At 41.0% G+C, this 144,179-nt stretch overlaps 1 protein-coding gene across 5 annotated transcripts; it reads right to left on the bottom strand.

The window, feature by feature from the left end:
• Nucleotides 1-37,747: 37,747 nt before the first annotated feature.
• LOC139443350 (steroid hormone receptor ERR2-like) lies at nucleotides 37,748-94,945 on the bottom strand. Of its 5 annotated transcripts, none has more exons than XM_071224337.1 (7): nucleotides 94,915-94,945; nucleotides 77,574-77,973; nucleotides 64,362-64,478; nucleotides 53,924-54,037; nucleotides 53,254-53,436; nucleotides 46,496-46,768; nucleotides 37,748-46,056 (listed from the first exon to the last, which is right to left on the bottom strand). In XM_071224337.1, the coding sequence occupies exons 1-7, from the start codon at nucleotides 94,918-94,920 to the stop codon at nucleotides 45,812-45,814; spliced, it is 1,338 nt and encodes a 445-aa protein (XP_071080438.1). In that variant the 5' UTR covers nucleotides 94,921-94,945; the 3' UTR covers nucleotides 37,748-45,811. The 5 variants fall into 5 exon arrangements, with proteins under 5 accessions (XP_071080438.1, XP_071080435.1, XP_071080434.1 ...); XM_071224334.1 differs by lacking the exon at nucleotides 94,915-94,945 and adding an exon at nucleotides 94,189-94,895 and having other exon boundaries at nucleotides 37,748-46,053; XM_071224333.1 differs by lacking the exon at nucleotides 94,915-94,945 and adding an exon at nucleotides 94,189-94,895.
• Nucleotides 94,946-144,179: the final 49,234 nt, after the last annotated feature.

Raw genomic sequence — 144,179 nt, forward strand, 5'->3', positions numbered from 1 at the left:
TGTGTACACATACATGGGGGTTCAGATTTAGGTCTGGGAACTTGGCACGTTGACATTATGTGTACACACAGACGGGGGTTCAGATTTAGGTCTGGGAACCTGGCACGCTGACATTATGTGTACACATACATGGGGGTTCAGATTTAGGTCTGGGAACATGGCACGCTGCCATTATATGTACACACAGATGGGGGTTCAGATTTAGGTCTGGGAACCTGGCACGCTGACATTATGTGTACACATACATGGGGGTTCAGATTTAGGTCTGGGAACCTGGCACGCTGACATTATGTGTATACATACATGGGGGTTCAGATTTAGGTCTAGGAACCTGGCACGCTGACATTATGTGTACACATACATGGGGGTTCAGATTTAGGTCTGGGAACCTGGCACGCTGACATTATGTGTACACATACATGGGGGTTCAGATTTAGGTCTAGGAACCTGGCACGCTGACATTATGTGTGTGAGTTGGTGAATCTGATTTTCTTTGCAGCTTCTAGCCAAATTTCCAGAATATCACGGAGGACACCAGAAATGAGCTTCACACTTTGTACCAATGTGGGGAATCTAACACGGACCTTTGGCGTGATGAGTGAACAATTAAACCACTGGGCTATCCCACCGCAACCTTGTATGGACAACGGACAACGGTATTTTAACATACATTATGACACAACTACAGAGCCGTGGACATTAGTATGCAAATAAATTCAACTTTTTGACAATAATATTCGTAACTATAACGGTACATTTGATGGACTGATTATACATTTGATGGACTGATTATACCTTGGCGAGACCATTGAAAACCCAGCCTATCAGCGTGGAATTTCCGGACACAAGAACCATAACGACATAACCCGTGTTCATGCATATCTTGTAATATGCTAACAAACTCAGATACTCTTGTTTACGGAGGGATAGGCATAGGGATTTACGGCGGCACAGACGACAGGCCCCTCTGCTTAACGACCTTTCCCCATTAGTTTGTCCCCCGGGGAGGAATATATCCTCAGATCCCGTCTAGAATGGTGCGACAAGGCGTGACCATACATTTAGCATGCCATCTGTCTTTCACGACTTGTATCTTTGCTCATGCTATCAACCATTGGTTCGTCAGCATCAGACTCAATTCAACTACGTGGGGTAAAACAATATTTACTCACACTCCTAACATGTGCTTCGTCAGCAACTTTACTGCTTATACAATGCCATTGCAAATGAGAGGCGTATCCTACACGATGTCCTAAGAAAACACGAAAAAGATTGACAAAGATCGTTATTCCTTGCCTTTATTAAATGTTTTATCTTCTTGGAGCTAACGATGAGGAAAATATACATTACTGATAGCATAAAACACCAGCATACCATTACGCGCAATTCCTCTCCCACATACAGGAAGCCAGTGGCTTCTTATTGGCGGTCAAATAGACTGTTATCGTTTTACATGGAAGCATTATTCCAATAAAGGTTACTTCAGAGCCAGAAAACACAGAACGCTTATTACTGTTACACAACCTCAATCGATGTTCGATCACTGATTCTATGTTTAAACAAATCCCGTCAGACTCAACTCAATTTTGTCATGTCTTCGAGGTGAACCCCTTTTAAACTCAAATTTCAATCAATTGAGGATCAAATGAAATGTTGACTCAAACTGGCCCGGCGTTGGACAGAAATTGATCAAAACTAAACTGGTTATTGGTTGACACTGAGGTTGATCAAACATCAGCCTTAGTCGTCTAAAACTGACAATATCTTATTGCTTAAAAAACAAGTATTTTGCTCCAATTAAAGATGGTGAGACGGAAATCGACACTTAGTAGCCATCCTTTGTTTCCGACCATTGTCCTTGGAAAAGATTCATAGCCCGATGTTCTTATGCGACATCAATATTCTGAAATATTTTTTCATGATTTTTTTATATGCTAAACTATCTGAGCGAACACATTTTAAATCATAGTGAGCATTTGATTTGATTTAATATTTCCAACCGAATACCTTTGTAAAACTTAATCTGTCGTGGGCGTACTACCGTTTTCCTAAGCTCCGTATATTGTGAAAGATGAAGATAAAACTAAATGTTCTCCGGGGTGAAATACAATATTACAAAAGCAGGAGAAAAACTGAGGAAGTCGAACTAGAGAAGAAGATGGCGCCCTGCTACAGAAGGAAGGTGGTAGGAGAAGATGGTTTGAGGTGAGGTGAGGTGAGATTGGGTTTAACGTCGCGTCCAGAATTATTGCATATATATAGGGACGTACATGCACGTGTGTGTGTGTGTGTGTTTGTGTGTGTGTGTGTGTGTGTGTGTGTGTGGCTGCTTGTACTAGTCCGGACTGATGCCGATTTATATTGCTAGCTCACTGAGATACCATGCCGCAGTTTAACATGAATACCCCACTCAGACACAGTACACTGACTCCGAGCTGACCAGTCCTTGTTTTAGATCCTTAATACCGAGCGCCAGACAGGGTAACAACAAGTACCATCTTTTAACGTCTTTTGGTATGACGCGGCCGTGGATCGAACCCCGGATCTTATGCTCTCCGGGCGGACGCTCTCCCACTAGACCACGGAGGCGGTCCGGGAGAAGATGGGGGTGAGGAAGGACAATAAAAGGATAAGGAGAAAGAAATGTAGAAGAAAGGAGATAAATTAGATGGGAGAGGAGTCAAGAAGCAGGGAAAAGAAGAAAAGGTGTAAGAGAATAAAGAACGGGAAAATGACACGAAGAAAATGAGAAAAGGATAAAAAAAAGAGAGAGAGAGACAGAGAGGAAGGAAAGACAAGCGAAGTTTAGAGAAGGAAAGCGACAAAAAAAAATGAGAATGGTAGGCGAAATAGAGCGGAGATAGAGAGATGAGGGAAGGAAGTGAACGAGAGCAGAAGATGGTCGGAAAAAGACAAAGAAGAGTTAAGATATCATGAAAAAGGAGAGCTAAAGAGATGCGACTGCACCTGAAGGGGGGGGGGGGGGGGGGGGGAGATAAATACGAGAGAGAGAGAGAGAGAGAGAGAGAGAGAGAGAGAGAGAGAGAGAGAGAGAGAGAGGCGAGATTGAGATGGGTTATAGGTATATGTTAACGCCGACAGTAATTCATCATCGTTTTATTTGTCATAATTTTGTCAACACCAAGTTCACGCTGCCAGACTCCTGACATTTCAACGCATACAAACACTCATGCCTATAAACACAGGATGCGCGTTAGCGAGATCGCACGTTCTAGACATGTAGTCATGTGATTTCTGCAGCTCACACTCTACGTGATTCCGCGAGACCTAACGAGAGCTGACGGTAATGTGTTCGCCACATGTACACCCTTTCAATTCAACGTTGGCGAAGACGTGTCAGCTACGACGTCAGATGGGCGAGCAATCAGCCTAAGAGCTTCGTCCGGATTTAGTACAAAGAAATATTGCTATTTCCCTTCGCAGAGTTTAGAAGTTTATTTAGAACCAATTTGCGGCCAAGCTTTAGCTTTGACTGTTTTCTCTTAGTCTTGTGGGATCTTGTTAGCTTTCTCTAAGTAGAGTGGGGGATTGAGTCGATAAGTTAGCTTCAAGGTCACCGTTTCATCCTCTTTTACGAAATATGCACGCTACACAAATCCCTGTAGGCAAAATACGATGTTTAAATAATACAAAATTGTAATATCCTATGAACTCATACGGGAATTAAACATTGAAAACATATTCAAAGACAAAAACGAAACCTGGGTAAGTTTGGTTTAACGCCGCTTTGAACTTTCAGTTCAGTTATTTCACTGTTTGTCACCTTAACGTCGGAGGAAAGCCCGAAGTGATGCAGGGGCTTTGACGTCTCTCATTTTGGTCAAACCCACGAGCACGGTACCCTGTAAAAATGTGTGTAGAATACACATACAGTGAGTGAGTTGGGTTTAACGCCGCTTTTAACACTATTACAGTTATATCACGGCGCATCAGCTTAATGTGGGAGGAAAGCCCGAAGTGATGCAGGTCTCAGACGTTTACCACTTCGGTGAAACCCACGAGCACGGGTATGATGCTGACAAACCTAGAAACATAATCGGGGCGAACCCGGATTCGAAACCTAAACGCATACAGGACATGTTTAGATCTAAACATGTTTAGGAATGTGATTAAATCCTATACAGAATACGCATTTGGAGTGATTTATCTAAACACTTTTAGGGTCTAAGAACATGAAACGAGCTATCGTCTCACAACCTAAATACAACATCCCCATAATCTGTGTAGAATTTAAACGTGTTTAAAGTTTAAACATATTAAGAGTTCAAACACCTTCAAACATGTTAAGAATCCCCAACCCCAACCAAAAAAGAAAAAAAAAGAAGTTATTTAATCCATTGATTCTGCTACAAATAGCCTTTATCCTCCATTTTTTACAGTGTTTGGTGCTGACAAACCTGGACACAGAATCAGGGAGAACCAGGATTCGAACCCAGGACCATACGCATAGCACGGCTCTAGGACGCAACTCTAGATCTGCACAGCGGATTCCGACGCCTGCTGCATTTAAAAGCACCAATGATATCCGCATTTTGTTCAACAAGGTAACAAAGCCATACATGTGGAGAGAACGAGTACAGAATTAATTACGGAGCACGTTGAGGTAAAACATAGTTTAGAATGACAAAAAAACAAAGTCCTGTTTTCACGGTACATTCTGGGTGTGACGAGATGTCACGTTTGTCGTCATTTCATGCCCCGTGACACCACATCTTAACCCAAGGTCTGAAATTTACATGAAACAGATTCGCTTTTTATATCTCCTAGTATCCACTAGAGGCCAAATTCGATTCTACCTTCAGTATATAACTCTGTTAATTTGTACTCCATGGAGATGCAATATAGATACACGCTTCTTTGATGCTTAAAAAATGTTTTGTGATATCCTTATCCCTTCGTCAGTTGAATGTATTCAAGATCGTATTTGTTTTTCATTTATGTAAATTCTCCTCCAGCCTGCAGCTATCATCTTTTTTCACGAAGCATGACAACATATTGTTTTAACACTTTATTGCGACCAGCTGCAGGAAGGTTCTAATGAACATTTCCATATAAAAAGCCGGAGAAAAAGAGGGTTTGCGCTTGAAAAATGCTTTTGACCAAAGATTACAAAAGTTTTCAAATGCTACTAGGCTGCACCTAACAACATTGAAACTTCCAACATAAGGTATAAGACACAACTATCAGATACATCACCATCGAGTCACCATTTCTTGCTTGTTACAGTTTTAGCTACTTTCAAATATGGGTGTACACTTTCTTTTGTCCGACCGTGTATCTTTTAAATATGACTTGCACAGTAGGATCCAACATAATTCATTGTGGTATGGATTATATAAATTTATTATAGTTGGCTGTCCCAACCTGCAGTCTAATAACCACAGTACACAACGCTGTAAGACACGTGCTTAGATCCTAAAGAGTGAGTGAGGTAGTTAGGTTTAACGCCGCATTGAACAGTATTCCAGTTATACGGAAGCGTGTCAGCTTAATGAGGGAGGATAAGTCTGAAGTCTCATAGATTAACCACTTTGGTGAAACCCACGAGCACGGGCATGGTGCTGACAAATCTAGAAACATGATCCGTGCGAACCGGGATTCGAACCCACAATCACAGGTTTTAAGTGTGCACAGGGGACGCAACTTAGACGACTGGGCCACCCGTGTCCCCAGAGCCTAAGAAAAACCTAAACACGTTCCCTGTCCTCATTACACGTTGAGGACTGTGTTTACCAGCTTAACGCGTTTAGGGTCTAAATGTGGGAAATACCCGTATCTAACGGGATCGGGGGTCAGGCACACTGACTTGTTGGTGCATGTCACCGTATGGCAATTGCAAAGATGGTGTTCTTGATGTCAATCACTGGATCGTCTGACCCAGGCGCGATTATTTACAGACCGCCGTCATATAAATGGAATATTGTTGTGTGAGGCACACAACAACAAAGAAATTTAACGATGACAATATATTCCCAGCCAAACGCTAGTAGTAGTTGCCATCTATATGATAAACACGTTCTGTTGACACGAAGCGTCTACATGGTACACACTAACAACGGGGCCATCCATACCATCATGATCTCATATACGTCAACCCGAATAATCTAATCGTATCTACGTTGTACGTAAAAGAAATATATTGTGAGTAACTACGAAACCATTGGTCCGGTCCGACCAGACACTCTTACAATGCGGAAGAAAGATTAGAATCCTTTCAGCGGAGAGGGACGACTACATCAGACTGGTCGTTTACAACGCAGGTTCCACCTTAAGCACCCATTGTGTCGAAATGCCCATTATTGATATATTCCCACAGACACTAGACTTAGATCAACTCTTCTTACATAGAAGGATATACAAAAATACGTCCGTGTTTCTAGGCGATCACTGGGCTCATGTACTCTAATATTGACACGTTGGGTAGCCCAGTGGTTAAAGTGTTGGCTCGTCCGACCGATAATCCGGGTCGATTCCCTATATGAGTAAATTGTGTGAAGCCTATTATTGGTATCCTCCCTCTTTGATATGACGGTGATATCATTCAAAGAAGCACTCACTCACAAAGACGTTCTAGTTCTAGAACTGCCTTGTTGAATGGTATGTGTGTATTACCCAAAGGTTCACCCATGTGTCTTGTCTGCATGCCGTTGGTATATTAGATAGTAATCTAGACTTCCCAAATCCGGTATACAGCGTTATTTCAACACAATCAAGCACAGAAGCGGATCTGAACTAAGTATCGTTGTCACGTATACCATTCAACGGTTTTTGTATATCTCTACGCCATCGCAATTTGGGCTTCGTCGTTCCGCAAGAGTAAGATTGCCGTGTGTGTTTTGGAAGCTGAAAACAAATCGTTCTGTTTGTCTGTCATGTTAATCGGTATATGAAACACCCATTGCCTACAGAATGTTTACAAAATAATCTCTTAAAGCAGACATTTCCCATTAATTCTGTTCTCATCATGCGTGCGTTGCTTAATGGGCGCTTCTCAAATAATAGTCTTGTGGAGTCAAAAGATTTAATTATTCAGCATCTATTTAAAAAGGCATTTTGTTAAGAAATGCCAACAGGTGTCAGACAAATTCGTCAAACGGTTTTTACCCTTGAAATTGTTTCCTTTCCAAACTACCCCCCACATGGATATATTAAGTATGCTCAACAACAAAAGTTCCTGTAACACCAATATTTTAGTGTATTTTTCAAACAAGTAAAGTTTGGTTTTCAATGTTATAGTACATGTATGGAATCAAGTCACAAAAACGCATCTGCTACAGAAAAGCATGCATTCCATGCAAAAGGTGACTTTTATGCAAGCCCCATGCATTTCACTACCCAGGAATGGGTATAAAAACATGTGCGTTAACGGGATTCCATATGCATTGTTTAGCATCGTGCTGGCAACAACCACTCAGAAAAACAACAAAATTACGCAATTACTCAACATTACGAAATGCCACGCCTGTCCGAAAATGAGCGTCTGCGAGCCATTGGTATGCTTGAAGCAGGATCGAGTCAACGTGATGTTGCAAGGCAATTTAACGTCCACAGAAACACCCTTTGGTGTTTATGGCAACGTTGGCAACAGACGAATGCAGTCAGAGACCATCCTCGGAGTGGCAGGCCAATAATCGACAAGACAACTCGATTCGAACAACACACCTACGAAATCGATTCCAGCCAGCTACAGTGACTGCAAGAACCATCCCTGGCCTTCGACGAATATCTTCACAAACCATACGTCGTCGCCTCAGATGTGCAGGGATTGTCGCCAGAAGACCCGCCAGACGTCCCATTTTGACAGGAAACCACCGTCAAGCACGTCTACAGTGATGCAGACAGCGCCTACGCTGGACGGCGATGCAGTGGGGACAAGTTCTATTCACTGACGAATCTCGTTTTCACCTCAGCCACAGCGATGGACTGATTCGGGTGTACCGACGTCGAGGTGAACGTTACGTCAATCATTGTGTCATGGAAGAAGATCGGTCCGGGGGCGGCAGCGTTATGGTATGGGGTGGAATCACAGCAAGACAGAGGACCCGTTTTATAGTGGTAGAGGGAACTCTCAATGGACAGCGCTACCGCGACGAGATCATCGGCCCTGTAATTCTACCGTTTTTGTGTCGTCATGGTCCAGGCATTACCTTTCAACATGACAACGCCCGGCCTCATATTGGTCGACTTGTTCAGGATTCTCTTCAACAAAACAATCATCCCATGGCCGGCTCGCTCCTCTGATCTCTTACCAATCGAGCACATGTGGGATGACAATAAAGAAGCTTTAATTCCGAAAGTGTGACACCTGTTCCTTTAGGCGTGACGTGTATGTCACCTGTTGTAATATCGTCATTAAAATAATGCATGTAATATCGCATATCATACTCGCATCAAATACACCATCAAATAATCATTTCTTGTTTGTTTACTGTTTAACCACCATCAAATAGGGGTGTCTACTTTCTTTTTCTCTGCAGTTTATATTAGAAACTAACGTAGTTCGTCCACCAGGTGCGATGTCAAGGTGTGCATGGTGACACTCCAAGGTCCTCCTCGGACGATGACCCAACTAATGCGCTCTTTTATGCCTGACAAACAATTCGTAAACCAAACCGTTCCATGTGATAGGATTTCCAACTTTAAAGAATCAGAAACCGTGCGAAAGACTGCCGACGGGCAGGACACGTAGGTTGGGTATAAGTTCCGTTTCAATACACCGCTGACGTAAACAGTGTATACTTTGACCTTGATGAACCCACTTACTTTAATACAAAAAAAGTACATTGACATGGTGACCTGGTGAACCTAACACATCCAAAATATCTTGATACCTATTCCACTATTACTTGAATGTCATCTGATCGTGCCTAATTTCCATCGTTGTTTTGTGAAGATGTTGACATGATATATGTGGCGTGGCATTCATTTTAAGCTGCGGTATGGTATCTCAGTGGGCTAGCGCATTATAAAATCGACATGAGTCCGGACTATTACAAGCACACACACACACACACACACACACCTATTCTACCCCGTGAAGATCCGGGGTGGAATAGGTCTTCAGCAACACATGCTTGCCGTAAAAGGCGACTATGCTTGTCGTAGAAGGCGACTATCGGGATCGGGTGGTCAGCCCCGCTGACTTGGTTGATGCATGTCATCGATCCAAATTGCGTGGATCGATGCTCATGATATTAATCACTGGATTGTCAGGTCCAGGCTCGATCATTTACAGACCGTCGTCATATAGCTGAAATATTGCTGAGTGCGGCGTAAAACAACAAGCCAACCAACCAACTTAAAAATATTGCCAGACTTCTTGAAAATATAAGTATTGGTAAAAACATGAACTGGGTTCATTGAACCGACGCGTTGCATTACAACCGTGCGCTTGCATCCATCTCCAATATCCCTGGCTTGCTGTTTATGTTGTCATAGTCTGTTGCAGTCACCAAACCTCTCAATTCAACCACTCAGATCCACACGAACCCGGAGCACTGCAGGCAAGCACCCATATCGATCACATTACAATGTGTGTGCCTAAACTGACTACACATAGTTGCGGTGAGACTTATCACTTGGTAATACAGCTTGATATCAGAGCCAAACATCCGCAAGCCCTCAACACAACACACAGCCAACTCTACCCTGTGTGCGATCGTCCAAAAATATCCGTCAAGGATATGATAACGCACGTAGTATCATAAGACGCTGGTTTCAAAATATGTATTTGAGTGGGTGATCAAATACAGGAATTACCTTATTTAATACCTTCATGTGCAGTCTCATATGTACATGCCCACTGGTTCACACGTGAATCAGTGTTAAATAAAATTTGTATTTTTATCTTTTACAAAAAGAAAAGTCCTTATATATATGATTGTCTAAGTTATTGAACAATAGTTCCACACTTTGTATGTAATTTAATTCTGTGGTGCTGAAAAGTATGTAGTGTATTATTCTTATGGGCAGCCATTTTGATTTCAGTGTATATGATTTATTTTCACGAAAAGCATAACAGTACATTGTGACGATAGAGCTGTGGTACTTTGTTTTGTGTCATTTTGATTGATTTAAATAGCCCGAGGTTAGCACGCACGAAAGGAAGGAAAGTGTGTCACATACCATGACCTCTATTTTTTTATATTTTTTTTTTGCACTAAGCAACATTCCACAGGCGACGGTGGTCTGTAAATAATCGAGTCTGGACCAGAAAATCAAGTGATTGACATCATGAGCATCGATCCACGCAACTGGGATAGACTGACATGCATCAACCAAGTCAGCGAGCCTGACCACCCGATCCCGTTAGTCGCAACTTAAGACAAACATGGGTTGCTGAAGCCCTATTTACTACCCGAATCTTTACGGGTCCTGCGTACTCTGTAACCAAATTATGTTTGTTACCGTTCCTTATAACCATAGTATACTGCAGCATCGTATGTATCAGTGTTACCAATAGTCCAGCAGTTCCTCTTCGTCAAAACCAGTGTTTACTGCAACATGGGCTGTAAAATAGTTACCAACAGTCCAGTAGTACCTGTTCGTCATAACCAGAGTTTACAGCAACATGGTCTGTATTAGAGTTGCCAACAGTCCAGTTGTTTCTGTTCGTCATAACAGGAGTTTACAGCAACATGGTCTGTATTAGAGTTGCCAACAGTCCAGTTGTTTCTGTTCGTCATAACAGGAGTTTACAGCAACATGGTCTGTATTAGAGTTGCCAACAGTCCAGTTGTTTCTGTTCGTCATAACAGGAGTTTACAGCAACATGGTCTGTGAAATAGTTGCCAACAGTCCAGTAGTTCCTGTTCGTCATAACCAGTGTTTACTGCAACATGGTCTGTAAAATAGTTGCCAACAGTCCAGTAGTTTCTGTTCGTCATAACCAGTGTTTACTGCAACATGGTCTGTAAAATAGTTGCCAACAGTCCAGTAGTTCCTGTTCGTCATAACCAGAGTTTACTGCACCATGGTCTGTAAAATAGTTGCCAACAGTCCAGTAGTTTCTGTTCGTCATAACCGGAGTTTACAGCAACATGGTCTGTATTATTGTTTCCAACAGCTCAGCAGTTTCTGTTCCTCATAACCGGAGTTTACAACAACATGGTCTGTGAAATAGTTGCCAACAGGCCAATAGTTCCTGTTCGTCATAACCGGTGTTAACTGCAACATGATCTATATTATTGTTACCAACAGTCCAAGAGTGTCTGTTCGTCACAACCACTGTTAACTGCAACATAGTCTGTATTACAGTTACCAACACCTGTGACCATTCCCTTGTAACAGTTCAGAGTAATGACAGTGTATTAATGTAAGTAATAACGCACAGCGACATCAAGCACAACGTCACCATCTCGTCCCCTACAAACCTGGCTCACACCCACGGACAGGACGTAGCACAGCCGACGTCTTATGGAGAAGACACTGATTGCTATGGAAGTGTCTCCACCACAATCACTTTTGGTAATTGCAACGCCTGCAATTCTAAACTCTCCATCACCATGACTATCATCGATACCAGTGTGGGAGGGACTAATCTGTTAAGAACACTGCAACCTCTACATACGTGACAATTGGATACTGTTACTTGATACAGTAGCAATTTTTAAACATTTTTGTCATGAGACACGTTCTGATTATACGCCTTCGGATTATTATGTATAATATTTAAACGTATAAAATAAACGGATATTTTACAACAATGAATGACTATAATACAGGAGGTTCAAGAAAGTTTTAAAATGCAACAGGATTTAATACATTAGTTGGTATTTTAGCTCTTCGGATTGTAACCTTTTCATTCGGAAAAATAGAGGTGTTCGAGTGGAATGTATTAATAACGTTTCGAGCGGAATGTTTTCAAAATTTAAATATTTTTTTATCGGATATGATTGGTTTTTTTATTTCACCGAATTTCTTTATTTCACTGAGAGACTTGGCAAAACAGCTGATGGTCGATATCAGTATAGACATGACCAGGGCAATAAAAATCTCAACAATGAAGCGATGTGAACATGTAAACACATACTCTGGTATCAATCGTAAGAGTTATCAGCGTCACATATTCAGCTTTCTTAGCGTGTTGAATCCATGACACATTTATTATCATAGTTATCATCACTAATCATTTTCTTATCGCATCTTGACCGTATTCCGTTGACCTATTTCGGACAATAAGTACATAAACACGGCCTGACCACAACGCGCTGTACCCTGGGTAAATGCGGGTACTGTGGATCAGGTTATCAAGGTCGTCAAACACAGAGGACAAATCCCTGTTTTCTCTGGTGACACAAAAAAAGCTTTAGTTAATGTTACGGTATTGTTGTGTCAAAGGCCGAACTCCGTAACGGTCGCGTCTCCTTGCACACACAGTTGGCAGGCATACAACCTGTGGGACGGGCTCAGTCACTCGCTCGGTTTTATTTGAAATAGTCAAAACAATATTTTAGGAGGGTAAGGGTAGCTCAGTCGTCACGGGCGACGCAATCGTTGACCATTTGAAGGAAGAGGGAGAGATAGTGCCCTCTGTGGCCCACTGTAAATGTCTAATTGTAATGACACAGAAAGTTTTGAAATATTGGTATGAAAATTATCAAATATCTCAATGGTTGACAACTTGTGTGTGTTTTGGGTTTGTTTGTTTTTTGCATGTTCTTTGGTACTTTTGTTCACATACACACGTATGGCTAAATGAGCGAAAAGGGACGATTTTTTCCGAAGGACCCAATATGAAATAATACCATATATACTACTCAAATGAAGTTACAGAACACCCGATTATTTCAGATTAGTGCAGTTAATACGCCACGGCATGGTGTGGGCCAAATATGACCCTTATGAAAAGATGTCCGTTTGACAAAATGACAGCTGTATGCAATAGATTATTATGTCTTAGGCTCGACATGTCGCTGTACAGAGTAACATCCCCGACAGGATCCGCTGGTCTGGAGTTTGAATCCGACATTCTCCCCATGGTTTGTCTGCACCAACATGCATGTGATAAACGCCACATACCTGCATCACCGCCAGCTTTCCATCCTCATCAACTTACACGCGATGTCACGGAAATATTATTCTAATCAACGTGAAAACAAACTCGCTGCAATACAGCCTCTGGTCATAAAGAAATCATTCGACCGTAAAAATGTTATATTTTGTGGTAAATGAATTAACTATAACATATACTGGGAATTTGTCTTCGTCATTAAATCCATTCAAATATTTGTAAGTTAGGTGTAAGGTGAGTGAGTTTGGTTTTACGCCGCTTTTAGCAATATTCCAGCAATGTGAAGGAAGACACGAAATGGGCTTCACACGTTGTATCAGTTAAGGAAATCGAACTCGGACCTTCGGAGAGACGAGCAAACGCTTTGACTACAAGACTACCCAAACCATCCCCAAACAGGGTAAAGGGGGATACCTGATTAAGAAGGTCCACAGCCCCTTACACATGTCCCAAGAAGCTTAAATTGGATTTAGCTGAAGTAGCCGCGTGTCATTGCACCCTGATTGAGTCAACGGTTGTCCTGGTCCTGGCTCAACTATTTAAAGGCCCCAATAAGACTTTGTACCCTGTAGTTATTATATTGCAGAGGTTGGGATCGCTGACTATGTCGATAGTTGAATATCCTTCATACTTCATAACAGTTGTTTGGTACCTCTGAATGTCCACTTTATGTAATTACGTCTAAATCCCCTAATACCATGTCACGTTCCCCGTGAGCCGATTGTTGACAGAGCGGGTGATATTCGGCCGACTTGGTATGATGTTGCTTTGTATGTCAGGTTCGATATGGGCCACCTACCTGTGACCTTCCCGGTCAAGATCACATGACATGCCATGCGTGGACAAGTGCGTATCCTCTGCAGGCCTGGTGCTATTCTGTAGCGAGTCCATTTAATCATTGCCTGCTGGGTTTCGTGAATTGATGAGGGCAACAATGTGGAACCCCCTGCGGATCCGTACCCATCTGAAACACTTAAATTGAAATCAACGTTGGTACTCTCACGAACTTAAGGCCGGTTTGCCTTGGAGATATCAACAGAAACCAAAGTCAGTACTTGCATATAGGTACAAGCGGAAGACGTGACTGTGCTTCCATACAGTCCTCGCTGGTTATAATGCCACCCTGGTTATTATGTTACCCTGGTTATAATGTTACCCTGGTTATAGTGCCATGACTACATTTACCCATATCTGACAATAAGTAGTCATTATGATCATATGCAGTATAAGACTGTACTTCTGTTTTTTATGAAACTTGCGTGACTGGCGGGTGCTACCGGTAGAGCAGGACATGCTTACCCTTTTCTCAAATACCTGGTGTCATGACTGATTTTCTGCGATCCATTCATATTATTTTCACCACTATTTTGCCTTTTACGCCCTAGGGAATCTGTCTCGGTGGATACTCTAGATGGTTATACTGTGGTGTTGACGTTTTATATTTAGAGGCTGGTCCGTCCTGCAAATCTGTCGAAGATGTGCTGCTGGGACACAACCACGGGCACTGAGGACATTATGCTCTGCAATATCCTCATGGATACCAGCATGGCATCGTGCAGAGCATTGTGTCCAGGATTCCCCACGGGAGACAGGCATTAAAAAAGTTTAGGCGATATTCTGCCTCGGAAACCCCCCAAAGACACAAACATGGGATAAAGCGAACGTATTCTCAGAAATCCTAAAGGGAAACAGCCAGGACGAAGAAATATAAAATCCTCAAATTTCAATAATCAGGAATCTTTTTAATCGTAAAAAGAATTTAGTTACATGCCACCAGTCCAACGAGTTAGCAACTTTCATAGATTGCCGGTTTAACAACAATTCCCTGTTGGATGGGATCAGACAAATGCCATGCTGCACCCATTGAACATGTCCTGTACAGACCAATTGTATCCTTGGCAGTACGGTGCGGACAACCTGACTTGTAGGAACAAGATTACAGCCATGAGAAAATTGGATCTTGAGATTAATGAATCTTTTGAGAAATAAACCACTCAGTCGCTGGGGATATATGGGGTCTTGATGCACCAGTAGGAAGCATGTTTGCGGACTATTCAAAGACACCTCCGTCACTGTTTCGACCTGTTCTTGGGGAACTACGATATATTGTCCCGTTGAAAAAAAACAATGCTTTAAACAGATGCGACGAACCTGCTGCAACATGGAAATGGCAAACGGAATGGTGTACTGGTTGTTTTTTTCTGAATTAGTGACGCTAAAAAAATATGTAGTCATATAAACAATCACTAAACATGCATGCGAGAGATGGTTTGTTGTTCATTGCCGGGTTTTTTAAATAATGATTAATTCTTTAATGACTGGTTGTTTTTGTGGGCGGATGACGTTTCGAGGCACTGTTTAATTACGAGTTTCTGTTGCTTGTTTCGCTGCTGTTTGATCAAGTGTTGGGATTGTTAGGTTGAAGATTGATTGGGCGCTAACGTGATTAAATAACTCAATTTGTGAATAAATGGTTGAAATTGTGACTCTGTGATTGAAGCGTTATGGTTGAGAGCGAAGTTGAATGATTGAATCAGTGAAAGTGATTCACTATGGTGATTGTCCTTGATTTCGTGATTTAGTAATTCAGTCTGTGAACCTGGGTGAATCAGTGGTTGAGGCAAGATTAATATAGCGATTGAGACACATTGAGTGGTTAAAAGGGGTAGTCACGGATATCAATAGATGGCGACATGATGTGGTACTTTCGAGAATCGGACAAATAAGTGGTCAATAGTGTGAGCAACTATCAAGTGCGGCAAACATTCGACTGGGTCTTGTTTAAGGGAATGTCCTGTAGGGACCACTCGGTCCTCCAGATTTGCCGTCGCCACATGAAGGAGTACGTGGAACCTATTCACTAGAGCGACCAGATGAGAGGACAAGTGCTTTTTGTGATTTGGTTAAAGGCTAACTGGTCCGTTATGAAGTAGTTGCGGCATGATGTGGAAGAGGGGACGCAGAAACGACCGCCCTGTTTGTGAATGATTTTTGTCATTTCCTGGTCATTTCTGTGAATGAGATCTCATTCCTGTCATTGAGAGGTCCTTCTTGCCATTGGAGTGAGTGAGTGAGTGAGTATGGTTTTACGCCGCTTTTAGCACTATTCAAGCTATATCACGGCGGGGGACACCAGAAATGGGCTTCACACATTGTACCCATGTCGGGAATCGAACCCGGGTCTTCGGCGTGACGAGCGAACGCTTTAACCAGTAGGCTACCCGGAAGGTAGCCCTTGGAAGGTCCGCCCTGTCACTGGGAGGTCATTTATGTAATTTAGAGGTCATTTCTGTGATTGAGAGGTCATTCTTGTGTTTCAGGGGTCCTTCTTTGTGATTGAGAGGTCATTTCTGTGGTAGACAGGTCATTTCTGTGGTTTAGATGTCATTCATGTCATTGAGAGGTATTCCTGTGATTGTGAATGATTAAGGGGTGGAGGTCATTTCTGCGATTCCGTGGTCCTTCCTGTGATTGGGAGTCCCTTCCCGTGATTCAGAGACGGTTCCTTTGACCGAGTGTTGACATCCCTGTGAGTGAATACTGTTAAACGCTAAGTCAGCAACATTTCAGCTACACGATGGCGACATGTTTTTCGAATCCAGGAAAACAAGAGGATGAAAGCATAAGCAACGTTTGCGCCGCCGAAGTACGATGACACACATTTAGCAAGGTCGCACATTGTGACCATCCGATCGTTATATGCATTGTCGTCGATACTTGTGACCAGTATGACCCGCTGGGGATTTGTCTGAACCGGAATCTTCACTGCGTTCAAATGGCTCAGTCGTAATTACGGTGATTATGTTTGTTTGTTTGTTTGTTTACTTCGCACTCAGCAATATCCGAGCTATATGACGCATGTCTGTAAATAATCGAGTATGGACCAGACAATCCAGTGACATAACGAGCAATTGGGATACGATGACATGCATCAACCAAGTCAGAGAGCCTGACCATTCGATCCCTTCAGTCGCCTCTTTCGACAAGCATGGGTTGCAGTTCTAACCCGGATCTCCTCGGGGCACAAGTGATTATGAGGTCACCACTTGATTGTGTGGTGACATCTGTGATTATGTGTTGAACATTTGATGTGACAAGTAAGGGTCTATAAGTGTAGGTCTGTATATGGTCACCAATGTGCAGTGAGGGGGTATGTGATTAAGTGCTTAGCAAAACATGAGCGGCGAGGCGTGATAAGCGCTACACGCTGTACATTGGTTTTGTTCAAAAATGGAAACAGTGACATGATCTATGGGAGACAAATTGACTTGCCTTGGGGCATTTTTGTGACGGGTGTCACCGGTGGGACAGGATACGCTCAACGTTTCGCTAACTTGTATCATCTCTATTTCATGGATTCATAAACATATGATTTGACATAGTCAGAATTGTAAAATGGCCTCTTCTTTTAGCCCAGAGTTCCTATGATTCAGGAAAGAGTTTTGTCGCTTTAATATATGACTGAACTAATTGACAAAGACAGGATCATAATTCATCTTTTCCAGAACAGAAAAATAATTACACCTATGTTCCAACATACCATCAGCTTCTACACAACAACACTACCACATATGCCCCATGTTATGCTGCCTGTCTATCTATAACGTGAGGTCCTCGAAGTCTATATAGTCCAATCATTGCCAGATCTAGTGGTCATTTGTTTAAGGTGGATAGTTGTTCATAACGTATTCGGGGATTTGTTCCTTCATCGAGCAGCCCCGAGCGATCTTCAATATTTCGAAAGCTATCGAGCGGAATTGAATTAATTACTTACTCTGGCTTTCATTAGAAGGCCAGGGTTGGTCAGGAAATAGGATTACCCGACTGGTCTTTTTGATTAGAGTCGTTTGATGGTCAGTTGAGATGAAAGGGTCGTCGAAGTCTGGTCAGTCGATGGTGGAGACGTTAATGTGGTCATGGTCGTGAAGGGGGAGCTGGGGGAGGTCAGGGGAATTGTGGGGAGCACTCGCCGTGAGATATCAGATGAAGGTATGAGAGAGTCGATGATGGGTTGGGGACGAAACAGGGACATATAGAGCAGAGACCGGAAGTGTCTTCATGGCAATTGATGCAGGTGCGGACAAGAGATCCTGTTTCGGAATTTAAAAACTTGTTTAATTTGACAATGTCGAAAGGAGATGTTTACGCATTATTTCAGCAATTTGAGTGTAAAAAAGTTCTACGCTTGTGTTATTATATATAAACAAGGACAGAAAACAATAATTACATCACAGACGTGTATCTAAAACTAACAGAATAACATTAAACAAACTATACACTGCAAAAAAAGAAACGCAAAAGTAGTAAAATCGTAAATATCAGACAGCGATGCCAGCATCCATACAATTGGTAATTTCTGCATGGATTAGGATTGATTTGTGTGGAAAGAATGAGGTACTGCAGAAATTTGGTGAAAAGATGGAAAAAAACCGCAAAAACACAACCACGTGAGAGCCTGGCGCCGAAACACACCAACATGTCATCACGTGTAACATTACTTGTTGGGCTACAAAAACTTTGGGTTTTCATTTGCATGCCATCATAATCTTACAGCAGGTGAACAGCGACAATATGCCACGACTGACGGAAGCCCAACGTCATCGGCCGACCGCAACCAGGAGAATCATCTTCAGCTGAAGCTGGGTGTTTCCACGATGTACCACGCACCATTGCACTGTGGAACCGTTATCAGATACACGTGACTTTCCGAGATCCGGTCGACTACGTATCACTACTTGAACCCAGGAAAGATGCATACGGCTACGTCACTTACGTGAAAGTACCACCACGGTCACCTCTACAACTACGGCAATGCCAGGAGAACGTAGGATATCAGCCCAGACAGTGAGAAATCGTTTTCGCGATTGATGTATAGGATACTGAGTGAGTATGTTTTTACGACGCTTTTTAGCAATATTCCAGCAATGTCACGACGGGGGACACAAGGAATGGGCTTCACATATTGTACCCATAAAGGATACTGAATAGTGTGAGATCATGCTTAAAGGACGAAGTTGGACAACAGACAACGTCTTGGGAGGTAGGGGCACGGGTGGCCCAGTCGTCTTAGGCACCGCGATTCGCTGTGCACAGTTGCGTCCCTTGGACACGCCAGAAACCTATGATTGTGGGTTCGAATCCGGGTTCGCCCCGATTATGTTTCTGGGTTTGTCAGCACCATACCCGTGCCCGTGGGTTTCACCGATGTGGTAAACGTGTGAGACCTGCTTCACTTCGGGCTTTCCTCCCTGATTAAGCTGACACGCCGCGATATAACTGGAATACTGTTAAAAGTGTCTTCCTCGCTCACTCACTCATTGGAGGTGTGTAAGAGATGGGGCGTGGTCTACTGAAGTCTAAACACGCCAGGAGGATGAACTCGATATTTTATATTTTCTCAGATATAGAGAAAGACGTTGTGATGCGCCCAAAAACATGTGCGCGTGCTTACGATAATCAAAGACTCAACCATATCTTTATTTTTGTCCTAAAAATCTAAATAGTGCTGTCATGACGTTCATAAGCATAAAAAATGTTCCTTGGACCAAAATCACCTCACATAAAACATACTTTACGTCATAAAACATAAACATAATATAACATAAAAAACATGTCTATATAAGCTTACATAAAACTAGGTTAATTACGCACGCTTACGATATATACTCTCCATTTGAAAGCCTACAGAGGTTAATTACTTCGCGGATAAGGCGCTATGCCCATCAGACAGCGAGATGCATGTGTTGAGGCCGATATAACGGCATCCAATCATGCAGGCGAATGACGTCACGGCCTAGACGATATCCGATATCCTAGCCGATACGCGGAAACTCCGATTTACATGCAGTCAGTACAATATCGATACATATGGGCACAATGCTTACTGCTAATGCTGGTATCTTTGGGGTTGGGTTCATTTTATCAGGGACGTGAATCTTTGGTCGTTTAATGTGTAAGCTGTTGAAGTCAAGACGGTGTACCACGTGGGGTTCTTGGGGCCAGTTAAGTTATAATCTCTCTCTCTCTCTCTCTCTCTCTCTCTCTCTCTCTCTCTCTCTCTCTCTCTCTCTCTCTCTCTCTCTCTCTCTCTCACATGCCTATATATACTCTAGCGACCAATCTGTTTAACTTAAAGTTCAAGTTACCAGTAAAAGTGGGAATACACGGTAATTCGACATTAACATCTAATGGCGATCCATAGAAGCCATACTTTAAATACTACTACTGTCATCATAGCATTGATATCTATAATGAGATACAACACTACTGTATACATAGACCCACGATAGTAAACGACTCAAGTTTGGTAGGAGTTGTCTTGATCCTAATACTGGAAAGCAACTGCTCCGAGTTCAGAATTACATTCTACATTCCAAAAGCAATTCGCGGCTCAATCATGGGGAAATCGGTTTTGTAAAATCTACAAGTAGACAACAATGGCGCTGTTGCCAGTGAGGATCAATCCAAATGTCAAGGCCAAAGTATACAAAAACTCTGTTGTAGTTCATTATAGATATGTGTTTTTCCTTGTCTTCGAGGTCTGAGGTCCAACATAATGTCAGTAACGTTGAAATAAATGATTCGGTCAGTACAAGGACAATAACAGCTGTTTTCTTACAACAATATAATTTAGATGGCAATAAACCACGTCATTGTTGATCACGCCAAGTAAATGAAACCAAAATAACAAACATTGTAACAAAATAAATATCCCAGTTTCAAAAGACAGCAAGGAAATAAACCCGTGTTCCGATGTCCGTCTGGCTTGAATGTGTTGATTTGTTGACGGTGAGTACAACGAGAGGTCACCGATCATTTGATTACTTCCATGTTGACGATTTCAAATTGTCTGATCCTTAACTCGGCGATTTGATTGGTTGGTCTTAATCGATCCTGGACTTGTGTCGTTGACCTAAGTGTCATTATCAAGAATGCCCCTCAAACACCCGAGTATATACACAGTGGTACCCTGCTTACCCCCAATATACCTGTACCCGAGTAGAGACATGATAACTACAACCTCAAGGAAGCGTTTTGATTAATTCGAATGCAATTAAATCATTAATTTTATACACAACAGTATCCCAGAAGCAGGTACTCAAAAGTGTAATGCGTTCAACAGCTATTTTTAAAATGTGTGAGTGGCACGGAGGCCCAGTCGTATAAGACGCCATGATTCGCTGTGCAGAGTTGCGTCTCTTGGGCACTCCAGAATTCCGGTTCGCCCCGATTATGTTTCTAGGTTTGTCAGCACCATACCCGTGCTCGTTGGTTTCACCGAGGTGCTAAACGTCTGAGACCTGCATCACTTCGGGCTTTCCTCCCACATTAAGCTGACACGCCGCGATATAACTGGAATGCTGTTAAAAGCGGCGTTAAACCCAACTCACTCACGATTAAAATGTGTAATTTATTCAATGCCCTCAGCGTAATTCTTCAGCAGGATCAACTCGGTTGCTGACTGCCAGTGTCCCTCCTTTCAACGTTAAGGATAATCGAGTCATACCAATGCAGTGAACATCATAGAAACTATCTAAATGAAGAATACCTGTTAAATATTACTTGACTGTGATATTATTAAGACAGCATTGTTGAATTTACAGCATTAAACACGGTGAAATATCAGCATAACCGGTCGTAGGTGTACAACTTATGCCGTGGTGGCACATAACGCATTTATACATCTAGTGTGTACGTAGTTGGTATTTTCTGCTATGACATTTTCTCCTACCGTGCTTCTGTTCTGGTGTTATTGGTTCAAAACGGAGGATGTAGTTCAGATCTGATGTTCAGCTATTCCTGACCGTGAAAGTCACAACATGCATTCTGGCTGTGGGGCGGTGGGGTAGCCTAGTGGTTAAAGCATTCGTTCGTCACACTGAAGGCCCGGTTTCGATTCTCCACATGTGTACAATGTGTGAAGCCCATTTCTGCTGTCCCCCGCCTTGATATTGCTGAAATATTGCTAAAACGGCGTAAAATTATACTAACTCGCCCCCTCATTTGTGCATGACTCGGCGGGTTTGACCTACAAGAATGCCCTCCGTCACGAAAAGCTTTCATCCAACATAAAATTGATACGACATGATGTAACTTAAAATTATGTTCAAAGTTCAAAGCGGCGTTAATGCTCGCTCACTTACTCACTCACTCACTCATAGCTGATGCCGTGTGATATAGAGTTGTGATAAAAATAACTCTCACAACAAGCTGCCTCGGGCTGAGAGTACACTATCCGTGCAAGTGCGTCTTTAGTTAGCTTCGTAAAGACTTTGGACCCTACTTGATGGCAAATGCTGACCCGCTTCAAGTGTTCACCAAGTTTTATCAGAAATATCTCAATCAAACAATGACTCTCTGTAATGCAGACAATTCGTGTATCGACGGGAAACAGCTGACGTTTCTTTTAATCATGAACCATATTAGTAGTCATTGTTGAATAAATTCCTTCATTTAAAGTTCAGTGAAGTGAATTAAATCAATTATTGAATTGAAAATGGGACGTGTTTTCTCTGTCTTGTTGAAGTGGACAAAATGCAAATCTCTCCTCCATGGAAATTTCCATTCCAGATGATCACCACAGCAACGACATTTTAAATATACCAATATAATGGTAATACAAAAAACACACAAACAGGATGATAAAAAATGAAATATGTCTGATCAAATACATGTTTCGTACGTATTCATATATATCATTGTGACCTATATCCCACGTTTTGCCGACCAGCTGTTCACGCAAATACACGAATAAGCTCTCCTAAAAAAAGTTAAATAAAATCAACACATTAATGATGCTTGAATTTTATAGAATGACATACAACACATCACATTTTCGTCCCAAGTAGAACCACTATGTTGTTAAAGTGTCCTCACCAGTAAGATGACTGATTTCGCGTGATGGCTCGTGGTCCTGCGCACAGCGCTCAGGTCAGATATGAGGTTAAGATGAGGAAGAGGAAAATAGATGGATGGAGGACCGCGTTCGGCAGCTTGACTCCTGAGTTCTGCCCAACACAAAAGCACATGTTTTTTTCGCTTTGTTTGCTTGTTTGTTTAACTCAGCTATATTCCAGCTATATGACGGCGGTATGTAAATAATCGGGTCTGGACCAGACAATCAAGTGATTGATATCATGAGCATCGATCGACACAATTGGGATCGATGACATGCATCAACCAAGTCAGCGGGCCTGACCAACCGATCCCGTTTGTCGCCACTTACGACAAGCATAGTCGCCTCTTATGGCAAGCAGGGGTTGCTGAAGACCTATTCCAGCCCGGATCTTCACGGGTCAGAACCACATGTAGGACATGTGATGTCTCCCTAGGCAAGTTACTGTGTTCGACATGTTCCTCTGTTCGGTGAATGGGTACCCGGTAGGATGACATGGTAATGTGGCTGCTTACCTTCTAGCGCCTCGCAGGCAGCTTGGGTTGTATATTCCCCAGGGAGCTGATACTTAAAAAAAAAGTCCAGCGCACACTGAACCTTTGGCCGGGGTATTAATGTTAGCGCTTTAAGCATATACCTTGTGTATAAAATATATATAAGTATAATTATAATTTTTATTATTGTATTATGATTTAACCCGATCGTTTAAAGGTGAGCACAGACAACGTTTGAACAAACACATAAATCAGATAAATGTATCTGTATTTGGTCGTTTCGTTTGGAAACAGACTTCATTCCCGGAGTTTGCCAGGCTGCAACGCCTCGTTGGTGTGGATGGTTATTTGACTGTGTACGCTAATCCACTTAGTTCTCCTCCCGAGGAACAGAATATATCCCTGGTTGTTTGGCTAGTGAAAAAATCCATTGTACATTCATCAAGGAGGTGATTTATGATGGTAACTGACGGTAATACTTCATTCTTGGCTTGAAGTAGTATTTGAGAGTCGGCTGGAAAGTCCAAAACGCCAACACGTTAGAAAAAGTCAATTGCCCTCCGGATTTGCACTTTTAAAATTACCAGTGTCTCCCTGGAATAATTATCACCAATTCGACCAGCGTTTAGCATGTTTAGTAGAAATGTCAGCTGTGACAACCTAATGTGAATGTATTACAGTCACATAAGCAGTGGACATTGGTATCTCTTCCGAGTGTTATCGGTCATACAAGCGACGCGAGCCATCAAGATACATGGGGCGTGACGTCAATTAACCTGATTGAGATTTTCACCTGGATGTTCCATATCGCCCATCAAGATAATTCAACCTCCAGATTAACTGTGAACATTCCTAGAAACAAAGCCACAATTTCCACTGTTATAGTATTCCACGCATCCGCTCAGGTAATGGTCATCCGGCACTTTGACCTGATCAAAAACCACTTATCTCCCTTTACCAAAGTTCAATAGCCGTTATTTCATCTCACAGCGTTTGTATTATACGGGTTTGGGACTTCCCGCTAAGGATCTACTTAATGGCAGCCATGTTTCTTTTACAGTTGGGTTGCCAATGGTGATATATAATGTTTAATGCAAGCGTTGCATATATAGAGGGATGAAAACAGCGGGGACGTCTGGGTAAATGTCATGTATTTCACGTTGTGGATGCAGAGTGGCGGGATATTCCGATCGGATCCGAGTGCCTCCGACAGAGGCTAATTGTTATGTGACGGCACAGAAAGGGTGATGCAATACCAGTCCCGCTATACTAAAGATCATCGACAGTCTTATCTGTCTTCACAGAGCATCACTTTCAGTTTACGAGATCAGCGTGGCCCGGGTGACCAAGATGGCAACAAAACTCAATGAGCAGAGTTGCGTCCCTTAGTCGTAATAACATCGGCTTATGGGTTCGACTCCCAGACCCGTCCTGATCACGATAAGTGCGCGGACAGGACCACACAAGTGCTCGGGGATATCACCAACTGGTATACGTCTATGACATGTATAACTTCGGGCTTTCCTCCCATATTAAGCAGGCACGCTGTGCACAAACGGCATCATTTACTATATTTCATCAGGACACCAGGGTCTTCTTGCGCAAAGCGATTTCAGCACTACTCCTAGACTCTAACATAGTTGTAGCGCTAAGGTCGCTTTGTGCAAATGGGCCCAGGTCGAATGTGAATATATAGAATGGTTTCATTACATGAGATACAGTGAATATGTATTCTTTACATAACGTTAACCTTCAGAGAAGATAATGTTCCCTGAATGTGGTCACATTCTTAAGTCAGAGTGATATCTGTGCTATATTATTGCAACCACTTGATCCTTGAACACACCATATCTTTTCTGCAACTATAGTTAATCTGTCATTTAACATTTGTTAGAAATTTTTTTTTCAAATGATGATAGTGAATCCAATTCAATATTTTACATTATTCAATAAATATAAGCCCACCCCACGATCATAATTTCGGAAATAGTTCTATCATGGGCATATACTTTACAATATGTTTTTTTTTCATGCACAGCAAATTTGTTCATTGCCTTACTGGACATGGCATTGTGTGTGTTGGTACAGTGCCAGATACCATGGCATAATGCCATAAACATTAATGTCCATTAGATGGACAATCAGTAGGAAGAAATGAATAATTATCTCCTGGTCATCCAGATGCTGTCCCGCCGTAATCTACAGGGTCAATGGTACGCGAAGACATAAACAAACGCGATGCTAACGTCAATTTATATCCTAATTCGATTGTCAGCACGGATTAAGAACACTATATTTTCCCGATATTAGGGGAGGTATATTCTACAACATGTACACTCGTAGGCATCGATTCTTACACAGTGTATAGTTACTTTAAAGACATTGAAATTTCGTCAGCAAGAGCCTGACCTCTATACGTAATCCCGATATCACCCAGGCTACCTTCTTCTGCCTGGTGATCTGACCCCGCCAAGTGTGATGGCATCATATCATATTGGGTGTCATTAGTTACGTAGTAATTTGACGTTGGCGTGTCGATTGCCTCTGCAAGCAGTAATTCCTTTGATTGATGTGGCTATCATCACTTGTGCTGCTTAGGCCCTCTCCTGGCAGTGCTGGGGATGTTGTGCCGCGGAGTTGGGGCTTCAGACATTACGCTGATTAAAGTGAAAGAATTACGTCGTAGAGGTAATCTTTCCTTTGTTTATGCGGAACATAAATGTGCAAAAAGATAGAGATTATGTTGGCAATGCGGACAAACGATAAAAACCTATAGCAATAGGAATAAGTATGCGTTATATGGACTGGTGAACAAAAGATGGAATGGAAGATGAACCTATGATGGAGTGATACACAGGGTGGGCGATTAAATGTACTAATGTAAAAAAAAGGATGGATGATTGGATGTATTGAGCAACAGAAGGATGGATGGGAGAGTAGACGGAGGAGCAGAAGGACGGGTAGAAGGGTGGAATTGGGAACATAAGGATCGATAGAAGGGTGAACTCAGGAACATAAGGATCGATAGAAGGGTGGACTGAGGAACAGAAGGATCGATAGAAGAGTGAACTCTGGAACAGAAGGATCGATAGAAGGGTGGACTGAGAAACAGTGGTATGGATAGAAGGATGGACTGAGGAACAGAAGGATTGGTCACTGGGGGATGGACTGAAGAACAGAAGGGTGGATAGTAGGGTGGACTGAGGGACAGAAGGATGGATAGAAGGGTGAACTGAGGAACAGAAGGATTGGTCACAGGGGGATCATAATTAACAGAATGATTATTGGTAGGGTTGACTGAGGAACAGAAAGACACATTTAAAATGTTTGATGTGATAAGCTGGTATGCATAGGGACGGGTTATTCGGGGACCAGATGCATCTATGGGATCTGACTGCCATCCTTCTTCAGAGGGCGTCCACATTGAACATTCACGGTGATACGGAAGTCACATATACATTAATTACAGAATCGCATTAATCACACGCACCTTGCATGTTAATCACTCTCTAACATTCACGGACACACGCCGACGCCACCTATATGAAGATTCTCCGCAATGGCGGACCTTCACCCTGTCGACTCAGGACAAACTACTTCAACTATTCCCGTGGCAGTCTAATACTGATATTTATCTTTAATTAATAACTTTCATTGAATACAACGTATCCTAAAGCATTATGTTTGAGACGGAACAAGACATATTTAGTGTCTTGCAATCACTTCCAAGTAAGACTTGCCTGTTAAATCAATACACATTTTTTTAGCAGTAAGCATGACGTATTTCTGGAGGGAAAATTGATAATTTCGACGCAGATGTAGAAACTCTCTGCTGGTCCTTGCTAATAAGCTTTTAGCTTAGAGACCGGTAATTATAGCTATCGGCTCAGGTTGGTGATGTTCGTTACGCCGTCCCAGCTTGACAACGTGATCTTTAACGACCTTGCAACACTTCTCCTTGGCGTTAAAAGATCTCAAATAAAGATATTTAACGTCGACCAAAACTTTCAGTGCATTAAAAACTGCATTCGTCAGCTGTTTGTTCAGTTTCGGAGGTCGCAGTACTTTGACTGATACGATTTGTGACATCCCATAAAGTCCTTCTGTCTTGTAGCTTCCTGAAGATGACTAAAAATGCTAATTATAGTATTCTATATATTAAAAATGTATTAACAAAACGTATATAGTAACATATACCACATAATGCCCCACTCACAAGCAGGCGCGGGCGCCTCGTAATCAAAAGAACTGTTGGCTGTTACGAGTTACGGCCTTTGCTCTTGCCAGGATCCGGAGGTCGCGTGTTTGACTCCAATATTCCCACGTATTACGATCCTTGGTTTGTCAGTACCAATCGTATCTTCATGGGTTTCACCAAAGTGTTAAACGTCTCTCATCTAGGTCACTTCGGGCTTTCCTCCCACACCAAGCTGACACGTCGTGATATAACTGAAATACTGTTCAAATCGACGTTACACCCATGATTATCAAGAGAATTAGGTGATACATTATTCTAACTACAAATAGCACGGCATTATACACAGACCGATTGTTTACCCTATTCACAGTGAAATTGATAACACCACACCTTAGGGTATACATTGCCTGGTAATGTATCTATTTATAGTATTACTGATGCACTGGGATCTCGTCTTCCCTTCTTTCCTCTTTACTAGATGTAATCTCTTCTTTCCATCACCCTTTTCGATACATGTTGCGGATACGTTGATGTGCTTTCATCAAATGGTATGGATGCATTGATCACACAAGGAACGGGCAACCTATAGCAAATATCCAAGCTCCCTAGGTTTAATTAGTCCCTTTATAACGAACACGGGCGATCAGATCCACAGTATGTCATACCATTCCCTACGGGCATCATTTATATGTAGATATCGACGTGCCCCCTGGCCCATCTTGAAGACGAACGGCGGACGACCAAGGAATCGATCCTTTCTTCAACCCCCGACTCCGCCGAACCCCCAAGTTGGATGTGTAGATTGTAATTCTGTTCCTTTACACGACCTGAGAAATGGTTCAGGAAATAGAAGATTATACTTAGCGTACAAATGCTGCATTCGAGCCCTGTGTGGCACTCAGATTGTCACTGTGTTGTAGCTAGCTGATGTATACGTCCAATGGAAAAACGGAAAATTGATTCTTCGTTGCGAACAAACCTTGGCAAAATTGAGATGAAACTTTCTCAATCACTACAGTTGTTTCTGGGGTTGCAGATACGATCAGATCTGTCACGAGCAATGGAAATGTCCAAGATGTAATGAGTTCAACACCCATGTTTCCAATTTGGTCAAGGAAACACAAGCAAATGGACAAACAGGTGAATTTCAAAACTATCAATTTGACGTCGAATCGTAAATACGTCGGATCTATCACGCAAATGTATTTGAGGCAATGTTTTGATGAAAACTAGAAAATCTACAGGTTCAAAAGATTAAAATCAAACTTTGGGTTCTTCAAAAGGAATATTGGTGTTTCAAGCCCTACAAGGATTTAAAGAGCGTATTTACTCGTGTGTAGTTTCTTATAGCATATAGCGTCATACATCCATGTATCATCTAATGTCGTCTGCACGCGACTTCCCTCGAAGGAAAGATGTAAGATTTTGGATCTTCAAGTCAAATTCCAGAAGTCGAAGCATTTAAGTGAAATGAAACGAAAAGGCGATGGAAAAGAAGTCCGTGTCTGTCAACTGGATAGATTCCAGTGGGAATTACAGATATAAAATTTTCACTCCGTGCTAAGTTTTTAGATTCGTAGTTTGAAGTAATGTTGGCAATATACACATCGCTTCCAGGACACGCTTATTTACACAAATCGAGAAAAACTGGTCACACCTATACGTTACTGAGGTAATATGTGTATGCTTCAAACACGAGAATGTCGAGTTCCGGGTAGTGTTGCCTAATGAAGGCGACAGTGACGTCGCCATACCTCGTGTTGAGTCGCACTGGGGTCTGCTTCACGGACGCGTTGGTTGATTTAAACCCAGAGATGTTTTTCTGTTGTCCCTACATCCGTGTCAATATGCGCACGGGGACACAGTTTAACAAGATTAAACATGACGGGGATTGCATTATGAGAACACTTCGTCAGTGTATCAATGGATTCACTATAGGTATCCTGTTGTACCTATGTCCGTGTTTGGAAAACATTGTGAAATATATGCAGCGTAATGCTGTGTCAGAATAACGAATGGCATTGAAAGTAAATACAGGTCATTCAATGACATGTTCTATTGAAATAGTAAATGTCGGCAAGTGCTGATAAATATCTTATGTTACAGGGAGTTAGGTAAACCGTTTTTTAACCATGTCCTATCTTATATGGCGGTTTGATAGACCGTTACTTACCATGTCCCATGTTACAGGGTGATGGAGTAGACCGTTACTCACCATGTCCTATGTTACAGGGTGGTGGAGTAGACCGTTACTTACCATGTCCTATGTTACAGGGTGGTGGAGTAGACCGTGACTAACCATGTTCTATGTTACAGGGTGGTGGAGTAGACCGTTATTTACCATGTTCCTTGTTACAGGGTGATGGAGTAGACCGTTACTCACCATGTCCTATGTTACAGGGTCGTGGAGTAGACCGTTACTAACCATGTCCTATGTTACAGGGTGATGGAGTAGATAGTTACTTACCATGTTCTATGTTACAGGGTGGTGGAGTACACCGTTACTTACCATGTCCCATGTTACAGGGTGGTGGAGTAGACCGTGACTAACCATGTCCCCTGTTACAGGGTGGTGGAGTAGACCGTTATTTATCATGTCCCCTGTTACAGGGTGGTGGAGTAGACCGTTATTTACCATGTCCCCTGTTACAGGATGATGGATGTTACAGGATGATGGAGTAGACCGTTAATTACCATGTTCCTTGTTACAGGGTGATGGAGTAGACCGTTATTTACCATGTCCTATGTTACAGGGTAGTGGAGTAGACCGTTATTTACCATGTCCCATGTTACAGGGTGATGGAGTAGACCGTTATTTACCATGTTCTGTGTTACAAGGGGGTGGAGTAGACCATTACTCGCCATATCCTATGTTACAGTGTGGTGGAGTAGACCGTTATTTACCATGTTCCTTGTTACAGGGTGGTGGAGTAGACCGTTACTTACCATGTCCTATGTTACAGGGTGGTGGAGTAGACCGTTATTTACCATGTCCCCTGTTACAGGGTGATGGAGTAGACCGTAATTTACCATGTTCTATGTTACAGGGTGGTGGAGTAGACCGTTATTTACCATGTTCCTTGTTACAGGGTGATGGAGTAGACCGTTACTCACCATGTCCTATGTTACAGGGTCGTGGAGTAGACCGTTACTAACCATGTCCCATGTTACAGGGTGATGGAGTAGATAGTTACTTACCATGTTCTATGTTACAGGGTGATGGAGTACACCGTTACTTACCATGTCCCATGTTACAGGGTGGTGGAGTAGACCGTGACTAACCATGTCCCCTGTTACAGGGTGGTGGAGTAGACCGTTACTTACCATGTCCCTTGTTACAGGGTGATGGAGTAGACCGTTATTTACCATGTCCTATGTTACAGGGTGGTGGAGTAGACCGTTACTTACCATGTCCCTTGTTACAGGGTGGTGGAGTAGACCGTTACTTACCATGTCCCTTGTTACAGGGTGATGGAGTAGACCGTTATTTACCATGTCCCCTGTTACAGAGTGATGGAGTAGATCGTTATTTACCATGTTCTATGGTACAGGGTGGTGGAGTAAACCGTTACTCACCATGTCCTATGTTACAGGGTGGTGGAGTAGACCGTTACTTACCATGTCATATGTTACAGGGTGGTGGAGTAGACCGTGACTAACCATGTCCTATGTTACAGGGTGGTGGAGTAGACCGTTATTTACCATGTCCTATGTTACAGGGTGGTGGAGTAGACCGTTACTTACCATGTTCTATGTTATAGGGTGGTGGAGTAGACCGTTATTTACCATGTTCCTTGTTACAGGGTGATGGAGTAGACCGTTATTTACCATGTCCTATGTTACAGGGTGGTGGAGTAGACCGTTACTTACCATGTCCTATGTTACAGGGTGGTGGAGTAGACCGTTATTTACCATGTCCTATGTTACAGGGTGGTAGAGTACACCGTTATTTACCATGTTCCTTGTTACAGGGTGGTGGAGTAGACCGTGACTAACCATGTCCTATGTTACAGGGTGGTGGAGTAGACCGTTATTTACCATGTCCTATGTTACAGGGTGGTGGAGTAGACCGTTATTTACCAAGTCCTGTGTTACAGGGTGGTAGAGTAGACCCTTACTTACCATGTCCTATGTTACAGGGTGATGGAGTAGATAGTTACTTACCATGTTCTATGTTACAGGGTGATGGAGTACACCGTTACTTACCATGTCCCATGTTACAGGGTGGTGGAGTAGACCGTGACTAACCATGTCCCCTGTTACAGGGTGGTGGTGTAGACCGTTACTTACCATGTCCCTTGTTACAGGGTGATGGAGTAGACCGTTATTTACCATGTCCTATGTTACAGGGTGGTGGAGTAGACCGTTACTTACCATGTCCCTTGTTACAGGGTGGTGGAGTAGACCGTTACTTACCATGTCCCTTGTTACAGGGTGATGGAGTAGACCGTTATTTACCATGTCCCCTGTTACAGAGTGATGGAGTAGATCGTTATTTACCATGTTCTATGGTACAGGGTGGTGGAGTAAACCGTTACTCACCATGTCCTATGTTACAGGGTGGTGGAGTAGACCGTTACTTACCATGTCATATGTTACAGGGTGGTGGAGTAGACCGTGACTAACCATGTCCTATGTTACAGGGTGGTGGAGTAGACCGTTATTTACCATGTCCTATGTTACAGGGTGGTGGAGTAGACCGTTACTTACCATGTTCTATGTTATAGGGTGGTGGAGTAGACCGTTATTTACCATGTTCCTTGTTACAGGGTGATGGAGTAGACCGTTATTTACCATGTCCTATGTTACAGGGTGGTGGAGTAGACCGTTACTTACCATGTCCTATGTTACAGGGTGGTAGAGTAGACCCTTACTTACCATGTCCTATGTTACAGGGTGGTGGAGTAGACCGTAATTTACCATGTCCTGTGTTACAGGGTGGTAGAGTAGACCCTTACTTACCATGTCCTATGTTACAGGGTGGTGGAGTAGACAGTTACTCACCATGTCGCATGTTACAGGTTGGTGGAGTAGACCGTTACTTACCATGTCCCCTGTTACAGGGTGATGGAGTAGACCGTTATTTACCATGTCCCCTGTTACAGGGTGATGGAGTAGACCGTTATTTACCATGTCCTATGTTACAGGGTGGTGGAGTAGACCGTTATTTACCATGTCCTATGTTACAGGGTGGTGGAGTAGACCGTTACTCACCATGTCCCATGTTACAGGGTGGTGGAGTAGACCGTTATTTACCATGTCCTATGTTACAGGGTGGTGGAGTAGACTGTCACTTACCATGTCGTATGTTACAGGGTGATGGAGTAGACAGTTACTTACCATGTCCTATGTTACAGGGTGATGGAGTAGACAGTTACTAACCATGTCCTATGTTACAGGGTGGTTGGCACACATTACGTTTTATGCTACAGTCTAATGGGGTAGACACATACAGTGTCCTATGTGAGTGACATGGAGGTCGGGTAGACACATACAGTGTCCTATGTGACATGAAGGTCGGGTAGACACATACAGTGTCCTATGTGACATGGAGGTTGGGTAGACACATACAGTGTCCTATGTGACATGGAGCTTGGGTAGACACATACAGTGTCCTATGTGACATGGAGGTAGGGTAGACACATACAGTGCCCTATGTGACATGGAGGTTGGGTAGACACATACAGTGTCTTATGTTACATGGAGGTTGGGTAGACACATACAGTGTCCTATGTGACATGGATGTTGGGAAGACACATACAGTGTCCTATGTGACATGGAGGTTGGGTAGACACATACAGTGCCCTATGTGACATGGAGGTTGGGTAGACACATACAGTGTCCTATGTTACATGGAGGTTGTGTAGACACATACAGTGCCCTATGTGACATGGAGGTTGGGTAGACACATACAGTGTCCTATGTTACATGGAGGTTGGGTAGAGACACACAGTGCCCTATGTGACATGGCGGTTGGGTAGACACATACAGTGTCCTATGTGACATGGAGGTTGGGTAGACACATACAGTGTCCTATGTGACATGGAGGTTGGGTAGACACATACAGTGTCCTATGTTACATGGAGGTTGGGTAGACACATACAGTGTCCTATGTGACATGGAGGTTGGGAAGACACATACAGTGTCCTATGTGACATGGAGGTTGGGTAGACACATACAGTGCCCTATGTGACATGGAGGTTGGGTAGACACATACAGTGTCCTATGTTACATGGAGGTTGGGTAGACACATACAGTGCCCTATGTGACATGGAGGTTGGGTAGACACATACAGTGTCCTATGTGACATGGAGGTTGGGTAGACACATACAGTGTCCTATGTGACATGGAGGTTGGGTAGACACATACAGTGTCCTGTGTTACATGGAGGTTGGGTAGACACATACAGTGTCCTATGTGACATGGAGGTTGGGTAGACACATACAGTGTCCTATGTGACATGGAGGTTGTGTAGACAGATACAGTGTCTGACATGGATGTTGGGTAGACACATACAGTGTCCTATGTTACATGGAGGTTGGGTAGACACACACAGTGCCCTATGTGACATGGCGGTTGGGTAGACACATACAGTGTCCTATGTGACATGGAGGTTGGGAAGACACACACAGTGCCCTATGTGACATGGAGGTTGGGTAGACACATACAGTGTCCTATGTTACATGGAGGTTGGGTAGACACATACAGTGTCCTATGTGACATGGAGGTTGGGTAGACACATACAGTGTCCTATGTGACATGGAGGTTGGGTAGACACATACAGTGTCCTATGTTACATGGAGGTTGGGTAGACACATACAGTGTCCTATGTGACATGGAGGTTGGGTAGACACATACAGTGTCCTATGTGACATGGAGGTTGGGTAGACACATACAGTGTCCTATGTGACATGGAGGTAGGGTAGACACATACAGTGTCCTATGTGACATGGAGGTTGGGTAGACACATACTGTGTCCTATGTGACATGGAGGTTGTGTAGACACATACAGTGTCTGACATGGAGGTTGGGTAGACACATACAGTGTCCTATGTGACATGGAGGTTGGGTAGACACATACAGTGTCCTATGTGACATCGAGGTTGGGTAGACACATACAGTGTCCTATGTGACATGGAGGTTGGGTAGACACATACTGTGTCCTATGTGACATGGAGGTTGTGTAGACACATACAGTGTCCTATGTGACATGGAGGTTGGGTAGACACATACTGTGTCCTATGTGACATGGAGGTTGTGTAGACACATACAGTGTCTGACATGGAGGTTGGGTAGACACATACAGTGTCCTATGTAACATAGATACAACATAGTTCTGTGGTAATCAGTTCTGACAGGAGAATAACTGTTCACAGAAAGCATCTATCTGTCCATATATCCTTTGACGGACTGCTCACGGCATAGAACACTTAGGAAGTCTCCAATTCTCCACACCAGCAATGATTACCCAACAGAGACCAGTCCTACCTTCCAAACACGTCAAGAGCATTTCACGTGCTGCAATCACTTATGATCCCGCACTTTTTCAATTTGTCCCGACATGGCTGTACTGTCATGGGAATGAGAATAATACGCTGGCTGTATTAGCAGATATAATTTGACTTTGTTTTGTACGATGGTTAGACTGTGCACTCGCTGTCTCTTCTAATGAACATAGACGTTACGTTAATAAGTCTGTAAACATTAATCCCGTTGTTTTATTGCTGGATAACAACATCTAAATGGTAAAGCATATGTGTTTAGCATTTGACATTTCCTTTCTATTCTATATATGTGCGTAACTGCAGTGCAACGTTAACCGATTGTATTCTGTATCGTGTGTCTTGTTTGTTGTTTAACAACGCACTCAGCACAATTCCAGCTATATTGTGGCCGGCGGCCTGGAAATATTCGAGCCTGAGCCAGACAATCCAGAGATTGACATCACAAGCATCGATGTTCGCAATTGCGATTGCATCAACCAAGTCAGCGAGCTTGACCTCCCGATCCCGTTAGTCGCATCATACGATGACAGGCATCAGCCAAGTCAGGGAGCCTGACCACCCGATCCCGTTAGTTGCATCTTACAAGCTTGGGTTTCTGAAGACCAATTAGATGTATGAACACATACGACAATATGTATCGTACATGGATTTCACCGCAGTGAGAGGAATCGGGTATTTACTTAATGGATTATTCCTATTGTTGAATGCAGAAATATGTAATACATTTAAACGTTATCATTGTTCAGAGTTTTCACATTTGCGTATTTTATACACGACGGCATTAGGAATATAATTGATCAATCAGATTAGTAATGGCAGCTAGACAATAACAAACACTTCTGGAAGGTCCAGCCAGTATGCCAATGAAATAAAAATCGAAGGATCGTTGACACGAAATGGATTTGAGACAGCGAATGCATTATGTATATTATTGAGAAACTCAATGGTACAGCCTAGCGCTACAAGACCAAAGCTTCATGATTCAGATGACGTTCTGCTGAACAAGTAATCAGCGTCATCAGCCGATCGGAAGCAATCATCGTCCTTACTTACAAGAATTTCTAAGAGATAATACAGTGTTGTAGATCATCGGTGTTCTCCATTCCTGTTCATTTGTATCGTGAACGGGTCCTTTTGATCTGGAACTCGATTGTAATCCTCTTTAGACGCTTAACACTCAACAGACTACCTACAATAATATACATCAGCTTGGATTCTGATACAATCCGTCTCCATCAGTAGCCGTTTCTAACAATCTTGCCAGACGTCCACCCCGTCCTTTGATGTCTTCTTAGGCTTTGAGACATGTTTATGTAGTTAAACCTTTTGGTACCGAAGAGATCTCGAAATTCTGGGAAATAAAAACTATTTAAAACTGCCAGCTCAAAGGAGAAATAATTCGTTCGGAAGAAAGCACCACTAAACTTGATGCCCCGAACAAGAACCTGGTTATTTTATCAATCGAATCGACTTGTATTGTTTTACCATAGCAGTCAGCATTTGCTCAGTGGGTGACGATTTACACAATACAAACATTGTTGGAAGATAATCTTAACGGTCCCTACTTCAAACCGACCCGCATTCATGGAAACCAGTTACCAATAATGCAATCAAGTTGCTTTCAAATCTAATGCTAGAATCTTGAGAGCAATATAATCAGGAGAGCATTGCCTCGTGGCTGGTCGTGGGCCTAATTCGAAAGCCAGCCGCGTCTACGTCAAGATCTTAAAAATCCTATAGTATTTTTGACAAGATCAATATTCTTGTAAAAGTTTCTATGCTAATTATATTAAACGAAGCTTAAAGAGCGTGTCGATTGTCAATTTAATACAATTGTTTCATGCCTCCCACTCACAAGTAGACAAATACACCTACATGGTTGAAGCGACCCAGCACACAGCGTCATCGATCCCAGGGGTTCATCAGCAAAGGGCCAGAGCAGCCGAGGGCGTAATCACGGCGAAAGCTGACGATCGATACAAGGTCGATGTCTTCGTGCCTGGCAAGAAAACTGCAGTCAGTTTATATTGATGGGCTGCTCAGGCTACCACAACAGATAATTGACCATAAAACCTGCATGGTACATGTTCGTCAGGTTATTTCCCAACCTTAATGTTGCCTTCAGAGGCAGAGAACTGGTTGCTGTGGGGCATGGCGTGCCTGTACCTCGAACCAGGACTTGATGTCTGCTTGACGATGATAAATAATGTATCAGGACGTCCTGTACCGATTTAATAGAATATTCGGTTAAGGCCTGCTTTTATGGCTTCCTGGAATTATGTCCTGATGGACATGACATAATTACAGTAACGACTCACTGCTGATGAGAGTGTCCCAGCGAAAGGATATTTAGCTCTCCGAAATGAGCACTGGAGGAAAACAAACGTCTTCAGTACATGTAACAAATACTTAATTATTCAAATTGATGTAGAACTGCCTCTTACGTCTCTGAGCAATTGGACATTATCGTGTTGTCAATGTCAATGTTGTTCCTCAATGTCCATGCTCGCGGGAACTCTGTGATGATAATGTAACACTCAGGCATTACCATTATCAAAACTTACACAAGAGCAAATAAATCAATGGATACAAATGAAAAACAAGCTTAATAAATTTCATCCTTTTATTGCTATATACACTCAACAAACCTGGCATCTCCTTAAAAAAAACATCCGATAAATATATCAACAAGAGAAATCAACATCTAAAATAAGACTGCAAATGTGATAAACCTTCAGGACGTGGCTGAGTCGTTTATCCCTGAGGGCTGTGAGGCACCTCAGTGATTCTGTCAGGACTCGCTGGTGGTGGAGTCTGACGGGAGCCTTGTTAGTCCAGCCTTGGACCTGATTAGGCTATAAAGGTCTTGCTTAGCGCAGGCAGGGTGTGATTCTTTGCCTGGGTTAAACAAGACTGTGAGAGCCTAACAGGCTCTGGAAACGCTAGCCTTCTGGGCTGAGTTACCTACGTGACAGACGGGATGGCACAAGAAATGGCGGGCTGGGCCAGAGACAGACAGAAGGCACAAGACACGGTTGCAGCTTTATACTGAACACATCAGAGGAGTCGGACATTGACGGACAAAGTAGAGTGGAGATATGAGGTCATGAGTATTGCTTCAGACACCAAACAATACCTTTCCAGATTGCCGTAGGACCGCCGTGACAAATTCAACCGGTCACAAATTACTTGGCTACGAGATTCGTTCCTATCAAAGGATTGCAAGCGTATCTTGTGATCGTGAAAATATCGTTTAAACTGAGTTAAACTATCATGGTACCCCGCGGCAATCTGGGAAGGTCATTTGTCTTGGTGCACAAGGTATAAAACATCTGGCCTTAACTGGCCTACAAAAATAAATAAACATAACATATCGAGATCAATTTGAGTTCCCTTCCCTCCCAATGATATCAGATGATGTGAAGTTCAGTTCCATACAGTTTCAACAAGGTAGTTCCCAAGAGCCAATGAAATCATTCATAGCTCCATCCTACTTTGTCCACTTTTCATCACTACCAAGGGTGGAATACTAGCTAATGATACTTTTATGATAGGAATTAATGTAAATACCCAGTGTTCTCACCAATTATACTATTAAAAAACAACTAAAAATTATTTTCAGTTCAAAGAGGAAATAAAATTAGGTCGGAGAGCAAATGACTCATTTGCAAAAAATTAAATTAATGTATGATAAACACTTATGTAGTTTTCAGACAATGTTTCATTAAACCCAACACTGATAAAACTTAAGGGTCTCTTGACATCGTGTTGAAAACTGATACCGCTGAATGAAGGCATGTCTATACTACTAATCAATAAACAGCACTTTATAACAATGTCCTTGTCTTTCAGATCAGGAAATTAGAATGTGGATCAAAGAAACTGGATAATGCTGCATCATCATAAATCTAATCATGGAAATATGTTTCTAACATTGATAGTGAGAACACTGCATAAGTCCCTATGAGGTTTGCAAAATAGCTCAATGTGGTATGACTTTCCAGAGTTGAGAGTACAATAGATTTTCAGAAAAGCATTCTCAAGGATTGGAAACTAACAAAGAATACAATGTGCAATTTTGAGTCATGTTTGCTTGTTCAAAAAAGGGAGAGAAAAAAGGCAATATTAACATCACAGCCTTTAGATTTGAGGTTTCCGAGTTATTTTCATTCAGATCCTGACTTCTAGAGTTGGGCCCAGCAGAAAGGGTCAAATTCCCGACTCCTCTGATGGGGACCTGATTCTACTCATATTAGGCATCACAAGGTTGATCACCATGACAACTCAAGTAAGAATGGGGACTTAACTGGATGATATGTAAATAGTCCTCACAGATGTATCAAACCACTAGTAACTGCTGGACTAAGTCTGTCATATATTTGTGGTCTTGGCGACATCATGTAAACTTGACTGCAAACAATTACCAAACCGGGCCTTGTTCCCCAAGGTTATCGTAGCACCACCACAAGACATGATGATTATAATGCTAAGACTATTTTGGAGAAGAAGGCCTAGGTGAAATAATTGTAAGTTCATGCTGATTGTCAAAACATCGTACATCAACATGACAAACATATTGGCCTTCTAAGGCCACATTCTTACAAGAATTCAGTGACAATTGGCTTGGAAAATAACATCAAAAATAAAACCAACAGTTAACATTTCTATCTAAAAGCTTTCAAAAAGTAACTCTTTCAAATCTATAAAATCAATCACTTCATTACATAGCGAAAATCTTACATAACAATATAACATTGTGTACAAGTAATAAAACCCTACTATCTGAAAGGATTAACACTGAGTAATGTAAACACACTTTGCTAGAAAAAAACTCCAGACACAAACAAATTGGAGCAAAAATAAAAATAATTTTTATAAAACAAACTTATCCACTCAAATTCTGACAATTCCATAGCACATTACCTAATTAGTTGTAAATGTGGTAAATATTTGACTACAGGACAGAAACTGAATATTTCCAAAGGTATGTGATATATGTAAGTAGAAGGAAATAAGTCATGTTGTACATGTTAGCAAATCAAAACAAGCAAATACTACCATTGAGGGGTCAAAGGGAGAAGAAGCATGCATATATATATAATATGTGTTTATAATTGGGGTCTTAATATACAATACGTAATAATCAATAATCACTATGCAACTGCTTAGATCTTCTTACTTTCAACGATTGGACAATGTTGTCAAGCATTCCAATAACAAAGACATCATCAATATCAAAACACATGATCGATTTTATATTCTTTCCAACATTCAGTTTGGTAGGTGAGAAGACATACTAATCAACTCAAAGCAGACAACATATTCCACTCAGAAAACTTAGGATCTCCAAAGATCTTGAAAGCAGACCTAGCAGTTGCTCGTTGTCTGGCACATGCCAAAGCTGGGAGTGATCTAGGAAAGCAGAAAGCAAAGAGATTTGGGCCTGGAAAAGGCCTGAATTCTAGTAACATAAAAGCAACAAAAACAGTAATCTGGTTTACAAGTTCATATGGACAACTGAAAAGACTCTTGTTTGGATATGAACAATAAACTCTGTGACATAGTGTATTCCAACTCTGGTGTGTATACAAAAATAAAGGAACCCTATGAAACTTGGGAACTGGGTAATGTGTATGAGCATCAGTGCACAGCACCAACAGCTATCAGTCATGGTTCAACGACTCCATCAATTCCGCAGTCGCTGTATGTTTAGTTCATATTTTAGCACAATAGATATTTGGGACATAATTTACGACAAGAAATCACCTGACCCTTCTTTACCATCTTAAACACCTGGTAAAATGAAATTCATCCTTCCAGCAGAACCAAAGTGAAATCTTTGACAAAGGTGCTGGGCACTGATGGGATTATGACATGATACATAAACTCTTGTTTGCATACCTGATAAATATGACACTCTAATACAATATAACACTCCAACAGTCAGCCATCTTATATCTAACGATGGCAACCTGAAAATATCACAAAGTGGGTAACTCCAAACACCAACACGTTTATGCAATAAATACTTGGTTTGGTTCCCAGTCGCCTACGCCCAACACTATCAGGGCAAAGGAGACTGAGAGGCTGAAAATATCAATAAAGTCAGGAATGTTTCATGTACTCATCTGAGAATCTACCCCGAGCAGGACAAGCAGAGCTTGTTGCTACAGGTCTACAGTATGTGTGTATGCATCTTGGGTGGCTAAGCTGCTTCTCTGTGAGTCTATGGGTACTTAATTACCTTACACATCTTCCAGGATAGGGATACACTCCCCATCACAGCTACACTTTCTACAATAATGGGAGGGTACATGTATGCGTAAATGAAACTTGATGGTAGCTTGTGTCAGCAATGAAACAGGGTGTAGTGATATGCTCTCGATCTTTTGGACTATCTAACAAGAATACTGACATGATAACATGACCAAGACGATCATGTGACCATGGTTTGACATGATTAACATAGGGAAAGTGTCAAGTGGTCAAGCCCACACAGAAATGTATAGAAACGCACCAGACACAACGTAACAGAGGTCACAGGACAAGAGGATTCTTTTTGCATTGTTTAGTTCGCTTTCATTTTTCTGTCTACTATGAAGATGACAATGAACCTTTTGACATGTTCAACACAAACTCTTACAGCATGACAGTTGCCAAACAAAATGTGGACAAAAGTTGGAACAGTAAACTGAAACGGTGACAATGTGACAAACAGAATAGGATAAGAATGGTTGCTGCCTTTAAACTGATCAAGAATGAATGCAGGATGTTTTGAACCAAGGCGGCTTGAAATTCTCTAACTTGAAATAAATGGTGATGGATATGTTAGGAACCTTTTAACCATGGGCATAATGACAAGACTGAATCTCTTAATCATTTTCTTTCCCTTCCATTTGCCTGAAACGATTTTCCAGATATGTTCCACTCTTGAACAATACAAATTTGTCTTGCAGGTGTCTACAGGAAATTGAGTGACATACTGCGAGCAAACGTGGATTCACTACAAGATCGGTAGGGCAATTGCTGTCTCCTTGCTTCTGTTTCTACTGCTTGTGATCAATCACAGGATAAGAGACAACGAAAGAAGACTGACTATGAATGAGCAGATTCTAGAAAATACACACAAAAATAAATTTAGGACATTGTTTCAGGACATTCAGTGTGTTGGACGGTTGGGAGTGGGTGGTGGTTGTGGGTGTGGGAGGGGGAGGAATGCGACAATACTGAGATTGCAAGAGATAACTGTAGGATACATGCTTAAACTTCAACATTTCAATAGGACTTTGTTAGTGGACCAGGCAACACTGATGCTACCTGTCTAAGGTGCACTCTGAAGACACTCACATTCAATCAGGGCATAACAAAGACAGAATCACAATCACACATACACCGATTCCTCAGATACAAGGAGTATCTTGGACTCTGTCTATGGTGCACCTGTAACAAGTCCATCAATCCTTATCAAAGGCCTCTGTAATTCACACACTAGTCAGAATGCTATAACATTGATGTCTATAGTTGCCTAAAGGTACACTACTGACAGGTGAAACAAACAGTTCCCATTTGATGGGAATAAGTGACAAAATTTGCATCGATTTCCTTATCACGTCGTTGCTCTATCACACAGTTCAACATAACAATGTCATAAAAGCATACAAAATCAATGTCTAGTAAACTTCATGTTAACTTGTGTTCTTGGATAAGGATTCCTAGATGTTGCATACTTGTCAAGATCTGTGAGTCTTTGGTAACAAAGTACAGTTTGAAGAAACCAATGATCACAAGCAGCTGGAATCCAAGTTGTGGAAGTCGGCAAGCATTGTCCCTGGCGACAAGCAGAGCCGCTTGATCCAAACGAACAGAGTAGGAGCAACTCAAGGTAAAGGACACTTAAAGTAACATCTTCAGACACAGATAACACATCATCTCTGGAATCAGGCAACACAGTAGTTTCCAGAATCCTGAAATCAGTTGACGGTGCATCTCATCCTCTCTTAACCATCCTGTCCTCTGGTGGATAAACCTGTCCTCTGTAAGACAAGGCCTGTCCTCATATTAGGACAAACACTCCGAAGTCAACTGTTCAGATTTGCAAAGTCAGAACAAAACAGACATGCTTCAATGTAAACCTGGCTATAACTATTGATGGCTTGCGACTATGTTAAAGTTGTACAAACAAAAATGAGCAGTATAGATTTCATGTTCTAATTTCATGATTTTTTCCATCGTAAATTTGTATCAGTATAATTGCAGATAATTATATTTGGAAAAACGTCCATCATTCTTTGACATTATTTTGTTTTCAGTGATGAAAATCCAAGTTGAAATCCATCATTGTCTTAACTTTTTCAGAAACATCAATACTTAACTCCCACATGTAAGTAATAGTCACTTTAGGCACCTCTATCAGCCTCACGACATGCACTATACATATTAATCTTGTTCCTAGTACACACACACACACACTAGCACACTAGCACACAACACAAAACATAATAAAATACATTAAAAAAACCACTTAATGAGAAGGTGGTAACCCACTGGAAAGATTAACAAGTGTCATAACATTTGTCATCAACTATAAACAACATTAACTACAACAAGGTACCAAAACTAGAAATAAAATGCAGTAACATGTCATCTAACACTGGAATCAACAGCTGGTCCTAGATGACTATCAGTTATGGGGAAGTTTGATTAAAAACAGCACACTTTGGCATGCTAGCCACTAACAGTTCAAATGCATGTATAACTGCTGTTCCGCAACTAACGTCTAAAGGGTGAAAGATGTAAATTCCCTCAAATGCAGTCTGACTTGGCAAGGTTAGGCAGTGACACAATTTTCAAAGTAAAATCTTCAAAGAGAAATAACCTTTTTTCCTTTTGCATATCTTACACACCTGATTGAACAAATCCATAAAACTCAAAAGCTAACACAATTAAAACATGGCTTCTAAAAATATAGCCACTCGTCCTCTAAATGCCACAGTTTGAATTTGTAACAGTCTTTTAGCAGGTTCTTAATTACTTCTCTTTCTTTGATAATTACCATATTCAATGCAATCAGTGCCTGAATTTGCAATTTGAACATTGCCTGGGAAGGTCTAGTCCCACTGGACATAATCAAAGAGTTGTTAGAACATAATTTCACGATTTACACAAACAGTAGAGAAAGTACAGTTTAGAGGTGACATGCATTTTTGATGAAACTTGTCCCCTTGTGCAATCCGAATTTGGTATTTTGAAAAAAATCAGTGTTACGTGTGACAAAGGCACTTTTAAACATTGGATATGGTACTTATACAACACCACAGATATTATCAAAATAGAGATGATCCTCAGTTGACTGGCCCAGAAATAGTGACTATAAAAACACTTCATGACCATGTAATAAAGCCAAGGCAGAAGAAAACCAACATAGCAAGGACTGTGTCACTGGCATCTCTACGGTGGCGTAAACTGCACATCTGACACCAAAATTTATGATGAACAGAGATACCATGAGTGCTGCCTTTGTGGGAACACATTCAACCTGAGTCAGTGTCTCCAAGCTTTAACACCAAACAATGACCATTCCCTTGCTGTCTGCCCAATCCATAGATAATTCATGATGATAAATTCACAACAATATATTTGATATGGTTAACTTTGGCTTGATTGTTCAGGGTAGCTTTAATGCCATACAAGAACTTTGGTGTTGGAGCTGGTTGGTGATGACGATGAGGTCAGTTCTAGGACACCCAAGGACAGGAGCCAAGGTCGGCCCTACCAACACGATGATGGAAGATAATCTCAGAAATGTCCTGCTCCAAACTGCTAACATGCATGAGTACATTGTCCTGTGATTTCTGCATAGATGTTGTACATGTTCAAGGTACAAGAACCATCTCATGCCATTTAGCTGCATCACCCATTGGATGAGATGCCATTTGGTTGAGGTTGAATGAGTTTGCCCATCTGACCAGTTTGTGATTGGGATGATATGTAATCCACCTGACCACACTTTTGCCTACCTGGTCTCTGTCAGCTTAGTCTGAGTCTAGAACGTGCAGATACAGACATCCAGCATGTGCAGAGACAGACATCAAGCCCAGGCAGAACCAGACGTCTAGTCCATGCAGGAGCAGACGTCTGTCCCTGCAGAACCAGATGTTTTGCCTGTGAAGAACCAGATGTCCAGTCTGTGCAGGAGCAGACTGCTTTATTTGATTGTGGTTTGCTCTACCTCTCTGCCTACAGCCACTGCTGCGGGAAGCACTACTGTTGCATGACAGGAATGGAATTGGAAGGGGTCACATGGACACACACACAGATATATACATTATCACTGATGCTTGGACATAGCTGGTAGTCCAATACTTCTATATCCATAGTAATCCTTCTGAGTACAGTGATCTTGTTTTAACACAGTCAACACAAACAAGATCCTTTTCTAGTTTACAACCTGATACCTTTCATATGGTTACACACAATCCCTTAACTTTACCAGTGGTTACTTGTAGATTCCATGAGTGAATATCACACAGTATACAAAGAGAATGTGCTCATCCTGTTCCTTGTTCATGAGCCTACAAGCAGGTAATCCTCCTCAGTGTCCTATCTAGCAGGCTACCTCAAGATGACATGTTCCCTAGATGCTGTAGAAATTATGAATGGCCCCACAAGTTGGCCAGAACACTTTCCTCAGGAATCTGCCTCCAGCATTTCTAAGAAAAGTTTGTGCATGATGACACGTCCATCTTTCTTCATGTCAAACCAGAACTGCTTGGCCAGAAGTTTGATGTGTGTTATAGGGGGTAGGAGCAGAAACAGCTGTCCCAGACGGCGCATGTTGCCAGCATGTCTGATCTTTATGATCTCCATGAGTGAGTCCTGAAGCTTTTCCTGCAGAGTCTGAACTGAATCTGTTACCTCTGCCACCACATCTGCTGGGGAAACACTCTAGTTAATAACAGCTTAACACATCTTTTTCAAAAACAATACTGTCTCAGCATGTTCAAAATTTATGATGACAGTCAAGGAAATCTTGACATAGTGCTAATGCTAAACATGACACATGTCTGAGGGTCTTTAGTATAAAGTACTATAGTCTTTAACCTTGAGGACCCAGGACCTGATAAAGTTTTTAACAGGCACAAACACCATACTGAATGAGTACTCTTATAATGGCTGCTTAGTGAAAGTATTCAAATCCACCATCTGGGCAGTTAACATGAACTCAACCTGGTCTCGATGGTTCCTAGTCAGTGACCATATCATTTTATTGCTTACTAAGCAGCCAACTGATTACATCAAAGGCAAAAGGAACTCATCCTGGCCTGAATTTAAAGAAATGGGGAGACAACTATATTATTTAACTTCACTTACCTATGTTGCATAGAGTGATCGCCTTCAGAAGCACATATTCCTCTTTGCTCACACCAAGATATGTAAACTTCTTGCACAGTTTCCTTGTAAGAGAATCAAACTCTGTGGGTACATTGTAAGTTTTGGCTAGTTCATGGGACACCTTGAGGTCCTCTGCGAAGCTGAGTGAACCATTGTAAGGACAAGACCTGAACACTAGGTTGAGACACAGGATCTCCAGCCAGGAGTGCTGCAGGAGGTTCATCTGGTCCTGTAAGGAGAGGTTGGTGAAACCTGCAATAAAACATAGAAAGGGTCAGGACAAGTAAGAAATGGGACATAAATTGGCACTTTTACGCCAGTTGCTCTAACATAAAACATTTCTGGTTAATTTCTACCAATGAAGGAGGGGTCCATAAGCCAGGTATATTTCTCAAAATGTAGTTATGTTACTTAAAACTTATATTTTGTATCTACCCATGAAAAGACTTTGATGCAAACATTGAACACTAATAGAACTAATGTCACTCGCACGTAGAAACCTGTATCTAATACTCCTAGCATACATTCTTAGGTAAAGTAATGTCAGATAATGCACTTTTAACACTGCATGCTGAAACAAAATGAACAGGAATGTAAACATGCAGCCTTTCCTCCAGATTCTCACTTTCTTACAGAACTGCTGATAGAATTGCCACTGCAGACATTGGTGTGTGTCCAAGGACAAAACAGGACAGAAATACTTTTTATACATTTTATATGTATTAATAGTAATTTACACAAAAACAGTATTCGTCAGTTCTAAACCAGGATCATAGCTGTAGGGTACGGTAGGGCCATGTTCTATTACCTTCCGTATATCATGGGACCTCATTCATTTAGCCCCATCACTGAGCAATCCCAATAACCATCTTTGCAACTGATTCATATTGACAACAAATTGGATTGTACAAGTCCCATGAAACCCTGGCTTCTATATGCCAATTTGTTCATTAGAGGAAATGTGTTACGTAATAGCCCTGATAGAACTGTCATACCCTCCCCTAAGCAAATAATTTCCATTTTTTATTGACAATCAATCCCTATCAATACATTTCTATCAGCTGCGAGAAAGAACCATCGATCAAAACAGCAATTAAGGACAATATGGCTTCCTACAGACAACACCCTCAGTATAGCAGTACAAAGCTATTTGACACATTTTTCACATATGGCAGGCATATTCTCATCATTTAACAGTTCGAACACTTCATTCGGGACTTATCACTTAACTGTCCTGTGCATAGGTCAAGAAGGATCCCATCAGGGACCTATAAGAGATAGTTTACTACAGCGGGGCATCCGGCTCTGAACTTGCACATGAAACAATCCTCATCCTTCCTTGGTAGGGATCTCAACATGATAAGAATGATATGAATTGAGTACTTGAGATACACACATTATTGTCTTAACCTGTCTGCCCAGTTGTTAAAGTTCAAGGGTTGCTGGAAGATAAGATGGCCTGGGGCATGTTCAGTTAGAGCTGTGTTCTGATGTACGCATGTCTTCACGTTTCACACACTCAGGTATGTGTCTTCCATATAAGGTATTTTCAAGACAACTGTCTACTCGAGTGAGTGAGGTTTTAATGACAGTCATCATTAGTTAAATCATAATGATTTGATTGACAAATTGACTGAGATTAAGTTCTACCATTTTCCTATTTCATGACTTTAAACATTCACTCACTCACTCATGACCTAGTTTGCCATTACTAGCATTAAGCAGCTAAACCATGACTGAATGCAGTCATGCTACATTCACTCTCTGCAGCCTGTGTGTCCATCTGATACCCACTTAAATCCTTTTACGGATAATAAAAAGACAGAAAATTGCAGGAATAACAAATGCACCTTTCAAAACTGAATCCCTGAAGCCTATGCCACACAACTGATATTACACAAGTCTGGAGTGTAGAAAAACACCATAAATGTTAACATATTAAAAACATCAGTACGACTTAATGAATATTCATTTCCCTTATTCATTTCAGACAAGCGCCAGTGGAAGGAAAGAGTTTCATCTGTGAAGAACGACAGGTGACACATAAAGCAGAAATTGAAAAAATAATATCACATCCACAATTATCCAAGTTTGTATGATCTTTCAAGAAAAGTTCAAATCACCATAAAAGCACATGACTGACACTCAAACATTGCATGAGGAAGGGACTATGCATGTTTCAAACTCTTTCCTGCAGCTCATAACATATGCACATAACAAACAGAACCTTGAAGGCTTTTTCCCCGTCACATATCAACACTGCATATCAATAGCCAAGTCGTCTGTCTGTATTAACAAGCTGCTGGAAGACATGAATACGAAGCGTAATATCAATCAATCATTTTACATGGCTGACATCCTGTTTTGCCGCAGAGAATCATCAGAAAAAACAAAATGATAAATTCATGACTCTCCTCCAGCACCAGGAAACAGAACCATTATTGCATTATCTAGATTACAGGAACAGGGACAAATGCATGTAGGACAACACATGGTGGAGCGGTACTGCTCAACTTCAACCATTGTGTTAACGTGTATTTAAAACTTCCAACATGTCTTCAACATTTCAAAAATTATGATTTTTTTAGCAGCACATATTTCTGACATATTTCTGAATTAAGTTATTATTTGATAAAGATTGAATGAAAATGCCTGAAAAAAATAATTTCTTTAAGGCATATGAGACTGGAGTGAGCTCTTGTGACCCAGGTGGTGGGCAAGGTTCCAACTGAAAGTTCCCTGAAACGTCAGAGCTGAGATCCATGGCACATGTACACCCAGGAAGCGAGGGCTGTGCTCCTAGGCAAGATGGACTCGCTCACCGCAGTAAGAATTTCGATATCTAATTCATCTGGAGAATATGTCTCATCAAACTCATCATCTGCTAAGCATCCACGCCACTTTACTATGTTCCTTATCATTAAAGACAACAAAAACATTGTCTCTTAAAAAACAAAAAGCATGTACTGTGAACAAATACAATAACAACTTTGAAAATAACATAACTCAACTGCGATTTCCCAAGCTATTCTCTAACCCTTGTTTATGTTTCCTAATTATTCATTACTCAGAGCCAGGAACATTACAACCTAAGACCTCTAGTACATACCCTACTGCCAGAACATAAACACGCCATCTATCCAAGTGCTTCACCAAAGATTCTCAATTAATGCTCTGCTAAATAAGGGTCATATTTTGCATCATTAGTCAATTCATCTGTCGTGAATGCACTTTTTGAACTCACTGTGAAAATACCACATGGTTTTGAAACAAACTTTGCCTTGCTATCTTTCTCTCACAACAACAATCTAATTAATGCAAATCAATTTTTTTTTCATGGAGGCTGTCAGCACCACCTGTTTCCGTTCGACAGAGCGCTAACCAGTCCTCCCAGCCCATCCATTCTAATTCACCTGGCACTAATTGACTATCAAATTCTTGTACAGTTTCACGTCTTGGGAACTCACAGCTCCAACAGGCGATCAAATTACGAAAGGACACCTACAAATTAGTCCAACATAATTAACAATGACATAAATGCTCCATCACAATATCAGTGGTTAATAAAAGCATGTTGTTAGACAACCCCGAACCCATGCACACCAACATGATACACTATGTAAATACCATCAAGCATTGATTGTAAACCTCATCAGGCCCGCCATCATAATGTAATCAGGACAACTGACTTCGTCCAACTCATTAGAAGCCATCAGATAATCATTGCACCATTAGGAATGGTTTTCAGGCATGTTGCCTGCCAAGAAGCATTTCTCCCAGCTATCTGCTGGAAATGGAATATTTCCATAAAAATCTATATGAAAATTACTGACATACCAGCACAACATATATAAACATGACAAGACATTAAAGATCATATATAAATATAAACTAATTAAATAACATTATGCTAAATCTGTTTGAATATAATTTGACAATTGTGGCATCATTATTCTAATAATACATACAAAAATGACCATATTTTTCTGGGAACTATTTCTATGACTGAGGTTGTGTTATCCTGACAGCTGCAACCACAAGGCCGAGGCTGCTATTGTGTTCACTGAAGCATACTAAAAACCATTTTCGACTACACTAGAGCTTGTAATGAACCTAAAACATCCATATTTACTTAATCATAGGGGAACTGATTACCTACATTACTTATCATGACCATAGGCTGAATAGATAGAATGGGAAAATAATTAAGAAATGAATAAATTACTCTTGTTGTGGTAGTAATTTCTGCTGGAAACATGTTTGTCGGGACAGAAAGTAAGCATCATGACAGCTGTATCGCATAGCCAGATAACATGACACAGTTTAACAAGGATATCTATACAGACAGAGAAGACTGACTGCAACTGACCAGTCCTTGTTTGATACCCTTAACTCTGAACACCATAGGGTAACAGGTACCCTATTAATGTGCCCCTTGGTATGACGCAGCCAGGGGAATTGAGTGAGTGAGTGAGTGAGTGAGTGAGTGAGTGAGTGTGGTATAACGCTGCTTTTAGCAATATTCCAGCGATATCACGGCAGGGGACACCTTAAATGGGCTTCACACATTGTACCCATGTCGGGAATCGAACCCTGGGTCTTCGGCGTGACGAGTGAACGCTTTAACCACTAGGCTACCCAACCACCCCCCAGGGGAATTGAACCACTAACCTTCTGCTCCCCGCGCAGACACTCTTTCCAATAGACAACAAAGGCAATCCACAAAACAAGGACAATAACAAGAGTTAATCAGGGATTTGAACACATATACATAGGCCCCATGCATAAGAGTGAGTGAGTGATTTGGGTTTAATGCCACTTTTGTTGTTGTTGTTTAACGCTGCACTCAGCAATATTCAAGCTACATGACAGCGGTCTATAAATAATTGTGTAAGGACCACACAATCCAGTGATTGAGATCATGAGCATCGATCTGAGCAATTAGGACACGAAGACATGCATCAACCAAGTCAGCGAGGCCTGACCACCGGATCCAGTTAGCCGCCTCTTATGACAAGCATAGTCACCTTTTATGACAAGTATTGGTTGCTCCAGACCTCTGCTAACCTGATCTTCCCAGGTATAATGCAGCTATGAAATGTGGGAGGAAGGCCCAAAGTGATGCAGGTCAGAGACCTTACCACTTCATTGAAACCCACGAGCACGGTCATGGTGCTGACAAACCTAGAAACATAATCAGGCAAACCGGGATTCAAATCCACAACGTTACGTTTCTGGCATGCCAATGGGATGCATCTCAGCACAGCGAATTTTGGCGCCTTAGCCGACTGGGCCACCCTGTCATCCAATGCCCCCCACATGATGGTGGTAACGATGCATGAAAAGTAATTTAACTCACAATGAGATATAGATCAAGGTAATGAATCTGCACCCTTAAACATCAGCCCAAAATGTAATTACAGTACTGTAGGTATTTAACAGCCTAGAGCAGTCTACACATAACTGTAATTAAATGAAGGCATTGAGCAATACTAAACAGGAAACTGAAAAGCTTCTGTCACAGATGGTACAGGACCATGTTTATATAACTGATCATAATTTCTAATTTGGAATATGATAACACAGTTAAACACTGACAGCAAATTGTCTTCTACATGTGGCCAGAGAACTGTGACAGCAGTGGTGACATCTGCTACTTCCCGAAGACCACCCACACAACACGTCATCAGCACTTGTATCTCAGGACACTCGGTATATCAGCTGAACTGAATCTCATGGTGACAGAACCAAATATTCCAGCAATATCACGGCAGGGGACACAAAATATTGGCCTCACAGGTCATACCTATGTGGGTAATCGAACCTAACCTGGGCCTTTGGCGTGACAAGCAAACACTTTCATCACTACACTATCCCCACCACCCTGATTGTTGTATGTACAAAGCCTCACAGGGATAATGAAACTGATGTTTAAAAACACATGCAAAGGCAAGTCAATCGTTCACCTGAAAAACAACAACACAGGAACATACAGTACAAGTCAAAATAAGGATTTTTTGCATAAAACGCCATTTTTGTCACTGATGTGTCAAATCTAGAAAATTCTTCATTTGTCTTTGACAAAGATTTGATAACAGATTACATCTGCAATAAATCAAACACAAAGAATAGGTCATTCTAACTTTTAAAATGAATACTTCCTATTATTTTTAATCAAATACTGATCTGATATGCTACAATATCATATTGTCATTACTAGGTAAATTAAAAATGCTACGGTAATTGTTTCAGCTCTACTGTCATCGTCGGAAATAATTGTCAACTAATAATTGTCTCCATAAAACTTATTACCAAATAAAGTAGTGAACAATAATTTCACAATGTTTCAGATAGTATTTTGAAGCTTTCATGGAAGAGCAGCAGGGATCACCTTGGCCAGGCAACAGCATGGAGTATAAGCTGCCCACAAAGACGATAATAAAGTAGACGTGAATCCACCTCATACGGGAAGTGAGCAGTTGTGTAACTATCTATTACTGTTCAAGTTGTGCATCATGATCTTCCTTATCCACCAAATAAATATTCCACACAAAGACTGAATCTCACCTGATAAAATATTTGTTATCAATAACAGTTTGCAAATTCATTCATTCATTCATTCATTCATTCATTCATTCATTCATTCATTCATTCATTCAGACAACAACAAAAAGAGAAATGTAAGTGGGTCAAGTGGACAGTCATAGTTCATAAAGGGTAGGTTGGCTGAAGCTCACCTGGCACCTGTTTTGCCCAGCTGATGGTGATAACCAGCTCTCTGTCAGCAAGGTCGGATACAGCAGCCATGAACTTGACTTCATCGTCAGGTTGGTTGGGATCTGGCGTAGCATACAATTTGTCTAACTGGGTTTCCAATGCTAGAAGTGTGTTGAGAATCTTAAAATCGGGAGTTGTGATGGCTGTAAAGGAAAAAAATGTGCATGACTTTATAGAACACTATCGGGGTGACAAATGTTTTCATTTAAAAATTCTGCTAAGTGGGGTATTACGATTAATGATGAATGAACAAGATAGGACCTCGGGGCTTTCAAGCTGGTGGAATTCTAGAGGCCAACAAACAACTGACATCCTACAAAAATTATACCTTGATAACATTAAATTTGTTCTGTTATAACAAAAGTTACGCAAAAATCATTTAACATAGACCAAGAATCTGTGTCTAAATGTTTTGAGTCTACTTACCCAAACTTATTTCAGCCTTATTTTCAGTAGACTTTAATGTTATTGTATAGACTATTAACAGCTTAGTTTACTAGATCGAGTTGGATTTTACAAGATTCAAGCTTTGGACAAGTGGGTAATGTCTCAAACTGTGCCAAAAATTTTACACCTTAATATTTTTATGAAACAAACTGAATTCCAAGTTCTGATATAAGCCGAACTTACGATCTTGACAAGGCTTCTTAATCACTGGTATAATCTGTTGTATCAATGGATGACTGTCTGAGGAGCTTCTCTTGTATTTCTGTCTTCCACCCCTGACTCTGTCCAGACGAACACCTGCAAACAACGGAAACAGAAATCATTCTCTGCCTGTTCTTAGAAGGAATGCTTGAGTCTTAACGCATAGTGATTATGATGACTCTTATCTTCAACAACAGCCATAATAGTGGGTATTCTAATCATCAGTCAGGCCACAGCAGTGTGCGTGAGATTGTTTTTCACAAGCATCAGTGACAGTCAGTCCATGCAGGAAAAACATAACTCACGATAGCATTCCACGGATGTGCGAGATATGGTCCTCCTAATAGCAAAGAGTTACGGCGTTAAATTCCCTCTGCATTGTTCAGGAAAATTTGTTTTCCTTCCCAGAGAAAAGAAAGTCAGCTTTTACAATCTGTCTCAAATTTAGTCATTGACACCAGAGAAAAAGAACAGAAGACCCATCACTTTTTTAGCAATAAAAGTCATATCCCCCACCCCTCTGTGCCCTTTACTTCTGATACCTGGACCATTATTTTGGCTGGTAAATTGTCTCCTAACACATTAAAATTAAAATCAATCTGAAGCTCTGTTATAGACCTGTTCCTCTGTCCCTTGAGGTTCCATGTTTTTTCTCATAAAAGTCACATACATGGCTTCTATGGGGAGCAACTCACTAGACACTTCCCTCTAAAAAATAACGTCGTCCAAATTACCACGTTATCAAGATGCGAACTCATGGTCTAATCTCCAGAAATGACGTCATGATAGAACAATGTTTTATCGTGAATTAAAACAAGCTTCGTTCTTCATTGTCCTTTGCAGTTTATCACCTGGTAATCTCATGTATCTGAATAAAGGTGATGCTTTTGCCTCTGTATGAGTTTGATAATGTTCCTCATCTATGCCTCCTCAGTGACAGAAACAAACCAAGGTCTACATATTCAGTCTTGCTTGACAACGGTATAGGAATCTATAACCAAGTGTCACAATTACAGCATAATAAAGAAGATGTTATCTATGAAAAAAAATTGTCTACTCTGTCATCCATTCAACTTCAAAGAATTGCCTATCAAACAATTTACCCATTTTGTGACAACATCCAGAAAAGGCTGAAAATATTTGACTCCAACTAATCCTGAGGAAGTTTAAAATACGGTGTACTGTCTGAGGTCTGAGGGCAGCGATGCTACTGCAGTAATGTCATTGCCTGCAGTGCAGCTTGTGCTAGTTAGTGTTTATGGTGTTTGACATTTTGAAATCCTCAGAGGTTGAGGAAAAACAACATGTTCATTTGGGATAAAATATAAATGAAGACATTATGTCCAGTATGTGGCAGTTGGGGGACTTCGGGGGGATTTTTATTCCTGATCTTTATTAAGGGATTAATTTTCTATCAGCAGCTTTTCTATTTGATAACCTATGAGGACATAAGAGGAAATTAGAGTATTTCATTGATCATGGAGGAGCGATAACCCTGGCAGATCATTTGTTTTATTCATCTTCTACTCGTCTCTGTGGAACATACACAAACCTACTGAGAGGAATATGTTACCTGATAATAAAAGGGGATCAAATCATAATCCACTATCACTTTTCTACCAAGAACGTGGGAAATTGTCAGGGGCAGGTGCAGCTGATTGCATTATCTTCATTTACTCCCCCCACCCCCTGATTCTTTCATATTACTATAGTCAACCTGTCGTGGCATAACAGTACCTGGTAACTATTGTAATATGAACAAATCAGGTTGTCGTAAACCTTTTTTTTAATAGTATATTTTTGGGAATGACAAGAGGGGAGTATGGATTGTTTAAGGACCAGTCAGGGTCAGAGGGAATCGGTGGAGGGTCCAAAAAAATATGTCAGTCTCTAGGGGAGGGACATAAAAAATATTACACGTACTTGGGGTAAATAAATGGATTCTGTCTTTTCAGGGAGAATCATGGAAAAAATCCAAAAATGAGACAAGTATTAGGGGAGGGTAATTATTTTCTGCACATTTAGATTAGTGCATCAAATACCTCGGATCCACCTTATGTCTGCTACATTTCTGAAGCTTTCTGTTTATTGTTGTGAGATGGGTTAATCCTCATCCTTAACCACATACAAAATACTTATCATGTTATGTTAGGCTAGACATCAAAGCTTTACTGTAAAAGAAACCTTATCAGGCTTTTGTAATTGAACTATTCTTAGCTTTCAAGCTACCAGTCTAGCCAGAAATTGAAGGCTTCCTTTTCCCAAACCATGACTACTATCTCTATAACAAAATGAACAAGTCAAATAACACTTCATTTAACACAAAGCTATATCAGGCTCTACCAGTAACTAAACACCCTTAGTTAGTGCTTAGTTTGTAAACACAACATTAACAAACACCATTGCCGATGAGACTTGAATACACCTGAGCTGTGATGAATTTACAGCATATTCAGGGTTTTCATAAGCTTTGATGAATTGAATTTCAACAAACGTTCAAAGCCTTTTTCCACAAAACACATGCTTAAATCCTTTTAAACCAAACAGTGTTACTCGAACCACTTCACAAAATGTTGATTAATTTTATAATTCAAGACAATAATGTATGTTTAATAATCAATTAGTACTTACATTTTTTCCACATATATTTCTCAGGAAACAAACATTTAAAAAAAATAAATTCTCCTGTTTACCAAGGGAAAGATAAATCAAAGAAAACAAAACTTTTAATAGATAAACAATTTAAATAAAAATGGATGGGGTCCACATTATCTTTCCAAAATACTGACTATGTGGCTTTCAAACATACAATAAAGCCATTACAAAGTCATGTGACTGCACCAGGTCAGCTTGATCGGGTCACGATGCTCTAGCAAGTGGGATGATCGTGCAACTGCCCTTTGGGGGAGTCTTGTAACTTGTCCTGCCAGTCTAAGGGTGCCCACCCAAACGAGGTTGACACAACACTTGTCGAACTACCACCTTACACCTATCTACAACAGACAGATCCATTGGCTGTCTTCATGTCATCACATGTTCGGTCTCCAACAAAACCTGGGTTTAGATCTTACTTCAGTGTGGCTTACATCTCTTACACTGAATGACAACGTTAGCTGTGTAACAACCCAATGTTTTGATGGTGTGTGCACTATGGATGAATAACAGCCAGAGTATTCATTCTGTTTGACAGATAAGTTTGTGATTACAGGAAAAGGATATTTTCAACATCACTATGAATCACAACTGTCAATGTCGGTACAAACAATGACGTCAGTTTAAATGTATAACACTACAAATTATTAAGGAAGAGAATATATGGATGTTTACTTTTTTATTATGAGGAGTCACAACGTTTCGGAGTATATGCTTACTCCTTCATCAGATGAAATTATTATTCATTCCTTATTTTATACCAAAGGAAAATGAATACATGACACTTTTTAAAGGATAGCAACTTCTTTTATTTTTTGTACGACGTTTCAGAGCTACTTCTTTCTCCTCTATCAGGTGAATACCTATCAAAGACATCAAAGGAAAAGTTGCCTGAAGGATTCAATACTTCTTTTGATCGGGTAGACTGCAGAATTTGACATTTCAAATATTTCAATATTTCAATTCTTCATTTCAGTAGTTACTTACTAGCCCCTTTATCAACAAGCATTAGAAGGACCAGACACTGTATGCAAATGTCACAATGACAGACTGATGAAAGTCCATTGTGTCTTAATTGATACGATGCCTATATCAATTTCACATCATATTTTGATATCAGCTCCTCCAGCTTCCTGGTTTTTCTCCATAGTAGTTGTGTAAATATTTAACAGTTACCAGGACAACTTTGTACTAGATGGTTGGGGATTGGTCAAGTTTACCTTTATGTCCTCTTTGTAATCTAGGCATAGAAGATGAATATCATTTTACTTTAGCATGTCATTTCTAAGACACCTCTATCTGCCCAAAATGTAGTGTTCTAACCTAAATATGTATAAATATAGAAGGCTTCTGTCTTCGAACAATGTAAGATTACTTAGAAACTTATGTAAACATCTGTCAAAGTTCTGAAATGAGACAAAGTTTTGCAAATATTGGAACAATATGTGAGTTTAAATGAATGAACTCTTGTACCATTGTTACAAATATGAATTAACTTCTCTGTATATGGGCCGGTGGTCTTCATAGAAATACAAATTTGACTACCATCTGTCATTTTTTGTAGTCTGTAGTTTTTTTTATGGAAACAGATCAACACTTTGCAAAACATAGCATCAGTTATCAGAAACACTGTACTACATATGTGTCAGATAGCATAACAGATTGAAGTTGGCATCTTTACCATTGCAATACCAACCTTAGCCACCATGCATGTTAATTCAAAAAAGAAATAAAACCATTTTCCAAGGCCCTATTCCCCAATAGAAACAGTTGGCAGTTCTATCTCCTGTGCTAAATCAACCGATGTGGCTCTTATCTGAAAAGATATTTTCATCTGATCTGCTGGCCAATTAAAGGTTTATAGGGGGATGTAATGTGCTGATTTGAGTGAAGGAGATCCCCTTTCCTTCCTGTACAAGGAATGGCATCTCTACAGACAGAGCCGACCATGGCTCCTGATGTTTAAACAGCCAGGTGTGGCAACAGATACCTTCAGGCCAAGCTCCCTTCATCACTTCCACAGAATACCTACAAAGCACCCCATACAACACTTCACTGACATTTGGGATGTATGTTACCATAGTAACGGTGCCTGGCTACCTGGAAATAAGACAAAGCAGTGAGAGACAGGTGGAAACAGGCCTCAGTTACCAAACATTGCTGGGATTTTTGCCCTGGCTGGCCTTCAAGGGTGGACGGATGTGACCTGCATATCTGTGGTATGGCAGAGGTCTGTGGCTGGGGCAAGGCTGTATTCAGACCCATCATGTGGGGGTGATCACATTCTCGCAGTCAGAACATTATGTATTGCCTGGGTTGTGCTTCTTAAAATACTGATTAGGTCGATTAAGACATGGAGACTCTCTGATGGGGTCAACAATCCTCATCTGAATCTGCCCAATAGCCTCCTCATCTCTTGAAATCAAAGCATGATGGATGGCATCATCTTAGCTGTGTGATTCTCAGTGTAGTTGTGTCATACTTGGCATATCAATCAATGTACTCAGCAATGAGCCAGTGCAACTCCCACATCTGTTATCACCATTTCTGAGAGAGGGCATGGCAATTTAGTACTGTATGGATTCAGAAACACCAGCATATCAAATTAAGGTCTCAACAAATTAACTTAATTATTGCTTTTTGTAAAGGTTTTGACAGACATTTGATGAAGTAATCAAAATTGAAATGACAACAGCAATTGTTGTACCATTAGTAATTATGTTAAAGTTACAAAGACAGATCACAAATTCCCTGGATTGTCATGAATACAAACAAACATGCTCATTAATTATGTTCCCCAACAGAGACTAACAGAGCAAATTGTCTGATTTTGTACCAGAATTGAATCAAAATCGCTCAACATGTTTCTTCTATTGATCTTGGACTATTTGGTCAAAGAAAACAACCATTTAAAGTGCATTTTGTATTGATATTCTATCTAAATCCCATTATGAAACAATAAAAACTTTGGCAACAAAAATTACATCTATTGAAGAACTATCCAATTTTTAAGCAGATGTTCTCGAAGACATCGATGTCATTTCAACTGACATGGGATTTTATTGAAACTCCATATGGAGCTAAGCAAGAGAGGCAATGGACGGAAAACTTTGATTGATTTTAACTTGCGATAAATTTTCCGAGGAGATTCTCTCTGGCAAGGGGATAAAAGCCAACTTTCCAAGCTAATCTTGATTTCTGGTTTTCTGATTGTGCCCAGACTGTTGGTGGTTGGCTGTCAGTTAAAGGAAGAGTGGAAATGACAGGCTGTGCTGTTGTTACGCCATCAATTACCCCAACCCCACTTTTCACTGAGGAGGCCAAAGGCGGGGGCACACAAACCCTGCAAATCAATACTTTACATGCAAGTCCAATGACGACCCAAATCCTACTCCAGCAAGCAGAAGAACCCAAACCGACCTCCCCCGACATGTAGGAAGCAACCAGTATTGATAGTTGACTGGTAAATGCCGTCTGCCTTGGTTACAATTCACGTCAGGCAGTGTTAGAACCATCACAAATCAGATTACTTTGGAGAAGAACTTCTCTCTTTGCTGGTAGTCTGATAACCCTTGTAAGGCTGAACTATTTCAGCAAAGCAATCATTCTGGCAATAACTATCTTACATGATTGTTCATTCCAGTTTCCACTCTATGGTCAACGAAAGAGGCTGTCCACATGAGCCCCTAAATATGGTGACAGGCCTTGTTTCTGTGGCCAACATTACCAACTCAAGACACATTCCGGTCCGGTAATGGAATGACATAGCATGAAGTTTGTGAGGAGAAATGCTCATATTGTTATCATATACACCAAAAACAATTTGCTCAACTAGTCTGAACACACAACAGCCCTTTACTGGATAAACATTGTTCGAAGTAAGTGTGGACCAGGGCTTCTTGAGAATTGCTCTGATAGTATTTGAATCTAGGTGCTCCCTAAATCTTTGATTTTTTAATTTAAGGCTTTGACAAGGACCACTTCCACGTTTAATTTTGTAAATTGGATAAAAATGACGTTTCAAATCTCAACCTAGAGAATATCAATGAGGTTTTACACCCATTTTAGCATTATTCTGTCAAATCAACTTAGGGTACACCAACAATGGGCTACCAACATTGTGCCCTGATTTGAAATGAGACTGGTATTTGAGTTGTCAAACAAACTCTTTAACCACGAGGAAACCCCAACATCCACTACATCAAAAAGAATCAAACAATCACTTCCTTCCCCACCAATAGATTCAAGAATTTCCGGAATTAATATTTAATCAATATCAGAGAATTTGAAGTTACCTCACACCATCCACTAAATCTGTCCCAAAACCAACACACCAGAAGCCTCTTGTTATGGTTCCCCATAATGAAGAGACATCCAAAGCATTACCACATCACTGGAGACAACCACAGTCATCTCTGACACAACAAACCATGAAACAAGGGACATGAGAGAATGGAGAGAATCAACTATGTCTGCGGTCATGACAGCATCCATATACTTAGCCACACTTCATCAATATCCATTTTCAAGTCTGCAACCGGTGCAGGGATGTCAACTGCCACATAAACGTCTTGTCTGGCGTCTTCATTACCAACCAATTGACGTCTCACATGCCTCAACAGCATACCTTCTAATTTACCCCAAAGTATACTTCAGGCTGCAGTGATAGATAAGGGCCAAGCAGATTTCCACCGCCAGATGATGACATATATGGCTGTGTAAAGAACCATTCCCACCACATTCAGCTGGTGTAGCTGACTAGGTTCTTATGCATTTGAACATTACTGCACTCCAAATAGCAGTGTAAAGACTGTGATGCCGAAACTGGTCGTCCGCCACTCATTGTCACTTTACACCTATCATAAGATGGCTTAATGACCATCTTCATAATCTGTTTCAACTGCGTAAAGATACTGATCTGCAGGGTTTTATGCGACGCACAAATGTTCGTCCTGTACACACAAATGTTGAGATTGGAAGCAGAAGAATAACATACTGCGTCCCGAGGGATGCACAATAATATTCATTGAACCTACAGCGCATCAAGAGCAGTTAATGGTGTTTGTCATTTCATCCATCAATCATTACCACTATCAAGAGGATCATCGATTCATTCCAGGCTCCAAAGTAATTATCAAAACATACAGTACATGATACCACATCATTTCATTACTTTACAGGACCCTCATATGGCCTGTAAAAATTAATTAAGGTCCTCTTGACCCCCACTTTTGAAAGTCAAGGTAAAACTCTGGATCAGTTGTATGGAAAGGGTTCGAAATTCATCTAGGTCGAACACCAAATTCAGAAACGACTAATGATATGTCCTTGTGGACTACTACTTTAACCATGACCGATGGCATCTCTGTAGAGAAACAATTGTGAAAATATTTAATTTCTAACACAGAAAGTGTTTTAGCTAGACTGAGTGATCGAATGTAGTTTTACACCACAGTCAACAATATTCGATTTGGGCTAGGAGAGAGAGTGTTTGAGAGTATGACCAACCATCCCTACTACAGGGGCAGACAACTGATGGATTGTGTCCAAAATGGAGACCATTATAAATGAAATTGCAAAATCCAATGCCAAAGTGACATTTACTTTTAACTCACTCACTGTAAAATCAAACATGCAAATTGTTAAAAAAAACATATATATATACATATTAACATGAGTCTTGTTGAAACACTGTTCCTACAGGCAGGGGTATTGGGGACTTGTTCAGACTGGGAATCCAGGCTAAATCTCAGTTCAATTGTTATGATCCAGAGTTACATAAGGAGGTATAGTTTAGGCCAGTATTCTACTGCAGCATGTTCAAAGAGGACACAAAATACATCGAATACGGTACAGAATTTCAGAGCTTTTCTAATTATTAGATTTCACTGATGGATGGTTTCAGTTTCCAACTAAGAAATCGATCACAAATGCCCACAAACTATTTTCTAAAAATAGGAAGTATTTTCTAATAATAGGAGTTCAATGAAATGAATTAATATGAGGTAATGGAGTTTTCAAGGTCTGCTGAAATAACTTTTCTTATGTTTTAGTTTTAAGAAGGTTTTAGTTTTTATTTATTGATAATTACATGAAGACTACTGAGAAAGATTTTCTATTTTAATCATGAATTGTCATTAATTGATAAAATATTTTCCAAACCAATGATCAATTTTTTCACTTTCTAACAAGTCAGTTCCGATAACTTTCAAGTCTCAGCTTGTCTTTGGTTGTGTTTAAAATTAAAGGCAGGTCCTGGTGTCCTTAAATTATACTCATATATATGTGAATCAAGGGAACCATTAAATGATCACTTTTACCATTGGTATTATCACTAGGAACTGTCATGCATAAGGACTTTCATGCATAATTGTTAGCCTGTTTGAACACAATTTGCAACAGATTTTAGTGTAAATGTATTTGGACCATAATTAGCCAAGGCAGATTCTACAAGCCTTGGGCTTGGGACTAGTGTTCATGTAGCAGACTGAAACAAGATGAAGGAGTCAGGCTTTATGCTGATTTGGCAGTATTGCTGCAGTATTACAAAATGACACACCACGAACAACTCCACTCCATCCATTTGACGAAACATTTTGACAAGTAAACACTCTGACAAATGGCTACCCAAATGCCCTCCTCATTCACGTGTCGAACAATAAACAACTTATGGATACATCTTTATTCATGTCAATGAATCTGTCTATCAAACTAGGGGAAATAATGGGCGAGGTATTTGGCAGGTAATTTTGGTTTTGTCAGGGCTCAGTAACCAGGGTCCCCGGGCATTCTAACTCACCAAATAATATGTTTGTTTGTTTGCTTGTATTCCAGCAATATGACGATGGTCATATAGACAAGTCTGGACCAGACAATCTAGCGATTGATATAATAACATGAATCTATGCAATTGGTATACGATGATACACATCATCCAAGTCTAAGCAAGCCCAACGACTCTATCCTGTCAGTCGCCTCTTACAACAAGCATGGGTTGATGAAGACCTATTCCAACCCAGATCTTCACGGGTCCATGTGATATGTATGACAATACCTTAATCACTCCCATGCTGTAGGAAATGTTTACATAGATGCTTTACAGGCAATAAAAATGTGTCTATCATGAATGTGTAAATGTTCAACATAAGCAGGCTGTTTTGTATAAGCTTCTGCCTTAGCTTAATAGTGATCTAAATACACCACAATGAATATGCACTGACACATCAGGACAACACATGTCAACAAAAATTCATTGCCAGAACCCAGTCCTGTTAACCTTTAATTTTTTTATCACGGTTGGAGCTGCATGTCACCAAGGAATAACATGTTCCAATAATTATAATTTGCTGGCCTTTTCTATTTTTGCCACATATGCCATATTTCATTCTCTAAACCAAACCCCGGAGTACTCTTAATCAGCAATATCAATTACTACCTCACTGAAACATCCATTTCATAGCCAATAGCGTCCATCATCATAATTACATCGTGAACATTGACAATATTCATTAGCTTTATTTTACCATTTAGTTAAAATTCCATTCATGTAATGAAAGCAGGTTCACTAAATGAGCTTGTATTTGAAGGTTTATTGAGAAGCTAAGTAGCTTTACCTTTTAACGACCTGTTATAATTTCTCAGAAGAGTATGCTACAATAGTATGAATAATCCAATACATTGCCATAGGATCTTTGTTAGGTTGAGAAGTATTATTGCATACTTTCTACAAAAGGTCTACAAGTAAGAGGGTCCTAAGATCTGTTCTTACCTTCTCTAAGCATGCCAACTCGTAAACATTTTTGAAACCGGCAGGCTTGACATGCCTTTCTTCTTCTTTTGGTGATTTCACAGTCTTGACTTGCTGGGCAGGAGTATTCAATATTTCCTACAACAGAAAATAATAACTAAGTCCCATTCATCACAGTTGTTGACAGCCCCACGATTTCATTTACACTTTATGAGGTAGGGCTTAATACTACTTCAATAGCTTGGACAATAATCATCACATTTTGGTGAATATTTCTCTTTTGAATATTCACGCTCTGTAGTAATCATTTCACAGTATAGCTTCTAATTCTTCCACTGCATACATAGAGGAGAAAAAGACAAGCAATTAATTCACACATATAATCCAATCATTTTTTTAGTCTCTAATTAACAATCAACATCTCAGTTAATTTGTTGTTTACCTTTAATCACGTTCATACAGTGCCATAGGTCTTGTCAATTTGTTATCAAAGAGGCAATTCATGAAATAACCATCTACAAACATGTAGTCTTTACAAAATTCTACTAAAGCTTGGTTTTTTCAAAACTATTAAGTGGTAAAAAGACCTAATAATTTTTCTTTGCAATAAAGCAGCTGACATTCCCCAAACAAAAATCAATCTAGTCCAACTTGAACCTGGTATTATCATGAAATCACAGCAATTGTACGCTTATCGCTTCCTTACAGTCAATCTAAAGCCTTGGGCCTATTCAGAAACCCAACACGTTTATTACTATGATTAGTGGAACGTATTGGATTTCTACCATAAAGCAGGTTGAGCCATGTCAACACTAGTGTGCTTTGCAAGGAAGTAGGTACAGTCCTACAAATGCTGGGGTTATATACACGCTATGTCACACAGCTGCACAGAAGAAATGGCACAACACACAATTTGTCACTGAACTTGACTTCAGATGTACTCCCAGAGGTGTGATAATACATTTTTCATGGCTCAAGGCCCTAATGACCATGAGATTGGAATCTGATAAATATAAAAAATTGAAATCGAGATCTTTCACAAAAACATGCTAAATTCAATTCATTCATTGATCCTTTATAAAGCATGGAACTGTGAACATGTGAAAGTTGCTCTCACCAATATTCCACAGGGAATTATTACACTGAAATTTGAATTTAAAGAACAGAGGTTTTGATACATTCACTATTTTTGTATTTTAAAACAATTCTTGCTATATCTCAAAGCTCAGTTCATGTAAACAAAGACCACAGCGAGATAACTCTCCTGAGAAATAGTTATTTGAATTCAATAAAGTTTCACTTTCCTTGATCAAAAAGAGAGCTTGTTCTCATACCTCAGTAACCTGTCCATAACTTATAATGCTTTCTCTCAAATACCTACCTCCTTGTTTTAAGCACACTAGACATTTCCATAACTTTCCATTTTCAAATGTCAACGACAGAATTCATTTAACTCAAAAGGAACAGATGTGCAAAAGGCGACACCATCAGTGTCAACTCTAACTTAATTCTTATCATGACAGATGAAAAACAGAGGTCATAGCAGGACAGTGCATATTCAGCGCTCAAGAGTAGAATTAACTCGGCAACATGGTTGGTAGGTGTAATTCAGGTCATGATGACCCAAGCCTGTGCAACTCAGTCTGTGCCCAAAACTCTTAGGCTTCTAGCCCAAATTTGACTCTTAGCAGCATTTTCAGTGGATTGTGTTATTATATGGACTGAGCCTAATAGACCAAACAGATGTTTACTTGGGCTTCAGATTAGTGGCCATAAACGCTGACTGACAAATGGAATACATTTATATGATCAAACAGCTCTTCCGAAGATCTGGATCACTATGTATTTTATAGTCTTCTTTAAGAAATAATTACCATTAATTCAACAGTTCAAATATTCATTTTACTATACTGACATACTGGGAATCAGCCGACTCACAAAACATTAACCACCTAATCCTCATTTTAGTTGACAAGAACACAAATCTGCAAGAGTTAAAGAATTCATTAAACTAAAAAATATAGAAGGTTTTCATATAATTATATACAAGAAAATACGACAGAAACTGATGATAGTGGGCCAGCTTTGTTAGCACCATAGCCATGTTGGTAGGTTTCACCAGAGTGGTAAACGTCTGAGACCTGAATTACTTCGGGCTTTCCTCCCACGTTAAGCTAACACACTGTGTGACATAACTGGAATAATGTTCAAAATGCTGTTAAACCCAACTCACCCATTGACTCACTCATAATAGTGATGTAAATGAGTTGCTACACAGTAGAACTATGCTTCCCCAGAATTGCCACAGGAGATGAGTACTTGGTAAAAGTTTGTGTGGTCTGCAATCACCTTCACATTCTTCTCTAGATACACGACACGCACTACTTGGTATCACACAAAATATACAAAGCAGCTGTGATTTGAAAAAAACTTCACTTCCATTTCTCAATCCCTTTAGCAGGTAGCTATATTAGTAGAAGGCCTGACAAGACAAATAGTTCTGTACTGGCTGGGACCCAAGCCTAAAGAGGGCCCCTACACCACAAGTACATATTTCAAGTGGTAAATACTAACATTGTATATCACAACAGATTATAAGAACCCATCTGAACTCTACAACTGTCAGTGTAATGTGCACAATCTTCTTATAGCTGTCTTGTGGGGTCTTTTCTGTCTTTTTTCATTATTCAGATTTAAGGTTGATGTACAGATCAATGTGTAAGACTTACAGGGCCTAAGATCACCTTAAATCTGATTCAGTGTAGTTAGTTCCATAACATGGTAAATGTTTACTAAAGTTACTAAGTGTTAAGACTTATTCAACTACCTTTTTCCTTCATTGACAATCCATCACTGTAAACCAGTGACTGATAACATGAGCACTGATCAATGGGTAGACCCAATCTGAGACAGGTAACAAAAGCTGACTACTTGATGGTTTGGGGTTTTTTTTGTTCCGCTTGAGATTTTATCGCCAGTGTAGTCAGCTTTCATGGATAGTGAGTGAGAGAGTTATGTTTAACGTCCCATCGTCAATATTTTAGCCATATCGTGACAATTCATTGCAAGAATGAGGTCGGTACCTGATCTGACCCAACCTCCACACATGGTGTGTGACAATAGAATGTACAGTTGGAGCAGTATCGCCTTTTCTACCATAGGATGACCCTGTGGAGATTCGAGTTTTGGAAAGGTCACCAATTAGATTGGGTGGTCAGTCTCAACGACTTGGTTGACTGTGTGTCTTCATACCCAGACAGCTTGAATCGACACCCACAGCTAGCCCATCATATCCATAGCATGATCGGAGCAATCAAAGTCAATCCCCAGACCCCAACATCCTCCTATTACACTAAAGTAGGTCCAGGATACTGCAACTTTCAAAGCTCAAGTGTCATAAAATTCTGTTTGGTCCAGCAAGTAGAGCCTATCATAGTCCCTACACCAATGCTACAATCTATCTACAGTTCAGGCAAGTAGATTGCATACATATTATTATCCCACATTTTTACATCACACTACTGAAAACTTAGATCACACATGCCAAACATCTTGTTCCACACACCAATGTAAGCACTATGAATATAGTAAGTCTGTGTTTAATCACCCGAGTTAAGATAATCGTAGTACTAGGTTCTCTTTGTTATCCTAACTGCTGCTTACAAGGTTACAATTTCAGCACCACAATTGCTTAATGGGCTGCTATTGTAGCACTAAGACTTGTAAATCTGTAAGTTTGGGAGTTGCGACAGGTGTGGTGCTAAGACGACTTCATAAAGGGGGTCCTAATAACTTATGATCTCATAATGCCATATTGGGAAACAGCTGTAGCCTATCACACTTAAACAAGTGGTTGTCCTATGGATAGCAAGTGCATGCAAAACCTATGCATGTGGAGACATTGCAAAAAAACTTGTATTGCCACCTGTCACTCATCAGTATTCCTCGATCGTTATCTCAACAGTTGCTACACATAATGACATTGACACATAACAACAAGTGGTGTTTCAGTTGTAACCACAGTAAATACCAAATGTTTTTCTATGGATGGAATGTTTTTATAGGAATATCAAAAATATTCTTTTAGATTTTTTTTTCTCAATTTTGTTAAATGATTCAACTAATACATACAATTTTTAATCAGTGTTTGTATCTGATACAGCATGAACTTTAGGTTCTAGATATATCTTAATGATAGCCTAAGATTCCAATACAACAGCAGCAAATCAGAAAGACTAAGTTAAAAACTGTATTTATGAAATTATAAGAGTCTTTGGCTATAGTATTGATTGTAAAGACCCCCTCTCTGAAAGCTTTCATTCTTAACTTTGATTTTCATCCACAATTTTGAACGCTTTTAAAGCAGTTAGCCTGGCTGGCTCTAAGCATCGTTTTCAGAAAACAAATTATTATTTTTTTATGGACAATTATTGTCTGAGCTTACTTGCCCAAACATAATCTTCCAAGACTTAGGCATCAGTCTAGTGGCTAAAGTAGTAGACTGCTGAATATGTGTTCACTGAAATTTTATTGCTGTTGGAAGTTTCTGACAGTGTAATCTTAAAACCCAATTGACCTACATTATACAAATGTAACAAACAATTGGCTTGAAAAATAATACAGAAGAATGTTTGCCATCAGTCAACAATATTTTCAGGAAACATCATTACACATAAAAATCTTATCATCAATACACAAACATTAAATCCCTGGTTGAGTGTTAGCGGGAACAAAACTTCATGAGTTAGCATGTTCTATTAACTTTATACATTGTTCCTGTCAAACTGCCACTAGAACGGATTACAAACGATAACCCTCATTCATGCACATACAATACTACTGGGCACTAGACCATTTGATACTATTATACCTAACAATGTTACTGCTATGAACACCTGTTCCTCCAAGGGTGCAAACCCATGCATGTCTGCGTATGGTGCTATCAGTGATAAACAGAAATTGTCAATGGTCTTGTTTTCCATTGCATACATCTTTACATAACTGACATCAAATTCTAGTTCTTTAGGCATGTGTTAAGGGCCATTAGTAGGCTTATCAATCAAACATTGCCCATGGTTATTCTCTGAAAGCACATTCATACCTCAATATTTTACAGGACGTGCATAAATATCATATTATATTGACTAAATTTTCAAGCACATATCATCTCTGACATGCAGCAAGAACAGCTGTCACATAATTTGTAAAATGTCAAACGTAATTCTAAATGGTTCAGCTGTACACTAAAAGTCTAGATGGTTATGGGTAGTAAAACACACTACAATTTGGTTAGGTGGGTTTAACGCTGATATGTGTGTCAACATAACATTGGAAGAAAGCCTGAAGTGATGAAACCTTAGACATTCACCAGTTTAAAGTAAAGTGCCATGACAAACCTAAAATAATAATAATCAGGTGGAACCTGGAAATCCAGCACACCAAATGGACACAACTCTGCACGGCAAAGTAAAGCCTAAGACACCTGGGCCCCCATACCTCCCTAAATTTGGAAGGTTTTTTAAAAAGCATAGATCCATGACCTTCAAAATGACTAGTGATTGAAATGCCTTAGAAACATTAAGATTGAAAGACGCTTGATGTGAATAGCTTTAAAATTACAGAAGTGACATAAAGCAATTGATTCACACCAGTGGAACATGTGTCGTATCATATACATCTGGTACATAAAAATGCATAATAATGATAATCATAATCCTGATATGTCATCCTATTTATTCATGCATATTACAGCAGTGTATTATTTCTGATCAACTTGCATGTATTTTTCTTTATATGGTAAGCACAGAGTGCATGATAGGTTTATGTGAAAGTCAATAGAAGAAATAAGAGCTGTGACGCATTGTTTTCCATCATTCTTTAAGATAGCCCAGCTGACAACACTGCTTAATCCATCGAAGGAATCAATGTAAAAGTATATTTGCTCCATGCCGCCATCTGCTACAGGGAATCTGAGTCCTGAATCTTTGGGTCAGGATCCCACATCAATTTCTGACACTGACATGAATATTATTGAATCAGAAAACATTACCACTATGTCTGCTAGATATTCATTCAAGTCTCAATACAAATTCAATTTACGAGCTTTCCAATCTGGTTCGATACATATATTCCCAGAGTGCAACAGTCAGGTGTAAATTTAACAATAGTGGCTGGACTTTTGGCACCCAAGCCATGAACTTGTCACTTGTCAATTGGCACCCTTCCAGACCCCCACACAAGGCCTAACAAATCAGACTGATATTATTCTAGTTTATTATTACACTGAATACCTCCACCCACCCCAGTGGTAAGTCTCCAGGCCGGGTTACAACCTGGCTGGCTAGCCCTGATTTTTCATGGGTAAACACTACAAAGGAGCTGGAGCTTGCAGTGTATGTGCAGAGGCCTGTCTGGGGCACAGATACTAACTCTTTCTAACTCACAGGTCCTTATCAGGATACATGAAAACCTTCCAAATTTTGAGTTGTATTAATGCTAAATTGAAAATATTTTTGTATGATATTTATATAAACATCTACAATTCCTTGTAATGTCACATTCAAAATGAAATAAAAAACACACTTCAGATTCACATGATTAAAGTAACAATATTATATAAAACGTTAATGCCAGAGAATAATCTGTCTTGATAATGTATCGAAACAGATTCCATTCGTCATTAGAGGCAATACAGTGGTGAAAATCCTATGACAGGAGCACTGAAAATCAGTGATGACACCAGGTGTTCACGAAAAGGGTAAGCATGTCCTTCTCTACCAATTCAAACTTCGACCAAAATACCGAATGTAGAATTTTGGGCCAGTGTTATATATATATTTGTGATCATCATCGGTGATCAAGGTTTGGACATAAGGTAGCTACTTTGAAATTCATGATCAATCCTGAAGTGTCAAACACTGATTTTTTAACAGAGGGCTTAACATAATGTTTGTTTGTTGTTTAATGCAGCACTCAGCAATATTCCAGCTATATGACAGTGGTCTGTAAATAATCAAGTCTTGACCAGACAATCCGGTGATTGACATCATGAGCATCGATCCTCGCAATTGGGATACGATGACATGCATCAACCAAGTCAGCGAGCGTGACCACCAGATCCTGTTAGTCGCCTCTTATGGCAAGCATGGGTTGGTGAAGACCTATTCTAACCCGGATCTTCACAATAAGTCTGCACGATCTTGCAGCATTACCACACACTGATCCTCTGAGGCTGTAGTGGAGAACCTTTACACTGATAACACCTGGTATTCATTAGTGAACTTTCTCTCTTGAGTTGTGCCATGCATCGATAAAAAACAAGTGAACAAAATAAAACATGAATCAATGTTATATTGGAAGCAAAACCTAGTTTTCTGCTTGATTTAAATAGACAGCAGTGCCAATTAGTAGCTTTCGAAATGCCACAATTCCTAAAACTTTTACTAGCCATGGGCTATCAGGCTAGCAGTGGTTTCCATTTCTAATCCTTCCACACGTCAGTGTTGTTCTGACAAGGCTGTGTGCATCCTTGGACCTCTGTCTGACTGAACAAATAGTGGCGGTGGACTGATATCCCTGGAAATCAATACTACCTACATTAATGGTATCATGTATAGTGTAACAATGGCCCTGCTGCATGGTGTAAATGTGATCACAATCAATCGAGCATAGTAGAGTTGTACAACAGATGACACTAAGCTGGTTTGTGGTTTATCAATGGAATGCATAATCATTGCATTACTACAGCTTTGTTTGACCCGACAATTGAAACAAATTGTACTTAATTGTCTGGAGTTGGATGGCCAGAAATAACGAAAGGTAACAAAAACTTCCATATCTATTCAAAATGCAACATTTAAGTCTTTCCCACTCTTTTCAAACCTGTAAAACCAGGTCTGTTTAAATGAAACATCATATTTTATATATTTTTTTACTTATAAAATACAGATTAATTAGCATAATAAGATAGTTGTGGGTTTTTTAAATCTAAGACCTGTAAAGTTGAAAAATCAAAAATTCTTAGCTACTGCTAAACACACAATGTTATGAACCAAAAAGATTATGAATCGAAATTCGATGTTGCATTTCAGCTTTATTGAAGTAAAATGGTCCCTCCTACACTATCACATGAGTGTGATTACAGCTCCAGAGTAAATAAGGAATAACAGTATCTGACAACTCACTTCACATGAAGGAGTCAACTCGTGCAGTCATTAGTCGGGGCAACAAGAGGAGTTGTGAATGTCATCTTGATACAAAATACCCAAAGAAGCTGATTCTCTAGAGATGCGTTAAAAGGCTTATCTGCTCTCTGTCAATCAAGCCCATCATTCTGGTGGGTGGCGTTTTATGATATTACAACAGCATGTGATCAATAGCGTTAGACTAGCTCTACAGTCCTGTGACACTATGCTGATTAGGCAGATCTTACAGAATAAAGTACTCTTTCACCAATCAATATCGTTATAGGCAAGTCAGCCCTTTCTACAATCAATGGTTTCAATCTAGGCCGGCAAGCCTCAACATGGCTTCATACTGGACTGGGCCACTTGCAACTGCCAGCTGATAGCAGATGAAGGCTATCTATTGACAGGCTGATCTGCACCTCTTAATCTCTGCAATTTTCCATGGTTAGTGACACAAACCGTGTAATAAGAGAGACGTTGATCTCATATATCACATCATCACATGAAGTAACAGAGACACCAGAACATGGTTACAAGTTGAAGTATTTTGCACTGTTGTTAGTAATGAGGGCCCTTGGGTCCTTGAGGATTTGGGCTGATTACTTTAATCAAAAGGTCCCAAATCTGTTGATAATATATTTTCATCATAAATAACTATAAACAAATCTTATATTCACTCATATACACGCAAGTGATATTCAGTCATTCACAACCTTTCACACATTAAAATCATACAAAAAATGTCTAAAGGCCCTAACGTGTGCTTTGGCACCAGATTTTAGTGATAATATTCGGACTATTGTTAGCATAAAAGCAGAGCTCACAAGATGGAAAGACATTTTACATTGCTAGGCTTATCAGAAGTGGTTCAAGTCACACATGGACATTGAACAGGATTTGACAATTCCACAGTTGTATGTAAAACTGCAACTCAAAATGGTTAAAAGTTAGAGGACACTGACTGTTATCCAAAATGATTATAAGTTTTTCCTTCAAAATTGGTAATGATGTAGAAAAACGTCCGATGGAAAAATGATAAAATCTTGAAAATGTTCCAGATGGTCAAATGACAACATTTTGAAACTGCTACATATGGCACAGAAGTAAAATGTAAAACCACCTGAAAACCCCACTGGTGTGTTGCAAAGTGTGTCCATCTAGACTGTATGCAGACAGCCTACCTAACAAGCCTAAGAAACCAGTGTGGGATGAAGCTTCAGCAGGATCTATACTGGCTCCTAATGCCCTGATCCTATCAATACATTCAGTTTCACTGAACTTCCTATTTTGACACTAACGAACGTGCAGACTTATTTCTGTGGGTACTAGTCTTATACCGAGTATACTGTTTATACGCATGCGGTAAATAATTCCCAGATTAATCAATATCTCCCCAGGGCTTAAGCTTTTATATTGGGATTAGAAAAGGAGCGAGCTGTTTATAAATCAATGTTAAATAGTGCACTCATTCACCTGGAACTTTGGTCCTTTCTAACAAACACAATCTGATTGAATATTCCAATTTTATGACATACAGATGTAAAAAACATTGTGATCAAATAGGTTATGCTACACTGCAAGATTAAGGAATGGCTAGACCGCGTTTCTTTCACTGATCAACCGACTGGATCCAACCAATAAATAAATGGATAATATTAAAATCTATTTTTATTCACCCACCCAACCGTTCGGCATTTTAATAGATTACAAAAACAGCATTATACATCTATAAAAGACAATAAAACCAACAGCTGATACTTCCAATATTAAGACGTTTAATACCAACTAATCAAAATTCAAAGAATAATCTCAGTAACTGAACATAACTAGCATGGAACATGTGGAAAGCCCAAGTTTAAGAAATTGTCAATGTACACACAAATGTACAATTCTTTCTTCCAAAACAGACCAACCAGAACGATGCCTGTTCAAGGAAAAATCTATTTTTTCGCTAATGACAGCAATATTCAAGCTTTATCACACAGACTGTATATAATTGTGCTTGGCCAGTTTTCCTCAAAGTGATCGGTGATCGTAACTCCCATATTTAAGCATAGCTTTACGATAATCTAAGCACTGAGATAGTTTTGTGGGCCGGGGCTTTGGACCAGGCAAATCATTGACGAAAGTATAAGTACTGATCCACATCATCTGGGCACTGAGTCTGAGCACCCAATCCTCTTTAGTCAGCTGTGATGGGATACTGGAACATTCTACACAGGAATACCAATCCACATATATATTTCCATTTCAACCTATCCATGTTCATCTATCAGAAAAACTCTTTTGTTATTGTTGTTTAACGCCACTCAGCAATATATAAGTTATATGAAGGTGGTCTGTAAATAATCAAGACAAGACTAGAAAATCCTGTGATTGACATCCTGAGCAAGGATCCACACTTTCAGGGTAGGTTGACACACTCAAATTGTGGACTTCTATCCTTACCCTGAATTCACAAGGGTTTGACACATTATCAGTGTTATTATAAGTTGATGTACAATAAGGGTCATGTTGCTCATTCTGTGCACAAACATGACATGAATTACTATTAGAATATCAACTAGTATATGATCCATGCAAGGACACTGTCAATGTAAATGAAAGATTGGATTGAGGGATAATATTAGTAAGGATGATCTCTAAAGGACCAACTCTGTATGTAGTGAGTTTCAGACTTCAGGAAGTAACACAATCAAATGTGAGCAATATGGATTTGCTGATCTTATATTCATGAACCAGGCCCACTGTTTAAGTCATAAAGTGGTTAACACAATTTCAATCAATGTGAGGCTGTGCAAGTTGTGGCATGACTTGTTTAGTGTGACCGATCTCTGCAGAAACTGGCACCTGTATTTTAGTGTTATAGGTCAAACATACTCTCAATGATTAACTAAATATGACCAGCAGAAAAGAGCAAATTTGAAAGTATTCAGACATATGCAGACTACTGAAACTAAAATGAGATAGTTCTACTGCTGGTGAAGCAGGCCCTAGTGTTGCTGCTCTAGTGTAGTGAGTGAGTGAGTGAGTGAGTGAGTGAGTGAGTGAGTGAGTGAGTGAGTGAGTGAGTGAGTGAGTGAGTGAGTGAGTGAGTGAGTGAGTGAGTGAGTGAGTGAGTGAGTGAGTGAGTGAGTGAGTGAGTGAGTGAGTGAGTGAGTGAGTGAGTGAGTGAGTGAGTGAGTGAGTGAGTGAGTGAGTGAGTGAGTGAGTGAGTGAGTGAGTGAGTGAGTGAGTGAGTGAGTGAGTGAGTGAGTGAGTGAGTGAGTGAGTGAGTGAGTGAGTGAGTGAGTGAGTGAGTGAGTGAGTGAGTGAGTGAGTGAGTGAGTGAGTGAGTGAGTGAGTGAGTGAGTGAGTGAGTGAGTGAGTGAGTGAGCAGAATTTAACACCACTTTTAACAGTATTTCAGTTAATGACTGGGAGGAGAGCCCGAAGTGATGCAGGTCTCAGATGTTTACCTCTTCGGTGAAACCCATGAGCACGGGTACGGTGCTGACAAAGCTAGAAACATAATCGGGGCGATTCGGGATTCGATCCCACTATCATAGGTTTTTGGCATGCCCAAAGGACAGAACTCTGCACAGCGAATCGCAGCGCTTAGAAAACTGGGCCACCCATGCCCCCTGTTGCTGCTCTACACCTGCCAACACCTATGGATGGTTGTTTTTGTGTTGTTGGAACACCACACACATCAAAACACTCAGTAAACATATGTTTGGGAACAGAGAGATGTTATCAACAAAAAACATGAGTTTGTTGTCTTTCAGGTCTTGTCAGAACTACAAAATAAGTGGAAGCAAAACAAAACAATTTGTGAAAAATTCACTCAATGTTACTATTGTTAGATTGATTGACACTGACAGCAACTTTCTGCACCAGTTAAGGAACACCAAGAAAAAGAGATGAGAAATGCAAAAAGAATCTATAGAATAGATCCATTTGGAAAGAAACCAAAAATCTATTTTGGGAAACTACACCATTCAGTTCAATACCTTGCAACTCTACATCAACATTTATAGTAAACATAGATTTAGCAACATATAATGGCAATACAAACATTTCCCCCTTTAAACCCTACAAAGATTCCCATGCAAACATTCTTCCCAATACAAACAACACCCCAGAGAAACTTGGATAGCTAGCACATACATATCCTGTAATCAAAGCACAGGCCGGTTTTGTTCGAAACCATGCTGTCAGCAAAATCCCGACCATAGCAACATTCAAGCAATATCAGTGGGCAATATATAGAATGAGCTTCACATTTTGTACCCAATTTGGGAAACATGAACCGTGGCTATCCTCATAATGAGCAGCCACCTCAATCATGGGTCTATGCCACTGTCTGAAAGCCGATCCATACCTGCCTGGAAATGAGGATCAGAGATTTTTTGTCATAGCCATAAGAAACAAAGCAGTGAGCTCTTGCCAATACAGCATGGAAAGTCTTACATAATAGAAACCAAAAATATATACCGGATGTAGGTCATGGGCTACAAAGAAAAGCTGTGTGTGATGACAGCACATGATGTTTGACGTAATACACTGTACTACACTCAGCAAGGCAATGGTATGTACCCTGTGCAGTTCAGCTGATGTCAGCAATGCATGCAACGCTGTGTACTGACGTACAGTGCTGGTACCGCCCTTATCTCAGATAGATGAACAAGATTTCCGGTATGTCACAGCCTTTGTAATGAAGGTTTTCGAAACTGAGTTAGTTCCCGCGATTTTGGGCAACATATATTAATCTGACAACCCCCTTAATGTTTAATCTCGAAAACTAGGATTCACAAATCCTTTTGACTTTCATCAAAAAAATTTACTCACCTATTTTGATATATGTTAAGGACATTTTCTTGAATATCATTTGACTCTCCACTTGCTTTTGTACACAAATATATACTGACACCCTGCAACCTACCTTCATCAGTAGTTACATGTACACAGAGAAGCTGCATTCCGTAACACATAAGTATATACAACAAATATGCTATCACTTTATACATTCACTAAATCCACAGAAAATCTGTGAGGAGACATTTACCTTGAATTGTCCGTTTGAAGAAGGCTTTGCACGCCTCACATGACGACACACCATAGTGGTATCCTGATGCTACATCACCACAAACCAGGCAGATTCTCTTCGTTCCATCTGCATTGTCCGACTCAACCGACAAAGTGCTGGTACAGAAATCCATTTTGCCATTCTCCACACTACAAGGCGAGATATTTCCACTGTCGCCACTGTCACCGTAGGAGCGGTCAGACCCATAGTCATCATGGGTGCCGTAATCTCCGAACACATCCCGTCCGAAACTTTCATCAAGAGATGGTTGTGAACATCGACTTAATCCAAGAGGGCTGCTAGGTTCACATTTTATACTGGAGTCCAGATCCATACTTGACCATAGGGAAGTGGGTGGAAAATCTAATGTCCCGGAACCCTGTAACAAACAAAAACAATAAGATGTGCAATCCTGGCACAAACACAACTGATAGTCTCTGACTGCATTTAGATGCATCACAGCCGATCTACAATACAATACATTCACAGCCTTGAATATCAATGCCCTGAAGACCAATAAGAATAAATTTTCAGTTTTATTACGTATTGTATGAATAAGCAGGCTTTGAAACAAACAGATCCAAGGATGGTTCTCATAGAGGCTTATCATAAAACTTCTAGAAAACATTTATGATTAAATAAAGAAATTAACATGAGCATTGACTTCTAAATGTTAATGAACATCATGTCTTAAAAACAGTTATTCATGAAGCATAAATGCAGATTCAGTGAAAATCCGGCTCCAAGTTCCTTGCCTCCATGAAGCTGATGTCTGTGCTAGAGCAGCCACTGTAAACACTGGCAGTTCTTCTTACATATGTACAGGTAGCAGAACTCCCCATTCTCACACTCCACAGCTAATAATAAAACTGGCACTCAACCAATCTGTGTCATCACTGCCTGTGTTCCAGGAGTGAACGTAGGAGATACACATCTATGCTCTCAGTTTCGTGACGTATGCTAGCCAACATTTACGTATTACTTGTGTGCATCATCGAAAGACGTCTCATGTAGGCATGACGCTCTCAGGTGAAATGGGAAACCACAGTAGCGTGCGGCTGCATACCATTTCAAGGATATATCAGGATCTAACAGTAAGTGCAGGAGGGATGAAAAAAGTGTTCAACATAGTGTTTATCAATATTTGTCCTGACAGACTTGGCTGAAGCTCTAGCACATCTGTTCTATCGTTCCCCTCAGGGAGCATGGGGGATTGCTAGCTCCATATTTCACAAACATGACCAGAGATGATAGGCACCATGCCGGTATGGTACTGAAAGAAGCTGATGTAGGCCAATTTTAATTAGCCAGTGGTGGTAGGTGATACGAGGTATTTATTACCCCTTACCTGGCATATCAAGACTGGCAGAGATATAAAACCTGGTGTTGTTTGCACAACCCCCTGCTGGGTGCCCATAGGTTGTGTTTTATCATCATGATCTTTGCTTATCACCACAACATAACAATACACATGGTCCATTGAACAGATACCATTACAAAAGTGCACTCGGCTTGTGCTTACCACATTTTTCTATCAAATTATACCATTATCCACTCCTAGACAAGATAGACTGGAACTCGGCCAGGGGAGCCACTATTAAGATTCCTTCCAACTAATATACCAGGTACTCTAAAAGCAGGGGTAGTATTACTAATTCCAGCAATTCATGCTATTATCGTCTATGGTATCATTTATCAACTGGAACAAACTTCACTGCTCCCATAAGAAAACAATTCCCTCAACAAGACAATGATTCCTTTGCAGATATATGCCCACTACACCTTACATCATAAAGCTAATCTATTGCATGCCTAGCAGTAGATATTCTTGTAAATGCATTGTTTGATCAAGTTTACAAAATATCATCCAAACCAAAGTCCTATGGATACCATCACTATCACAAATTTGTGTTTTATTCTTGGCAATAGGATAGCCAAAAGTTCCTGACACTGCATCATCGCTGCATCAAAGAGATCCTCAGGACCTTTTAAGCACTTCTACATGTAACGCAAATACTTTGTGTTCTTTTACTCTTGTACTGAGTAAATATTATTCTACATACCAGTCTTGAATGAACTAATTTCTCGCAAGACAACAACTTGAACCACCTACACTGAGACAAACCTGGTGATGGGGAACGTTCCCTGCCTGCAATGGGATGCTGGTTGTCAAGTCTGAGACTAGTTAATCCACAGACACAAATACATAACAACAACACATCCCCCACATGCCACAAAACTAGCACAGCTAATGCATGGCTACAAATAGATCACACTAACACTGCTGGAAGGATTCATATATTTCAATGAACTCATGTGAAACATAGTCAAGTTACATGTTTTATGACATATGGATGGACTGCGAAATATCACAAAAATGATCATGTACAGATAGATCATACAAAAGCACACACACATATATATGATACATGTCATGACATCTATGCTACCAATGCTGTGGTATGTCATGTCGCCTGAACATCCCTAGCATGACCATGACAACCATGACTACAGCATGTTATACCACAGCTGGTGGTCTACAATCACTAAGCGGATGACATTACCTTACACTGTGAATCCATTACTGTCGGTGCCACACACAACAAAACCACTTATTATGCACAATGTCAAGAGGACCACAAACTGAATATATGCCTATGCTAATACTCCTGGATTATTTCTGTTTTCTGTTTCAAACACTGACAGCTGCACCACAGCCCCTGCATCTCAATTAACTGTTCAAATTGCACAGCCATTTCCTTCTCCACTTCTTGTAATGCTAAATCACTGTCACCAAAACAAATCCAACAGTAAGGAGAAATTTATCAGAATGTTTCAGCCGAGGACAACAGAAAAATATCAGCTGGAATTAAATCGGTGCATCAAATCCGTTGTAGCACAACCTGCTTGTGATGGAATTAGATGTTAGAAGATATCCTGACCTGAGAAGGTGGATGCAAGGGTGCCCTGAGATTCTTGAGACACCGAGTTGGCAACAGCACGGGAGTCAATGGTTCTGTCTGCTGGACACTTTGGCTTCACCAGGCTTGCACAATCAATATATAGGATATGAGGAATGAAAAGCTGTCCCAGTCCACAGCTCTGCTGCCACCTCTCGCATGGAAGATTGAAACTATCACTGACAGTAATTCACTCTGATTCCCTGTGTAGCATACTCTCATTACATCCTCCCAACTGTCATGGTAATTGTGTTTTTTCAATGCATACAGTGTATAACCAATTCATGTTTGGAGTTGTGCAATGATTCAATCAAACACATCAAAGAAATCAGATGGCTGTTTTACAGGTGACAAAGCACTGCAGGAAAGACAACTTGAACTATCTGTGTGTTGACGTCAATGCTCTGGGGAGGGTATACTTGAGTTTCATATTAAACAGAGCAGAGCAATAACAGCGGCATAAACAACTTTGTTGTAAACAACAATAAAATTGAAGCAAAAGCACCTATTCATATTCTATTCCCCCACTCAGCGTTAATGGTGTATGTTAATATTACCTAGCCTTGCCACTGCTTTAAGTACATAGAGCAGGGAGCTTTATCAATATAAGAAGAATGCCTTTTCATGAAGTATACCATGCTCAGGACATTCAACTAAGATTCCAACAATGCATGCAACTTTTTAACTTTCACCTCAAACATCTTTCAAATATTAGCTTTTGAAAAATACAGCATGCTCTTTTCTTTATTTTTGCTGATAACATGGCATGCAGGGTGAAAGCAAATGGTGTGATGATTGTAACATAATGAGACTTGTACGTGTACTTGTGTGTACACACAAGCGAGCCACGCTCCAGCTGTCAGCCATTGGAGATATGGGTCATAACTGGTAGCAGCTGTAGGCTGGATGTACAGTCATGTGAAACATCCGTGTGTGCCATCTTCAGTGGAGTGTGCAGCTCTGACATAGGACGACTTCTCACTGGAGCGTACTATGCTCACTTGGGTGTGCTGTCCTCACTGAAGTCACAGCAAGGTGTGCTGTCCTCACTGAAGTCACAGCAGTGTGTGCTGTCCTCACTGAAGTCACAGCACGGTGTGCTGTCCTCACTGAGGTCACAGCAGGGTGTGCTGTCCTCGCTGATGTCACAGCAGGGTGTGCTGTCCTCACTGAAGTCACAGCAGGGTGTGCTGTCCTCACTTGGGTCACATCAGGATGTGTTGTCCTCACTTAAGTCACAGCAGGGTGTGCTGTCCTCACTGGGGTCACAGCAGGGTGTGCTGTCCTCACTGAAGTCACAGCAGGGTGTGCTGTCCTCACTGGGGTCACATCAGGGTGTGCTGTCCTCACTAAGTCACAGCAGGGTGTGCTGTCCTCACTGGGGTCACAGCAGGGTGTGTTGTCCTCACTGGGGTCACAGCAGGGTGTGCTGTCCTCACTGAGGTCACATCAGGGTGTGCTGTCCTCACTGAAGTCACAGCAGGGTGTGCTGTCCTCACTGAAGTCACAGCAGGGTGTGCCGTCCTCACTTGAGTCACAGCAGGGTGTGCTGTCCTCACTGAAGTCACAGCAGGGTGTGCTGTCCTTACTTGGGTCACAGCAGGGTGTGCTGTCCTCACTGAAGTCACAGCAGGGTGTGCTGTTCTCACTTGGGTGTGCTGTCCTCACTGGGGTCACAGCAGGGTGTGCTGTCCTCACTTGTGTCACAGCAGAGCATACTGTCCTCATTTGAGTGTGCTGTCCTCACTGGGGTCACAATAAGTTTTCACCTGTGTCATATTGCTGTCCTCACTGAGGTCACAGCAGGGTGTGCTGTCCTCACTTGGGTCACAGCAGGGTGTGCTGTCCTCACTGGGGTCACAGCAGGGTGTGCTGTCCTCATTGGGGTCACAGCAGGGTGTGCTGTCCTTACTGAGGTCTCAGTAAGGTGTTACCTTCGCCATATTTATGTCCTCACTAGGGTTTGCTGTTGTTCTGTTCCCACAAGGGAGTGCCGTGTGCTGTTGTCATTGGTGTGTGTTATTCTACGAGGTAGCTTTCCCCACTCTAGGATCTGGTGACAACTGTGAAGTGTCCTGTTGACACTGGGGTTGGTTGTCCTCAACAAGGATGTACTGTCTGGATCAGGATGAGCACACCTAACTCATCAACCAGGGTGCACTTGCCACATCGTGGCTGATTAAATAACAAGTTTGCCTTGACATTGAGCATATGCCCAAGTGTATCACTGTTAACTTGGAATCATGTAAATAATAAATAGGAATATCCCACCAACTCCAAACAATCCCAATTCCTTGTCAAACATATGAATGCATTAACACCACAGCAATAGACCTAATCAAGTCTTTATTATCAATTCAAGACTCATAAGATGTTCTACATTCTCTAGCCAGAAAACCCAAAATGGCAGTTACATCCTACATCAGGGACTAAAACATAATTCAGCTGATAAAACATTTGGTTCATTGTTTCATCACAACCATCTCAAGTGATTCAGATAAATCCGACTCGCTACCATACAGGGCTTGGTATTTAGGCTGCCACAGCAGATGTTGGCAGCTGTTGGAAGCTGTGGGAGACAGCCAGGTGCGCTTTATTCACAGACAGAGGCATGCATAAATAGCCCTTACCTGACCACAGAGATAGCTCCCCAATTCAGACCAGGTCAAAACCGATCCCTACACTCTGAGGCTACATTATGTATGATCAGGGACCAGACCAGACAAACACTGACCAAGGGCCTCAAGATATGGCTTTTAATTTATGTACATATGTACATGTACAAATGTACAAAGGCCTTGACTTTCAGACACAAAAATATGTTACCCTTGTATTAAATAATAACATAGTCAATTGCTATAAACTTCTCAAATATGTGCTCAAAGACAAGTGATAAAGTATTTCACAATATGATGAAATGTCTTTTCAGTTTCACATCCAAATCATCAGATTATCAAACTAGTTTAATTAATGAGTCAGCAACATCACCTTACATGGCATCCTAATCTATGACGAGGCTTGTATGGACAGATTTTATCTTAGGTTATGCCCAAACTGGTATTTTGTTTACACAAACTGGAGGTTCAGGATACGCTGACTGAACATTCCGTGCAATGGACTTTCAGAATTTCTGTGTCGCTGTTACAGAAGTTCCGCCTCTGTTGTTTCCCAAAGGACCATTCACTTCCCAACCCTTGCCCCCACCCATCCACATACCTCCCTACCCCACTCCCTTGCATGGCGCACCGAGGGACCCGGGGGGGGGGGGGGGGGGAAGTATGTGATTCAGGACCCAGGACAAGGCAATAGAGAAATAGCAGGATGTAGATGAGTAGATGAAGCAGCATGGACTGCCTGATATGAAAGTGTATTCACAGTGCGGCTTACAGCACCCTGCTAGAGTTATTAACAGAAATGTGTCTAGATGCATCATGGAAATTGAAACCATGTTTTCATACTTCAACAGCAGTTTCCTATTCCGGTGTTCTGGGACAGGGGGTTTCCATCTTTGTTCAAAATAGCTGGAAATATAAGCTGCGGAAGTCATGGGTCTACAGCAGGATGAGGGGGAGGATTGCTTTATAGTGGCTGATTATAGAAAACTTAATTCATTCTGCTAACCAGGAGCAGTCTGGATCGCGACACAAAGGCTCCATTAGCAAGGACGTAACTTAACCTGAAACAATTACCTGAGCAGTGATAACATGTAATAACACCCAAAAAGCCGGAAATTCTACTGGTTTTCAGATTACAGACTCGGACTATCCAGCTAGCTCCAATTTGCATCCCTAGTCAGCAAAGCAGGTCCTTGTGAATATCACTTTGCCAATTTTATTTTTGTTTAGTTCAAACTGTTAATTTCTGGCTTTCTTCTTTACTGACAAATACTCACAGTAAAACAATGATCCCAATAACAAATGTTTCTCTGGGGGAAGGTGTGGGGGGATTTATCTTTATGTAAGACAGCTAGCAAATCTAATGGTTGTCATCATTCCACCAGTACTTTGAAAATGTTAGCACCAATACAGTAGTACCAGGCACAGGCTAGCCTTACTCTCTGTGCAACGAGACCAACAATAAGTCATCATAAGCTGACACAAATAGACTAACCCAACTCAGCCATTAATCATCTGTAGTACACATATATTGTCATATATTCTCATGACACTAACACGTGTCAGGAATATGCTGCACATATCAAATCCTTAACTCATGACCTCACCAAAATGCTTAAATAAAGAACAGTTTCAGACCAAAAAAATAATGTCGGTGATAATTATCTAAGAACTGTCGCTTATCAAATTAAATATATTAAAATTATCAATGATAAGATTACTATTACCAGTTTTGAAGCTCAACATAAAGTTAATGAGACCATGATCTCTGGTGATTGTATAACTCCGAAACGAAAGGTTTTGCCACATGACTATATAATCATGAATAAGAAGAATGAAACAATGATGTGTTGTCTTAAGGAATTAGAAGTTTGGGGAGCGTACTACTCGTTGGTACAACTATCAGATGAACCAATCCCTAGCACCAAATAATACACTGGCACCCAATCCCTAACACTACATCATACACAGCCACCCAATTCCCAACACAGCCACCCAATCCCCAACACTACATCATACACAGCCACCCAATCCCAAACACTACATCATACACAGCCACCCAATCCCCAACACCACATCATACACATCCACCTAAACCCCAACACCAAATCATACACAGCCACCCAATCCCCAACACTAAATCATACACAGCCACCCAATCTCCTACACTAAATCATACACAGCCACCTAAAACCCAACACCAAATCATACAAAGCCACCCAATCACCAACACCAAATCATAAACAGCGAACCAATTCCCAACACTACATCATACACAGCCACCCAATCCCCATCACTACATCATAGAAAGCCCTCCAATCCCCAACATCACATCATACAAAGCCCTCCAGTCCCCAACACTACATCATACACAGCCACCAAATCCCAAACACTACATCATACACAGCCACCCAATCCCAAACACTACATCATAAACAGCCACCTAAACCCCAACACCAAATCATACACAGCCACCCAATCCCCAACACCAAATCATACAAAGCCACCCAATCACCAACACCAAATCATAAACAGCGAACCAATTCCCAACACTACATCATACACAGCCACCCAATCCCCATCACTACATCATAGAAAGCCCTCCAATCCCCAACACTACATCATACACAGCCACCCAATCCCAAACACTACATCATACACAGCCACCCAATCCCCAACATCAAATCATCCAACGCCACCTAAACCCCAACACCAAATCATACACAGCCACCTTAACCCCAACACTACATCATACACAGCCACCCAATCCCAAACACTACATCATACACAGCCACCTAAACCCCAACACCAAATCATACACAGCCACCCAATCCCCAACACCAAATCATACAAAGCCACCCAATCACCAACACCAAATCATAAACAGCGAACCAATTCCCAACACTACATCATACACAGCCACCCAATCCCCATCACTACATCATAGAAAGCCCTCCAATCCCCAACACTACATCATACACAGCCACCCAATCCCAAACACTACATCATACACAGCCACCCAATCCCCAACATCAAATCATCCAAAGCCACCTAAACCCCAACACCAAATCATACACAGCCCACCAATTCCCAACACTACATTATACAAAGCCACCCAATCCCCAACACTACATCATACAAAGCAACCCAATTCCCAACACTACATCATACACAGCCACCCAATTCCCAACACTACATCATACACAGACACCCAATCCCCAACATCAAATCATACACAGCCACCTAAACCCCAACACCAAATCATACACAGCCACCTTAACCCCAACACCAAATCATATACATCCACCCAATCCCCAACACTAAATCATACACAGCCATCAAATCCCCAACACTACATCATACACAGCCACCCAATCCCCAACACTACATCATACACAGCAACCCAATCCCCAAAACTACATCATAGACAGCCCCCGAATCCCCAACACTACATCATACACAGCCACCCAATCCCCAATATTACATCATACACAGCACCCGATTCCCTGACACGACATCATACACAGCCATCCAATCCCCAACATTACATCATACACAGCAACCCAATCCCCAAAACTACATCATACACAGCCACCCAATCCCCAATATTACATCATACACAGCACCCGATTCCCTAACACGACATCATACACAGCCATCCAATCCCCAACATTACATCATACACAGCACCGGAATCCCCAACACTACATCATACACAGCCACCCAATCCCCAATATTACATCATACACAGCACCCGATTCCCTAACACGACATCATACACAGCCACCCAATCCCCAACATTACATCATACACAGCACCGGAATCCCCAACACTACATCATACACAGCCACCCAATCCCCAATATTACATCATACACAGCACCCGATTCCCTAACACGACATCATACACAGCCATCCAATCCCCAACATTACATCATACACAGCACCGGAATCCCCAACACTACATCATACACAGCCACCCAATCCCCAATATTACATCATACACAGCACCCGATTCCCTAACACGACATCATACACAGCCACCCAATCCCCAACATTACATCATACACAGCACCGGAATCCCCAACACTACATCATACACAGCCACCCAATCCCCAACATTACATCATACACAGCACCGGAATCCCCAACACTACATCATACACAGCACCCGAATCCCCAACACTATATCATACACAGCCACCCAATCCCCAACATAACATCATACACAGCCCCCGAATCCCCAACACTACATCATACACAGCCACCTAATCCCCAACATAACATCATACACAGCATCCGAATCACTAACACTACATCATACACAGCCACCCAATCCCCATAACTGAATCATACACAGTCATGTAATCCTCAACAATACGTCTTCCAGCCACCAAATCCCCAAAACAAAATCATATACAATCTGAAAAGTGAAACAATATCAATAATACAAAAAGTGTCTTCACACAGCCATTATCCGCATCATATAATTCATGATCACTGAGCTAAAAGTCATAATGATCAGCTTCACAGGGTAATCAATGAAGGAGTGGGCAAGAGACTTGACCTGAGTGTGGGACGTGGGTGGGGTAGCCAACCAGCTGCTGATAACAGGAGTGGGTGGGAAGGGTGCTGGGCTGCCATGTGGCAAAGCTTCACTCACATGGCGATGGAAGCCGAGCTGCCCTACATGGCCATACATGCACAGCCGCTAATCAATCAATGCACCTTGGGATGGGGGATTATCAGACCGACCACATATCATCGATACAAATTGACTAAAAAGTGGGAAGACTTGACGCAAATCAGCTGTCAAGCAATTTATTAAGGTAGCAATCGATAGAACAGTTTTGTTGTTAGGCATCAATATTTTCACAAAATTGGTCTGATAGTATTAGAAATCAAATGCCCTTCTGGAATACGGCACATATCTCAACAAGTGTGCAATGTAATCTCTGACAGCGTGCTTGTATAGGGACTCCCATCTGTTTCATCATTTCAGATGTAACTTAACAATGAGTTATGAAACGAAACACGGATACCAACTTAGAACTGCCTTGGGTAATCACATGGCTTCCTGAAATAACACAATTCACATTGACCACTGAACCTATATTTTACTCCCTGACTCTACAAAAATCGTTTATTACAAGACAATAAGTGGGTGATTGAGGACTTGATGTTGCTTTTAGCAATTCCAGCACATCTCTGCAGTCCGGGCAGCAAGAATGTGCTTCAGGTCTGACGCCCATCAGTGGAACTGAGAGAGTAACGAGATAACATGGAAACAATCAGAAGCATGGAGGAAGTTTGCTGGACCAAACTTACCCTTTGATGTTTCCACATTCATGTCAATTTTAACAGGATATTCTTCTTAATCATTATTAAAAAATCAATAATTTCAGACATTACAAATCTCTCTGTTTTGGCTTAAAATATGATCAGCATCCTGAACCATGGAAGCTGAGCGGGGGTTAATGCTGAGACGATTCCTCGATGCATTGCAATAAGTAAATAATGTATATGATACACTTGTTAATTCTCAATTACCGTATTTGACGTAATAAGCGCCCCGCTCTAATAAGCGCCCACGGCGATATTTGCTAATATATGGCAAGTGAACAAACCCAATTAGCATCCCTTCCGTTTGATCAATGTACACAAGACTTATTTATTCGCGTATAATACACACTCGTGTGTTATATGCACCCTTAATCATGGGCAATTAAATTCTGGAAAAATATATCTGTCGTATATAAACAGTTCAGACCGTCAGCATAAACCACGAAATTTATCTTTCACCAAAAAATGATATTCTAATAAGAGACGCCTATTTCTAATTTTGAGAGCGCCCTGGGCGCTTATTACGTCTAATACTGTAACTCAATTATGTGCAAAAAAGATTTGTCAACAAACTAGTACTAATCAACAGTTGCAATACATAATTATTCCTTCTGGTCATGTATTTATAATCATACTTATACTTATCCTAAAACAACAATAACATTTGACAGCAAGATGTGATTTTGTATTCTGTATATTGTATTCTTCTGTTAAGTCATTTCAAAACAAGAAATTTTATTACTAATACTTTATGCCCAAAATAGTTTATCATGATAAACAAAGTTTATATGTGTTACGTGTCAAATAAAGTACAGAGAAAATGCTGTTTACAGCACCATAATACCAATAGGCAACTGATTAAAAAACACACAAACATTTCCACTTTCCCAAAGAATACTCTTAGCAAAGGTAGATAGCGTCTGGAGAAGTGCTAATATCACCCCTGGGATAGGCTCCACATTTTGTCACACATCCTGATCTGAGTGCAGGGTCAATCCATACACTGTTTCTCTCCTTCACAGCAAAACAAATATTGCCTAAGCTTGTGGGACTCACTGTGCATGTCTGTTGCATCACCACAGATTGACTAATATCAAGCAGGAGTCTTAGTATGGATGCCTGGTGCTCTAATACCGTAGTCCTACACACTCAGAATGAAGAAGTCTGACAGTTGAATACATGAAAATGATCATAACATACGAATATGTACCCAACAAACTGCTTGAAGTACATGAAGTAGGTAATAACAGTTTGAGAAGTATTTTGATGATTTGGAATTTGCACACTTGACTTAAAGCAGCATGACTAATTACTAACGGTTCAGAACCATGTATTTTAACCATTTAACCAAGCATCAGTGCCACCTAGGCCAGTGTGCTTGATGTTAAGCTTTACGGCTAAACGGAATCTCAAGCATTTCAAGGTGTTATATAAATGTGTTATCAAAAGACAGACTAAGGGTTTCAGATCGGTTACATTTGTCTCAAGCAATTCTACTGAGCCTGTTTAACTTCCTTAATTCCTACCCTTGCCACAGGCTTACCACTTGCTTGTTATTCCCTTAATTACTAAAGTTGTTTACACAACACAGGAAATATTTACTGTCCACAGATATTATTACATCATGTGGGTTAATATTCACCTTCCTGCTGAAATTACATACTTCATAATAAGATACTTACTTGTAACCATTTTAGAGACATATGAATGGACAACAACAAAAATCTTCAACAAATGAACGAAATTATCACACTGGAAATTTCCACTACAGCCAAGCCCTGCCAAACAAAGTGCAGTGAAAGTGGCAAGTTAACACAGGACCTTTACACTGGCTTTAAGCCAATCATTCTTGACAGAAAAACTGTCTTGATTTATGAACATGATTGAAGAAGGAAATGTTGAGCTAATTTTACCGGTGCACTGGATTGTTTTGCCACAGGCTAAAGGATAGAGACAGAGAGTAACATGTGTGTAAGCTCTGCTTCTGTTGCTTGTCTGTACAGGTAGGGGCAGAGCATCATTAACCTCTGTTGAAGCGTTTGGAAATAATCATCTGTACCAGGTACAGGCCATTTTCTTTTCAGTGGGGAGGAGCCCCCAGATTTTTGCAAATAAAGAGAAAGAAGGCATTTTTTTCAACCTAAACATACCAAGCAGGAGATACAGGATTATACATGTTGATTCATACATAATCTAGTTTTCACATTTCAGTATATTACCAAATTTACCATGTTAAAGAATCATCACAAATATAGGCAAAAAATATTCTTTAAAAAAACAACAGAAGGTATTATAGAATGACAAATATGAAAGTCCACATCCCGACTAGTACTAGCAGACAGCTCACAGAGCAAATATGGAGTTGTATTTAGTTATAAAGGAAAAGAAATAACACATTAGTCTATAAAATTCAAAAGTCCTTTTCAAAATTTGTGAAAGCTATTATGAATCATAAATATGATTTCTTGTTTTAGCCGTCAAAGACACTGGTGTCTGACCATGGTGACACAGGTAGCCCATGTGTTAAATAGGTAATCTCATCTCAGGAATACCGGACACTACCAGCCACAGTAGTGTGGATTTCACATGACTCACTTAACATACTCAGCTGGGCTGATAAATGACTGCTATCTGTGGGACACTTCACAAATAAATCCTCACAATGAGTGAATTGTGCAAATCGCTTCCTCAGCAACTTGTTGCAAGCAGAACAAATCCAAGTCATCTAATAAACATAAACTTACACTCACATGTTCACAAACCAACTTTTAGAAAGAGAATTATATTATACATGAAGTGTTTCAGGTCACTGACCCCTGAAAAAATCAATTGGGCAGTAGGCCCCCTGACTCGCTATTTCTGATACGTGGACCACAGTTTTCAGAGGTGATTTTCACCTGACTAGTAAAAGTATTAACACCGATCTGAAGCTTGTGGCTGAATGGTCTAATGAACTTCTGATGCCATATAGTTCTTTTACTATTGCTTATCAACCATATAAACATTAATTGTGCCACTTACGATTTTTGCCATTTGTCCCAAATCTGGATCCACTAAAATTTCTTACAGTCAACCAAGCCTACAGTCTTTGGAACTAAGGGGGTTTCCTGGGGTCCTTCAGGTTTGTTCCCATAATATCTGAATCTATCTTGATATTTCTTAATGTCTATTTGCATTAGTGTTTTAGAATAAGGACCCCTCGACTCACATGCTTAATTTCGAACAGTGGCAAAGAAAATAACAGTCCATAAATTAACACTTAAATCTTTTGTAAATGACGTCCAGTGATAAGAACATTCTTACAGACTCAAACGGTTTGGGCACAGACTGTTTGTGTATCATACATTCTATATGCTTACTCATGTAAGTCATCCTAAGCGAGAAAGTGAGTGTGGTTTTACGCCACTTCATACATTGTACCCATGTGGGGAATTGAACACGGACCTTCTGCAATATGAGTAAACACTTTAACCACTAGGCTACCCCACCACCCCTAAACCCCTTATAAAAAATGGATGAATATAATTAGATCTGAACCTCTTTAACCAAACTGACACTACTGTGGGTAGGTTTGTGAAAACAAATCAAACCATACTCCCTTGAACATGCAATGTCTGATGGACATAACAAATATTATATTGAATCTGAATAATTTAAATGGATTCTTAAACCTAACAAACAATTATATGGGATCATTATACTTTCATTGACTTTGGATGACAAACATAACCTTGAATAAACCAATCCAAGAACAACAAAACATGACAATAAACATGTAATCAACAAGATCAGGAATAGATATCAGGTGAAATAGAAAGATTAATTCTCTTTGCACCAACTTAACAATTACATAATTGGTGAGCACACAAACAGAACCACCAGTCATAAATTCTTCATTGGAGATTGTGATCATTAAAAGGCATTAATTGCACTTCAAAGCTCCACAAAACTGGTTACCTAACATCCTAATACACACATCACTGGAGGTGGTGTGGCTGAGGAGCTATTAAGTCTCAGATATGGCTCAAGATCTGCAAGTCAGCTGATACAACGATACAGGATTGTGACAGACTGTATGTACCATTGCCCAGCCTGGAGCTGTGTGCAAAAGTATAGCAGTCAGCTGATAACCCAGGCCATACCAGGCCAACTGCTGGATGACCCTTGGGCTAACCCCAACAATACCCCTCTTCCCTGGCAACCCAACAATGGTACATAGTGGAGAAATAGAGTACCATACACATAGAATACATCTTGATCAATACCCACAAATAGAATGACAGACCCTGTGTATGGTTTGTCAAGAACAGCATGCAACCATGAGGCTTTTCACTACATGACTATTATTACTGTGATAACAAATAGCGGTTGAACACTACTTTGCAACTAGCTGGAAACTACCTTTATGTATTGATGATTAAAGTATTAGCTCTGGGTGTTGCCTTATGTCTGATGCCATGTTACATAGTGGAAGTCAATAATATCCTTATAGGTTTAGGTATCCAATAACTAGATGCCAACCTAGGAAAGGGGAATTTCCTTAAATGTTCAATTTTCAAGCAGTGTTGAGACAAGTTTGTATATGACATGGACCAACTTTCTGTCTTGATATGCCACAAGTTTCATCTTCCATTTCATTTGAAAGAAACAAAGAAGTGTTCTTCACAATCCAGTTTCAAGTCTAAAATGAGAGCAGGGAGCCAATGTGAGGCAACATCAAATCATTGATCTTGTGATGTTGAGACATGTTATATAAGATATCAACAAGCAGTCAGTCAAAGGTGTTGGTTAATTCATGCGATCTCAAGTCGGTGAGTGGCTGCAGACTGCAGTATTGTTCAAATATTTTCAAACACACCAGCATGGAAATGACCTTAGCTTAGATTAACCGAAACACATCTCAATAAATGCTTTGTACTTTGCTGCAATTATAAACAAAGCTAATTCAAACACTTATTCTAACATTCATAATATATGTCACACAATATCACTGTCAACAAATAATAGACTATGCAATACAGAAAGCATAGGTACACAGTACCTGAAGAAGGCACACAAGGAAAGAGGTTTACAATGCACACATGCTAGAAACATAAGCCAGTTAAGGTAGAGTTAGATAACATAAATCTTCAAACCCTGTATTGCACAGCTTGCTGTTACAGTCTCACTACCTTACCATGCTTACTTAGCATCTTAAGTGATCACATCAAAACATCATTTTATGTTGGCAAGAAGTCATACAAATGTGCTCTATGTATAGTTCTTAATTTTGTATGTGCAAGTTGCAGTTTCCTAATGTGGTGCAAATGTATTTGGTAATCAAGAACTTAAAACATTGATTTTATGTTTGATCAGTTATGCATGGCTAGCTCATAGTACTTTTGATAAGGTTTTTAAAAGAAATCATCCAGGGTGATCTTTTCACTGAAGTAAACATATGAGGCACAGAATAAAGGATGATTCTCAAATCTCTTCTCAGAGAGTAAAATGACTATTTTCTTAAAATGTAAGTATTCCTTAAAGATATGTTCATGGAATTAGTAAAACTAATCTGATGTATGAAAAATATTGTTAAAAGAACGTTTTTACAGGTTACAAACGAGTCCAGGGTACCTTATTGATTTATCATAGGCATAAATTATGAGCAGTTATGAAACAGTAAAAAATGGCTATCTACCTGACAGACTGTCAAAACTGTGTCCATCCTCTTTGAGTGACTTCAAGTTGACAGCTAACGCTACCAAAGACTGATCTGCTACCAAATCTACCACCTGTCAACTGACTTTCCACCTGACAGTAGTACAGCATGGGTTATCTCCCTTAGTATCACAAGCGACAGACTTTGTTACATTTGTCTTCAAGACCGGAATAGTCTGTTAAATGTCGAACAATCTGTATGAAACTACGAAGAGATCAAACTAAAAGCAAGTACAAATTCCGAAGGCCTTTAGTTGAATGATAAGATCTGAATATCGCAGATTATGCTCATCTGTCAGCTGACATGTGTTAGATCCGTGACGTTTATCCACTTTCCATCACCGTGGCAGACTTGTAATATGCACAAATATATCGTGACACTGTCAGGATATCTTCAAGTGAAAGTTAAGAGCCAAGTACGAAAATCGAGTACAGTTTGTACTCCTGGAGCACATCACACACTTCTTATTCTAAGAAGATAACTTATTCGATCCATCCACGGAATATATATTCCAGCTCCAAGTGATAACACGCTATGCTCCTATGACAGGCCGCAATCTATCATCCCGATTTTCGTAATGTGCAACGAAACATTAGGTACACATGAGTGACGTCCACCTCACAATGTACCCCGGCGCAAGTATGTGTGTTATATGGAACAGTCGAAGTGTACGTCTGATGTAAATCAACGGGCTCTTACACTTACCTGCATTGCAACACCGGCGAAAGGCTAAAACTGAACCGGGTCATTTAGAACTGATAGTTAAGTTACACGCGATGCTATTGGTTATCATTCGCCGAGCCTCCAAGAAGGCAACCAATCAGATTAGGTGTGAGACACATGGCCTTCACATTCATTTCTGATATAGCACGTTGAACTCTATACTACACATTTCGGCACAGTTGTAAAATGCTAGTAAGTAATTATAGTTATCTCCCGAGATGTGGTCAAGAACAAAATCGACTTAATACATTCGTTAGAACAGATCGTCGAAAGATGAGAGCCGTGAGACATGCGGAAAGTTACCTTGTGTGAAAATCATGTGTGAAAATTTCCTTGAGTCCAAGTGGGAGTGTATTGCGTCAGCATAGCGCTGGGTCGCGATCGAGTCGATATATCCTTGTGTCCCGGTACGATGTGGGTCAGGCGTTGTAGGGGCACTAGGCACACCGCTGTCCCCCAAAGTGGTCAGTTTTTCAACACCAAGTCAGCGCAGGAGTGATTCCCACTTCAAAGAAGCCATTAAACTTAAAACTTCACTGAAAAGTATAGATATTGGTTCAATGCCGAGCCTGGAAGCTCCAAGATCTCTGACGTCATGTGCTCTTTTATGGACATGGGGTTTTCTTCATTGGATTTCTGGAGGGAAGCGCTGCTATTTGTGAACTGACGTGCGTACAATACCTACGCAAATCCAGAGCACCGACGCAACGGAGCTAGTTTTTCTCGCTGGAGAAATCAATTGCCTCTATATAGAAATAGTAAATCGAAACTTTTATGTTAGGCTTTCGCATTCAACTATTATCTGTAACCGAGACATATATGCAATATAAATGAACGCGTGGGTATACTTACATATTCATGGCACGGTAGGTACTATTAACTGCGCATAGAGTATTGATTGATAATCTGATAACTAGGCAAACGGGTTACTGGAAATAGCTTTTGGTGAAGCAACATCGAACGGCCCCAGGCTGCAGCGTCTGCTATTAGAACGTTATATTAGGCTTTGGTATTTTTTAGAACCTTCGCGGCTTTCTATGTCTGAACACTGAATATCGCTTGGATGTTTGAAAGGTGTTTGCTTTGTAATTTCGTCCAACATTTTCTGCCTGCTAAAGTTTTACTAAAGGGAGAAACCACATGGAATATAACATTTTGATGGATAATCAGAAATGGATTAGCGGACAGACGCCATTTAAGATCAATGGCGTTTTGAAGCTTTAGCAAATACAATGATGTGGATATTTTTCACAAAAAATCTGTAAACCATTCAATTCACATTAATATATCCACAGGGACTAAAGTATGCTTTGTAATTGTGTTCAATGACCCCTTCAAATTTTACAATCACAGTACTACTAGCAATATCAATGACCCCTAATATATATAAACGCACATCCAATTTATATGTCTATAGAAATCTTAATCCGATGTACTTTCTCTTCAAATAAGCATGCCAGACACAATTGGGTCATCTGACATGTGCTCCTTAGTTGTCAATCACCCCATGTCGTCATTTATATGCTATATAGAACCCCGAGACCTGATAGTGATCCATGTCTTGTTAAAGAGGACAGTTCTATAACTTTCGACAATATTGCTTTATCCATATATGATTGAATCATTTACATATACATTTAAGAGGTTAGGGAATTGTACAATGTGTATAGAATAATAAATACATTGACGTATTGGTTATTCCTATCATTCACCTTGTATCCTTTCAAACACAGTCAGTTGTAAGGTTAGGAACTTTTGTAACAAAGAATGGCTGGTATGTTGGAGTGAGTGAGTGAGTGGTATATACGTTGCTGTGAACAATATTTTAGTTATATCTTGGCGTGTCAGATGAATGTGGGGAAATGAAACATATGACGGAGGTATTAGCAGTGTTTAAAATTCCCACCTGCCAATCCGTCCGAGGCGGACAGGTTTCGTCCCGGAGACAGGCTGTAGTATTTCTTAGAGTCGGTCAACTATTGAAACATGCACGTCCGATGGTCTGGCTGATATATGTTTTAGATTTAGAAATAAAATAAAGGATATGGACTACATCATGAATGGCATTTAAATAATGATTCGATCCTAATATATCACAGAAAATATATTGCAATTATTATCCGGCAATCAGAGAGGCTATTTATTATTGACTTGCCAGTCCGGCTGTCTGGCTGGTTTTTACCTGAATTATAAACACTCGCGAGCATGGGTATGGTTCTGACAGCCCTAGAAACATAAATGTGGAATTCAAACCCTAACTATACTAGGTGATTCTAGCAAATCTATCCTATGGATTGTATGGTGTACAGCAGTATCTAATACCCCGTTCACATGCACAACATTTACCAACGTAATTTATTTTGCACATGTGTGTATATGTAAATTTACTTTAAGTTCACTTAGGTGTGTAAATAAAGTATGTAAATTGTGTAAGGCACACATATTCGTCAGTCTGTTCACGACTTTCAACACAAAACAGGTTGTTTTCCAATCAAAGTTGAATGAGAAGAGAGTAACTTCACCGTACATTTTCGCGTGAAGCAACATGTGTTTGATTTAATTTGTTTTGACTCATTGAAGCTAAAAAAAACATCGACGCTCAACTCTGTATATACGCGTAAATGTTGGCAACTGTTTACGATTTGTTTAGTGTTGGCAAAAGAACAGATATTACTTAGATCATCATCTTACGTTAACATAAACGTTCACATTGCAACATATATACACAGAGCAAATTTACATTTATATTTGCACCTGCTCCAGTTATAATGCAAATTTGCTCCTGGTGTAAATATAAACACATGAGTAAACGCGTTCACATGAAGTATACTCACGTTTGTATTTCTATACACGTATGCACATATACACACATATGTATAGAGGTGCATGTGAACGGGGTATAAGAGTATAAAAGTAACGGTGGTCGTAGTACAGAGCCCTGTGTCTTGAAGCAGATGATTGTATACACATGTTGATGACAAGGATAAAGTAATTGCATTTAACTGACACGGGAAGATTTATGGATTTTTTTTAAATTGAACATAAGTCAAACTGTGTCCACGCATAGGACAGACATCTACTGTTGTTTTGAATGGGGGTATTGCAATGTCTTTGTAACGGAACTAGGATGAATGGGATTTGCACTTACCACTGCTTCGTGCATTAAATTAACGTGATAATACATGTGGCTGATCCCGAAATGATCAAGGACATGATATCCATTGAATAGATGCAGCGAAACTAAGATAAAACCCCCGTCGCCAGCCGAACCAGGGACGTGGTACGTTAACGTCTCATGTTAAATAGTGTATACACCGACAGAAAAGGGCCTATTTCCTGTTAGTCTAACTCGCCGTTTCCGCGTGGTTCTCTGTATTCCATCACGTACAAGTAAAGGGGAAGGAAACTACAGTGCTTCTGTCCATATGATGGGGAAGTGTCGTAACCCACACTGGAAATGCTAGACACCACAGAAAACCATTCTACAAGGAAGTAATGACTTTTCCCCAATTTGCCCCTTAAATTACCATGCTTCGTGATGGCAGTGCGTGATAGAAGCTTGGCTGTAGAAGACATCGTGATTTAAAAAGTCACTTTTTTCAAAATCTGCATACGCGTAAGACAAAGTTGGGAAGTCGTAGACCGTTAGGTCGACGTTGACAGAAAAAGACAGAATCATTATTCGTGTGTTGTAATTCAGTTGATATTCGCCACGACAAATGCACTTTCTGACATATATGAAAAAGTTAAACAAAACGTGCATATTTAACGAAAGAAAAGCCATATGAAACTTCTTTTCTAGCTCGTGCCTGCGCTGTATCTACAATTACGCCACTAATTGCAACGTCTACGCTAGCGGACACTAACGTATACCACATGAAGCTGGAGTGCACATAGGCCAAGCATTTACTGGTTCTATTCAAAGTACATGTTCCAAAGGAACAACAGATTAGGATCGTGAGACAGTGGGAGCTATGCCTGCTATAAGATATGATTTCTTGGACCTGGAAAAGCGTGTGTACCGCGTCCCTGTCTGGACATGTCTGTCTAATCACTGTCTAATTGATCACGTCTCATAGCTAAGCCGAACATGTATGCATGTCTACATACATTTATTCCGTACCACACATTTGGATAATTGTCCACTGACATTTATAGGACGTGGGGTATCAGTCTGTCGGCAGTTATGGCTATGTTCTTCTATTGGTTTTATCAAATGCACCCACTGCACGTTATAGTGACAATATATCATCAAATTTAATTACGTTTTTTTTTAACTGCTGTACTTTGATGTTTCGTGAAGGCACTTTAAATGACATCATTGTGAAACGTCACGTAAACATTATAGTTCTCGCATTTAGATGAGATATGCTACTTATTCAGTGTACGACCTATCAGTGCAGAATATAAAGTCAACAAAGAGCAATGGAACAAAATATCGTCGTTAGGTGAGAGGGCGATGATGCATGCAGAGGACATTTTCTGGAATGAGTGAGTGAGTATGGTTTTATTTGGGCAACAGCCCTGTAATATCAAGTCGGGGACACCAGAATAGGCCTCACACGTTAAATCCATGTGAGTGAGTGAGTGAGTTTAGATTTAAAGTCACATCGGCAATATTTCAGCCATATAGTGACTATTAAATCCATATGGGGAATCTAACTCTGACCTTCGGCGTGACGAGCATACTCTTTTAACCACTGGGCTACCCCACCACTCCTACAGTGAAGTGGTTATAAAATTATAATTTCAGCTAATACAAAGATATGTTTGGCTATAAGGGCTAAATTGATTCTGTTATATGAATTAAAATACATGTGAATGTAAATACACAGGTTGTTGAAAGAGAATCCTTTCAGCGTCCAATATGTCGTCAGTCAATAGTCATTACTTAGCGTTTTCTGATTTAACGCATAAGCACACGATGCATTGTAAAGAATAGTATCTCTTTATTAAAACATCAAAGGGACATGTGTTTAGGAAGTGATAACCTCAGCATCCGCTCTGAATTTCAATAGCAACCTGTGAATGGAATCAATCCATATTAATATGTTTACTTGCATCAATGAATTTGAGCTGCATATTATGAAAATATAGGTGTGCACTTTACTTTTTATGTCTAACAAAGCGATTATATAAATGGATATATACAGCAGTGGCTTGGTCATATAACTGAAACATAAATGGGAATTCTTACATTTAACGTTCAATTTTAAGTTTTCATTCATACACGAAACATAAATCCTAGTCTCATTTGAACAAACTAGGGGTATGATACGAAATTCGCAAAGAAAAATGAATTAGGTTTCACGTGCTGCGGTTGTCATGATAATGTTTATACAACTATGATATGACTTTATGAAATGCATTATGATAATGTTATTGTGCCCAGGTGATGACTCAATGAAAAACGTCATGGTAATGATATGAGACAAGGTTGCATATTCTCTCCCTACCTCTTCATCCATTTTGCAGAGAAGTTGGACTCGAAGTAGTTTTTCAACATGTACATGCACATATACTTGCAATCGTCACCCACTCCGAGCAGACCACAGAGCCAGGCTTACAATAGTGGAGCTAGCTGGGATTTACTACAGAAGATTACGTCGCTCAGCATGTCCGAAGCTATCATTATAGCGTATTATCTCCCCCTTAGCAGCTAAACCCCCTAGCTAATCGTACCCATTCCAGGGCGACAAAGCCAGTATAGCGCGCCTTCTGGACATGTACAAACAACTACTATATGTAATACGTTGGTTCAATATAACCGCATCTACAGAGACCTACTGTACTGTGGGGTGGTTATGAAAATCGTACCCCGTGCGCAAGCGTTGTTACGGATTATCAGACCGTGGCCATTTAGCATGGTATATGTCGTCATGTAATGTGAGTGGTTTAATTGCTTGCTCAAATACATGTCATTGCTCTCTTTGTAGCAGACACATACGTCAACCTATGTTACGTCTCCTGGATTGTTTTCCCTTGACCCGCGTTGATATTGTACGTCAATATGGAAATTACATACACATATGACGCGCTGAGCTACTCGAATGTCAGTATGTTTACCACATTCGTTGACAGTGTCATCACATTAAGGGTAGAGTTATGCGGGGTACCCTCTAGCTTGTCTGGTAGGGCATTATGACGTATATGATTTGTATTTGTTTTGACAAAGTACTCTTGCACGGTGACGTAACAAGAGCAGAACAACTAGAAGTTTTTTTAAACAATTTTTTAGGTACAGAGGTAATCTGTATAACTCGCTTGACTTTGTCATTTTCAATTGCTTCCTAATTGCAATTGTTTGCGTGGAACAAGGAAAACGACAATATGAAATAGCTGGCATGGGATAGTCATACGGGATTCATCATTGTGAAATATGTCGTTTCATGATAATAACTTCAAAGCAGTGTTGTGTTTATGGTGTGCATTTAAATGTCCCCTATGGAGATTCCGGCTTAGAATTATGCGATCAGGTTCGGTGACTTGGTTGATAGGTGTCCTCGTACCTCGACGGTGTGGATCAGTATCGATCACTGGAGTATCTGGTCCAGACTGGGTTATTTACAGACCCTCTTTTTGCGTGCGTGGTTAAACAACAAACAAGGTGAGGTGAATTGTGGTTTAACGTCGCGTCCAAGATTATTGCACTTATAAAGCGACGTGCATGCACGTGTGTGTGGCTGCTTGTACTAGTCCAGAATGATGCCGATTTATAGTGTTAGCAAACTGAGAAACCATGCCGCAGTTTAACATAAATACCCCACTCAAACACAGTATACTGACTCCGAGCCGACCAGTCCTTGTTTTAGCCCCTTAATGCAGAGCGCCAGACAGGGTAACAACAAGTACCATCTTTTAACGTCTTTTGGTATGACGCGGCCGTGGATCGAACCCCGGACCTTGCGCTCTCTGGGCGGACACTCTAGCACTAGACCACGGAGGCGGTCCAATACAACAAACAAAAATATACATGTACTATCAAGAAATTACTTATGTCAGCATATATGTTTAATCATTTGTTTGAATTGAAATAATACTTTTAATCATGTACATGGATCTTGAGGACGGTACATACATCTGTCTACATATCAGTAACGTATCCCGCTGTGCTGCGTCCCTTAGTCACGCCAGAAGCCTTTGATCGTGTGTTCAAATCCCGGTTCACCACGATTATGTTTCTAGGTTTGTCAGCACCATACCCTGCATCTGAGACCTGCATCACTTCAGGCTTTTCTCTCACATTAAGTTGAAACTCACTCGCTCACGTCCGTAATCGGTTCAGAATTACTTCAGAATTATTTATTCAAACTACGAAACTGCTACGAAATATTTGCTCTTCATGCGTATTAGGTTGCAGCATCTGTCTGTATATCATATTATACTGTATGTGCGCTGCTGTGCTATGCTGAATATATTAAGCCTGATCATATTAATCATCGCGAGAAATATAGACTTTGTTATCAGTTAATCATATAATAATAATTTCAAGTTTGGAATATATTATTAAATATATTTTTCATTGTTAGTTTAAGAAAGAACAGTTATGAAAATGCATATATATTTATGTGAAGGCAACATAAAGCTTTGATGACGTATAGTTACATCACTTGCGACAGATAGCATAATTTCGTATTGTACTCATGCAGAAGTATGAGATCATTTGGTTTCTTCTATCCACTTTGTGGATCACTTAAATGCACAGGTGCAAATACCGACAATCACAATGTTTTGGGTTCAGTGAGTGAATGTTATTTTAAGACGCATTCTTGGACCCGGTAAGTCATTGGTGTCTTGGCGTCATCTGATAACATCTGATAAACACCTGGGGGCGTAGAAATATCCCAGCATAAAAATAATATAGAAATAAGAAATCTAAAAATGTATTGAAGGACAAGTGCTGAATGAACAAGTTATTTCCTTGGATGTTTCAACTTTAACAACCTGGATTGGTTATAGGCGGGTTGTACTCAGGTTCTGCCCTGCTTGTCATAGACTCCTCTCAAGTACTCAGGACTGACACCGTCGTGTAACAGTTTGTTGTTCACGACGTAGGCTGTCACCCATCACGACCCGAGGACGCCGGACCGACGGCGTTTGATCACGCGTAGCTGAGGGTCAGTCCGTCTGACCACGTCAACGTCACGTCCAAACCGTGTGTCGCAGCCGATAGGGGACTTTGGAGAACTTAACGCTGGGTATTGACCCAGTTGATTTCGTGATGGTGGTGTGAGGGGGACATATCGGCTGTACGTCAGGTGCAGACAGGTATTGAGGTTGTGTGTTGATATATAGGGCATTTGGGGGAAGGTTGCAGTGTGGTACTCAGGCATGTACACGCCACACAGCATGGGATGCCACATGCGTGTGCTAAGTACATACAGTCAGTACATACTTGCACAACTCAGCGTAATGGTTGTTCTCACCGATCTTATACGAAGGGGCGGACCAGTATTGTAGGGATCATAAATGATGTGATAATAATATTTTGGGAGATCGTAAAGTAGTTATAGTTACTTTGGTAATGTGGCGTTCGACTACCTTGTCACGCAGTCACAAAACCCAAACACACACCCATCCACACACAAAACACCTACTCACTAATACACACACAGACAAAACGCCTACTCACTAATACACACACACACGCACACACACACACACATACAAAACACCTACTCACTAATACACACACAGACAAAACACCTACTCACTACTACACACACACACACACACACACACACACACACAAAACACCTACTCACTAATACACACACACAAAACACCTACTCACTAATACACACACACAAAACACCTACTCACTAATACACACACACAAAACACCTACTCACTAATACACACACACAAAACACCTACTCACTAATACACACACACACATACACACACACACACAAAACACCTACTCACTAATACACACACACAAAACACCTACTCACTAATACACACACACACAAAACACCTACTCACTAATACACACACAAAACACCTACTCACTAATACACACACACACAAAACACCTACTCACTAATACACACACACAGTAACAAACCACTCACTCATTCACATACACCCTGCCCAACCCCAGCCTACCGACACACTCACTCACCCATTCACTCACTCAAGCTCCCATTCATCCAACCACCCACCACCCCTGTTCACTGTCACCCTTCTTTTCTCCCGATCTCTCCTCACAATATGACAAATTCAAAACTCGAGGCAGTTAGGAGGCCTTGTGGTTACCGAGTTCGCTCACTGCGCCGAGGACCTAGCTACAATTAACAATATAGCTGCAATATGTAAATCCTATTGATATCAGATCTTTGTTAAAATGCGTTATAACAACAAAAAATTCTCTGAAATTTATTTCAAATACAACCTGTCACGATCCTAACTCTCAATACATTTACTTTGCAAGGAACTTTATACATCCACCAGCAGTCACAACGTGGTGATAAAGCATGCATGAAGCACACGTGTTGGCAGTCAATGTTTTAGTTCCGGAATTACTGTGCAACTCCAGCAAAGGTTATTGTTGATTTGAATATTTTCAACTCGCCAACTGCCTTAATCGATATAAACCGATTTTATTATAACGCCACAATTTACGCTGGCGTTGCTCTCTGACCTGTTGACGTATTTAGCTCATAAAATATTCATCCCCGCAAACTCAAACTAATGGACCAACAATGCCAAGTATTTAAAAAATAGGATTTGTGTGCAAATTGGGCACCCATCAAACACTATTTTTTCCATAAATCAATTGCCTTTATTGTCAAGAATAGTTGTTTGCCTCCAAGATGTGTCAATTTGAATTTCAGATTGTCGATCTCGTTAAAGGTCGGCTTTGAATGTATTCCACTTGACAGGTTTCCTCTAAGTATTCACTTTCACTGTAATAACGCTATATTCATCTGTCAGTGTTAAAACATTAGGGTTGGAAATTGGGTTGTCTGCCCTTTAACATATTCCGAAGAACCCTCTTTTAAACTGGTGCACATTTGACTATCTCACAAAAACAGTCACGTAGTCACGCCACTGAACAGCAGGATGGAACCAGTTAACCCTTGATGATGCCTCTTTGATAACCATTAACCCCGCACGTAGAATACTGTGGCTATTACAGTTTGTTGACCAGGGACATGGATTCCGATGGCATTTCCGGAACTGTCTCCTGAAGCTGAAATGAGGTACTAAATCGACTGACGGACATTGAGAACGCCCATTGTGGTAAGGTTGCCGATCAATCTATCCCACAAAAGTTATTACATCTTTTAACGTGCAGCATTTTTTTTCTCCTCGTACGGGATACTGTGGTCAACTACTGTAGACGTCAAACAACGTGTTTTGGGGAAATAAATATTTATTTGTTCCCGTCACAAATATCTTTTGACGACTCTGACGAGGACGTGTATACTTTCCACGAGGGGAGACTGTCCAAATACATGTAAGTCTCACATCAGCGTAAATGGGGGTGGTGGTATTTACACGCATCGATCTACTCCTCGGCGTCATATCATAGAACACAAATAGAAGATTGTTTATATTCATGTTACGACCAAAAAGAGATCGTAGCTACGATTGATCTTTACAATTTTCCATAAAAATCTAACGACTGTTCCACAAAGTTTATTTTTTAACTGAAATCAGCTCACATATATTAAGACTGATTTCTTTTAGCTTTTGGTCAAACCGTCTACTTATAAGTTTTTATAACCACAACTAATCAAGGAAAATGAAAGCACAACTAAAACAGCCAAATCATGTTTTCCTGTTGCATGACCTCATCTAGAGTATGCCAGTAAATGCGGTACGAGGAAGAATTTAGAAAAAAAGGAGAAAATATTACAAGCTGATTCCACAATGATTACGGGGCTATCAATGCCGTATTTTAGAGCGGGTTAAAATAGTAAAAAAAAGCTAAAAAACCCGGTTGATATACGCAAATTACCAAACAAATGTATCTTATTATCTTAAAGATATTGTCCCGTGGACAATAAATCAGAGAAAAAACAGAAATCTACTGAAATATTTCTCACGATTTATTCATACCTTCTACAAGGAACTCCTAACATCAGTTGGAAGATTCTCATGTTTTATCGTAAGACAATTACTACCCATATTCTCTGCGTACTGAGTTTTTTGGGTTTTTTTATGGGTTTGGAGTCAGACGTTCTGATATGTTACGCACCAAACTAAGTCACGCCATGCAGCAGTTGACCATTTGGGCATTAATCACGTGGTCCACCAATTGAAAACTGCTTGCATTACCTTATGGGATGCCGGCGATATATCACTTTAAGACAGAATCTCTATATTTCCACATGATGCGTAGAGAAACTCTATGTTGATAAAATCCCAACTAATTACTGTATTTTACTGAGCTTTTCTTGTCTGACTATTCCCAACCTCATTGACACACATCCAGTCATCCATATACACGAAAAATATAATATCTACGCTTTACAAATCTAATGGTAGCGATGGGGTAGCCTAGTGGTTAAAGTGTTCGCTCGTAACAACGAAGACCCGGGTTCGATTCCCAACATGGGTACAATGTGTGAAGACCATTTCTGGTATTCCCCGTCGTGATATTGCTGGAATATTGCTAAAAGCGGCGTAAAACCATACTCACTCAATCTGATGTTACATTGGATATGTTATATGTCTTAAACTATAGACATGCTGTATTCATTCGGATGCACATTTATGTGGCTAAAATGTGTCAATGTGTCAAAAAGGTTAATTTTAGAGGTTTTCGGGGAGCTTTTCGTTACAATGAAAAAAAACAAGCTGTTGATCCTAGCTGATTTCCTTATGAGCTGTAGATAAAAACAGTACAGACATATGGTGACCAAATCGTCCTGGGTCACTGACTTACTCATAGTTAAAACTCTTGCTTTAAGTCGGAAAAATCGGCCCATTTCGATATTCTTTCTTGTGTTCTTGAGCATGCCAGAAGTAAACAATTTGGCTAGTTGTCTACCACTTGACATAATTTTCATGCCATATCACAAGGTTTTCCGTAACTTAAAAATTTAACATTTGCAGTGGGCAAAAATAAATGTTATCCAACCCTGTCCTTTGAGTTATCCAATTATTTTTGTTAAATGTTCAATCAACAGTCTAAACATACTGAGGATTCTTTCATTTTCATGTGAATTTTATCTTTTACGTTTCAGAACCTGAAGATGCTGTGGAAGTTGATCGTTTTTTTGTGTGCTTAACTTCAAGCTCGGAATGAATTATCATTATCAGCAACGACCCAGAGAGTATTGACCAAACAGTACAGCACCACAAACCTCTGATGCCCTGGTCAAATGCTCGCTATCAATCAATGTTACCGTAAAGGCCTTGATATACGTTGCTATGGTTACATAACTGATGTTCCTTTGTAAAGCACCACCATGGTTGTAAACCTCAACATTTACAGTCTAACTTGATGTATTCTGAAGATCCCTATGATTGGGATTTATGAGCGGGGTGTTCAGCTTCTTCCCCCAGTGTGAACACTGATGTCGCATATTTATCGTCTTCACATCAGATATACCGCCATTAACAATCTCCCTTTGAGAATACGGAGCTGATTTGATTTCACCATCGACAAATTTTATACGGCAATAGTGTTTGACTGAAAAGTAATTGTTTGTTCGGCAGCTAATAGACGAATTGTCGTTGCCAAATCTGAGGGTTTGGCATGTGAATGTGTTAAAAAAAGCAGGAGTGCCTGCGTGTTTGCGCGCATACAATACAGAGGATATATACTGGTAATTTTTTGTTTAAAACTAATAATAATAATAATAATAATGTCTCAAACTACTTAAAATTCTATATAATTTACATATTATATATGTCAGTTGAATGTCTGCATGTTGCATCCGTTTGTTACATCAGAATTAAATAAATTAAAACCTAAATCAACACAAATTTGCTTATCTCAACAACAACAACAACAACAGCCACACATCGCATAAATTATTTGCAATGCTCTCCATCGAAACCGGAAATTTTAAATCTGCACGCACTTCCTGTCCAATATCAGCATTTGGTCAGTTGCTTTGTTTTCGTAGATAGGCCTTCAATTAGTTGATATGTTCATGTGATTGCATGACGGAACTCAACCTGATCGTGAACAGATCGTTACACGCCATGTACAAAGTGTCGAGCACTAGCTGGGACCACTTGACTTGATTACAACCTGATGGGATTAGTTGTCGGTAAACTGTACCAAGATCGTTAAACTCGCTGCATGTAATGCACTTAATGCTTTGAGCTGTGCGTGCGTGCCCGTGTGTTTGTAAGTATATGTGTATGTGTATATGTTCGAACGTGTGCGTGCATCAATAGCTGCTTCCTTTATCGTGTCAGAATCGTGGATTCGAATACTAGGCCCCCGTTCCAAGCGACTGTACTGCTAAGATTATCTTAACTCCCATACTGTAACATAGACTTACCACAGTCGTAAATCTGAGATTGCATTAGGGAACGAGGCCCTGACTCTTACTGATTATTATCCTATAAACCTACGAAAGACTTATGGTGTCACTTTGGTAGCATACTTATGTTTTTCAATCAATTTTTCCTTTTTATTTCAATTGTTTGTTTATTTTGTCGAAATAAACTTTGACACCTCCTAAAAATAATCGAAATTACCATGAAATAATCGAAGGAAAGAACATTTCAAGAGAAAAACATAACTGATTACCAGCAATTTCGATTTAAAGAAAAATGATTATGCTACCAAAGTGGCACCATTAGGCTTTTGTATAAACTTGTTCGTGGGTTAATTAAAGTGTTAAAAGTCAACGACCTTCTTCATTTTGGAATTTCCACACTCATTCCACAGAATAAATATTATGTAAGTTCAGAAACTTGATTTCAATATCTAAACTCTTCAGTTAAAACTAGACTGGTAATATCACTGAAAACTATAACAGTACGCGTCACAATACATGCAAGACGACTGATTACTGGTGTAACCTGAAATATCCCAGCAACACATTTGTCTGTATTTGTTGATAATTCCTATTTCCAAGAATTGGTTCAAGGTTCACCGGAAGTGGTGTGATTCAAGCCTATACCCGGAAGTTGGCTGTTGGCGAGGTTATATATCATACATCCACCAATTTACTTGCACCGAATGGGTCATGTCATGTCTCGCATTCGGAACAAGAACAACTTTCAATGCAACGAGCTTAATCTTTGTAGAGGGAGCACGGGTGGCCCAGTCGTCTAAAGCGCCGCGATTCGCTGTGAAGATTTGCGTCTCTTGTGCACGCCAGAAACTTGATCGTCGGTTCGAATCCCAGTTCGCCCCGATTATGTTTCTATGTTTGTCAGCACCATGCCCGTGCTCGTGGGTTTCGCCGAAGTGGTAAACGTCTGAGACCTGCATGACTTTGGGCTTTCCTCCCACATTGAGCTGACACGCCTTGATCAAACAGAAATACTGTTCAAAGCGGCGATAAAATCAACTCACTCATTCACGCGCTCATTTCATGACCGATCTGGTTTCATTTTCGTGCCCGAAAATATAAAATATCAAGACGACACAAGTTTCATAAAATAGCTGTGACTTAATAAATTAAACCTCAACAGTGAAACAAGTAAAAGTATTCTATGAATATATCTGAGCTTCCGCGTGTTTGGTTTAGTGAATGGCCTGGCTTGGGATACAAAACATTTTTTAATGGCCGTACATTTGCGTATTGGTTAATTTCATGCCATTATTCGTTTGATTTTACTCTGTTAAATTAGTGTTTTTTTATAAAGACATTATCTGCAACAGGTGCATTTTAGCTTTTGCAGAAACAATTGACCTGTTTTTTTTATATTTTTGTCAATTATTTCATGTAACAATTACTCCCGTCCTTTACACACATAAAAACGTGTATATCTTTTGTTTTCATTTTGTCTTAATATTGTATGAGGTAAGAACTACCCGTGGCATCATAATAATATGATATGTTTCATCATATTGGGTATAAAAGCGACAAAACTATTTCCATAATTATAAGAAATTTCTTAGTGAGTGAGTGAGTTTGGTTTAACGCCGCTTTTAACAGTATTCCAGTTATATAGCCCGAAGTGATGCAGGTCTCAGACGTTAACCACTTCGGTGAAACCCACGAGCACGGGTATGGTGCTGACAAACCTAGAAACATAATCGGGGCGAACCGGGATTCGAACCCACAATCATAGGTTTCTGGCGTGCCCAAGGGACAGAAATTTCTTAATTGCATGACCCTCACTATTTCATAAGCACTGTTAAACAGTGATGATCTGATGTTCGCGAAAAGGAAAAGTTGACGTCATACCTCCTGTCTTGTGGACAGTTTGTATTCTCTAATTGTATGCACATATGTAAGTATGAGTGAGTGATTTGGGATTAACGCCGTTTTTAACATTATTCCAGTTATATCTCGGCGTGTCAGCTAAATGTGGGAGGAAAGCCCGAAGTGATGCAGGTCTCAGACGTTTACCACTTAGGTGAAACCCACGAACACGGGTATGGTGTTGACAAACCTAGAAACATAATCGGGATTCGAACCCACAGTCATAGGTTTCTGGCGTGCCGAAGGGGCGCAACTCTGCACAGCGAATCGCGGCTCCTTTGACGACTGGGCCACCCGTGTCCCCTATGTAAGTATGAAACGCACGAGGTGATTTCACTGGACCCCTTTATTTCTAGTTCAGACGGGTAATTCAGAGGAAGGAAATTGGATATTTGACCACTGTGAACTATACTTGACCTATATACCTCATGAGTAACTTCTTGGCCAAATTCCCGTGCTTTGATTTTGCCAATTCGAACAGAAAGTCCGATTCACATAAAGAAACAGATGAGCAAGAAGGGAGAGCCCACGTGGTTTAATACTCAACGACAATGTTTCTGTTTATAACGAACTACGGTTGTGACGAACTAAATTAGTGGTCACACTACAATTAGTGATAAAATTTGTAGTTTACTATAGTTGTAGTATTATTGTCATTATTACCATCATAATTATATAATATAATATCATCATCATGCCTGTTTATTTTTTTCCATAACTGTTAGTGCCGTTATTGTCATCATCATTGCCTATACTGGTGTCACTCCAGCAGATGGTATACACCATCAACTTTTCACGGTGTTTTTGTTTTTTTAAAATCCCATCCTTTTATAATCTGAATTTCTATATATCCCCAGTGATGGATACCAAATCTATATAAGTCCATTTGTCACACTATATTTTTGGCGACACTTTGCCCCAGTGGCGTAGTAAATGGTACCATTTTTCATTAGTGTCTGTGTAATGGTGGACTTAATGTGAAAGATTATAAAAAAAATATCTGTTAAAAAGGTCCTATATATAACCTCGAAAGAACCGCATGTCGTGAAAACACTACTGACTGTGATTGATGAGGCAATATAGCATCACGATTACAACACTTGTGAGCGTGGTGTTGATGGTCACTACACCAAGGGGCACCTGATCAATACAAGAATACTCCAAAAAGAGAACTTTACGTCTGAAACGAAATAATTCACGTACACAAGTCATTACGACGTTTACGTTATCACACCCAGTAGGTTGGGGGGTAAAGGTGAGTACTTTTGTAATAAAAAAATCATTTAATTTTTTTTTACCCTTTTGTATGCTCAGCTGTACACGTTCGAATCGTGGCGGTGTAATCGCACCCCAGATTCGCCGCTATTATCAATGTACAATGTGTGAAGCCCATTTCTGGTGTCCCCCGCCGTGATGTTGCTGGAAAATTGCTAAATGCGGCGTAAAACCATACTCACTCACTCACTCACTCAATTCCTCTGGCTTCGACATACCAAGGGGCACATTAATAGGGTACCTGTTACCCTATAGTGCTCAGAGTTAAGGGTATCAAACAAGGACTGGTCAGTTGCAGTCAGTATTCTCTGTCTGTATAGATAACCTTGTTATACATGTACTGTCATTCATTTTCGTATTTGCGTTACTTTAAGTTGATGTTGGAGTGTTTTGGGTTTTTTTTTGTTGTTTTGTTTTGTTTTTTGTTTGGGGGTGGATGTTGTTTAACGCCGCACTCAGCAATATTCCAGCAGTATGTCGCCGGTCTGTAAGTAACCGATTCTGGACCAACCAATCCAGTGATTGACATCATGACCATCGATTTATGCAGTTGGGATACATGCAGACCAAGAACCAAAAAGCTACGATATGTTATAATTTGGATCAGACAAACCAGTGTTTGATAGCAACGGCAGCGGTCCACCCCGCTGATGCATGGTAACACAATCAGCCAGATAACACATTCCACCCGATCTAGACGATGTTAGGTTCTCGTGACAAGGATGGGCCACTGGAAACCTTTTGCTGTCAGGACACTCCCGGTCGACAGGGTTATTATACCTGAAAACCATCCTTTAATCATCAGCCAGGACGTAATTATTACGCAGCTAACGTGGTTTAAGACCTGCCTCTCTAACCACATCCGACCGCCTCCGTGGTCTAGTAGATAGAACGTCTGCCCTAAGAGCTGGAGGTCGTTGGTTCGATCCCTGGCCGCGTCACACCGAAATACGTTAACAGATTAAACCTGTCTGGCGCTTGGCATAAAAGGGAATAACACAAGGACTGTATATCGTGTCTGAGTGGGGTATCAATGTTAAAAGACACAGAATCGTAGTCGGGTGGCACCATAAAATCGGCATTAGTCTGCACGCACACACGCGCGCACGCACACACACACACACACATGCACGCCGCTATATAAGCACAATAATCTTGATTGCGACAATACACTATACTTCACCTCACCTTAACATCCCCGGAATATACCTCGTCAAATCGAACTCTGATTTATATATTTTAACACGAAATCACTTAATGTTCCCGACAGTTTCAAAATATCGTTAGATGATTCCTGCTTAAGTCGATTTCGATTTTGTTGATATAATATTATAAGATCAGTCGATGTTTACATTAGTATGTACTCCGCTTGTCTCGATCTTCGGATAACTCGATATATTTACGCTGTTCCCAAGGACTTCGAGTTGAGGTGTCTCAGTACATTAATGTGTTGGTTTTTTTACTGGCGTTCGCACGTGTTAGTAATTGACTAGCTAGGCAATCTAGGTTTGAATAGGCTACAATCTTTCAACAGCACAAATGTACCGATAACACCCCAGTCCAGAGCGGTCATCCAAGCTAGGGTTCTCATTGGAACAGGTGCTACTACGACCTAGATCGGGATCATTTGACAACAGCATGTGATAGATAGAACACACACGTACTTAGAACAACGAACCCGGCTTTCCAAGTCGACTAAAGTGGACGACGTGATCATCTGGTTACAGCGCACCACCAACGGGTTCGAGTCTCAGTTCATGGGTGGAGGTCAGGTGACCCAGTCGTCTTGTGGTTTGTTTGTTGTTTAACGCCGCATTCAGCACTATTTCAGCTATATAACGGCGGTCTGTAAATTATCGGGCCTGGACCAGACAATCCAGTGACTGACATCATGAGCATCGATCCACGCAAATGGGATACGATGACACGCATCAACCAAACCAGCGAGCCTAACCACCCGATGCCGTTAGTCGCCTCTTACGACAAGCATAGTGGCTATTTACAGCAGGAATGGGTTGCTGAAGACATATGCTTACCCGGATCTTCGCGTTGGTTGTGAACAGTTGTGTTCCTCACTTGGCGTTTCAGAATTGAATGGCGTCGAATTCCAGAGTCGCCCTGATTATTTTATTTGGTATGTCTAGTATGCGTTACTTGGAGCTGTCCTCTCACATCAAAATGAGGCGCCGTGATATTACTCAAATACTGTTCAAAGAGGCTCTTAACCAGACTATCTAACTCATTTGATCACACCCTGGAGCATCTGGAAAGCCTGAAGTGACGCATGTCTCAGACGTTTAGCACTTCTGGTGAAACCAAAGAGCTGGGGTATGGTGCTGACAAAATTAGAAACATAATCGGGGCGAACTGGGATTCAAACCCACACTCGCCGTGTTTGGCGTGCCCAGGGGGGCGCAACTCTTCACGGCTATTTGCGGCGCCTCAGACGACTGGGGTTCCAGAGCCCCCAGAAGCCTACTACCTGCGTCACATTGGACCTCCTCCCACATAAAGCCGACACGCCGTCATATAACTAAAATACTATTAAAAGCGACGCTAAACCCATATCACTCATCCCAACATGAACACAAATCAACCTTTGACCTGTAAGATGTGTTGGTGTTTACCAATTTCCTTCAAGAAGTAAACATGACCTGACATTAACCTGACCTAGTGACCCCAGGAGAGACGGGCAGCGAGATGGGGATCAACATCAAACGTGACTCCAGGCGTTTTGTTATGTACCATTGAACATGCGGTGATGTGTAATTAAAATTCCATCATAAACGAAAGATATATTGTGCCTTCTATAACAAACGTGGCTGTTAGGGACTGGCCATTTGATATGCTGTGTGTGTGGGGGGGGGGGAGGGGGGGGGGGGACTGGCCATTTGATATTCTGGGGATGGGGGTGGCTGTTAGAGACTGACCATTTCATATCCTGGGGAGGGGGTGGCTGTTTGGGCTGTTTGGGACTGACCATTTGATATTCTGGGGGGGGGGGGGGGGGGGTATGGAGACGGATATCTTTTAGCTATATATATATCCAAAACCAAATATATTTATTTTTATATGCCCTACCTCTTGATCCCCATCCTGGACCCGTCAGTGTCCCAAATTCTTAGCCATACACTCCCGACAGCCAGGAACCGCCATTGTGACATCGCGACCGACCCCTCCTCCCACATAGTTGCCATCGGCGTCTCCAGTCTCATCATCGCCTTCCGTCACAGCAGACATGGTCACCCTTCAACCTACAGTGGGGATCATTGCCTCCACGCCTGCGTCCATTCATCTCTTGCGCAAAAATCTATTTCTGCAACGGACTACTTCCACATAGCCTCTTCACGCTTCTATTATTTATAAAAAGACGCACCGGTGTATTTCCGAATTTGGAGCAAATTATCCCTTTATTACGCAATGATAACGTTCATTTCGGCGAGGCGTACTTCCGCGTGCAGGAAAAGATTGGTTGGAATTATGTGCAGAGAAACGTTGGTGTCCAAAGTTAGCCGAACGTGAGATTAGAAGTCCAAGGTATATGACGTCAATGTAAGTCAAATAAACCGCTTTCTGATAAGTTCAACAGAAAAGGTATTAGGGGAATTGCTCAAATTTATTTAATTTTTACTACCCACACCCACACCCACATCCTATACCCACATCCACACCCACACTCACATCCACGTCCACACCCGCGCCCACACCCACACCCTATACACCCACCCACTGTGATATTAAAGAACGCAAGATCATCATCTTGTAAGGGGTTTGTCTGTAGAGAAAGACTGGACATTTATAGTCAGTTAACTCCCTTGACTCGGGAAGATGCTGCAACCCAAACAGGGGAACTACCCCACCCGTTGGGATTCTGGGTGCCAGCTGGCCTCCGGCAACCTGTGTTTGTCGTGCGAGGCGACTGAATTGATCGGTTGGTTAGCCTCAGTGACTTCGTTAACTATTATGACTGGACCCGTGAAGAGCCGGGTTAGAAGAGGTCTTCATCAACCCATGCTTGCCGTGAAAGGCGACTATGTTTGTCGTATGAGGCGATTAATAGGATCGGGTGGTCAGACTCGCTGACTTGTTTGATGCATGTAATCGTATCCCTTTCAAGGATCGATGCTCATGATATCAATCACTGGATTGTCTGGTCCAGACGCGTTTCTTTACAGACGGCTGTCATATAGCTGAATTACTGCTGAGTTCGGCGTTAAACAACAAACAAACAAACGATTATGACTTTTCGCCGCTGGAGTGTTGCTTTCCAATAAAGTAAGTTAATTTTAAAATGAGCATGTAGACGGAGAGAAATCCAATGACATAAATACATTGATCAAGAATAGTTAACGGAACATGAGTAAATGTACTTTTACGCCGGAATCAGCAACATTCAAGCTATAATACTGAAATAATCAAGCCTTGGCCAGGGAAACCAGTGGTTGACAACATGAACAGCGATCCACGTCATTGGAATAGGATGACACACAATACGCCAGGCCACTGGCACTACCTGCAGCTCGTCTCAGTCGGCCCAGAAAACAAGACCTGGTGCACCGGGAAAATTTGATGAAACATAAACTTATGTTTAACACAGTTTTGTTGCCTTACCATTGAAAAACTCAAATGCCCGTACTTTTTCTTAATCCAATAACCGGAAACCGAAACATTTGAAAGTATTTTCTTGCAAGTTTGATTCAGTTTAGCGATTCTTATTTACTTTCGTTTTGAATAAACATTTTCCGCGAAAGTGTCGACAGTCATAAATCGGCTTCAATTGGCAGGGTCATCGAGATTATGTCACAGTGACTTTTAAATACACGCACCCGTCTAGTGGGGAACACTTCCCATCGATGACTAATATGAAACCAGGGGTCGTACATCCGTAATGTCATAGATGAAAGGAACAGATAAAATTAATTCCAATTTCAATACAATTTACTTCCAACATGATCCTTATTAAGTTTACGACAATATGTTTAGTGTTCGACAACACCAGGCAGCAATACCGACAGTCAATCGCTTTCATTCTGGAGATCAAAGCATGTACGTTTCATTACTCATCGTTTTGGTCTATTGTTCACTAAATAGTTTAATTGAAAAAAATCCATACGAGAGTTACCTCCCTAATGGTACAATGTTCACTCCTGTAGCCTGACACGTCAATTATTCACGCTGTCCTAAAGTGCTAATATCTCGCTACACGGAAATTGGGGCTACGTTTCCCGTATAGCGATATGCTGTAGGCCTGTCTCCGTCCCTGACGACAGGTATACCCGCTTCACCCGCTCTAGATCAGATAAACCAGTCTAGGACAGGATGTGGCTCCCTGTTACGAATTTTGCAGAATAGCATAAACATGTTTAGCGTAATAATTTATATTTAGGAATGTTTTAAAAAATATTTTCATAAGTATTTATGAATTTCGTATGTGCGAATATCAATATACACATGCGAGACAAAGATAAAGTTTCTTTTAAAAGTTTGATTACATCTTTCCAACGATTACTCATCCCCAAGGCCCATGCCCCTATGTCATTTTCTCAAACCCATAACACATAAAGCACGGCGCAGACTGAAACATTTTTATTGTTATTAATTTAAATAGAAAGAAATCAGAATTATCCTACTAGTTGGTAACAGGCTCTGAAATAAATATATCTAATACAGCCCATGCAAGTCTATAATAGTGGGTAAGTCTAGATTACTGTAGATTGCGTTGATGAGAATCTCTGGGCTCCCGTTTATTACATTTTATTACGATAATTTAACAACTGGGTTTTCTGTTAAATCTGTTGATTTCAGAGACTAGATGTTAGTATATCCCACGTGCATCTGACAATGTCCATTCGAAGGGAGATACAAGACACCGCTATTTTTCACCGCATACTTTCGAAGTTTCGTTCCAAAAATACGGATTATAGCTGGTTTTGATGACATGTACAGACTGCCAAATGTAAAACGGTTGCCGTTGGTGAATTGCGTCGTGAAGCCAGCCAGCCACCTTACTCAAAACGGCGTGCTCTGCATATAAACCATCCACAGACTACAAGCGTCGTGTGTTTACGGTGATCGCTTACAAATCTTGACGGTTCAGTCCAACAGATCTTCGCTACACTGTAAAACAGCGGCGGCAATTGAACAATTGGATTGCAATTTAAAGCAAATCATGAGTGATCGTTGTCGTCTGCAACACGCAGTCACGGGTTAAACTATACATGGACAGACGCGCAGTAACGCACGTAGACAGTTGACGTTACACTATACCAGGAAAGCATGTTACAATTGCTAACGCATCGGAGCGCTTGGTGGCGGTCGACACAGCATCAAGGAAGTAGAACCGGGTTGAAAAAGAATGGGGGGGTGGGTGGGGGTTGGGGGGGGGGGGGAGGTGTAGGGACAGGGAAGTTAAACAGGGTTGAACACCTGCTGCTGGGTCATGTAGGCTTGAGGTTAGTCGTGGGAGGGGCTTGCAGAACAGTCCGGAAGGGGTTTTGTGATGATGGCGGTAGCCATAGTGGGGATGTTGATTGAGAGATCGGGGGATGAGTGAGGGGTGACCCACTGAAAGATGAGAAGGGGTGGGAGGATGATGGACATGATGCTTGTGTGTGGAGGAGGGGGTGGGGTGGGGTAGGGTGCTGTTGACAGAAGGGCTACTGTAGTAGGGGCGTTTACGCTCTTTCACTAAGGTGAGGTGATTTCGGAGTGGGCCTATTGAAGTGAGTTTGTCAGTAAAAAGAAGACTGTGTTGTACATAAACACCCACAGAGGGTACGGTACAAAACATGAATATGACTAGTTAAAAAGGAAGGTTATAAAATATAATCTACACAATGTAATAGAAATATTGCTTTTAGTAATAATTGTTATATAATAAAATGGATCGACAACATATTTGTGAAAAAAGAATGTGGTTAATACTTCGACAATGCAAACACGTCACTGGGTCACTTTTCGTCATTCACCACCTCTCGTTCATCGCATTACGTCCAATGTTCTGCCTTTGTAACTGAATAATGAGTAGACGCTGTGGGGAGTCTGTACGAAGACAGTCCCAGACTACGTCATCGAGGCCATGCAACTCTCCTTCCAATTCACGCCATACACATATTCTTTTCACCCCTTTGTCTGAATATTGATTCTAAGCAAAAACAAATAAAACGTGACATAACATTACCATCTTCGTTCTCCCTCCACTGATTAAAGCATTGCAATTCCTTGGGGTAGCATTACCATTTGGAACAAAAGCTAACTTCGATCGAACAACAGCAGGGGGATCAAATGTTTCACCCCAGCTCATGACTTTGAATCCAGATATCGATCCCCTAAGCCCTCTATTGGTTACTGAGTGGGCAACTTCAGAAACCCACTCCGACAACAGGTCACCGTGACCCGGGACAGGGCAATGCGGGGGCAGGATCAAAGAGTATGTAACCAAGACACGGTGGCACAGACGTGTTCTTCCACGTCCTAAGCACAATTGTGCAGTATCATTTTGAAATATTCCTTAATTTGAAATTCCAATGTGTAACACAGATAGTTCAACCTACTTAGGTCACGCGGTCGTTGCAATTGGTCTGTCTGAAAGACATTGTACTCGCGGTGGACGAAAGGTATTTTAATCTTTGGCAGGAACAACAGAAATGTAATAGTCCATTAGAAGTGCATGGGTGTCGAGGTGTACTATATGCCTATGATTAAGTATTCGTCATACTATAATTATTATGTACCTGTCATCATAAAGTTGTCATCACACACTCGTCATCATATACTCGTCATCATGTACCCGTCATAATGAAGTTGTCATCATGTACCCGTCATCAAGAAGTCGTCATCATGTACCTGTCATCATATACTCGTCATCATGGAGTCGTCATCATATACGCGTCATACACTCGTAATCATGTGCCCGTCATCATGAAGTCGCCATCATGTACCTGTCATCATGGAGTCGTCATCATATACTCGTCATATACTGTCATCATGTACCTGGCACCATGAAGTCGTCATCACATACTCGTCACCATGAAGTCGTCATCATATACTCGTCATCATGTACCCGGTATCCTATACTCGTCATATACTCGTCATCATGAAGTCGTCATCATGTACCTGTCATCATGAAGTCGTCATCATGTACCTGTCATCATATACTCGTCATCACATACCCGTCATCATGTACCCAATGGCATGAAGTCGTCATCATATTCTCGTCATCGTATACTCATCATCATGGACCTATCATCATGAAGTCGTCACAACATACTCTCCATCATGTACCTGCCGTCATGAAGTCGTCATCATACACTCGTCATCATATACTTGTCATCATGAACCCGTCATCATGAAGCCGTCACCACATTCTCGTCATCATGTACCCGTCATCATGAAGTCGTCATCATGTACTCGTCATCATGAAGTCGTCATCATATACTCGTCATCATGTACCCGTCATCGTATACTCGTCATCATGTACCCGTCATCACGAACTATTCAGCACATACTCGTCATCACATAGGCCTACTCGTCATCATATTCTCGTCTTTATAAACCCGGCACCATGATCTCATCATCATGAATTTGCCATCATATACTTGTCATCATGAACCCGCCATCATATACCTGTCATCATGAACTCGTCATCATGAATTTACCATCACATACTTGTCATCATGAACACGTCATCATGAATTTGCCATCATATACTTGTCATCATAAACTCGTCATCATGAACCCGCCATCATATAATTGTCATCATAAACCCGTCAAGATATACTCATCATGAACCCGCCATCCATACTCGTCATCATATTTTCTTCATCATGTTCTCGTCACCAGATACCAAAAAATGCTTATTGCTGTTAAACAAATGTCACTCGCTCATATACCCATCTACGACACAACTTTGTTAATAAGGTAAACAAAAACCTCGTCATGTCATACCCCAGTGAGCGATCGAATATCAAATAATGTTACAGACAGAGCGGCCATATTAGATGTTAGATGGTACTGATGCTGTCGAGGGGATACATATTTACACCGTCATAAACAACATACTGAGGCAATGGTGATCGAGATAAGGGGGTTTCACGGCTTAACCATGAATGGGATTACAACCTGTATAAATTCCTAACACGCCCCCCAGACTCAGGGGGCGCCCTTTCAATTGTCACGAGCCTAATCCTGAGTTACCAGGTACAGAAGCCCATCCTTCTTCAATCATAAACAACTCCAATGGCCAGGATGTGCTAAGCTAATTACTTTGTCCTAAATCTGTAACGCTGCCAGAATCTTGACTAAGATGGTAATGTTTTAATGCGTATCTAACAGTCATATTATATTATTATCGGCCGACCTGTTATGGACTATGGAACAGAATAATAACAGAAGAGAATGTTTGGAAATAAAAGGTCCAGCGCCCGTCCAAACCTTGCCACACCTAACGGTATTTATTGATATAAAGCGACAACAACATCAGCAACAACAACATCAATAACATTCATAAGGTTTTTACATTTTGCTGCTTTGTACATGAAGGTGCGACAAGAGCGAGGGAAGGGAGCGTGGGTATTTTTTATGAAGGTGTATACTGGGGTGCGTTGCAAAGCGACAATCGCTCGCAAGCGATGTACAGCGATTCGCCTTACAGCAGTGCGCTAACTTTACGCCGCTTGCAAGCGAAACAATCGCTGGCTGAGGTCGCGGCTGACTTTGACAGCGGAAGAAGAAATTCTTGACTGGATCAACGAGGAAATGAGCAAAGGCAGCCTCAGTCTGCTCCACATTTTCAAAGTAGTCATAAACTTTATCAGCTCGTCATCGAGCCTCTTCTCTTACGTTCTTCATTACGTCAAGGCAACCAAGCGGTGGTTGCGCCGCCATTTTGGAAGAGTGCGCAAGCGCTTCGAACTGTTGCAGACCCCGGGGTGAGCGAGTAAGTTGCTTTCTCTAAGCGATTTGTGGCTTGCAACGCGCCCCTGGTGTACTGAAGCGGTAAAGATGGCGAAGTGAGTGTTTTTGAAATGACGTAATATATATGACGTCATAAATATGACGTCACTTGAGAAACAAACAAAGACGATAACAAGGAGAAGAATTTATTTGGCAACAAGGCCACGTCTTATGGTTGTGGTTGTTGCGTATCATAAATTGGAGGGTGATAATTATTGCGGAGTCACCGAATGTATCATTATATTAGGATTTATTATTTATAACTTAGAGTGATTTTGTAAACTTGAATATGCTTGTGTATGAACAGATGAGTATGCGCCTGTGTCGCTAAGGCGCAGTTATTCGCTGTGCAGTCCGATTCTCCCGCTCCGAATGCCGTATGCATGCTTTGTGAATTGTGTATATGTGGGAAATTGCAAAATAGTTGTAGTTGCAATATAACGAGCCCATCAAGCCATTGGGCCACATAACATTCCAGACAGGCTTTATCAATGTTTGAAATATCAGTATAGTGTGTGTTTGTGACACCGCTACTGAAAACTGATTTCAATGTCGAGTTCACACATGAAGTGATATTTTTATGTGACTCTGCATTTTCAAATCACAAAATTATGTACATAGACTATGTGCTTCTATACAATACTTCAGGAGATGAAAGGAACTGAGCAGATTTTGACGACGAAAACTTAAACATCATGTTCAGCTTTAATGTTTTTCAGTGAGCTTCATGCATGAAGTTATGATTAGGGGAAAGAACTGTTTAAAGTACAGTTTAGCACGAAGCCCCCGTATTGCGTCAGTCCCACATAGCTAAATATAGAATTTGGCCGAGTAGACCCGAGCGGGCCCGGAATGATCGGGGCGGAACCGATTGGACTCGACTGGAACCGAATATATGCATAGCCACAGTTAGCAACCAGCAAGAAATTGCAAACGGCAGTCATCTCAAGACACGCGATAAAATCCGACAACTGGAGAGTATCCGTCATCCATCTTTTGATACCCTTCTTTTGACTTAGATTTCCCTTGAGTTCGTCAGCACCAGTTATAGCCCCTATCACTGAGTAGGCTGTGGTCACGTTTATGTCTGCAGAACACATTATCTGTCAACTAATTCGTTCCAAACATGCTTAAAACATGCTTATTAGATAACCGACATTCGTGCCTCCTGCCGCTGGGCTCTTGTTGTAATGTATGTATTAAAATGGTTTATCTAAAATTTATGTTCAGCCGTACGTTGTTCATAATCACTATTCCAGTTCGTTATAAGCTAAAAGGTCGAGCTCCATTCTCGACTGTTTGTTTTGTTGTTTAACGCCGCACTATTTCAGCTATATGACGGCGGTCTGTAACTGATCGAGTCTGGACCAGACAATCCAGTGACTGACATCATGAGCATAGATCCTCTCAATTGGGATACCATGACATGCATCAACCAAGTCAGCGACCCTGACCACCTGATCACGTTAGTTGCCTCTTTCGACAAGTATGGTTGCCTTTCACGGCAAACATATGTTGCTGTAGACCAATTCTAATCCAGATCTTCACGGGTCCAATTCTCGATTTAGGAGACATATGTATGTAAGCTTCAGAAAAGCTTTCAAAACGTTTGCGGTAGACAAGTGTAGGACATTTCCAAATTATATGCATCCGCGACTAAATTCCCCACGCTTCAACCAAGTCAGCGTGTCTGACCACCCGATCTCGTTAGTCGCCTTTTACGACAAGCATAGTCGCCTTGTACGGCAAGCATTGGGTTGCGGAAAACCTATTCTACCCCGAATCTTCACAAACCAGATGAACAATTGACTTGTTTTTGTATATGTCTGTTACGGTTGCCACCGGTGGGACAGGATAGACCTCCTATAATCACTATTTGATAGTGATTTACAAACATATGCTTATGTTATAGCTGGAGTCATACAGAGGCGGTAGGGTAGCCTAGTGGTTAAAACATTCGCTCGTCACGCCGAAGACCTGGGTTCGATTCCCGACATGGGTACAATGTGTGAAGCCCATTTCTGGTGTCCCCCTCCGTGATATTGCTGGAATATTGCTAAAAGCGGCGTAAAACCATACTCACTCACTGGAGTCGTACAATCGACTCTCATTTTAGCAAATGTTTCTGAAAAATATGGAAAAGGTTTTGTCGCTTATATTTATTACGAAATCAACAACCAGGGCACAACTTCTGTTTTTAAGATCGTCTATACATACTGACACTATCATAATTATAACATAATTTTCTACATCCTACAGTTAAGAGCGCACTTGATAGCTTAAATACATATGTACTTATATACTGTCTCATAAGATTATCACGGCCTAGTTTTCTGATTTACTAGGTTGGACAAATATAGACAAGATCTTCAGCGTACATGTATGTATATCCCACACACTACTGATCACAACTAATTATCTCTTTATCACAGAGCAATTCTGGAAACTTTTACGAAATTACCATAGCACGTTTGCGGAATGACTGTGGAATCCGCTGCACCCGATGTGATGTTGCAAACAGTTTCGTACTGGTATGTGTATCAGCGTATGTGTATCAGCGTATGTTTATCACTACAATAAAGTTGTGTTCTCCTGTATGGAAAAAAACCCGCAGCTCCTGTCCGAATTAAGAAAACACGTAGTTTCACGTAAGACATACTTTTTGTCATTGCATTTGCATTACATAAGTCATACATTTTAATTAATAATTTGCCGGTAAACTCTGTGAATTTAGGAATATATAATTTCACCTGTCTTAAGTTACCACTAGGAGAGTTCAAACTAAATCGCGACGTGTTCCTAATCTTAATATTGAGAGGGTATTGAACCACTTAGAACAGTATTTCACGTATATAACGATGTGTCAGTTTAACGTGGGAGGAAAATCCGAAGTGCTTATGTTTTCGACGTTTTCTACTTAAGAGAAACCCACGAGCACCATGCTAATAAAACAAGAAACATAATCAGAGCGATAATGATAAAAACGTTCGTATGTGACTTGAGTCAAATCCCATAATTTCAAGGCTTAATAAAACTATAGCCTATGTACAATAACCTGAACAAGTCGGACTTGTTATATCATCACAGACAAGTCGCGAATACCTTATACATTACTGATTCTCCTCTACGATCAGTGCTAATTATTAACATGTGTAGCGATAATTAAATGTAATTAAGCAGGTATTGCACATAGTCATATAACTTAGATTAATTTGAGAGAAATAAATGTAAAATATAAAGTTATTTCCTGTAATAATTTACATAATACAGACAATGTATGTTTATATTACGCACATGCAACACTACTCCCAAAAAACACTTTGGGGCGGACCACAACATATGTTTGTTTTCAGAACCTCCGTCATAGCGTGCCGAAGTCAACAGTGAACAAAAACTTATTTTAGTAAAACCTTAGACAAAAACAATTTTCAAGAATGTTCTGGAACAAATTATTTTTTAAAGAAAATAAAAGAATCTCCATCTCCCTTTCATGTCACTGGAGGTCACGGAGCAGTATCACTGTTTCCTGAAATATTGTGGTATCGAATTCCCATCTGACAATAATACCACATTGAGCCATGTATAGCATAGCCAGTCCAGGCCGTTACTTACGACCAGTATACTTAATATAAGTCTAGCTGTCACCACTGGCATTCCTTCGATCAAAACATTATTCATATACAATACAACTTGAGCTACCAGAATGATTTGTGCTGACACAGGGGAATCAAATATCGAAACAATTATGCTGGGTATGTTTGTGACCATAAGTCTACCAAGTGGGCCCCTCTGTACAATGGCCGGGACTGTGTAACGACTGTGACCCTGCCAAAGAGCGAAGCACTTAATACATCGTGCTTGTGTACTCTGACAGACGGTAATGCTTTGTCTGGGGATCAAACAAAGACGATATAGGAGAATGATTTGCCAATAGGTGAGAATGTTTTAAGATATAGCACACAAAAAATAGAAAACGTTATGATTTGTTTGTGTGTTTTGTTTGGTGTTTACGAAGACAGTTGTAAATAATCGAGAGTAGACCAGTGATCGACGTCATGAGTATCGATCCACGCCATTGTGATACGATGCCATACAATCAACCAAGTCATCGAGTCTGACCTTCCGATCCAAAACAAAGCTTATTTTATACACGTGTATTTCATATTTGAACAACGCAATACATAATAAGGAAATATTTTTAAAAAAGATCGCCCCTGTTAGCACTACTTATGTAGTGCCAGAACTCCATCACTTGCTAACCGAATCAAAATTGACCATTGCAGTAGAACAATATGATCCCTTAACTATTCTTTTAATAAATATGTTTTCATACTCTTCTTAACAACATTGAATAAATGTAATTTAACTTATTCAACTTTATGTTTTATATTGACTTTTATATTGAATGCAGTGATTTCTATACGGCTGATATTAATAACGTTTTCGGACACGGAAGCATTCTAAAGTTTTGGTGTACTTTAAATGTATGTGACATATCCGATTAATACATGGTTAGCTTGTTTTTTGTGAATGTCTGAGCGCCAATAGTATGGGTGATTAGAAGACAGGTACTTTCTATTCTGAAATAATTTCCGTATTTTCCCTATGCCATTTATTGTGAGATTCCTTTTGTGTGAGGTGAAATTTAAAGTTCTGTCGGCAGCATTTCGGCCATATATTGACTAGATTGTTCTACATAATGATGGATATCGCCTATGATGTTGCTTTACTTCCGGATACTGCGTGAAAGATCGTCTCGCAGTACTGGAGGTAAATATTACATTTCGAAATTTGTTTTCCGTACCTCATAGAATCGTATATCGTTGATTGATGTTTTAATTAATTACAATGTTTGATGCATGGTATTTATATCAGCAAGCCCAAAGTTTAGGAACCCCACAATTCGCGGTGCAGGATTACCTCCCTTTGTTGCAGGATCCGATGTTCAAATCTCCTCGATTTTGAATATTTGTCTATGTAAACCACTACTGTGCTTTGGGGTTAATATTCACTAACGTAGCTACCCGTTCAGATCAGGGTAAGAATTGGTCTTAAGTCATCCATGCTTGCCGTAAGAGGCGACTAACGGGAACGGGTGGTCAGGCTCGCTGACTTGGTTGATACATGCCATCGTATCCCAGTTACGTAGATCGATGCTCATAATGTGTATTAAAGGAGTGTCTGATCCAGACTCATTTATTAACAAACCGCCATCAAATCGCTGGAATATTGGTGAGTGCATTGGTCCTTTCGCCCAGATTACGTTAACGCGCCGTGAAGTAATAAATGTTGTGTTCCAACCTCGACCCATCTGCCCGATACTGCAGATCTACCGACGAGAACCCAGTCACCAGTATGTACCAGCGAACTGCCAAGCGGACCGGGCCAGACCAGAGTCACGTAAGCAGTCCCATCAACAGCTGTTTTCAGTTCCACGTGGTCGACACTCCCGGAAGAAGTGACACGATAATCCAGTCAATACATTGACCCAGTGAGTAGGGGGAACTAGGTCGAGTGCTTATCAAACACCTGACACGCTAGAAGACAATGTAAACCGAAATGATCCAAATATCTTTGCTACGCTAACCGCATCCAGAGTGAACCAAGTGTGTGTGTGTGTGTGTGTGTGTGTTCGTGCGTGCGTGCGTGCGTGCGTGCGTGCGTGTGTGTGCCTGCTTGTTCTGGTCCGAACTAATGCCGGTTTTATAATGCTATCAATCAGAGATATTATTTTAACATGGATACCCCACTCAAATATTGACACGCGAGCCGACAAGTTCTTAGTTTATGCACCAGGCAGGGAGACAACAAGTACTATATTTTAAGGTATGTTGGAATGACGCGGCCGGGGATCGATCCAGCGACCTTCCGCTCTCCGGACAGACGTTCTGTTCACCAGACCACGGGGGCTGTCCTTTGATTTGTTCTTACAATGATTGCAATTATTATTATTTTTTATTTTTACTTTGACAAGCAACGTTTCAATCCTTTAGGGACAGCAAAGAATGTTATTAATGTGGGAAATAATTCCAAATAAACCCTTTTATGACTATCAGAAACATATATGGACCATGTGCATATATCATACATTACGATACAGTACTAGCCATTTCATACCCTTCCGACGTGGGTTAGAGTATATTTTCACGTTCACAGTAAGGCATGCGCTGATCTTCGACAAACACGCACTTTGTGTTAGGTAGAGATGTTAGATAGAGCTGGCGAAACTCCATTGACTCGACACCGACGATATAAATGTCTAGTCGCAGCAGAATCAAAATTGGCTTTATAGTCTAATGATTCTGTCTTTCTAGAACTACTGATAACCCATATATTTACGATGGTTCGCATGACTTCGAGTTCCACTCACTCCCCCACTCACTCACTCACTCACGCACTCACTCACTCACTCACTCACTCACTCATGTGCTGTTGAGGACCTGGATTGTGATATAAAGGTCTCCAGTAGTTGTCATTGAGTATAAAAGCAAATACGATTCTTTTTATTTGAGAAATATAAATTAATTAGGACGAACTGACGCAATTGCTGACCCAAATCTCCATGCTGAATATGACCCAGTTGTGAAATAACTATCAGCTGAAATACGATTTCGCAATATCAGTGACGTCACGCTGGGTCATGTTGCGTGGCTGGGGAACAAATTAGGTGAACGAGTTGAGGTCACATATATAGTGGAGCAGCTGTGAACATGAATATTTCAAGAATTTCTCAATCTACGAGCGAAGGATTATTTATTGCCTGAACGTAGAATACAATCTTATTATTTTCAATTTACATGTGTTCTACATGGACGCGATGTTTAGACAACTTTCAGATAATGATATGCAGTGTTCACTTAAAAGATTATCGATCTTAGGGAGATTTTAGACTGAGAGTGAATTAGAGGAACACTGAGTACACTCTCTATGCACTTCACCTACATGAAAAACCAGAGGTAGTCATGGGCACACGTGGGACTATTAGGGTACATACCAGGGACACACAGGGGCGGAGTCAAGGGACACACAGGGGCACAGACCAGGGGCACATAGGGGCATAGGCCAGGGGCCACAGGGGCATAGGCCAGGGACACACAGGGGCGTAGGCCAGGAGCACACAGGGGCATAGGCCAGGGGCACACAGGGGCATAGGCCAGGGGCACACAGGGGCATAGGCCAGGGGCACACAGGTACATAGGCCAGGGTACGACAGGGGCATAGGCCAGGAGCACACAGGGGCATAGGCCAAGGGCACACAGGGGCATGGGCCAGGGGCACACAGGGGCATAGGCCAGGGGCACACAGGTACACAGGCCAGGGTACCACAAGGGCAAAGGCCAGGGTACCATAGGGGCACACAGGGGCATAGGCCAGGGGCACACAGGGACATAGGCCAAGGTACCACAGGGGCGTAGGCCAGGGGCACACAGGGACATAGGCCAGGGGCACACAGGGGCATAGGCCGGGACACGCACGCAGAGTATAGGCCAGGGTACCACAGGGGCATAGGCCAGAAGCACACAGGGGCATAGGCCAGGGTACCACAGGGGCACAGGCCAGGAGCACACAGGGGCATAGGCCAGGGTACCACACGTGCATAGACCAGGGGCACACAGGAACATAGGCCGGGACACGCACGCAGAGTATAGGCCAGGGTACCACAGGGACATAGGCCAGGAGCACACATGGGCATAGGCCAGGGTACCACAGGGACATAGGCCAGCAGCACACAGGGGCATAGGCCAGGGGCACACAGGGGCATAGGCCAGAGTACCACAGGGGCTTAGGCCAAGGTACCACAGGGGCATAGGCCAAGGTACCACAGGGGCATAGGCCAGGGGCACACAGGGGCATAGGCCAGGGGCACAGACCAGGGGCACACAGGGGTATAGGCCAGGGGCATAGGCCAAGGTACCACAGGGGCATAGGCCAGGGGCACACAGGGACATAGGCCAGGGGCACGCAGGGCCTCACATGAACATATGAAAGGAACTCACAGGGTTAACAAGGGACAAACAGGACACTAGAGGGACAATGGTATGGTGTCCGAGAGGGGACATCGCTTTCCTCGCTTTCTCGCCCTATCGCTTTCTCGCGATTAAGCTATATTCCCTCTTGGCCACTGTAGGGGTCGCATGTGTTATGTGTTTCTGAACGATAAAAAGGATATATACGTAAAACAACATTAATGAATTGTTAAACCTGAACTCAGTGGGCGGAGGCTGCGGTGGGTTTTAATCATAAAAGAGGGCTGAGATTTGTCCAGTTACATTTCAAATTATACATATGGAGGGAATGTTGAAATTTTCCCACTATATACTTAAACATAATTTAACAGTACAGGCGCTTGTATAACAATCCACGGATTGCTGCATAAAAAATATTTGATTGAATACTGCCCTATTTAGGAGTTTTATTGGACACCCGCCCCCAGGCCTAGTTATCAAAACGAACACCAAATAACACCACTTATTAGCACTGAGTAGAGTACTTTCTAAAAAAACAATAGTGTTTTCCTAAAAACAACACTTAGGTTATATTAGGTTTATTCTGTTAGCGGAGTAGATGTCATGAAACTGGAAGTCCTCACGTAATGTGGAAATAGATAGTTGATTGGTTTTATATTCAAGTTGGTATTTCCGCTATTCAAAGTGTGCAGTAAGGCCGTTTTATCAACAGTAATTTCGGAGACATAGATGAAAAGTTAAATTAATTAAGTCTACACTCATTTTTTGCATTTATAATTAACCCTAACGTTAATTTCAAGATTTACAGTGCATACTATTCAAAAGAAGTTAAAGATCACCCGATTCTTTCATATGACTATGGTTAGTCATTTGAGAAAGCAATAGAGCGAGTAGGCTGTGCGTGCGTGTGTGTTTGTTTGTGTGTGTGTGTGTCTGAATCACTGTCTGCGTACATAGGTACATAGGTGGTGGATAACTACACAATTCACATAAGAACGCACAATTGTTAACGATACAGTTAATAGAAAGAGAATTGTTACATAATGATGTTTATTCCTCTGCTTGAGCCTTTACTCATGAGAAACGAATTGTTTCCAAATAATATTTACATCGCATTTCATTTCAATACAGATCGATTAGATATATGTCTCTTCCTTAAGTAACATATACGACTTTTAAGAGCGTCATTAACCCGTAACCTCATTCCATTAGAAATGAAATGCGATGTAAATATTATTTGGAAACAACTCGTTTCTCATGAGTAAAGGCTCAAGCAGAGGAATTGTGTATTATGTAACAATTCTCTTTCTATTAACTGTATCTTTAACAATTGTGCGTTCTTATGTGAGTTATGTAGTTATCCACCACCTATGTACGCAGACAATGATTCACACACACACACACACACACACACACACACACAAACAAACACACACGCACGCACGCACGCACGCACGCACGCACACACACATCAAACCGAAGACCCAGTTCGATTCTGCAAATGGGTACAATGTGTGAAGCCCATTTCTGGTGTTCTTCGCCGTGATAGTACTGGATTATTGTTAAAAGCGACGTAAAACCATTCTCACTCACTCACAGCGGTGTTTATCAAATTACTATATGCAAATACACATACTTGTACATTTGCATAAGACAAGAGACACAATTCAAATTGCTCATACATCAAATGTGAAAAAGAATATTTACGGACAACGGTATGACAGTATGTAGCATCATATGCTACCGAAAACAAGTTATAGAACACCCACAGTTATAAGATTGTATTTTGCAATACAATCAGCCTTGACTTCTGAACCATAGGCATCTTAACTTCTTTTGAAAAGTATATATTTAGATTTTAACCTGATTTATTTAGAGCGTATTGCCATGATCCGCCACGCGTTTTCGGCGTGATGGTCACATAAAACTAAATAGGGACATAAATCAATCAGTTACATTTACTTAAAAACGTTTCGGCGTGATGGTCACATAAAACTAAATAGGGCCATAAACCAATAAAATCACATTTTACTAAAAATATATTTCGGCGTGATGGTCACATAAAACTAAATAGGGCCATAAACCAATCAATTACATTTTACTAAAAAAATAATTGTTTTAAGTAAATAGTGAGAAAAGTTCAACATCTCCCTCCCCCCCCCCCCCCTCCCCCCCCCCCCCCCCCCCCCCCCCCCACCACCACCACCACCACCACCACACACACACACACACATTGATGCAGAAAGCACACGCGGCCCCTATAGTGGTCAAGAGGGGATAAAGCGAGAAAGCGAGATAGCGATGTCCCCTCTCGGCGGTGAGGTCCTGTACCGTACCAAGAATGTGGATGTCAATAAAAGCTCAGGCTAGTTTTCTAAACTGAGTATGGAGGGAGGATTGATGTTTTCATCTTCAGTAGGATATAAATCTAGAACAGAAAATATGTTGGTCGTCTTCACGCATACGCTACCCCGTGTCACATACATGTAATGTGTGGTCACAAACTAACTACGGAAACACAACCATATCTTCTGGATGGTAGGGTGCTTTAGTTACGTCTTACAGTGTAACGTTGACGAAGTCGTATATCAGGTGGGAGGACTGTTGGAACTGGGAGCATTGCCGGGAGCAACATTCAGTTGCCAGACATTTCACAGTGTCCTTAGGGTTTAGCCTGTCTCGGCTTGGCGACCATAGCGACACGACTGCCTAACTCGGTTTATGGATAGGCGTAAGTATATGTTAAAGTATAAGAGTTACTACAGTCGTATCGATTAGATCGTTTTGTATACGTTAATAGAAGCGCTAAGATCGTTTCGTGAACGACAATCGTAGCGCTAAGATGGTTTTGTATAAGATAAATGTCAGAGCTAAGATCGTTTCGTGAACGACAATCGTAGCGCTAAGATGGTTTTGTTTAAGATAAATGTCAGAGCTAAGATCGTTTCGTGAACGATAATCGTAGCGCTAAGATGGTTTTGTGGAAGATAATTCTAGCGCTAAGTAGCACGGGTATAGTGCTGACAAACCTAGAAACATAATCGGGGCGAACCGGGATTCGAACCCACAATCATAGGTTTCTGGTGTGCCCAAGGGACGCAACTCTGCACAGCGAATCGCGGCGCCTTAGACGACTGGGCCACCCGTGCCCCCTCTGGCGCTAAGATCGTGAACAGGGGGCGAGGGGGGGGGGGGGGGGGGGGGCCGCAGGGTCGGAAAATTGCAAAATATAATTCCTTTTACCAAATATATATTATTGTTTCCTCAGGTAGGTTTCCTTTGGTTCCTCTTTTTTGTTAAGCAGGGAGGGGGGAAAGGATAAGGGACAGTGGTAGAATGAGTTAAAATCATAAACAAAAACAAAACAAAATCTGTTTAAGCCATTTGAGGGTACATCTAAATTACTTCATATTTTCCAGATTTAGAGACAAAACCTAAAACTGCCCGTAGCAGGAAATCATGTATGATATTGCTTAAGAAAATGTTTCCTCACCTTCACACACAGCACTGGAGATTTTGTCGAAATAGGAAAGGAACAAATTTAGAGTTGCCTCCCTTCCGTAATGGCTACGATCTTTCGAGATTCGCCAAATTGGTTGTGTTTTTAAGTTTCTGTGATAAGTTTTCAACAGGTTTTGATTGAACACACAGTCAACATCCATGCAGTTGAATAAATGATTGCATGTCACATTGACTTATTCACTGGATAGTGTTTACCGCTCTTTGAAAACGACTGGACCAATCTGAGACGTAGATTAAGAGATATTTTATAAGGAAATCCATTCGACATATAAACAATTGAATATTTGAAAAACTCACCGTTTGATCATATGCATATAGGGCACCAATACCATTGCTGGCATACGGCGGCTGAAAGAAGGATCGGGTGGCCATTGATGTATAAGCTAGTAGTACTTGGTAACCACCTGGAACGATCAGATCTCTGCCAGAACGTGGTTACTTTGTTGTCCCTTCGTACTGCAACGCCGTGGATCGATGCTCACGTTGACAGTATATGTTGTGCCTGCTGAAGGCGTAATTGAACACCATGCGAACCCTACGTCAGAACGAGTGCTGACAACCGCGTAAATCACCTTGAATTGGACAGGGAGAAATGAGTACACACAAATTTCGTAAAAGTAAATCACATTCACAACCGTGTTTGTTGAAATTTAACAATAGAGGGATTCATCAAATACGTAAACGTAAAAGCAGATGTTGAACCGCTACGCTCATTGACATCACCAACCAGACATATCAGTGTCAGGAGCTTATTGAATTACGTAAAACTCAGATTATATACATACTAAAGACACTCGTGTCAGTTTGGTATTACCTATCAAGAGCTTAACAACATGCATGGCCACCCGTGGTATTCTTGACCTTGCGCCCTTGGTCTTGTGGTAAACATGTTCGCAGTCATTCGGTTCAAGCAGAGCGGAAAATAAACTGCTGTCCGAAAACAACGTACGAGTCCGCGTATCACCTCTCTGTTGAGTACGAACGGCAAAAGGCTATACAATTACTGCTTATGTTTCGTGGTATTGTGAACGAGTCAGTGTCCTATTATCACACGATTGGCATGTCTGTACTTGAGGAGCACTGTTTACAGCTCCCATGCTTGTGGTAATGGTTTGTCTCGTAGTGGTCAAAGGCAGTGGGTGTTTTCGTTCCTTAGTCGTAACAGGATCCGCTTTTCGCGTGTTCCAATCCCACATTCGCTCCAGTTGTGAGTCTTGGTCTGTCAATACTAAACCTCCTCTTCTCGTTGGTTTTACCAAAGTAGTATAAACATTAAGCAGTCACGCAATGATCATTGTCCAAGGTGGCGTTAATCTAAATTAACGCAATCAGAATTAATGTACAGGCATAGCAGTGGCGGGTATACTAAAGCTTAACACATTACGTACCACGGGGCGTCATCACGAAGACTCACGTGTACTTGTTTTACGAACTAGGTAAATGTCCTGCCTCAATGAATAATTAGTAGTCTTACATGGGGCAAACAGTTCATGAGTTAGTATGGTTTTACGCCGATGTTTAGCAATATTCCAGCCATATCACGGCGGGGGACGCCAGAAATGGGCTTCACACATTGTACACTCGTGGTGAATCGAACCCGGGCCTGACGAGGGAGCGATTTAACGACTACCGCCTCTCATGGGGAAATCAAAACACAAGAATAGTTGTACATCAGAAAGGAGATAAATATCACCGAAACTACTTTTTTGTTATACTTAGGTCCTCAGTAATTAATGTTTTTGGTAATTCTTAAATTGACGAAAAGTGTTTTGATGACTGCAATAGTGGCTGCGTATGGATAATGATGGAGAGATCATTAATTTTGTCAGCACTAAGCACTATTCCAGCTTTATGACGGCGGTATGTAAATAATCGAGTCTGAACCAGACAATCCTGTGATTGACATCATGAGCATCGATCCACGCAATTAGGATACGGTGACATGCATCAACCAAGTCAGCGAACCTGAACACCCATTCTCCTTAGTCGCCTCTTACGACAAGCATAGTCGCCTTTTACAGCAAGCCTGGATTGCTGAAGACCTATTCTACCCCGGATCTTCACGGGTCCGGACAGAAACATAACAGTTGGGATATCAAGGGATATTCTTCCCTGACCTGCTATCTATTCAGAAACAAGTTGCCTAAGAAAAGTGTACCTCCTTAAATTTCAAAGACAATAAATCTAAAAATGCCAATGATTCTTTTGTCATGAACGAGACAGGCAGTAACCATTAAGATAATTCTGCAGAAAATGGTTTTATTTGCCTTTTCCCTGAGGCGTAATTGTAGGAATCTTTGATGACAGTAAACGTTGTCCTCAGAGTAGTAAGTATTTATATTTCTTTTTGTTGATCTTCAACAACACCTGTCACCAGAGGTTGAACGGAAACATCAATACTATTTATTCAGTCAAACTGGATTTGGAACAAGTGAAGTAAAGTTACACTGTGGGTGAGTCTATCGATTAGCTATAGGGGTATAAACCTACATAGGTACAGCCGGCACTCAAATTAACTTCGACATCATTCGGATCCACTCGACCTCTTTCGTACAACGGACAGCAATGGAGTAGTGAAATGGCAGGATTTCACTTTAAACCGCATATACGGACGAAACCTCCACAAAAAGGCCGTACAACCTCACGACCGATTTTGAGAAACATTTATCTTGATGTTAATCTGAATCAGGTTTACAATTTGAGAAAAAAATACCATAATGGCGGACACTGTTAAATAATGTGGTAAGTCACGTGAAGCTATTGAATTTAATTCCAAGAGGACATATGAGGGTGATACGAGCCAAGTGGCTTTAACCCTACCAAGGTAATTTTCCAGAAAGCTGCACAACACTGTTATGACAGTGTGCTGTTCATGTGATACTGCGAGCAACCTATATGTTGCTGCAAGGTCTTGAGGGGGGAAATGTTAACGGAAAGCTTGTGATGGAGGTCTTAGATGGTTGCCACAAAACGGCAATGCCAGAGAATAGTCAGTCTCCATTATCTGCCGAGAAATAGGGCGTAACAGACAAAATAGTGATGGTAATTATACCAGTGGATCACTGAAAATCAGTAATGACACCGGGTGTTCGCGAAAAGGGTTAGCATGTCCTCCTCTACCGGCAGAACCCGCCACTCACACAACTTTCATACAATGTAAGTATTTGTATATTATCTTGCGCTGTACCCAGCAATATCCCTGTCATACCACGGCGGACTGTTAACAATCGAGACTGGACCAGATAATCCAGTGACCAATACCATGAGCAATGACGTCCGGCTACGTCAACCAAATCGCCAAGCCTTACCATCCGTATCATTAAAGTAAACTGCCGGGCAAAAGAAAGTATACAACCAATGATTGACGGTGTCTAAAAATGAAATAAACAAGAAATGGGTATCGACTGTGATGCATTTCACATGGGTATCATAGTTGTGTTTTGGACTTAAAATTTGCAGTGTTTCAGCGACTGCTTTCAGCCTGGTGACGTTTTGATAACGTTCGAATTTTTTTGGTCAAATATAATTTTATAAGTTTATACTTTCTTTTGCCTGCCCGGCAGTTGATATGGCAGTGAGTAAGGATGCGCGAAAACGCCCTGTAAAGGTCACAGTATGGGGGTCTCAACGCGCGTTATTTTGACAAGCAACGTGTCATACAAGCGCGGGTGTGGTGCTGTCATCAACAGTGCAGCCAGCAACGTTGCTGTCACCAACGGTGTTGTCATCAAGGGATCATGATCGACTCGGATACGCGACGTAACTGTCTACCCGGCCCATGAACGGCGGGTGGAGTTTTTCGTGACGACCTCAACCCCCAACTGCGCCATATCTTGTTAGTAGGTCAGTGTCAGATTGCAGAGTCATCTGTTTTACTGCACCTGTCACCGTGACATTAGAAGGTTAGACCTGGAATCAGATATAGCACCTCGAGGGTCATCGAGAGCTAGAAATAGAAACACTCGCTCGAATCCGGCTAATATATGATGACATTTATGTACTCGGTATTTAAATATATACCTTGTAACTTTACATTAAATATGTCAGTTGTCAGATGTGATGTGGAAAGCTTAAGGCGTTGTTCAGCTCCAACTCGAGTGCGCTTTAGTTTTGTAGATTACGTTGTACTTTTGGCTGACATATATGGACTCTCACACAAATAGTATAAGTGTATGAATTCTGAGTTTGATATTATGTACCACGTTCAGTGGTGGTATGAACTTGACACCGTTAGAGCTATTATCATGGCTGTGGAACATGCGCCTTAGTGACCCAGCGACACGATTGTTCTGTCGTCTACCTTGGTTTAATGTAGATCTCCCGGATCCCCCCTGATCTACCTAGATTCACCTTAGTCTAGCCTGGTCTACCCTGATCTGCCTAGATTCACCTTAGTCTAGCCTGGTCCTCCCTGATCTACCTAGATTCACCTTAGTCTAGCCTGGTCCTTCCTGATCTACCTAGATTCACCTTAGTCTAGCCTGGTCCTTCCTGATCTACCTAGATTTAACTAAGTCCAGCCTGGTCCAACCTGATCTGCCTAGATTCACCTTAGTCTAGCCTGGTCCTCCCTGATCTACCTAGATTCACCTTAGTCTAGCCTGGTCCTTCCTGATCTACCTAGATTTAACTAAGTCCAGCCTGGTCCAACCTGATCTGCCTAGATTCACCTTAGTCTAGCCTGGTCCTCCCTGATCTACCTAGATTCACCTTAGTCTAGCCTGGTCCTCCCTGATCTACCTAGATTCACCTTAGTCTAGCCTGGTCCTTCCTGATCTACCTAGATTCACCTTAGTCTAGCCTGGTCTACCCTGATCTGCCTAGATTCACCTTAGTCTAGCCTGGTCCTCCCTGATCTACCTAGATTCACCTTAGTCTAGCCTGGTCCTTCCTGATCTACCTAGATTCACCTTAGTCTAGCCTGGTCCTTCCTGATCTACCTATATTTAACTGTCCAGCCTGGTCCAACCTGAACTGCCTAGATTCACCTTAGTCTAGCCTGGTCTACCCTGATCTGCCTAGATTCACCTTAGTCTAGCCTGGTCCTCCCTGATCTACCTAGATTCACCTTAGTCTAGCCTGGTCCTTCCTGATCTACCTAGATTTAACTAAGTCTTGATCCTCCCTGATCTACCTAGATTCACCTTGGCCTGGCCTGGCCCTCCGTGTTCTACCTAGATTCTTTGGTCTTGATCCTACATGATGGACCTAGATTCAACTTGGTCTAGCCTGGTCCTCCCTGATCTACCAGGATTCACCTTGCTCTGGCCTGGTCTTCCCTGATCTGCCTAGATTCACCTTGGTCTGGCCTGGTCTTCCCTGATCTGCCTAGATTCACCTTGGTCTGGCCTTGTCTTCCCTGATCTGCCTAGATTCACCTTGGTCTGGTCTGGTTCTCCCTGCTCTACCTAGATTCACTTTGGTGTTGATCCTCCATTATGGACCTAGATTCAACTTGGTCTATTCTGGTCCTCCCTGATCTACCTAGATCTACCTTGGTCTACCTTGATCTACATTGGTCTACCTTGATCTACATTGGTCTTCAGTGGTCTACATTGGTCTACATTGATCTACATTGGTCTACCTCGGTCTACCCTGATCTTCATTGGTCTACCTTGGTCTTCTTTGTTGAACTTTGGTCGAACAGGTCAGCACAAATTCACTTTTAGGAACTTCAGGAACTTTGGAGTTCCACCGAGAATAATGAAACGAGAAAAACAGAAACATGGCACTCTTTCTGATTTATCAGGGAACCTGTCGCCGAAATATTTCACTGAAGATATTCTAGACGTGATCACAAGTCCAACTGCTCGGGAGATGGCAGATGCATGTGTCCGTTGAGCCACTATATCCAACATGGTTGACTCCAGTCATACCAAACAGAATACATAATGACAGTCAGCATCAGCATTTGATGCCGTGTGGCTGTGTTGCTGTTGGGGAAACAGTCATTACCCCATCTTTGATTACAGGACCTGCACTCTGCCTTATTCCGTGAGTGTCCAACTTTGACAGGAACGTTCTATTATGTTGACACATAGCCGCTTAAACTGGAGCAATCTCCATTGCATTAAGATTACTTCTAAATCAATCCCCTCAAACAAGCAAACTACGAAAGTTCAATGGTGCCACTTTGGTAGCATATATCTTTTTTTTAAATCGATATTTCTCGTTACTCCAGTTATTTGTTTATTTTTTTCAATTTTTCGAGTTTTTCACGTTATTTCAATAATTTTGTTATTTCAATTATTTTCTCTTTACTTCCATTATTTTCTCGTAATTTCGATGATTTTCTCGTAATTTCAATTATTTTCTTGTTATTTCAAGTTTTATTTTTAACGTAACGAGAAACAACTAGTAATTTCGAGAAAATAATTAAAATAACGAGAGAAAAATTGAAATTTCGAGTTTCTTGAAATAACGAGAAAATAAACGAAATTACTAGACAATAAGCGAAGTAACGTGAACAAGCTCAAAGTAACGGGAAAGAACTCGAAATTTCGAGAACATATTTGAAATAACGAGAAATTTCGATTAAAAGAAAAAGATCGTGCTACCAAAGTGGCACCATTAGGCTTTTGTAAACAACAAATGCACCAAGGGAAACTAAATATTGCTACTCCCTCAACTCACCTCTTCTCACCTCACCTCACCTCACCTCACCTCATTTCACCCATCTTATTCATTCACCGAACCGAGCCGAACCGAACCGAACCGACTCGCTCAACCTCGCTCACTCACTCTCCCACGTCACATCCCTCTCTCACACAATTACTCGGAATTAGTGCGAACGTACTGACGTAACTGCTGACCCAAATCGCCACACTGAATACGGCCTACTTGTTACACCAGCTGAAACACGATTTCGCAATTTAACAATAACGGCGACTCACTGTATGGGTCCTGTTGCGTGGCTTGGGAACGGGTCAGTGTGAACTCGTTGAAATGTAGTTAAACAGCTGTTAACATGCATATTTAACGAATTTCTCAATCCACGAGTAAAGAATTATTTACTGCCAAACGTTGGTCTTTCAAATCCCTGCACATTGTATCTGAATATAGACATCTGTCACGAATAGAACAGTAGGGTTCGGCAATCGGCGGCCATAGCGGGTGTTTATTAGGCGTGTGTGTGTCCAAGTCTTCGGATGGACAAGTGGACAAGGCAAGATACTACAAGTATTTGCAGTATTTATTAGAGCGGCAGTGTGGGGGTGGGGTGTGGGGTGTGGGGGGAGAGAGATTGGCCTGAGGATATTTTGCAGACCCCCTTCCCCCCCCCCCCCCCCCCCCCCCACACACACACACTTCCAAATTACTTCATGTTTCATCTTTTAATCACCACACCCCACCCCTAAAAAATAAATAACTGAACAGTCCCTAAATAATGTATAATGTGCAGGTATAGGAATGTGTCATTTTTTATGCCCCTATCGTCCCTCTTCACCCTCAGGGCACTGGGACAGAAGGAAGGTTCAGATCAGAGGACACTGGGGCAGAAGATTGGTTCAGATCAGAGGATTCTGGGCTCAGATCCGAGGATACTTGGGCAGAAGGAAGGTTCAGATCAGAGGACACTAGAGTAGAAGGTTGGTTCAGATCAGAGGATTCTGGGCTCAGATCAGAGGATACTTGGGCAGAAGGAAGGTTCAGATCAGAGGACACTGGAGTAGAAGGAAGGTTCAGATCAGAGGACACTGGGGTAGAAGGTTGGTTCAGATCAAAGGATTCTGGGCGCAGATCAGAGGATACTTGGGCAGAAGGAAGGTTCAGGTAAGTGGATACTGTTCAGGTAAGTGAAGAAAGGTTTAGATCAGAGAACACTGGGACAGAAGGAAGGTTCAGATCAGAGGACACTGGGGCAGAAGGTTGGTTCAGATCAGAGGATTCTGGGCTCAGATCAGAGGATACTTGGGCAGAAGGAAGGTTCAGGTAAGTGGATACTGTTCAAGTAAGTGAAGAAAGGTTTAGATCAGAGGACACTGGGACAGAAGGTTGGTTCAGATCAGAGGACACTGGGACAGAAGGTTGGTTCAGATCAGAGGATACTGTGACAGAAGGAAGGTTCAGATGAGAGTACACTGGGACAGAAGGAAGGTTCAGATGAGAGTACACTGGCACAGAAGGAAGGTTCAGATGAGAGTACACTGGGACAGAAGGAAGGTTCAGATCAGATAACACTGGGACAGAAGGTTGGTTCAGATCAGAGGACACTGGGACAGAAGGTTGGTTTAGATCAGAGGATACTGTGGGAGATGGTGTCCTATCGATGGTGTTGTTGAGCAAGGCTAAAATGACGACGTCAGTGACGTTGTTCATTATACTCCCAATGCCGCGTCTAAAATCACACAGTTGCAGTGCCAACAGGGAACTGAAGAAGGGTGATTTGACAACTCTGTCAAGCCTATCGACACTGACAACTGCTCAGATGAATAGATCGTGAACGTCGACTGAGAGTGACACATGTTTGTGTTCGCCTGTTGTCAGCTAAGAAACAAGTCACAACCAATTATTGATCTTTCTCTCAGGGACGGGGCATGGATTTTCGAAAAGGATAAAAAAAGAAGAAACTAATCCCGTCACACGGAAAGAATATGAGTGAGTGAAGCGTACTTTTTGCTCTGTCCCAGAAGCATTACAGCTGTAACCTGGCGGCGGACGACACCAAGGAGTACCTTCAGAGCAGTGGTGGATCCAGAGGGGGGTTCTGGTGGGGCTATGATTTGATCTCCTAACTTCCCCACCGTAAAATACCCAATAGCGTCTGAGAGGACATCAAAGCGATATGGTTATTACATAACCATATCCACACTGACATGTGTACCCTCTGTCTAGACTTGGTGCTTGACATGCTCATCTCTCCCACGTGCAACAAATGACCACCTACTAGAACATGTTCGATCAATAGGGGTAATTACATAGAAGGACTCAGTGCAGCCCATCAAGTTGTGCCTGCACTGAGGAAGTGGAAAATTAGACGGGATCATGCCGACGAGGTAGGTGTTTTATTGATGCCATCACGCTAATTGGGTGTCAGAAGTGAGTCCAAGGCGATGTCTGGAAGCTGACTGAAGTGAACAGACTGCTGTCTGGAACACCCGGGCAACATTCAGAGACCCTGGCACGTCATCGGCTTGAATAATCTATCTTTACATTGGTGCTACCTCCTACACTGGACCTGGACTACGGAACAAAATGAATGATGTCATCGATCGGGCTGTTTTAGATTTTGTGAATGACTGTAGGTGCCTTGGTCATTATTTGAGTGCTAATGTACAACTGTGGCATGATATGGGTATTCCAGGTATACACTTAGGCTTTACTCAGAGGCGCACACAAGACATGTCCAGGAGGTCATGAAGGAGGGTCAAGATGCCTAGAACTGATTCAGACTGGAACCTGACGAACGTGATCAGACAAGATTGCAGGCACCCCGACACGTCATCAACTCGAATAATCGACCGTAACCCTCGTGCTACCACCTACGTGGGACAAGACATGTTCTTGAGGTCTTGAACAAGGAGTGAGTGAATGAGTTTGGTTTTACGCCGCTTTTAGCAATATTTCCAAGACGTCGTTCGCTTTTTACCGTTTCTGAGTAATTGTAGGTATGCTGGATTGGCAAGCAATCCTTGCTCTCCATAACTGATGATCTCTAAGCTGTCGGAGGTTTAGGGGCATATATTTATAGTCATAGACTGGTTCCACAAAGCAACTGTAACCACGATGGGTTCTACTTGTCCAGCGAACACCTGGTGCTATAAGTTATCACTGTTTTCGTACGTTTCTACATATACCACTTAAAACATGTTTCAGAACGGAATATTGGAAGGATGCGCCGCTACCTTTGTTCGTGAACTCCTTCATGTAACAGGGATACGAATACGAAATGTCCCGAAGGGTTTGACGTTATAATTATGTTATAGTACACGACTCGAAAACACTTTCCCAACTCCATCCGGGCCTCCTGAGTGAGTGAGTGAGTGAGTGAGTGAGTGAGTGAGTGAGTTGGGTTTAACGCCGGACTGAAGAGTATTCCTGTTATATCAATGCATGTCAGCGTAATGTGGGAGGAAAGCCCGAAGTGATGCAAGTCTCAGATGTTTGCCACTTTGGTAAAAACAACGACCACGGGTCTTATTGGCTATGTTTTTTCCCGTCCATCCACTGAAGCTGAGCATGGGGATGTGAAAAGCATTATTGATATTGATTACCTAAGCCAGGAATAGTTTAATGTTTTAACAAAAGTATATGTCTCTTTTCGGTACGATGCTAAAGCTAAGTTGATAAGAGTTGTTGAACAAGTCAGTAGTTGTATGGATAAAGAACAATACAAATTTGGGCCCATAACATGGTAACTGACGAACATGGAGTGCTCTCCCCTGTCAGGTTTATCGTTTTATGGCTCTCTTGACATCCGTACAATTACCCATTGTAATACGACTGTCGTACTATATATGCTCAGCCTACTTTATTGCCTTTTTTGGCTGTCTACATCGGCCAGACAACGCACATTGTATGCGTCGGACAAGGCAACCCTATGAGACGGCGCTCTTTCACTACTGTTGTCCTCATTGTGCTTCTTCAGGAGGCTGCTTGGCAAGATCACCAAACTGTCATTTTATATTTCTGTCTTGCTTCGTTATTCATATAATTCAAAGGTGTAGAGTAATTTGATTAGCGTTATTCGTCAAAGAAGTAATACAAAATTATTGAAATTGGCTATAAATAGACACATACTATATATTACCCATAGGGGCTTGGACGAGACAAATTAGGTTCTGTGAACATCTAATCTTTGCCTCGTGCTGATTTAAAAATTGACTTCAGTATGTTCTGCGTTTATGGGGGTATAAATGTAAACCCCGATGTGCATACTGTGTAAATCCGTGTAAATTAATATATTATCGTCACTCTGCAGAGTAGAAAGATAAGGGTAACGCTATTTTTCAGGGCAGAATCATTTTCAGAATGGCCTGCCATTGGAGTGAGTGAGTATGTTTTACGCCGCTTTTAGCAATATTCCAGCAATATCACGGCGAGGGACACCAGAAATGTCTGCCATTGGGTACAGATTTTCTGAAATGATAATGTCCGTAAAAAAGCGTTTCCGTTATTACAGGTAACAACAACGTATGGTAAGCATGACACGAACAACACAACAGGGGTCAGTGTG

The sequence above is a fragment of the Haliotis cracherodii genome, unplaced genomic scaffold (assembly GCF_022045235.1).
Source record: "Haliotis cracherodii isolate W230 unplaced genomic scaffold, xgHalCrac1.p SCAF_5, whole genome shotgun sequence".
In the NCBI taxonomy this organism is placed as follows: Eukaryota; Metazoa; Mollusca; class Gastropoda; order Lepetellida; family Haliotidae; genus Haliotis; species Haliotis cracherodii.

What these genes read in the sequence shown, in the direction of transcription:
- LOC139443350 (XM_071224333.1), bottom strand. Translation starts at nt 94,215, where the DNA reads ATGGACACAGTTTTGACAGTCTGTCAG. An exon ending in TAAGAAGCCTTGTCAAGATC is followed by an intron (nt 53,437 to 53,923) that starts GTAAGTTCGGCT and finishes TTTCCTTTACAG; the next exon opens with CCATCACAACTCCCGATTTT. An exon ending in GATCACTCTATGCAACATAG is followed by an intron (nt 46,057 to 46,495) that starts GTAAGTGAAGTT and finishes GTGTTTCCCCAG; the next exon opens with CAGATGTGGTGGCAGAGGTA.